At 43.9% G+C, this 120999-nt stretch overlaps 5 protein-coding genes across 12 annotated transcripts; 2 read left to right on the top strand and 3 right to left on the bottom strand.

Annotated features, from left to right (window-relative positions):
* Positions 1-8628: 8628 nt before the first annotated feature.
* Ccnt1 (cyclin T1) lies at positions 8629-26767 on the bottom strand. 2 transcript variants are annotated; one of them, XM_071609927.1, is made up of 10 exons: positions 24948-26767; positions 22882-22963; positions 20956-21084; positions 17692-17752; positions 16246-16308; positions 14232-14277; positions 12254-12417; positions 12023-12093; positions 9565-10595; positions 9369-9506 (listed from the first exon to the last, which is right to left on the bottom strand). In XM_071609927.1, exons 1-10 carry the CDS (start codon positions 25106-25108, stop codon positions 9461-9463), a joined length of 1854 nt encoding a protein of 617 aa, XP_071466028.1. In that variant the 5' UTR covers positions 25109-26767; the 3' UTR covers positions 9369-9460. The 2 variants fall into 2 exon arrangements, with proteins under 2 accessions (XP_027805699.1, XP_071466028.1); XM_027949898.2 differs by having other exon boundaries at positions 8629-10595; positions 24948-26766.
* Positions 25314-49290, top strand: Spmip11 (sperm microtubule inner protein 11). 2 transcript variants are annotated; one of them, XM_027949899.2, is made up of 7 exons: positions 25314-25386; positions 26950-26998; positions 28284-28390; positions 29348-29546; positions 45692-45814; positions 48329-48473; positions 49095-49290. In XM_027949899.2, exons 4-7 carry the CDS (start codon positions 29468-29470, stop codon positions 49141-49143), a joined length of 396 nt encoding a protein of 131 aa, XP_027805700.2. In that variant the 5' UTR covers positions 25314-25386; positions 26950-26998; positions 28284-28390; positions 29348-29467; the 3' UTR covers positions 49144-49290. The 2 variants fall into 2 exon arrangements, with proteins under 2 accessions (XP_027805700.2, XP_071466030.1); XM_071609929.1 differs by lacking the exons at positions 25314-25386; positions 26950-26998; positions 28284-28390; positions 29348-29546 and having other exon boundaries at positions 45539-45814.
* Positions 49291-49700: 410 nt separating this feature from the next.
* On the bottom strand, positions 49701-92018 carry Adcy6 (adenylate cyclase 6). 5 transcript variants are annotated; one of them, XM_071609926.1, is made up of 22 exons: positions 92014-92018; positions 65123-65984; positions 60798-60947; positions 60317-60438; positions 60111-60222; positions 59815-59942; positions 59199-59357; positions 58981-59122; positions 58738-58866; positions 58457-58482; positions 58076-58223; positions 57739-57836; positions 57506-57593; positions 57232-57348; positions 56823-56981; positions 56332-56510; positions 55422-55457; positions 55209-55338; positions 54627-54890; positions 53635-53839; positions 52382-52506; positions 49701-52172 (listed from the first exon to the last, which is right to left on the bottom strand). In XM_071609926.1, exons 2-22 carry the CDS (start codon positions 65978-65980, stop codon positions 52047-52049), a joined length of 3501 nt encoding a protein of 1166 aa, XP_071466027.1. In that variant the 5' UTR covers positions 65981-65984; positions 92014-92018; the 3' UTR covers positions 49701-52046. The 5 variants fall into 5 exon arrangements, with proteins under 5 accessions (XP_071466027.1, XP_027805697.3, XP_071466026.1 ...); XM_027949896.3 differs by lacking the exon at positions 92014-92018 and adding an exon at positions 70232-70366; XM_071609925.1 differs by lacking the exon at positions 92014-92018 and adding an exon at positions 70232-70366 and having other exon boundaries at positions 65123-65981.
* On the top strand, positions 89902-101996 carry Cacnb3 (calcium voltage-gated channel auxiliary subunit beta 3). 2 transcript variants are annotated; one of them, XM_071609928.1, is made up of 13 exons: positions 89902-90078; positions 96772-96894; positions 97126-97248; positions 97664-97779; positions 98029-98093; positions 98306-98325; positions 98496-98576; positions 98729-98787; positions 98963-99072; positions 99338-99489; positions 99626-99721; positions 99841-99990; positions 100645-101996. In XM_071609928.1, exons 1-13 carry the CDS (start codon positions 90037-90039, stop codon positions 100957-100959), a joined length of 1452 nt encoding a protein of 483 aa, XP_071466029.1. In that variant the 5' UTR covers positions 89902-90036; the 3' UTR covers positions 100960-101996. The 2 variants fall into 2 exon arrangements, with proteins under 2 accessions (XP_071466029.1, XP_027805766.1); XM_027949965.2 differs by lacking the exon at positions 89902-90078 and adding an exon at positions 92788-93020.
* An 806-nt stretch (positions 101997-102802) lies between these two features.
* On the bottom strand, positions 102803-118496 carry Ddx23 (DEAD-box helicase 23). Its single transcript, XM_027949774.3, has 17 exons — positions 118418-118496; positions 114029-114237; positions 113460-113570; positions 111033-111126; positions 110862-110927; positions 109647-109785; positions 109255-109388; positions 109027-109139; positions 108636-108779; positions 108317-108542; positions 107874-108019; positions 107105-107282; positions 106116-106358; positions 105540-105691; positions 105212-105320; positions 104155-104329; positions 102803-103717 (listed from the first exon to the last, which is right to left on the bottom strand). The coding sequence occupies exons 2-17, from the start codon at positions 114235-114237 to the stop codon at positions 103494-103496; spliced, it is 2463 nt and encodes an 820-aa protein (XP_027805575.1). The 5' UTR covers positions 118418-118496; the 3' UTR covers positions 102803-103493.
* Positions 118497-120999: the final 2503 nt, after the last annotated feature.

Here is a 120999-nt window from a genome sequence, read left to right as displayed (position 1 = left end):
TCTCATATAGTAGTAAAAGGGCATTGGACTGAAAATAAGGAAATATAAATTATGATTTAGGCCTTTCTTCTTAAAAACTGTACGCCCTGATTCTCTAAAAATTCTCTACAACTTCATGCAAAATAATGCACATATTATAGAAATGACAGAAAATATCAATTTTATCATCTTTTAAGGGGTTTTAGTTGAAAGCATTCTTCTATTATCACCACTACTCATAGAAATGAGCCAACACTTTGTAGAGTTTTGTTTATTGTTTTGGTTTTTGCATCCTAACCTCCCAGCTCACTATTGGTTTCATGGTACATAAGAGTAAAACGTGTATCCATGATCATCAATGAGCAGGTGAGCATGATTTTAATGGAAGTCAGCACTTAGAATCTACAGACCTCAAGAAAAGCAGTGTGTTTAGGGAGTGGAAATAACTAAAACGAAGTGTGTGGAAGGGTACTGTTTCCAGAGACTAAGGCAGCCCTTAGTAAAGACCCTCTCCTGAAATTCATTCATTCATGAAATATTTATTAAGCATCTCAGTGCCAGGCACTGGGGATACAGGAGACAACAAGAAAAATAACCCTCATTTCTTGGAGTAAACATTCTAGAATAATGTGGGATTGTGGATGCAAAACAAATATTAATAGCAATAAAAACACATAGCAAATATTTCAACCCTCAAAAGAGGGTATAGGTGTTATAAACACCCTATTTAAAAAACTAGCTGGAGGACTGGACATAGTTCAGTCAAAGCATTTGCCGAGTATTCGCAAAGCTCTGTGTTCCATCCCCAGTTCCAAAAAAGAAAAGACAAAAAAAAGAACAAGAACCCCACCTAAAAAATAATAATATTTTTAAAAAACTAACTGGAGGCAGTAATATTACAGAAAATTTGGGAATCAAAATCTGCAACCAAATGTGGAAATAACAAAAGGAATATTAAAACTACTACAGTAGATGAAGAGACACAGGAATAGATAGAGATGCAATAAAGACTTTCTTCTAACCAGAGGAAAAATCCTTCTGCTAAGGCAGACAAAAATTACTATTTGGAATTATTCCCAAATGTGGGAATAGAGGGGTGAACAGATATTACTAAGTGATCAAAATAATGGTAAATTTCTTTTAGTACCCAGGGTTAAACCCAGGGGTGCCTTAATCACTGTGCCACATGCCCAGCCCTTTTTATTTTTTATTTTGAGACAGGGTCTAAGTTGCTTAGGGACTTGCTAAATTGCTGAGGTTGGCTTTGAACTTGCAATCCTCCTGCCTCAGCCTCCCACGTAGCTGGAATTATAGGTGTGGGCCACTGTGCCCAGCAAATTTCTTTAAAAAAAACAAGATATCAACAAATTTGTTTATGTCTAACAAAGTAGATGGCCGGCTGTAATTTACTAAATACTTTCCTAGCTGTTGAAAAGCTTGATTGTAAATAAGTGTTGGGAAAGAGGAATTCTTGAAGGAAAAAGAATGCTTGAGAATTTGGAGTTTGGGGGTTAATCATAAAGAACAGAAAAAGAGGAGCTAACAGTGTAAACTTGTGCTATATTAGCTAGAGCTGGATTAGTTTTTTGTTTTTGTTTTTAAAGAATGGTGGAGTGCAGTGGCACACATCTCAAAATTAAATTCAGTCAAAAGAAAACTTTCACAAGCTCTCACCATATCAACCTAAAGCCTGTGGTTCAATCAGTATTGTTTTCCTTCCAGTTATTGTGACTTTGCTGGCCATGCACCTATAGGAGCATCCCATTGTATCTACTGAAGGACATCTCCACCTCTCAAGGGACTTCACAGGTCTCTTTCATCTACTGGATCTTTCCCATCAGCATATGTAAATACTGCAATTTCTCCCATTTTAAAAATAGCAAAAATCTTGATTTTTACCTCATTCTCCAGCTACTGCCCCATTCCTCTATTCCTCTTTTTAGAAAAGCTTAAAGTTGTCATGACATGCTGTCTCCAACTTCTCATTCTCTCAAACCCTCCCCAGTTAGGATTTTCCCAACATCAGATTGATAGTCAAGTTGATATATGACTTTCACCTTGCAGGTTCCTTTCTCTGAGACTTCATCTCATTACACCATTTGGTAAAATCTGACACACTTGGCCATTCTGTCCTCCTTAAAACACTTCTATATCTCCATACTCTTAATAGTTTTTCCTCCTGCTTCAAACACATTCTCAGTCTCTTTTTGTCTCTTGTCCCTTCTCTTTTCCCCAAGGTCTAAGCACTGGACATTTCTCTTTTCTAAGGGCATTCCCTCAATTATCTCACTCCATTCATCAGTTGATGATTCCTAAACATCTATTTCCAGCCTGGACCCCTTCTTTGAACTTAAGTCTATATACATCTGTACAGTAGACATCTCCATTGGACGCCTAACTGCAGTTCCAAATTTAATGTTATAGCCAACCTCCTGCTCCTCCTATTATCATCCCCATCTCAGTATTGTCCATTCTTCTAGTTGGTCAAGCCAAACACTGGGAGTCTTCTTTGACTTTACAAATCCTATTGATGTCATTGTCAATATATATAGTACCAGTTCTCATTACCTTCAGCATTTGCAACCTAAGCCACCCTTTTACTAAATTGTGATGAGAGCCTCTTTGCCCTTAACCTGAGTAGCTGGGATCACAGACACACCAATGCACCCAGTTGCCACATGTCTTAGAAAGGGATTCAACTTTCGACTGAACATTGAATCGTAGTAATCAATTTTTTTCCCTGTCAAAAGTATACAGGAAGCTGGGCATGGTAGCGCAAGCCTGTAATCCCGGTGGCTGGGGGAGGCTGAGGCACTAAGCAACTCAATGAGTCCCTGTCTCTAAATGAAATACAAAATAGGGCTGGGGATGTGGGTCAGTGGAAGTGCCCCTGAGTTCAATCCCTAGTGCCCCCACCCAAAAAATGCATAGGAGATAAGGATATGATGATATAGGTATTGGTCATAAAATGAGGTATGGTCCTATGTATCAGTTCATTAAACAAGCCCTATAATTGGGATTGCAGCTATATTCAAACTTTAAATTATTTATACCTCATCTATTCCCAAGGATAACAAAGACGACCAGAATAGAAAGTTCCACAAAAATTCCAAAGTAGAAATATAAAAATTGGGGGGTTGTAGCTCAGTGGTAGAGCACTTGCCTAGCAAGAACAAGGTCCTGGATTAAATTTTCAGATCTCTCTCTCTTAAATTTTCAGCTCTCTCTCTCTCTCTCTCTCACACACACACACACACACACACACACACACAAATTTCCAGCATTACATACACACACACACACAAATTTCCAGCATTACATACACACACACACACAAATTTCCAGCATTACATACACACACACACACTCCCCCCCCCACCCCTTCCCCACCTCGGGCTTGCCTAACAAACAAAAATTTCAAGTTACCTTATTTTAGGAAAAAAAAAAATGAACTTCAGAACACAATTTACTTTTTTTTATAAGTATCATAATATTTACCTTTTTCCTTTTATAGCTTTTAAATTATAGCTACTGCTAACCTGCAAGTTTGGAGTACTTTTGCATAAAAGTTCGTTCCTTAATTATGTAATTTACAAGATTTATCTTGTGTACCTGAGTTTTTTGTTGTTGTTGTGTTTTGCTTTGTGTTGCTGGGGATCAAATCCAGTGCTCCACACATACAAAACAAATGCTACCAAACTACATCCCCAGCCCCTATGTATGTGGTTCTACAATTTTTCTAGGTACCATCAAGGATGTAATTTTTTTTTCTTCAAAACATTTTCTGTCTCTCCTAACAATGCAGGTTTTTCAGATACAAGACATAATTATGGCCGGGCGAGGTGGCACACGCCTGTAATCCCAACAGCTCTGAAGGCTGAGGCAGGAGGATCGCAAGTTCAAAGCCAGCCTCAACAAAAAGTGAGGCACTAAACAACTCAGTGAGACTCTGAGATGTGGTTCAGTGGTCCAGTGCCACTGAGTTCAATCCATGGTCCAAAAATAAAATAAAATAAAATGGAAATATATACATTTATTTATATATATATATATTTTTTTTTTTTAAATAAATAAAATGGGAAAAAATAAAATAAAATTATGGCCAGGCATGCTGGTGCACACCTGTAATCCCAGAAGCTTGAGAGGATAAGGCAGGAGAATCGCAAGTTCAAAGCCAGCCTCAGGAACTTAACAAGGCCCTAAGTAACTCGGTGAGAACCTGTCTCTAAATAAAATACAAAAAAAGGGCTGGGGATGTGGCTCAGTGCTTAAGTGGCCCTGGATTCACTCCGCTGTGCAAAAAAAAAAAAAAAAAAATATATATATATATATATATATATATACACACACTTATGAATCATGTTGATATTGCTTGCTAAGTGGCTTAATGTTGCTATCATCTGTTAGAGCTATAATTTTTTGTTTGTTTGTTTAGAAGTTGTTCTTCCAAGTATTCATTCAAGAATACAGAATGAGGTTTTTTTCCTCCTAACTACAACATCCTTTATTCTACCAGGTTCACTGTAATGGCCAAAGCTTAGGTCTTTCCAATGGACTCGAATCCCTATGGGATCTTATACAGTAAGAACATAATGCCATTAAAACTGAAATAAAATGGTAATGATATCAATAAAATGACAGTTAAAGACTAAGGACTAATTTGCCGACATGGTACATATAAACAACAATCAGATGAACGTTTTATCATTAACATTTATTGATGGGATGGATAAATACAGATTGAGAAACATACTTGACAGCAAGTTATCAAACTGATAGCCAGACTATAAAATGTATACAACATCCTTCTTTAATTTTTTTTTAAATTTTCTGAATTTTTTACAAAGAGCCCTTATGATAATGGTCACTTACATCCTATCATTCACATAACAGCAGTAGAGATCCCAAGGGTAGCATCCAAAACTGAGGTCCCCTAAGGAGGACAGAGGCAACAGCAGAATAATATGCTGAGAAAGGACTCTTAAGAGCAATACAAAGAAAGAGAGAAAATTCTCACCACAAAATTGTACCTGAGTGACATAAATTGGTAAAGTGTTTTTTGTTTTCTTTTTCCTTTCGCTCTTTGGTCTCGTAAGAAAACGGACAGTTTTAAGTGTGTAAAGTAGGGTGGGAAAAGGTCAACTTCAAGCTCAAAAACAGGTTAAGTCTAAGTTAGGCTGCTGCATTCTTTGGGTGCTTAAGCCATACAGCACTTTCACTTTGTAACCAATTCCATTATGATCAACAACTAATCAGGTCCTCAGTTGCACTGAAGAGTTCCCGATTACCTGATGGAGATAATACTCACTCTGGCTTCAATTAGCATGCTGTCAAGCATCCCTCTCCATGCTTAACATGGCAACACAAAACCCAAGTTTATTTTCATTCAACCACAAATACACACTCATCAAGGGAAAGGAGACACTGCTTTTTAGTAAACATTCTTTTTCTTTTCCTCCCCTTTCCAACACCACGTTCATACAAAAACTTTAGAAACATTAAAATGGAGAGCTCTCCCACTTAAAAGTTAATTATGATTCCAGACTATCAGGTAAGATTACAGTACCGTGCTTGCTTCAAACTCACATCCAGAGAGGTATAGAAAACAAAACTTAACAGTGTGGTGCAAAAAGAACATTTCCTAATTCATCAGGAGCCAAAACTCAGTTAAAAGTTGGATGATAACAAGCAAGAACATGAAACATTTGGGGAGGTATTAGTCACTGAAAGCATGGTGGGATGACAGAAGACCATTTCTCACAATTCAGATGGGTTGCATAGACTGCTTAAATTATCCCAAACCCAAGAGAAGAAAATTTGCATTCCAACTTCAAGATGTTCTAGCTTCTCTCTTTTCCTAGCACTAGCATCAAAATAACTAATCAAAGTTAAATTTTTAAATTAATCCGTTCCAAAAATAAAGGAAAACATGTGTTTAAAATCCAATCATACCAGGATAGTTAGGGACCCTCAAATTGCCTTTTCCAAAAAGCAAGTTATGAGGGGTATGCATTATCAGTATGAGGAATTAGGTTTCCATAGGCTTAAAAAAACCTGGCAGTGATGATACCATGATTTTATTTCAATATCTGAATCCACTGCTGTATGCAACTGGATATTTTAAGTTGTCCTATCAACACCGAAGTCCATAATACAAAATTACATAGGATACACTAAATCAAAACACTAAATTGATTTAAAAGAAAAAGGAAGCTAAGAGTCTCAAATATGGAAACATTGATTAATGAGTGGGAAGACTAGACTAATACCTAAGTATTTTCTTAACCCAAAAAGCATAACTGATGCCTCTGAAGACCATGTTGACTTTAGATTAATACTTCACTAGAGTTTAGCCAAGAGCAACACAGGTATTGGATTAAAAGCCCTAAGGACAATCCACAGGTATTTTGTTTATGTAAAGTTTTGGGAATTACTTTTACAGAACTTGAAGCTCCAGGCCTGCTGACCACCATTACCTATCCTTGACAGTCTAGGTTAAAAGAAACAAAAAGTCATGTTTACTAGACTAACTTTGGATATACAAACCCCATTTCTCACCCTTTGAAGGCATGAGGGTAGAGAAGACACACAGCTTAGAAATCACACAACCCTTAGAAAACTTAAGTTTGTAGAATTTGGACAATATGCATATTAGCTGACAGGCACATCTGTTAACCCAAAGATAATGCATCAGCTTCATGCAGAGTCCATAAGAGGGTTCAGAATATATGCATAGATCTAAAAACAGATACTGTAGGTATCTTAAGACAGTACCAGGAGGCATAAATATAGAGAGGTCTCTAACCTGACTTATATCAGCAAAGATCTACTAGTGCAAAGGCCAGACTCCACAGCATAAAGCAACTCTTTAGGTGGTTCATTCCTAGCAAGTTCTAAGGAACTTAACTACAGTACTGCCATGGAGAACTGTTATGACATCAAGTGGATATGTGCTTCTGGTAAGGGACTGCATGTGATTAGAAAATGTGACATTAATTAAGAGTAATTAAAAGCTAGAGAGACACTTTCACAATCAAATCAGTGATCATCAATTCCACAAAGATACAGATACAAACTAAATGGCATATTCCCTTTTGGAGAGGTCTGGATAGAAGCAGACTCCACCAAACAAAATCTAAACAAACACAAAATCTAAATTTAGTAAACACAACCACGCATCTACCAATTATCTAGCACAACACAAAATATCAAGAAAGAGGAAATTGTCATCTAGAAAAGTTAAGTGACATTCCAAGAAGTATTACTGGTTTACAGGTCAACAAAGAGCTCCTTATTTTACACAGCATAGGCAGGCACTCTAGATAATCCAAATATGCATTGATACGGGACTCTGTTTCATTCACCTTCAGTTCAGGTTTATGCTTTCCTACATAGTCCTTCCTATATCAGGCCAGTACACCATCAATGCTAACTGCCCCAGTTTCCCCCCCAATCCATTCATGGCATACAACAGCACATATATAACTCCTGTCTCCCTATGACTTGCAATGAAAAGAATGAGACTTCTCCCCTAAATACTATTTGGCATGATGGAAGTTGCATTAAAAAAGATAAATTCAAACTGCACCATCCTTCCCATAACAAAAATGCCACAAAGACCAAATGACACACCAAACGATCTGAATTATGTGGCATTTTCAGTCCTTCCACATCAAAATGTTCAATCCTAATATATGTGATAATCAAGCACCCATGACAGGAATCCTGATTTTTTTTTTTTTTTTTTTTTTTTTTTTAGGGACTCTTAGAACTCTCCTTAGGAACCTCCATCTAGAATCTAAAGATGGACAATCTATACATAACAGTATTTGCTGGCAAGTACTGCTCACTCTCGCGGCACCAGTACTGTTAAATTCACAAGCTCCAATCTGAAGTCATATAGGCTGCAAACACAAGGATGCAGCTGTTTCCCTTCAGATATACAGATAAAAAAGCAAGTCTTACATTCACAATGTAATTTAAAATACAATGTCCTAAGAATTTCAAATCACAATTTCATTGTTTTTAGTATCCTTTAGCTCCAAGTCTTCTACGAAAACTATTGTCACATAAGTTTGGGCTTTCATAAGCAGGATATATATAGCACATCTCCTTCCCTTCAGAGACCCTGAGAACACTCTCATCTGAACACTTTCCCAAAGCCTAATTGAAAAAAAGACATACCCAATTCTGTAGGACAGAAGCTGGCCTTGCTCTCTAACCCTTCTTCCTCAACCCCACCTCTGTTCTGCATTAAAAAGAACAAAGCTGTAAAAAGGAAGTTTGATAATGGAGTTGAGAATCAGGTCATTGGCTGCGCTTGCCCAAACTAGAAATTACAGTGCTACTCCTCAATCACAACATAAAGGAGGAAATACATGCCTCTTCCTTCATGTTCTCAAGGCAAACCATGTTCTCTCTAGTAGACTATTGGGAAGTGAAAATGATAAAGGACAGCGAGGGAAAGATAAAAACATGATTTTTTTTAAACACACACACTTAAAAAACACCCACACACCCACACTTACATACACACTTAAAGGTCTCAACACTTCAAGTGGCCTGAGCCTATTTCAGAACTCTTGGCCAAGAGCCTACCCTCCCACCCACCCTGCACACATTCCCACCCTCCAATCCCACCCACCCTGTCATTGCTATGTACCTCATACACACAGCAAAATTCTTATCCCCTTCCCAATTATATAAAAAAACTAAACAGATAACTTACTTTCTTTAAATTATTTTTTAAAGTCTCTTAAAAGATTTTGACGTTTAAATACTTCCTCTCTTCTGATATATTAAACATCAAAAGAACCCACAATTACTTGATAAAACAAACCCTTCCATGGTTCAGTTCTGGCAAGAGGGAAGATAACTACCCCAATCAACCTAATTAGGAAGTGGAGAGGCCTAGAGAAAGTGTTCTTAATCTTTCACAGCTTCAACACATTCCCACCTCTCTAATACCAGTAAAAACTATAAAATAGTTAAATGTATGAGGCAGCAGATATAACAACCAAGGCCCTCCACCACCCTCCCACCTATGTCTCAACATCAACTTATTCCCTAGTCCAAGAAGAGGGACATATTTCATAAGGGAATCATTTTTCTCAGTCCAATATCAGTAGTCAAAAAAAAAAAAAAAAGCGCATGTTTTTTAGAGAAGTTTTTTTTCTCCCCCTCTTTTTTTTTTCTTTCTTTTTTTTTTTTTTTTACTTAGGAAGGGGTGGAAGTGGTGGAGGAGGTTCTGATGGTAGAGGCGGTGGCCGGGGTTTGTCTGCATTGCCAGATCTGGAGGACATTCCACTAGCCCGTGGATTGAGATATTCACCATAAGAATGAACAAATTCAAATGCAGGGGGCTGAGTGGGTTGAACACCTTGGGCACTGAGCAGGGAGTGAAGCATATTCACAGTATCTTGATAGTCTATTGACTGGGTTGTGTTGTGACCATTGGCCCCAGTGGGACCTTTATCCAGTTTCATATGAGGAACTCGAGTTTTACAGCTAGGCTGTGAAAAGGGAAGGCCACTTGTGTCTGAGCTATGCCCAGGCAACTGGGCCATCGTAGGAAGAGGAGGGAAGGAGAAATTTAAGGAAGAGGATTTAGTACTCTTGGCAATCTTGGCTGGATGATCAAATACTGCCCCTCCAGTCTCTTCAGGGGGACCTCTTTTACGAGTGGAACTTGAAGATGAGAAAGAACTAGACAAGCTATAGGTTTTATGTGCTAACGTGCTCGCCTGGCTGCTATGTTTTGGATCACCTGGACGTTTGTTACCAGTAGCAGCTGGAAGCTGTGAGTAAGAGTGCTTGTGTGAGTGGTGATTATGATGATGATGGTGATTAGATGGGTGAGTCTTGTGCTTGTCTTTGTGTTCCCGGCTCTTTGTGACACTGTCCTCTACAGAATTATGCTTGTCAGCTGCATGGACTTTAATGCGCATTTTTATCTCCTCTGGTTTTGAAGAGGTAGCTTTATCGCCACCAGTCACTGGAAGTCTCATTTTGAGAGATGATTTGTCAGCCTTATCTAGAAAAGGCCGCTCAGGGTTTTCTGAGCCCTCTAAGGGCATCTTCAGAATGACTGAAGAATGGCTATCATGGTGAGACAGGAGATTCTGGGCAGCATATGCATACTGTGACTTCACATTGGCCTCTGTGTTCTCCAGTTGCCTCTTCTGGGCAGCCAACTCTTCTGCATGCTTTGCACGATATTCTTTCAGGGAGACTTTAGTTGATGGCACACTCTTAGTACTCTGCTTCTGGGAAATAAATGCATTTGAACCATCCTGCTGCAAGGAATGATCGACTCCTATAAGTGCTAAATTCTCATTAGTCCGATGACCCTGAGCAGGTTCTAGTTTAAAAGGAGGTTGGGAGGATATCCAACGTTCACCCTGCAACATCTCCACATTGGTTAAGTTGCTTGATGACTCTTCAGAGACTGGAAGAGAAGGCACTGCACTCGTAGTAGATGAAGTTGACATGCTCATTAAACCCGCAATAGTTGTATCAGAAGAGCTCTGGGAAATCATATTGAGAATTGTCTGCTCTGAAGTGTTTTCATCTGCTCCTCGGTCATCTGCTTTTGATTTCCTGGCAGCCTGACATGCCTAAATGAAGCAAATAACATCACCTCATGTAATTTATTAAATTAAAATCCAGTAAGATGAGTAGATTGTACTTACTCAGGATAAGTCAAAACAAGCAGGAGGCTGCCCTAACATGAGAGCAAATAAATATATAATCCTCATAAAGGAATTTAAAACTGTCAATCAAGTCATACTAATTTTACAAGGCAACAGCAACAAAAAATTGTGCTAAACTAAAAATCACTCATAAACATTAAGTATGTTTGCTTGTGACTATAGTTAGTCCTTAAATTCTAGAAATTAAAGTGAAAGATGAACTATATGTTCTGAAGCCTACTTCTGCTTTTTTTTTCCTTTGGGTGGGGGTGGTTTACCAGGAATTGAACCCAGGAGTATCTTACCCTGAGCTACGTCTCCAGTCCTTTGTATTTTCAGACAGTCTTGCTTAGTACCTCGTGAAGTTGCTGAGGTAGGCTTCAAGTTGCAATCCTCATGCCTCAGCCTCCCCAATCAGGGATTACACGTATGCACCACTGTGTCCAGCTCTCAACCCTACTTCTAACCCTAAGCTTCTAGGAGGCAAACATTCTCTGCAACTCACTCAACTTAGGAGAATGTAATTATACTTATCAGTATGGATTTATGAGAAATGAGGGAAACTTTCTGGCATTGAGGATCAAACCCAGGGCCTGATACATGACAATGACAAGCATGTGCTCTACCACAAAGCTAAGTCCCTAGCCCAAAGGAAAACGTTTTCAAACACACTGTACGGGGGTGGGGGGGACGGGGGAGGAATGATTCCATTATTCCTAAGTAAGACTTTGAAAAATATCTAAAATGTAACTTTAGGCTGCAATCTATGTGAAAAATTCTAAAACCCATTTTAAAAGTAGTTAATATGAAAGTTTCAACAAAGATTCAAGGATAAAATTATGACACCATTTCTAACCTTTCATTGTTGTTTAGTATCAAGGGATTGACACAGGGGTGCTTAATCTTGAGCCAAATCCCCAGTACTTTTTATTTTTTATTTTGAGATGGGGCCTCACTAAATTGCTGAGCCTGCCTCAGTCCCCTGAATTGCTGGAATTATAGGCGTGTGCCACACCCAGCTTATCAGCTCTACCTTTTTAACTCTACATCTTGCCTCTACTAGGAGCCAATACTCTCAGAGAAGCCATCTTTTCTTCCCTAACAGTCTCCACATAGAAAATATTTAACCAATGTAGCTTACTGAATAATCATTATCAGAAGTATTACATACACAAAGCAAAACCTGCTATCACCTATAACTACAGACTTCTGGCCAGTATCCAAGCTATGAAGTCATAATTACTGCATAACTATGAAAAGGGAAATTCCAAACCAGGACACAAATCCAATTCTGGTATATTCCCTGATATAGTCCAAAAAAAAAAGGAACAATTGATAGCAATGATTCTTACCCTCCAATTCCGAATGCGTTTGAGCCTGCTGGGAGTTTTCTCCAGAATCTGTAGAAATTCATGTGTCAATTCTACAAATAAAACATTCAAAAAAGACTGAGAGAGATAATAAAACAAGAATAACCTCAACCAACTTAACTCACTATTTTCATCTGAATAAAGTCACCTTTGGCCAGATATGTGGCAGATCAAGAGCAAGTGCTTTTCAAGGTCCCTTACTCTAAAACTTACCATCTAAAAGTTCCAAGGTCACAGTGGCGTCAACATATTCCCACCAGTGCTTCCCGTCAGTTGAGACTGGGATCTCCCAGTTGGACCACTTGCAAGCCAGATGGATGCAGACACAGGCCACCACAGGAGGTGTGTACTGCAGGCTAAATGTGGTCAAATGCAGGCTGACATCAGAGGGAAGGAAACAGAGAGTGTCATGAGCTCTCAATTCTCAACCCAAAGCTAAAACTCTCCATTATTAGAAGAAAAAAAAAAAAAAAAAAATCTAAAAATACACAGGAGAGAGAGGGCAAGAACTATCCTATGCTCTGATTCAGCACTCAATATAATGATTTTCTGTTAACCCACTGTGCAGGCTAACAAAATTTCTAAATTTCTTTTCCACTTATAATTCAATCCATACCCTGACTAGGGACTCAAAAAAAAAAAATTACATATCCATGTTTTTTAAAAATATTAACTTCTGGACCAGTATCAAAGCTCAGAAGTAAATCTTTATTACCTATTACCTGGAGAATAAGCTCAGAACTTAAGGAAAATTTTAGGGTTTTTGTATTTAATCCCTAATCAAATACTAAGGAAATACCCTAAAAATCATCTTCTCTTTGTCAATCATAGTTCTGGACTATTTAAAATAATGAACAGACAGGGGATGAGCTGTAGCTCAGTGGCACAGCACTTGCTTAGCATGTGTGAGCCACCAGATTCAATCCTCAGCACTACATAAAATAAGTAAATAAATAAATAAACAAATAAAATAAAGGTATGCTGTCCATCTACAGCTACAAAAAATTTAAAAAATAAAAATAAGGAACAGACCACAAGCCAGGCATGGTGGTGCATGCCTATAATCCCAGCAACTTGGAAGGCTGAGGCAGGACAATTACAAGTTTAAGGTCAGCCTCAGCAACTCAGCTGAGGTGCTAAACAACTTACCAAGACTCTGTCTCAGACTCAAAAACCACTATGGTGGGCTGGGGTTGTGGCTCAGAGGTAGAGGGCTCACCCAGCATGTGAGAGGCACTGGGTTCAATCCTCAGCACCATATAAGGTAAAATAGACATTGTGTTCACCTATAACTAAAAAATAAATATTAAAAAATATAACTAATATAAATAAATAAATAAATGGATGGGAGATGTGGCCCAGTGGTAAAGCACTCGGGTTCAATCCCCAGTACTAAAAAAAAAAATCATTCTCAAATGTGAACTTGCGGGCTGGGGTTGTGGCTCTGTGGTAGAGTGCTCATCTAGCATGCACGAGGCACTGGGTTCAATCCTCAGCACCACATAAATGTAAAATAAAGATTTTGTGTCCACCTAAAACTTAAGAATAAATATTTTTTTTTAAAATGTGAACTTGCTTGATTGATGGTTTATTTCAATAAATTCACACTTAGGTCATAAAACTGAACTTATTAAGAGTATCCTCAATTTTTATGAACAAACATTACTGGAGGATCAGAGATGAAAGCAAGAAAGTCATTTGGTAGTAAAGTTATATACAAATAATTTTTTAAAAAAGAAAGAAAAAAAAATATTGCCAACTCTACACATACACATGTCCATTTGGGCAAAGGAAACATCATTGCAAAATCCTCCAAATTAGATATTTACTCACTACTAATGAGTTCTAAACTCACTGAACTTTCAGAACTGTGCTCTTAGTTATTTTAAAGCAAAGTAACACATGTAGAACAGGCAGGCAATCAAAGAATCACTACTAAATAATCATATCGCCTTAGCAAATTAAAAAGCACCATGAAATCTAAGATACAACATTTAAAACTGCAGGAAAAAAAAAAACACATTCACCAGAGAATTATCTATAACACATTGTATCAAGGATTATTTTGAAGCCTGGGTCTTTGGGTTCTGGTTTACTAAGTGGTTCTATATACCCCTCAAAAAGTAACAGTTCCAACCCAAGTAAAAACCAAGTCCCAAAAACAGAAGGGAAAAAATTGAAATATAAAAACCTGTTGGTTGCCATGAAGTAAGATGTCTGAGCTAAGTCCTTGCTTGCTAAAAAAAAAAAAAAAAAAAAGGGAAAAGTTATTACTGCCATTTATAATCAACAAATATTTAGTAAGTATTTATATTTGCAAGTTACTGTGTGAAATAGAGTAGTAAATGAGGCAGAAATATCTCATCGCCTGATTTTTATATTCTACTAAAGGAAATAACAAATGGGGGGGGGGGGGGCGGGGAGAGGCACTGGGGATTAAGCCCAGGTGCTAATATATACTAAACATCTGGCTCAACCAGGTTGATTGAACCTAAGGTCACCTAACTACTGAGTCATATCCCCAGACCTTTTTCTTTTTGATTTTGAGACAAGGTCTCATTAGGTTGCTTACAGCCTGAGCAAGGCTGTGTGCCACCACAATGATTTTTTAATTTTAATTATTTTAATGTTAATAATTATGCTGATTCCAGACCTAGAGACTCAAGCTTTATTCTGCATATTAGGTATTGAGGGTATTTGTTTAAAAATGTAATAAATGAGGGGCTGGGCTTGTAGCTCAGTGGTAGAGCGCTTGTCTAGCATATGTGAAGCACTGGGTTCAATTCTCAGCACTGCGTATAAACAAGTCAAATAAAGGTTCATTGACAACTAAAAAAATATTTTAAAAACTGTAATTAATGAACTTGCTCCCTAGAGTGTGATTCAATATGTCCGAAGAAGGAGACAAGCAATTTTTAATAAGTAACACAGACATTCTGATCCAAGGGATCACTGAGAAACATTAAGCCAGGGGATGAACTAATATGATCTGGCAGCAAGATCAGAATCTAGAAGACCTTGATGAATTTGGGAAGTGACTTTTGCTTAGGGGAAAAAAAAAGTTTCTAATTGAGTAGCCTGTAATTTAATCCCTAGACCTCAAATAGCTTCGATTGTTTAACATAAATGAAATGAAAAACACCATGTTCCCTCTCCTATAAAAAATCTGTCCTGGGGACAAAGCAAACTTTGATCTTTTTTCTTCTTTTGACAGTACTAGAGATTGAATCCGGGGGTGCTTTACATCAGCTATGTCCCCAACTCCTTTTACTTATTTAATTTTGAGACAGGCTCTGGCTAAATTGCCAAGGCTGGTCTTAGACTCGTAATCATCCTGCTCAGCCTCCACAGTAGCTGAGATTACATACATTCTTTTATCTTCTTTAGAATTAAGTCTTTTTAATATTAAATCTGTCTCTGTTTAACCCTATCTTTGCTCATGTGTAATTTTAATGCTTCAAATACAATGTAATCTGGAAAACTTTGGGAATTTTTAATTTAATAATTACATTATTAAAATGTAAAATAAGGCCAATTATCAGTTTGGTCTACAAATCTCTAAAAGGCATTAAATATACAAAGGTGTCCAGATTTTTTTTGGCAATGGATGGTAGGGATCAAATCCAGGGCCACACATGTATTAGGCAAGTGCTCTACACTGAGCTACACCCGATATTCTTGATACTACTATGTAAATGAAATAAAAGAAACTGAGGACTGGGGGTATAGCTCAGTGGTAAACTGTTCGCATAGCATGTGTGAGGCCTTGGGTTTGATTTCCTCTGCAAAAAAAATAATCAAATTAATAAAATAAAGAACTAGGTTTTATTCAATTAGAGCCACTATCATTAAACTAGAATAAGAAGAAAAGTCCTACCAAGGGATTGTCATGCATGGAAATAAGTTCAAATAAATTCTACTCAATCATCTGGATGGTCTTTAATCAGCCCTACAATTAAAATAAGATCACCCACTCCCAAGACTTCCTTAAAATTACCATTAGATACTTAGCACTTGGTGACTTTTCAAAATCTCCCCCCAATCTTTGACAAATACCCTCAATGTGTTAACTGTCTCTTAACTGTAAATCATCTAAAAGCAATAATAAGAACCCCAAAAGGAAAACTCCAAGCCAGGAACAATAATTTTGATTGAAGTCAATTACTTTCAATTCAGCTTCTGGCCAAAGCAGGTATATTACTTACCTCGAACAAGCTGAGTACACTTTACCACATGTGTATGTGGGTGATCAATTGTTAATTCAAAGCCTTCAAGGAAAAAAAAAAAAAAAAAACTGGTTAAAAAGCTAAAGATACTCAACACATTTGAGATTTCTTTTATCTGAGTCATCATTAAAGGCCACCCTCATTTCTCTCTAAACATTACTGTTCAGAGACTAAGTCAAAGTACACAGTACACAGTATATTCTTCTCTAAATATATTATCTCCAAAGCTGTTACACTCTAGCTAGAGAGTACCAATAAGATCTCAAAACCACTGAAGAACCAAAAATCTCTAAACACAAAACATTTTAGGGACAATAGAACATAATATAATCTAGAAGAAGCAGTCACTCGAACTACCTTCTAAAGCTTATTCTTGAAAAAATATTTTAAAAACTATACCTCTCATCTTGGTTTTATTCCATCTCATCATGTTACAATAGATACTGATCATTTTATCCAATTTCAAATGGTCTTTACAAAAATTACTTAAGCAGGATCAGTGTGCCTATAAAAATTACTTTTGAATTAAGTTTACTTTCTTAAGTATATAACTAAAATTTTCTAGATATAATAAATACTGAGAAATTGACATGATGTAAATTATTCTGAAAGGATAACTTATTTTTGTGAATTAGATCTTACTTGTTTCTACATTTAAAAGAAAAAATGGGGGAGTGTTAATACTGGAAATTGAACCTCACTGGCCCTTTTCATTTCATTTTTGAGATGGGATCTCCCTAAGACTAGATTCAAATTTGCAATCTTTCCACCTCAACCACCTGAGTAGCTGAAAGAACTCAAAATGCATAGATACATGTGCAAAAAAAAAAAAAAAGTTGTACCAATAACTTTCAAATGCCACTCATGAAATCCTATCCTACCTAAAGATAAGAAAAATGTCAGCCCTAAAGAACAAGAAAAACAAAATCCTTATTTTCATATTTGCTATGCATCATCAGAGTTGCCCACGCAACCATTACGGCTTGAATTCCTCCACTTCCACTGTGCTATGCTGAACACTAGTTACCAATTTTACAAACAAATGCAGTATTTAAATATAATGACTGAATGAAGAGAATAATCGACAGAAGGAAAATTGTTCTTTAGATAGTTTTGCCATTATTTATCAGGTTAAAAACTGCCAAACCCTAAAAAAGGTAAATTAAAAACCCTAGAGTAGGGGAAAAAGGAAAAAAAAAAAAAAAACCTTACTGCTATTTCAAAAGTCAACTATACCTATATTCCCTCTTGGTACAGGTAAGGTTCAACTCTAAATTCATCCACCTCTATAATCCAGAAACATATGCAATACTTTGCAAAAATCTTCCCAAGGGATTTTCTTACTGTTTGCTATTTTGTAATTTTTAATATCAAATCATTATTTACACAAATGATTTTTGATTTTTTAAAGGAAAATAAACTTACCTAAAGTTTGCAAAATTATGCTTTCTAAAATCACCAGATCTTGAACTTGTTGCAGGTAAGCCTATAGATGAGAAGTCAAAAATTATTTCCTAAAAAGGCATAATATATCAAGTATAAACAACTCTATCAATCCCTTCCAGAAAAAAAAAAAAAAACAATGAAAGGCAGAGGTGGAGTTAGGAGGTAGAATAGGAATTGAAATACAATCCTTATCCCTATATCTAATTGGCACAGATTTTCCTTTATTTAAAAAAAAAAAAAAATAGCCAGGTGTGGTGATGCACACCTGTAATCCCAGCGGCTTGGGAGGCTGATGCAGAAGGATTTCAAATTCAAAGCCAGTCTCAGCAAAAGCAAGGTACTAAGCAATTCAGTGAGACCCTGCCTCTAAATAAAACATAAAATAGGGCTGGGGACGTGACTAAGTGGCTGAGTACCCCTCAGAGTTCAATCCCCAGTCCACCGCCCACCCAAAAAAAGTAAAGCAGATACAAGTAGTAATACTTTACATATGGCTACAGAAAACAGAGAAAGCACCAGATATGGTTCATTTTCAGACTGATTTTTTTTTTTTTTTTTTTTTTTGTAAATCCAGAGATTGAATCCAGGGCACTTACCCAATGAGCCACACCCCAGTCCTTTTTATTTTTTATTTAAAAAACAGGGCCTCTCTCTAAGTTGCCTGACATTTTAAGTTTTAAAATTAAAATGATTTAGACACAAAAAATTAATAACACCACCTTTTTCCAACACCATCAAAATATATTTGCAGAATCCTTTCTACAGAATTGTAAGCATCTCTTTGGGATAATACTAGATTTCTAAAAACTAATACGAGTTCAAAGGAAAAATGAACAAAAAAATTTCAGATTTGTGCCAGACAAAACGATAGCCACTAGCCACATGTGACTATAGAAAACTTGAAACAAAGGTAGTCTAAATTGAAATGTGCCACATTGCTATAAAATAAACAATGGATTTTAAACACTTAATTTTTAAAAAAGAATGTAAAATTTAGTAACTTTTAAATAATATATGCTAAAATGAAAATATTTTAGATACCTTAAGTTATATAAAATATATTATATTAAAATTATTTTTTTAATGAGGATTTATTTTTTATAGTGCTAAGAATAGAATAGAATCCAGGGCCTTATAGATGCTAGGCAAGCACTCTACCACTGAGCTCACAAACCCAGCCTCCAAAATGAGGATTTTTAATAAAATTTAATGAAAACTTAAAATGTTTCAATTTTCACAAATGTGGCTTTCATTTTATTTCTACTGGAAAGCAATAGTCTCTAGGAAAATGAGATCTGGGTCAGGAGTTCTGTAGTTAACTTCCCACTTAGTTCTATGATTTGAAAAAATCTAATAAGGACTGAACTTTGCTAGTTCTCCTTTCCATATAGTAGAGAAAATATTTTTCCCTCTAACTCTTTCATAAGGGCTGGAGGCTCAGGTAAAAAAATTATGTAAATATACTTTAGAAAAAGGAAAGTGGGGATTTGTGTTTTGTTAACTCAATTACATGAACCAGTAGCATTTACTAGTCTTCAAACCTAAAAAAATCTACAGCAATCACTCTGTAACAAGAGGTACCAGTGTGACCCAAAGAGAAAAATGAAGGCCAGACACTTACATGCAAAACAATTAGGGGGCTGGGGATATTGCTCAATTGGTAGAGTGCTTGCCTGAAATGCATAAGGTCCTGGGTTCAATCCCCAGCACCACGAAAAATAAAAAAAAAGAACATAACTAGGCCAGGTGCTGTACGCCTATAATCCCAGCAACTTGGGAGGCTGAGGAGGAGGATCACAAGTTCAAAGCCAACCTCCAGTATCAAAAGAAAAAAATAACATTTCAAATACAAGTTAAAATTCATCTTCTCGTCTCCTAGGATGCTGCTGCTAATTACAGTTCCATATATACTCTTCCAGAACTTTATACTATGTTTGTATATATAGCTTTTTGTTTTCTTCCACCCTGACCTTTTTTTTTTTTTTGGTCCTGGTGATTGAACTCAGGGGCACTTGACCACTGAGCCACATCCCCAGCCCTATTTTGTATTTTATTTAGAGACAGGGTCTCATTGACTTGCTTATTTAGCACCTCGCTGTTGCTGAGGTTGGCTTTGAACTTCAGCCTCCCCAGCCGCTGGGATTACAGGTGTGTGCCACTGTGCCCAGCTTGACTTTCTTAAAAAAGGGAAACTCTTGGTTTTAGAAGTCAACAAACTGGGGAGTACTTAGAGGGATGACATTCATAGCAGACTGGAGAAAAATTATGGATTTCTGATGTGACATTATTTAAATCTCTTAAAATGAATGCATGGGTCCTCTATGAAATAAATGGATTTTCTTCTGAACAAACTAAACCGGGGCACTTAATCACTGAGCCACATCCCCCAGCCCTTTTATATATTTTATTTAGAGACAGGGTCTCACCATGTTGCTTAGGGCCTCACTAAGTTGCTGAGGCTGGCTATGAAATCGAAATCCTCCTGCCTCAGCCTCCCAAGCCACTGTGGGTTACAGTCGTGCACTACTGAGCCCAGCTAAACTGTTTCTTGAGTGTCTGAATTTTCTATGTGATTTTTACAATTCCCTTTTTTTTAATATTTTATTTTTTAGTTGTAGTTGGACACAATATCTTTATTTTATATATTTATTTTTATTTGATGTTGAGGATCGAACCCAGGGCCTCACACATGCTAGGCGAGCACTCTACTGCTGAGCCACAACCCCAGCCCCTACAATTTCTTTAAAACAACCCAGAGATTTAGTTCATTTTCACACTAAGATTTAAATTAGTCTGAAAAAACTAGCAACAGATCTCATTTATTTTTATTTTTTATTTTTTGGTTGTAGAGGACACAATACCTTTATTTTATTTATTTATTTATTTTTATGTGGTGCTGAGGATCAAACCCAGTGCTAGGCAAGTGCTCCAGCACTGAGCTACAACTGCAGTCCCCAGAACTTATTTCTTTAATGTATCCACAACAAAAATCTATCTATAAGAATGCCTTCAGGGCTGGATATGTACCCCAGTGGTAAAATGCATTAGGCACAGAGTTCAATTTCCAACACCACCAAATAAATAAAAAGGTAGAAAATTAAAATGGGAAAATATTTTGGATATAGTAAGTTAAAAAAAAAAAAAACACATAAACCCACATTCAAACTTCACCAAATTAAAGTTATAACACTGTTGCAATCAAAATTTAAAAAAAAAAAAAAAAAAAAGTAATCACTTTCCTACCTCACTCCTAGTATCAGGAAGTGATTCCTGTGGATGGAGACAAGCATGTGCTACCTTGATGACATGTTCCAATTTTTTTGGCTGTTCCTCCACTTTAGCCGCCAGAAACAAAGCTGCAGGAGCCACAGACTAGATAAAAACAATAAATAAATCATACTTATTTATTTCTAGATCAAGGTTGATGAAAAGTCAAGTTAAGTCTCAAATCAAGTTCTTTGCTTCTCCCAACTTCGTTGTTTCATTTACACTTTTCCCCCTAAGTGTAACATCTTTCTCTCTCCTATCCATTAATCCATGTCAACTTTCAAACATCAATACTTCAAACTATGGTTAAAAGTTATTGCTGGGTAAAGCAACTATACATAAACAGCTTCCTAATTAAAAGTGAAATTCTTTAATTTGTATCAAATCATTGTTTTGGGTTTTTAAATAATAATAATTTCAGACCCTATCTCTCTCATTCACCAATGTATCCCTTGAACTTGACAAGCAATTAGAACTCAATAAAAATTTCTTAAATTAATGAATATTTGGGGGCTGGGGTTGTGGCTCAGAGGTAGAGAGCTCACCTAGCAGATGTGAAGCACTGGGTTCAAACCTCAGCACCATATAAATATAAAATAAAAACACTGTGTCCACCTATAACTAAAAATCAAATATTTTTTAAGAAGTAATGAATATTTGTGGTTAGTTTGAATGTAGAAAAAAGGCCCTTTCCTGAACAGTCCTATCTTTCAAAAATTGTACATATGCATACCTTTGGGCCTAGAAATTCTACGTATTGGAATTTACATTAAAATCTCACATAAGTGTACTTTATAATTGTAAGACCATCCCATGTAACATTTATAATAAATGAGAAACAACCTGAATGTTCACCAATAATGAGCTAAGCTAGTTCAATAAATGACGGTAAGCAAACATTACGAAGCCATTTAAAAAGATGCGAAACTAATGAGCCAGGTACAGTAGCATACATCTATAATCCTAGTTACTTGCTACTTGGAAGGATAAAGCAGGAGTTTAAGGTCAGCATTGGTAATTTAGTGAGACTCTGTCTCAAAGCAAAATATAAAAAGGGCTGGGGATATAGGGTGGGGGTAAAGCATCCCTGGGTTTAATCCCCAGAACAATGTAAAAAGAAAAGGAAAAAAAGGGGGTCTAGGATTGTGGCTCAGTGTAGAGCACTTGCCCAGTACGTGTGAGGCACTGAGTTCAATAATAAAATATTTGACTCACAAATCCACACAAAGTGCTGATCAAGATTATCCCTATTACCTAGGGAGTTCATTAAACAAATATAGTCTTACCTGCAACAGGGATATCACTATGTATTCACTTCCAAGTCATTTATAATAATGTTATATAAGACCATTTCAGGTAACAAAATTGAAAATAGCACTACTGTATTTACAATTCTGTCCAAGAAAAAAGTTCTTTCATTACTATTATTTTCTTTCTCTTGTTCTTGAGTCATTTCCCCAGTGATTATCACATAATGTAACTTCGCCTCCAACGATCATTCATCAAAATTTTATCAAAAGCGTCTGAAAGAATTTAAATAACTTATATTCATTTGCCTTTCTGACCATATTCATATTTACCTCTTTAAACATTTTACTTAATTTAAGCATGATTTTCTCTTTAATGCTACTCCGCTAACTCAAAACATTAATTTACTAAGTGTTCAATTATCTATTTCTTTATTAAGAATCCACCTACTCTATGGATATACTTACCCTACCAGCAAACTAGACACTTCACAGCAAATTGCAAGGCTGAATTCGGAACAGTAGTTTGACACATAATGAAAGTGATCAATGCTACATACTAAAATTCAACTGCCAATTCAATAGCAAAGACCTACCAAAAAAGGGAGCTGAAATCAATCACAAAAGATTACACCATACAAGAAATTATACTTACATTTCGATGAAACTGTGTAAAAGACTGAATCATGTAGAATCGATGCATGTATACTATAGCTGTGTTGATAGTCAATTGTGAGCTGAAGTATTCAAGTTAAGGTCCAAATCAAGTAGATAGGCAGCATAATTCCCAAAATATAATCTCTCTCCCCCCACAAAAAGACCAGATGGCCAAGCACAGTCCTAAGTGAAAATCATACTTTCTAAATAAAAAGGAGGTGTTGTTTTCTTTTACCAAAATTACTAACTGCCTATTGACAGCATAAATCCTTCCACATAAGGGGTATTTAATATAAATTTACTGAATGAACAAACAACAACAAAATAAACTTCTCAGGATGTATGAATCAAGATTTATAACAAAACTAATTTTTAGAACTTTCGGGGGCTAGGGATGTGGCTCAAGCGGTAGCGCGCTCGCTTGGCATGCGTGCGGCCGGGTTCGATCCTCAGCACCACATACAAACAAAGATGTTGTGTCTGCCGGGGGGAGAAAAAAAAAAAAAAAAACCTAAAAAATAAATAAATAAAAATTCTCTCTCTCTCTCTCTCTCAAAAAAAAAAAAAAAATTCTAGAACTTTCGGTCATTTACCTTCTACAAATCCTGTAATGATGATCAGATACCTCAGGTCATCTCTTTAACATGTTTTACTAGGTCTTCCCTAATTTGGCCCCTGGGCATATTTCCACTATCTCTCACCTTTCAATTCCACTTCTCCCTGCATTTTCACCTGGTGATCCTGATGGCTAGAAACACTGTGAAATGAATTGATATTCATTTACTAAAAATAAAACATTTTCAAACACTGCACTTGCCTGCACTCTACCTCTGAGCTATATAGAAAAATTTTTAAGTGCTTTACTTCTAAAGATGTCAGCAGGTCTGGGAATGCAGCACATCAGTAGAGCACTTGCCTACTAGCTTGGGTGAAGACCTAGATTTGATCTCTAGCAGCACAAAAAAATAAAGACCTCAGCAGACAATGTGCTCAGTGTGCAGTATAAAGATGACACAGCCCCATAATGGCAACAACCTAAATACTACAAAAGGAATTTTAAGGATACACTGAAATAGAACTGGGGGGTTGGGGGTTTAATTCCACAGACTGGATGCTTAGGAAACAAATTGGCAATAAAGAGGACACCTATTTTGAAGCAAACACATCCTTAAGGCACAAACATCACAGTCTGCAACAAATTTAAGTGAAAGCTGCATAAACAGAAGCTTCACCAAGAAAAAAAAATTAAAGCAGAGTCAAAATAACTTTAAAACTATATTAGTTTTCTCGGCCACAAAATGAGTAAATTTTCTGACAAATAAAAATAAATTGCCTGATCTTTGAAACATGACGAAAACGAATACTCGCCAGTACCCTGAGTAACTTAAGGGCACAACATTTGGTAAACTAAACATTAGATCCATAGGTCTACATCTCTCCAAACCTAAATTGACTTTTCTAACTTTGAAATTCTATAACACTCTAGCAAACAACTACTATTTGAACGTCTGAATGCTAAGCATTTTGGGGGGCACAGAATCAAATGCAAGAGGTGTCCATTTTACAGGCAAGACAGCCAAGAACTTAACAGGTTATTTGCATAGCTATGAAGTAGGAGGAACGGATTTTGAACCAACGATGGGACCCTGCCTAGTTCAGCTTTGTCCCGAAACTATTTTTTACACACTAAGTTTGGGGGGCAGACGTCAACAGTGAAACTTCTACCAGACTCCTAAGACACAGAAGAAAGGAGAATCTCAAAGTCACGAAACCAGGTCAGAACACAGTGAAGAAGGCCTAAAAAGGATCGGCTAAAACACAAAGCCAGGAAAAGATACGAATTCCCGGCAAGGTTGGTGGCACGGGTGAGCGAGCGGGAAATTGACTCCGCCTCGCTTCCCTCGCATGAACAGCTTCGGTCTGCCCCATCGTGGGCTCTCCCCACTAGACAACCAGCTTCTGCCGACCTTCTTACCCCCTTCCTTCCCCGCCAGAGCCTGAAGCCTGAATGCCGGGACAGTGCAGAACCGACTCCAAGGCCGAAGGCCTAGGCCACAAGGATACACGTTAAGACGTTGTCCCATGTCCTGAAGAAGATTGGCCGCCTGCTGGCGATAAGAAAGTTCTTTATCTGGGTCCAGGCCAAAACGACGGGAAGGGCTATTTTCCAGCTGTTCTCGAGTAAAATACCACCGTTTGTTGTTGTTCTTCCTCTCTCCCTCCATAGCGCTTCAACTAGAAGGCAGCGGCGGAGGCTGCAAGCACTTCCCAGCGTCACCTCAGGGGCGACACACATCCGCTGTGCGGAGACAACTGCGACGTGACGAACTTCCGCTACGAATCGACCGCCAGGTCTGACAAGCTTCCGCTAAGGAAGCGAAAGTCAAAGCGTCTACTTCCGGAATGGACCTCGCGACACACTGTAGCCAAGTTAACAGCCAGTCGGATACCAGGAGAGACCTTAAGGCGAAGACGCAGGCGCGAATCACGTGACGCTACGGAGGTAGGGTGGAATTATAAATTCTCGTGTGAAAACCACGTCTCTCCCCGCGAGAACGTGGTTGAGCCTTCGCGGCCTGGGCTGAGAGGCACAGGCTCTCCCGCAGCATTGCTGCCGCTCTCCCCACGCCCAGAACTTCCCTCTGGGCGAACGTGACGATATGAAATATGGCAGATGGAGAGCTTGGTAGAGAAAATAGGTCAGAAAAATGAAAAAAGTAATAGTGGCCCTATAGTATCTCGAACCAATAAGATGAAACCATATAGCAAACACTCTGGGCACGGTGGCGCAGTCCTGTAATCCTAGCTACTCTGGAAGCTGAGGCAGAATGGCAAGTTCGATGCCAGGACGGGCAATTGAGTGAAACCCTGCCTCAAAAAGGGCTGAGGGTGTATGTCAGCGTTCGAACACCTTGCTAACATCCTCGAGTCCCTGAATGGAATCCTCAGTACGACAAAAAAAAAAAAAAAAAAGTAGTGATAACTACCAAAAGAATGAGTTTTTTATAAACTTGGATTCAATCCCAGCTTTTCCTCCATCCCTACCATCTTTCGTACAACTATTTGTAAATGTATAGTTTAGTAGCTTCATTTGTATTCACACTTTCATGCAATAGCTCTCTAGAACTACTTTTTCATCTTGCAAAACAAATTGCCAAGCAGCTCGGGAGGCTTAGACAGGAGGATCAGGAGTTCAAAGCCAGTCTCAGCAATTTAGCAAGGCACTTAGCAACTCAGTGAGACCCTGTCTCTAACAAAAATATATTTTTAAAAAAAAGTGCTGGGAATGTGGCTCAGGGGTTAAGCACCCCTGGGTTCAATCCCCAATACCAAAAAAAAAAAAAAAACTGAAACTCCCTTGCACAGCTCCCCATTGCTTTCCTATCAGCCTCTGGCAACTAGCATTCTTCATTCTTTTTGACTCTAACTACTTGGATGCTTCATATAAGTGGAATCATACAGATTTGTCTTTTTTGTGACTGGCTTTTTTTACTTAGTGTAATATCTTCAAAAATCCCAGCTATTCTTTCACCTAGCTCGTGATCTGGAATGTCACCTCGGTTTCTTCAAAAAACACCAACAGGATGTGGGTCAGGCATATAGGAGGTGTTTAGTGCATATTGATTCTCTAAATAATGTTAGCTAATGGTGGTACTGAGGATTCCATACATTGCTCTTAAAGGACAATTGATAAAAATCTTAAACCAGAGGAATTTCTCTTTTCTTCTTTTAAAAATTTACTAATATATGCCAGGGGCAGTGGCGCACACCTGTAATCCCAGAGGCTTGGGACACTGAGACAGGAGGATCTCGAGTTCAAAGCCGCCCTCAGCAAAAGCGAGGTGCTAAGCAACTCAGTGAGACCCTGTCTCTAACTAAAATACAAAATAGGGCTGGAGAAGTGGGTCAGTAGTTGAGTGCCCCTGAGTTCAATCCCCAGTATCCCCCACCCCCAAAAAAATTTTTTAACTAATACAAAGGATACATAGTATGCAACTTAACATAAAATGTATAATCTTTATTATAAATTTCCTATAACCAACTGAATCTCACAAAATGCTTTCAGTTTTGCCAAGCTCTTGAATCACAAGTCAACCTGCAGTTCCATTTAACAAGTGAGTATAGTTTTGGACTATTCACTGCTATTTCCATTTGCATGAATAAGATGGAAATGAAAATGAGACTTGTATAGGAACTTCATTAATTTGCCAGCGACTTGAGGAACATCTTTGCTGAATTGTATAATTTTTGAACACTGGAAGAGTTTCAATGTTGCTATTGGACAGTGTAATAGCTATAGATATGATACACTTTTAATATACATTATTAACATTTTCTCAACTTTCTTTTTTAAAAATATTTAGTTGTAGTTGGACACAATACCTTTGTTTTATTTATTTATTTGTTTGTTTGTTTTTATGTGGTGCTGAGGATCGAACCCAGGGCCTCACGCATGCTAGGCGAATGCTCTACTGCTGAGCCACAACCCCAGCCCTTTCTCAGGTTTCTTAAGTCTAGACCATCAACAAAATGAATAAGTCCAGCTTTATCTAACATTGTCAATTTCTGTGGTGTATATTCTCCCACCATGGCTGATTTCAATCTATCAGTATGCAGCATCCCTGAAAATGAAATTGAAGAGAGGTGTATGCATCATCACACAGTAATTCCTCAAGACCAATTCAATAGTTTAGGCTTTCTAGTTTCTTGTCTTGATATGGAAAGAGCTTAGAAATCATCACTCCCAGACTGGGGATGGAGCTCAGTGGTAGAGCACTTGCCTGACATATATTGGGCCCTGGGTTCAATCCCTAGTAACTGAAATAAATAAATAAATAAATAAAAGTGATCGGGTCCATCCTCACAAGAAAAAAGACAAATTTAACAATCCTTCTTGACTCATTAGAGAATTAAGGTTTTATAGTACAAACCTCATCCTCCAAGATGGAAAAACAGATGAAATCAGAAAAAAAGTTAGAACAGAAAGTCATGACTACTAAGAGCAAAAATTACTATGGGAACCAGTAACTCATAGGAATACTTATAGCATAATTGACTAATTGCTGGCAGCTAAACACAGACTAGCTTAAGAGATTTAAAAAAAAAAAAAAAACTCTTGGGGGCCCATCCTTAAGTGGTCACTCATGTTTTTATACATTTTACCTGGAGTCTCACTGAAGACTGAAGAAAAAAATCCCTTCATGCTTCCAGTAGGGAGAGGGGAAAGTAGTCATTTTGCAGTATGGCATCCTGTTCTTAACAAAGACATGCTTCTCAAGAAAAAAATTTTAACAGAAACTTGGGTTTTTACCAGATCCTATCTAATGTGGGAAAAAGGAATTACCCAACTGCAGTCTCCTATAACCTTCCTGTTTCACTTCATATTTTCCTTACAACTAGACACACATATGGCAGAAATTTTGGAATTATCCGACTGAGAATTTAAAATAACTATGATTAATATGTTAAAGACCCTAATGGAAAAAGTGGACAACACACAAGAACAGGTGGGTAATGTTAGCAGAGACATGAAAACTAAGAATCAAGCTGGGCATGGTGACACACACCTGTAATACCAGTTGTTAGAAGACATGCGTGAGGATGGCAAGTTCAAAACCAACCTGGGCAATTTAGCAAAACCCTGTCTCAAAAATAAAACAAAAGGACTCAGGATATAGAACAGTCGTAGATTCAATTCCCAGTACTGCAAAAATAAAATAAAATAAAATAAAAGGAAAAGGATAAAGAAAGAAAAGAAAAGGCTAGAAATCAACAGAAAACAATGTCTTTGGTGGATTCATCAATAGACTGGAGATGACACAGAAAGAATCAGTTGGCTTGAAAATATGTCAATAGAAACTTCCTAAGCTGAAAAACAAAGAGAATAAAGTATGAAAAAAAAAAAGCAGAATATATAGATACAATAAAAGTAAATAAACTCATGATTATAGATAATAGTAAAACAATTAGAAAATGATGTTTTTAATATTTGCTACCTTTACTTTTTAATATAACATTAAATTTTAAGTTTAGATCATTCAATTTTTTAATAATGACATTTTTAAAAAGCTTGCAAAATTAATGAAAATTTGACAAGCTCTTGAAAGTCAGCATCAGCTGACACACCACTGATAAAATAAAGATTCATTGGAAATATCATATTTAGATTTAAATACTCTCTGTTAAGTTTCTATTACATGCTGAACCTTGTGGTAAGGAGTTTGTATATATCATTTCATTTTTATAACTGATATCATCATTGCCATTTTTTAAAATTAAAAACTGAGGCTTGATTAATCTATACAAAGGCAGACACTTAGAGTATGACAAAACTAACATTTGAACCCAAGTTATTGTTCTTTCTATTCACTGCTTTCTGAGGCTTACAGTATGAGACTAGGACAAAGAAAAGGATATTGACTCTTTGGTTCTTCCATTTTCCTCCAACTCTACTGTGAACCCAGGAATTCTGTGCCTGATTAGACAAAGGAAGTGTCAATTACAATAATTCTTCAGGACATTGCTATGGTTACCAAACAGTGCTCCAGGCTGGACATTCCAGAAGAGGACAAGGAGGAACCAAGATGGCCTTCTTCAACTTATATCTATTGGGATATCAACATCCCTTTCGGAACAAAAAAAGAGACATAACTGAAGAAACAAGTAAGGGTAATGTAGAATAGAGGGTTAGAAGGGCCACTTGTTTTCCTAGCCACTTCCACTGGTCAGTTTGTAGCTACTTCCTTTCCTACCTTTAGTTAGAGATTTATCCTATCAACAAGGTCAACACTTGCCCTAATTAAAATTTTGGAGCAAGGACATCCATTACCTTCATTTTTCTGTCATTTAATAGCAAATAAATGTATTCTTATTCATTCATTTGCTCATTTAGCCAACATATATTAAGCACACAGTTGTGTGCCAGGCTTTATGTTGCTGACCAGGGTTAAAAGATGAATAAAGAAGGCTTCTACTATCTAATTAGGAAGATAAGTATGCAAACAAAAAATAATATATGATTAAATATGGACTTATGCGACTGCAAAGGAGGAAGTGCCTTATACTTTTGGGTTTGGAATAAGAATATGGGGATCCTTTAAAGAAGACGTCACAGAGGAAATGCTTCTAAACTGAGTGTTAAAAGGATGACTAAAGTTCCTCAAGTAAACAAGAAGGGAATATAGTACAGACAGAAGAACAGAGACCTAGAGAACCATATTAAGTGAATTCCAAGCACTTAGATACAGATGAAGGGTAAAATGGAGAGGTGCTAGGAGGCAGACCTTGAAAACTAGTTATAGGCCAGATAATTGAAGATGCTGTTAACCATGCTAAGCATTTTAACTTTATAGGGGAATGCTGAACTTAGTAAATATTAGATCTGTATTGTACTCACGATGCCTAGCTGTTCCTCATACATAATAGAGGTTTAATAAATATTTATGGGGTGAATGAATAAATGATTTTGAATGACTATAAAAATAGGAAGTTAGGGGAGACTTTGCAGGAGATATGAGAATTTATTTAGGTCTTAAATGATGAATTGTCCAAAAGCACAGAAACTGAGGAAAAGGATTTTCCAGGTAGAATGGGACCATGTGAATGAAAATAAGTGTAGATGGATGCTAAGCAAAAGCTGTACTGGGTAGGAGAAGAGGTGATCAGGAAAGTATAAAAGCACAAAGATTATAAAGGACAATCTATATATTAAACAGTCCTCCAATAGGCACTCTCTGACCTCTTTCTAATTCCACCAAAGTTCTATTCTACTATTCACCTTCCAGGTAAGATTTATACAAAGATCCCAGTGATGGACCCTAGAAATCCCTTAATAACCCTATTCCAACCCTTTCCACTCTTCTTGCCCCCATTCCTTATGGGTCCCAGCATTACACCATGGGGCTGTTTTCAAATAAAGAGGTGCTCTTCTGGACCTCTCTCAGAAATCAAACACTCCCCTTTGGGAAACAGACCAATTTCCCTTGCTCCACCCTCTCCTGGCTGCTGTAACCCTACTACTTTTACTAGATGGGCCTGCATCACCATAAACAAACTGGGATTTTCCTACCCTGTAAATCACTTAAACACTGGTAAGGGCTGAGGGTGTTGCTTGGTGGTACAACACTTGCCTAGCATGTGCAAGGCCCTGGGTTCAATCCCTAGCATCCAAAACAAAAGCATAAAAGCTCACTGAAGCCTGGGCCTTTGAATTAATTTCTTTGTAGGTGAGGCAGAGAGGAAGACTTCACTTTATAAAGTCCTCTATAAGATGATAGGGAAGTATCCTGATATCACCTGCTTACTCAAGTTTTTTCATTCTGTTGTTGGAGCATCAGAGACAGGAGCCTTGGTCAAATTGGTGGCCTACATAGAATGTGAAGTTAAAGGGACAGTACATCAAATTTGCTATTCCTACTCCCTGCTTATTTCCCTTCCAGAGGGTTAGGCACGGTGGCACACAGCTGTAATCCCAGCTACACAGGAGGCTGATGCAAAATGATCACAAGTTCAAGGCCAACCTCAGCAACTTAGCAAAACCCTCTCTCAAAATTAAAAAGTAAAAAGGTCTGGAGATGTAGCTCAGGGTAGAGTACCCATGAGTTCAATCCCTAGTACTGAAAAAAATAAAAGGACAGAAGATTTTCACTTGATAATTTCTAATTATCAATACTTTTATTGATTCAAGTATTTAATGATAAACAACTATTTACTACATATGTAAGAGGCATATTTATGAGTCCTGACTGGTTTAGATTTATTTTTATCTTTTTTTAATTTAAACTTGGAATTGAACCCAGGGTGCTTTTCCACTAAGCTGCATCCCTAGCCTTTTTATTTTTTATTTTGTGACAGGATCTTTTTATATCATCCTTGAAGGTTAATGCCATCAGGAGGAGGAGGAGGAGGATATGATGTCATTTTAGTAAATTTGAAATGGAAAGGAAAAATCTCATATGGTCAGTCCACCATTTTTCAGAATTTTTTAATGATATAATGTCAAAATTATAGAAAAGTTGTGATGTAAGGCTAATATAAGGAGATTCCCTACACCTTTTAAGCAAATTAGCCAATTAGTAATATTTTTCCACTCTTGAGTCTGGGATATAGTTCAGTGTTGGAACACTTGTCTAGCACATGCATGACCCAAGTTCAATCCCCAGCACCACATACACATGCACACGTACACACACACACACACACACATACACATACCCACACAAGCCACTTTCTTTGTCTTGTCTCTTATCTATTTATCTAATATCTTTCTCAGCTAATTGAGAATAAGTTGCTCATAACCCTTTACTACTAAATATTTCTGTTTGATTTCCTAAGAACAACAACTTATACACAGTACAGGTTTCAATTCAGCAAATCTTAACATAGATACAATATTATCTAACTAGATAGTCCATATTCCAATTTTTGCCAATTGTTCTGTTAATATCATTTAGAGCACATTTTTTCCTTCCATGATGTAGGAAAGGTTCATGTGTTGATAAATTGTTGAATTTAGTGAGCTTGTCTCTTCAGTCTCCTTTAATCTGGAACAGTTTCTCGTTGTTTCATGACACTGACATTTTTGTAATAGCACAGACGAGACATTTTGTGGAATATTCCTTAATTTTGGTTTGTCTGATGTTTCGCATGATTAGATCTGGTTTAAGCATTTTTGCAGGAATAAGTGACATTGTGTGCTCAGTACACCATATAAGGGCTTATTGTGTTATTTTTAGCCCATTACTGATGATGTTAACTTTGACCACTTAAAGTGATTTGCCAGTTTTCTCCACTGTTGAGTTACCATTTTACTTTTGTAATTAATAATTTCTGATACTTTGAAAAAATGTAAATATCCTATTATTCATCATACTTTCACCCACTAGTTTTAGTATCCATTAATGGTTCTGTGTGAATTAATTATTTCTATGATAGTGGTAAAATGGTGATTTTTCTAATTGTAGTAGACTTTTTTTTTTTTTTAAAGAGAGAGAGAATTTTAATATTATTTATTTATTTATTTTAGTTTTCGGCGGACACAACATCTTTGTTTGTATGTGGTGCTGAGGATCAAACCTGGGCCACACGCATGTCAGGCGAGCACGCTACCGCTTCAGCCACATCCCCAGCCCCTGTAGTAGACTTCAACTCAAAATTTACAGGAATGTGGTTTTTGTTTTGTTTGGTTTGGTTATGTTGTGTTTGTGTGTTTTGGGCTGTGTGGGAGGGGTTGGGAGGATAGAACCCAATGGCACTCTACCACTTCTTTTTATTTTTTATTTTGAGACAGAGTCTCACTATGTTGCCAAGGCTGGCCTCGAAATTCGAATCCTCCTGTCTCAGCCTCCCAAGCATTGTCACCGTTCCTGGCTACAGCAATGTTTTAAGTGACCTACCTTAATTGAAATTTTTTAATATATTTATGTTTTAGTTGTAGTTGGACACAATACCTTTACTTTATTTTTATGTGGTGCTGAGGATCGAACCTAGGGTCTCGCACATGCTAGGCGAGCGCTCTACCACTGAGCCACAACCCCAGCCCCTTCATTGAACTTTTCTAGAACATTCAATTTGGTTTTTGTAGAAACACCTGCTCTTTTTTTTTACACTTTTTATTAGTTTAAATAATATTTCACTAAATTTAAAATGACAATCAACAAAGTTAACCTGAGTAAATTGGGGTTTTTTGGAAGGGGGTCACAACAGACTCTTGATAAGCTTGAAGTTCAACTGTGGGAGCAGAAGAATGCAGGTATTCTAGATATAGCTCTCAGCTACAAAGGGAGTATTACAGGTATCTTTAAAATGTTTTCAGAGGAAATGGAGACCATAAATTAATCTGGCAATCCTAATAAATGACGCATTCTTAGGAGAATTTCTACTGCATATAATTTTGAGCTGTTCATATTTAATGTTCTGAAATACTTCAAGAAACTAGGATTTCTTGCCAAGTGTGGTGGCGCATGCCTGCAACCCCAGTGACTCTAAAGGCTGAGGCAGAAAGATTGAAGTTCAAGGCCAGCCTTAGCAACTTAAATAGGCCTTAGGTAACTTAGCAAAACCCTGTCTCAAAATAAAAAATAAAGGGCTGTGGATGTAGCTCAGAGGTAAAGTGTTCCTGCATTGAATCCCCAGTACCGAAAAAAAAAAAAAAAAAACTAGGAGACAACTTAAATGACCTTGCCCTTAACCAGGTTGGAGGCTACCAAATCCAATATGAGGGACAGGAGAGGAAAAAATGTCAAATCCCTTTCCAGACAGTTCAGAATTCCTTGTGGTAAAATATCACCCAAATATATTGACAAGCTGTCCCAAAATTCAGATGGACCCAGAATAGACAAGGCAATCTTGAGCAAAGACACTTCTTAATTTAAAATATTCTACAAAGCTAAAGTAATCAAGACAGTAGGGAACTGTCATAAGGATTAACATAGATCAATAGAATAGAGTTTAGAATCCGGAAGTAAACCCTACACTTTATGGTCAATTGACTTTCAATGAGCATGCCAACACTTCAGTGATGAATAGCCTTTTCAACAAATGGTTCTGAAAAAACTGAATATTACCATGCAAAAGAGTGAAATTATACCTCCATATCACACTATGTACTAAAATTAACTCAAAATGGATATTAGATATAAATGTAAAACTGAAACTTTAAAACTCTTAGAATAAAATATAGAAGTAAATTTTGAAACTTTAGGCAATGGTTTTTTAGATATGACACTAAAAACACAAGTGATAGAAGGAAAAATAGATAAATTGGATTTCCTCAAAACAAAATACTTGCCAGGTGCAGTGGTTCAAACCTGTAATCCCAGAAACTCAGGAGGCTAAGACAGGAGATCAGTTGCAGGCCAGCTTTGGTGTCTCAAAATAAAAATAAAAAGGGCTGGGGATGTGGCTCAGTGGTAGAGAACCCCTGGATTCCATCCTCAGTATCAAAAAAAAAAAAAAAAAATTTAGGGTTGGGTTTGTGGCTCAGTGGTGGAGCGCTTGCCTAGCATGTGTGAGGCACTGGGTACGATCCTTAGCACCACATAAAAATAAATTAATAAAATAAAGTTTAGTCATGTATGACTAAAAGATAAATAAATAAAAATTTTAAAAAATAAAATAAAGTTTAAAATTTATATGTTTGTATTATAAGAAAGATTTAAAATAAAGAAGTTTAAACCTTTAAGCCAGGTTTAATGAGCCAGGCGTGCGGCACACACCTGTAATCCCAGCGGCTCAGGAGGCAGAGGCAGGAGGATTGCAAGTTCAAAGCCAGCCTTAGCAATTTAACAAGGCTCTGAGCAACTCAGTGAGATCCTATCTCTAAATAAAATACAAAATTGGGCTGAAGATGTGGCTCAGTGGTCGAGTGCCCCTGAGTTCAATCCCCAAGACCAAAATAATAATAATAATAATAATAATAATGAAAGAAAATTAAACTTGTTAAAAAAAAAAAAAAAAAAAACATAAAAAAAGACTCTGGACCCAGGTAATTTTGATGGAAAAATTTTTAAAAAACAGATAATTCCATTTTAAAAGGCACAGAAAACAGTGTGAATAATTTATTAATTTTACCATATCAAAACAAAACTGATAAAATAATAAATATAATAAGAATATAGTACAAAATAAGCCATAGACCAAAGTAAATATAAATTAACAAATCACACTAGCAGATAAAACTCAAGAATATATTAAAAATAACACTTAAAATCAAGTCAGGCTTATTTCAGGAATACGGTGATAATTTAATATTAGATAATATATTAATATATAATACATTACACCTACATGTCAAATTAAATACACACACACACACGCCCATGAAATGAAAAGACAATTGATTATTTTTTAAAAAACACTTTGTAAATTAAGAATTAAAGTGCCTCCGAGGTACTGAGGAGGTTGAGGAAAGAGGATTACAAGTTCCAGACCAGCATGGGGAACTTAGAGACATGTTATCTCAAAATAAAAAATCAAAAGGGCTGGGGATGTAGCTCAATGGTAAAGTGACCCTGGGTTCAATCCTTAATACCACCAAAAAAAAAGAATAAAAGCATGACCAAAGCTGGGCCTGGTGGCTGGCTCAGGAAACTAAGGCAAAAGGGGCCCTGGAGTTTGGGGGCAACATAGCAAGACCCAATCTCTTAAAAAGAAAGGATAATGGCTGGGTATGATGGTGCATGCCTGTAATCCAAGTGGCTCGGGAGGCTAGGACAGGAGGATCGCAAGTTCAAAGCTAGCCTCAGCAAAAAGTGAGGTGCTAAGTAACTCAGTGAGACCCTGTCTCTAAATAAAATACAAAATAGGGCCAGGGATGTAGCTCAGTAGGCCAGTGCCCCTGAGTTCAATCCCTGGTACCAAAGAAAGAAAAAAAGGATGACCAATGTGTCTGATGAACACAGATGCAAAAATTCTCAACAGAACACTAGCAAAGCAAATCAAGAAGATTATATACCATTATCACATCCTGGAGGTACAAGGATGTTTCAACATATATCAATCAACAAATTTAACATATTTACATCAACAGAGTAAAAGACAAACACCATATGATTATCTCAAATGATATAGAAAAGTCATTTGCCGGGGTTTCTGTTCGAGACTAAAAGGCTCAGGGGTCACTCCAGGTAAACAGGGCTAACTGGGCTGCGTAAAATAACCTCACAAGAGACACAAATACCTTTTTCTTTGGGATCGCTATGACCGCTCCTCTGACCTTAAGGGTCCACAGGAAGAGAGAGATCGAGATACGCGCTGACTCCTTTTATTGAGGAGAAGCTATTCAAAGGAGGCAAGGGGCCAGATTTCAGGGAGCTGAGTCTATCTTCATGATGTCCACTGTCAGCAGGTTGACTGACATCTGGGTAGGCCACACCCAAAAGCACAGTAAGAGAAGGAGACACACACAAGGCACATCCTTGGAAGATTCTATCCTAAACAGGGCAAGGGGTTATATTACAAAGGAACAGGTGAGCATAGCTCCACCCATGGGGCTATAGGAAGACACGGGAGAAGACACAGTCACTCAAACCCTAGAAGAGCAGGGCAGTCTAGCAGCATGGGTGCCTGACGTCACATTGCCCAGCAGGGTAGTTAACTCAGTCATGTGCGAGGTTGGTCTCCCATAGTCATTTGATCAAATTCAACATCACTTCATAATAAAAACACTGAACAAATTATATATGGAAAGAATGTGCTTCAACATAACAAAAGCCATATATAATTATTCAACATCATATTGAATTGGGGAATGAGGATGCCCACTTTCCCAACTTTTATTCAATGTAGTACCAAACACATATCCTACATATTCACATGTATAATTCATGTATTCAATAATATTCAGAATATATAAGAAACTCCTAAGTAAGGCACAAATCTAGACTTCCCCTGTGAATCAGGGGGACCTCCCTTGACCATACAGTCCCTTCAATCTGTTGCACCCATTCCTTTCACCACCTTCCTCTCCCCACTCCTATCCCCAATTATAACAAAACTGGAATGATAATTTTATACTAACAGCCTAGAGAAAAACACCTGTGCTGATTATCTTTCCAGTTTTGATCTGATTATGATCATAAAGTCGAATAGGCCTTCATGGCTGCCCAGAAATCACACTACATTTCCTTTTTTATTTTCTGTGCTGGGGATTGAACCTATGGCTTCACACATGCTAGACAAACACTTTACCACTGAGTCACATCCCCAGTCCATGACTTACTTTCTATTTCACAGGGGAAAATAAAAGCTATTGAAAGATAATTTCTAAAAGCTCTCACAAACCACATCTGTCTGTCTACCCACATATGTGCCTGTATCTTTTTTATTATAATGAATGGTCCACACACCTATTAAGATAAACCCTTCACTTGTGCACCAGATTCCATCTCTTTTTTTTTAATATATTTTTTATTTAGTTGTAGATGGACACTATATATTTATGTATGTATTTATTTTTACTTGGTGCTGAGGATTACACCCAGTGCCTCATATGTGAGGGCCAAGCCCTCTACCACTGAGGTACAGCCCCAGCCCCTCCATCTCTTTTTGACTACTCAAGGACACCTACTCACTCTCACATTAATTTTACCACCTCTGATCATTTCTGTCTGTACACATACATGCTTTGAGCCCTGTTCTCCTATCACTCTTAGCTTTATACCTACACACTCCTCTTGGTCCAAAAGTGTCTTGATCAAGACCAATTTTCAAATAAACTGCCTCTAATCTGGCCCTTTGCTGGGATGACTTCCTTGCCTTATTATCCTCTTCAAGCACCATCTTTCCTGCTTCCCTGACTCCCATCTCCACAGAGCAAATTCTCCAAAGGAGTTGTCTGTTCTTGCTGTACTTTGTTCTGCCATTCTCTCTTGAGCTCATTCCAGCCAGGTTCTTGCCCCCATCACTCCATTAAAACTGCCAGTATCCAGTCACCCGTAACTTAAATGTATTGCTAACATATAAAATTTTATTTCTCATCTTATTTAACGTAACAACAGAAATGTACAACAGAACTCAGATGGTTCTGAATCCTGGTGCTGCTAAAGTTGCTTGAAATAAATGGTCAGCTGAGAGGGGTTTAAGCCGGTGAACCTGTAGTAGGGGACGTGCATCATACCTTTCTAGTACCTCAGAACTAGTTTGGGAAATTCACAAGGGGAGCAGGGAGATTATAAATAAAATATAGCATTCTTTTTTATTTCTAACAAGCCTATATCCATTTTGTTTACCCCACTTTTTCTCATTTCAATTTCTATATGCATTAATTCAGGGAACCCATAGTGCCTTGACTACTTACCCTTAGTTTCCACAAGCCAAACCATTTTTAAGCCACCCTTGTCTCCAGAATGATTCCTTAATCTTCAGTTATTTTCTAGCCAAACTCATCTTCTTAATTTCCCCCTTTATCCACAGTTTGACTTTCTGCTGTTTCAGATACCTGTCATCAATCACAGTCCAAAAATATTAAATGAAAAATTCCAGAAACAAACATTCTTATGTTTTAAATTATGCACTTGTGTGTGTGTGTGTGTGTGTGTGTGTGTGTGGTGCTGGGGGTTGAACCCAGGGCCTTGGGCATGTAAGGCAATCACTACCAACTGAGCTATATCCCCAACCCCAATTGTGATTTTGAGTATAATGATAAAATCTTGCATTGTCCTGCATGGTACATAAATTGTCCCTTTGTCCAGTGTATCTATGCTGTATATGCTACTCACCCATTAGTCACTCATTGGTCATCTTGGTTTTCAAAACCACTATCACAGTGCTGGTGTTCAAGTAACTCTTAATGTAGTAGCCCAAGATTTCATCCCAATGCCTACATCATTCACCTAACTTCATCTCATGGTATAGGCACTATATTTTCTCACATCATCATAGAAGGGTAAGTACTGTAATAAGATTTTGAGAGACAGAACACATCCACATAAATTTTATTAGCGTACTTAATTTTACTTAATTATTGTTAATCTATAACTGTGCCTTTTGGAGGGGGTATTGGGGGTTGAACTCTGGGGCACTCTCAACTACCAAGCCACATCCTCAGCCCTATTTTGAATTTTATTAGAGATATGGTCTCACTGAGTTGCTTAGCGCTTTGCTAAATTGCTGAGGTTGGCTTTAAACTCGCCTCCCAAGCTGAGATTACAGTTGTGCACTACCACGCCTGACCATCCGTGCCTAATTTATAAATGAAAACTTTATAATAGGTACGTCTGTACAGGAAAAAACATAAGATATCCAGGTTTGGGTAATATCCATGGTTTCAGGAACCCACTGGGAGTCTTGGAACATGTGTCCCTCCGATAAGGGGGATTACTGTGCATTCTTTCAAGCAACTTGACTCTTGTCTACCTGCTCTAGCATTTCCATCGTTCTCTATGCTCAAATCAGCCACATTCTTACCTGGCTCCTCAGCTAGGCCTTTTACTGTAACTATTAAAAAACCTATTATTATTCACTCTTTGCATTCCTAACACTAACTATCATGATATACTTTTAGGTCATTCACAATTTTTCTTTAAAAGATAGGTTGTTCTTTCTTCTAGTAGGTGTAAGTGTATTAACATTCAACTCAAAAGGGCCCACTCAGGCTTCCCTTATTATAGTCATAATGCAAAATCACAGAGGTGAGTCAACATATGTAATAAAAATCCTGCTAGTCCCACCTCATTTCTTTCTTTTCTTCCTGATAGCCAAAATTGAAAAACCAAAGAGGAAAATATTGTATGAAGAGCATGTTTTAGTCTTTCCTCAACTTCAGAAACACAGTTTTATCAGGTACCCAAAATTATTCAGTTTGAGGGAGCTAAGCAAATTCCCAGTGCCTTTCCTTACTTGTAAGTAGAGGTCATAATGTTTACCTTGTATTATGGAAATTAAATAATGTATGCAATATACCTAATACCTAGCACATAAAGGTGTATAACAGATGATTGGAGGAAAAGTCATAAATCATATGAAAGTTAACTATTTATATATGGAATATGTTCCTTTCCTATGACTTGATTATCTTTGTCTACTGCCAAGACTGGATGCCTGGAAAACAGATTTTGGGTTGTTTTTTCTTTTTTTTTTTTCTTTATACTCTAATTATTTTTATTTTTATTTCTTTTTTTTTTAATTTTTTATTGTGGGTTGTTCAAAACATTACAAATTTCTTGACATATCATATTCCACACTTTGATTCAAGTGGGTTATGAACTCCCACCTTCACCCCATACACAGATTGCAGAATCACATCAGTTACACATCCATTGATTTACATATTGCCATACTAGTGTCTGTTGTGCTCCGCTGCCTTTCCCATCCTCCACCCTCCCCCCTCCCCACCTGTTTTTTCTTTGTTGTTGTTGTTGTCGTCATTATTTTAGTACTGGAGATTGAACCCAGAGGCTCTTTACCACTGAGCTACATCCCCAGTCATTTTTATTTTTTTTATTTTGAGGCAAGGCCTCACTGAGTTGCTCACAGCCTCACTAAGTTGCTGAGGCTGGCCTCAAACTTGCAATCCTGCCTCAGCCTCCCGAGTTGCCGGAATTACCTGTGTGCACCCTGTTCCCAGCTGGAAAACAGGAAACACTGTTAACTGTTACTAAACTGTGTTTTAGGGTTTTTTAAATACTTTTTTTAGTTGTTGATGGACCTTTGTTTAATGTATTTATTTATTGAGGAGTAAAAATTGCTAGTTTCAAAGGATATTTCATATAGTCCCTGAAAGAGCCTGATCAACTACAACTACCCACAGAAGAGCACTTCTGACCAATGACTAGAACTCTCTTCCACCAACCATTCCTATCCCTCCCAGACTCACCCTTCCTAATCATAATCAGAGTTGTTCTACAGGCTCAGCTTAGCTTCCAGAATTCATTCAGAATCTTATGCCCTGGTCTCTTGAGTATGTAAGTTTGCCTGGGTGAGCAAGCCTTTATATTTATGCCCCTTCCTTTGCTAAATCTGTTTCACCTCCTGCTTTGAGCCCTGTTCTCCTATCACTCTTAGCTTCATACCTACACACTCCTCTTGGTCCAAAAGTGTCTTGGTCAAGACCAATTTTCAAATAAACTGCCTCTAATCTGGCCCTTTGCTGGGATGACTTCCTTGCCTTATTATCTGAAGACCCTAGGTCAAGTTGGATCTCACAAGTACAGGAAGTCAGGACATTGCCCACTGAATGGAGTTCTCAGAGGCCAATGGATGGGGGTGGGTGGTAGAGAGAAATTATGCTTGTTCTTTCTTGAAACAAATTACCTCTCCCTGATAGACTCTAGTGACTGGCTTCTAACCACAGACACACAGACCTCCAAGTTCTGCACATCCAAAGGGCCTCAATTCAGTTTCCTCCATTGCTTGTCCTTATTCCCCTTCCCAGAGGAATTTACTAACATGTCTTCAGAGTTGCTCTCACTTCTAGTTTCAAATTAATTTCTTCAATGAAAGGTTAATCTCAAGACTGGTAAAAAGCTGAATACAACTAACTCTCTTATGTTCTTATTTTCTGAATCCTGTCATAGGATGCAACAGTTGCTTTCCCAATCCTGGTTGGAATGTCTTCTGCTCAATCTCCTAGGCCTCCTGGCCTCTCTGAGCTCCTTGCTTGGTGACCTACAGGTCAAGAGATGACTGGAAGTGCTACTCTTATATTCCAGCAGAGGGCACTGTAGGTCTGGCTTTTCAAACAGGAGCATGAATAGCACAATATTCACCCAAGAATGAACTGGTCACAGCCTGAGCCCCTCTGCTATCAAAGTTATAGAAATGTATCTTGGAAATAACCCACATTGTCTCGTAACTGCTACAGACCACCATACCCTATCCACATGAAACTAGAAGGAGGCACTCTTGCTAGTCATAGACACACTTTGCTGAAGCCTAGGGAGTGGGCTCCAAGCAGGCAACCATGTCTGTAAGCAGCAGACAGGACACTTTTTCCACAGGAGCTCAGCCTTTCCCCACCAGTCTTCCCTACTAGGACTGGTCCAATGCACTGGTAGAGTGATTCACCAAGATTCAGTACTCTGCTATCCTGAGACTGGCCATAGGAAATGAAGTTCCACATTTGGTAGAATTCAGAGAGGCAGGGTTCTGCCTCCATATCAAGGCAATTTTATCATATCTCCTACTCAACTCAAGGCTACTCCAGGTGAACAGACACCCTTCACAGGGTCTCTAATGAGCTGTGTGAAAGGAGCTCATCACAGGGCTGCTTCTATTAATCTTAAGTCCTCCTTGGTCCTTCCTGAAAGTCCTGATGAGGTTACTTCAAGGGGCAGTGCAGTCTAGGAGTAAGAGCGTGGGCTCCAGAGCCAAGCTTCTTGGGTTAACTTGTGTCTCTACCACAAGCTAGTTTTATAACCTTGGGAAAATTTCTAAAATTCTCTGTGCCTCTGTCTCCCCTCTATAAAATAACAGTAGGTCTTACCTTACAGAGTTGTGTTAAACACGTTTATCAAGTATTGGCTACTTTTATTGTTATTATCTCTAGAAAATCCATGCAATCCACTTTAATCAGCAGTCTGCAACCAGCACTAAGTTCCATTGCTGTCTCATGGCCCATCTACTTCCCCTGTGTTCAGAATTCTGAACAAGTACACCACTGTGAGAAAGGTATTTTTGAATGTGGAGGCAAAAGAACTGCCCCCATATGGAAAACATGCTCTGGGGATTGGTCTCGTTCCCTGGATATATGCTTTCCTGGGCTCCTCTTCACTTCATCCCAAAACATTGGTAATTTCCTTGCATCAGGGAAGACAGTAAGTGCAAGATAGCCCTCCAAACACACTTCAGCTGATTTCAGTACATCTTAATGTTCCAGCCAACTTCAAGGGATTAATGTCCAATATTTGATATGACTTCCTAGAGAAGAGTCATTTTTATGTACAATATCATTAACATTTTCTCTCAAGCTAACCTTGCATGAATTTCTACTCAGTGTGGTATTACTCTGCGTACAGCAATCCAACTCCTAGACAATAGCAATTAATGTGTGTTGGATATTATCACCACTGTGTCCCAAGCCTTAATCTAGAAGTCACACTTCTGGGATCCTAAATTCAAATGACAAACTCAAATGTCACTGCTTCTAGGAAATGGTCCCTCATTGCAATAACCTGTGATGAAATACAAATCACCCCTCTGGTTCAGTCTAAGCTTCCAAAACTCTATACTCTAAACAAGGCTTTAATACTGCCACCTCTTTTAGGTCCTCAGATATACAGGGAGGAGGTTCAAACTGTATCCCACCCTATTATAATTATTTCAAATACATAATGTTAGAGGAGATTTTGATTTGAGGGAAAAAGGGAGAGAGAAGGATCAGAGATGATGAATGAGTGGGGCCAAGCTAAGAGAAAATCAGGAACAGCCCTACAAAAGTAGCATCCCTACACTTCACCAGAGATGAGTCAGCAATCCTCAACCATTTTCAGAGAGAATGGCAAATACTGGACCACATCTAGTTCCTGACAAGCATCAAAAAACAAGAAATATAAAAATCTGAGAGGGTGGGACAAAGCCACTACTTGATATCAACAGAACAAGGCATTGAAAACATCAGATGTAGAGCTGGATTCTACTCTACATCAGACACTAGCTGGAGGAAAGACAGCAAGGGGCCTAGCACCTTTTTCCCCTTGGATGACAGAATGGATGTAATGGCCAGGAGACAGAAATCTTGGAGGAAGCTACCCTGAATACTTCCCTTTTTCTCACTCCCTAAGTCATATTCTTCTGCATCCTAAATTTTCTCAAATCCATCCATTCTTGTTCAAGATTCTGAAATGCAAGCTGAATCTAGCCTATTTAAGTAGAACATGAATGTATTCTATTTTTAAAATATTTTAGTTATAGATGGACGTTATAACTTTATTCATCTATTTTTTATGTGGTACTGAGGATCAAACCCAGTAACTCACATGTGCAAAGCAAATGCTGTACCACTTAGCGACAACCCCAGCCCATGAATGCATTATAAAAGAACACTTGGGGGGATGCTAGGGTTGTGGCTCAGGGGTGGAGTGCTCACCTAGCATGTCTAAGACTCTAGGTTCGAACCTCAGCACCACATAAAAATAAGACAAATAAAGATATTTATTTTTTTAATTGTATATGGACACAATATATTTATTTTAATATTTATTTTTTTAATTGTAGATGGACACAATATTTTAAAAAAAGAACACTGGGAAGCATATAAAAGCTGCAGGGGGAATGGAGAACCAAGCTTGATGTGGAATAACCAATAACAATGCTCAGAATCATGCCACAGACGTGGTTTGGCAGAGACATTACCTACATTCAGTGGGCACTGCTGACACCAAGGACACAGAGTCCTGGATACTGCTATACTGCTGTTGAGAAACAAGATTTAGTGACACTTCTCCCAATGCCCATCACTAGGAAAAATAATAATAAACTTTATCTAGCCACATCTCCCTTCCAACCTCATGTTTGATTCAAAATCTGGATCAGATGTATTTAATTAGACTAGCCAAAAGTTTTTGTCTACGTCCTTGCTGTGAAAGAGCCTGAGTGAGAAAGATCTGGTTTTCTCAGCCTCTAAAGTGAGATACAGGTTTTGTTTCATAAGAGATGCTTCCCAAGCATAACGAATGTTAGGTAATCACTACACTACCTTACGAGTCCCATCCCTTGTCCCTTTCCACTTCACCCAGCAATCCAGGAACTAAACCAACAAAAGTTCTCTGCTGCCTCTATAAAGCTTCTAATGCATTTGCCATCCTGCTCCCTAAAATGTTCTTTCTGGTTCTACTGTGGCTCAGGGACTCCTACTTATGCCTAAGACTTAGATCAAACATAACTTCCCATTTTAGGCCATTTGCAATTCTATAAACATGTCAATCCCAGGAAAGGAGTACCTATCCAGATAAGGATCCATCTTCCCCAGTACTGACCCTAAATATTTATCCAATATTCCGAGTTCAGAGAAGCAAGACAGCAGTGAGGGAATTCTTGTGATCACTCTTCCCCTCTGTCACAGTCATGGTGATTTGACTCCTGAGATCTTGAGAATTTGGTGTGAGGGGCTGGGATTGTGGCTCAGAGGTAGAGTGCTCACCTAGCATGCATTAGGCCCTGGGTTGATCCTCAGCACCACATAAAAATAAAATAAAATAAAGATATGTGTCCACCTATAAGAAAAAAAATAAATATTAAAAAAAAGAGAATTTGGTGTGAGTGGTTAGGAGAGATCCCTGCCATGTACCTAGTTGATATGGAGACTACGGAATCACAGAACCAAATAGCCACATTTGCCAGGTACTCATTGAATGAATTTGTTCTTGTTTCAGACCAGATGGAATCAGTGTCCACTAGGCTTCCCCCCATTATCTCAGAAGATGGGAATTATTTCCTGCACCAGAATAGTCACATGAGATACAATGAAGCTGTACGGAAGGTGTTGCTAAAAACATGTAAGTACCTTGGAGTGAGTACCATGCTAGGATTATATCATTGAGGCATGATTATAGGGCAGGAAGAGAGAAAGAGCCAGGGAGAGAGACTGAGAAGAGGTGGGAGAAAGTAGACTGGAATGGTAGGTGAGCCTGATGAAATATAAATTGAATCAGACATGAAAGCACAATATACAGGTTTAAATCCTAGTTCTGCCTCATTTTAGACATCTGACTTTCTGTGGGTCACTTACACTTTATTAACCTGCTTCCTTGTTCATTTTGAGAGAGAGATAAAGAGAATGCCTGCTTTACTGGTCTACCAGTCTTACAGAATTGATATGAAGATCACACCAGAGCTGAAATAATTTAGGAAGGTACTTTGTATATTATCACACAGTACCCCATGGTGAGTAGTAGGGCAAAGCACCAAGCTTTAAATTTAACTAAACTGAGCTTAAACTCCAGACAAATTGTGTGATTTAGGGCAAGTTAACTTCTCTGAACCATCTAAAAATGGGAATAAAGATGTGTATGGTGGCGCACACCTGTAATCCCAGCAGCTCTGGAGGCTGAGGCAGGAGGATCGCGAGTTCAAAGTCAGCCTCAGCAAAAGTGAGGTGCTAAGCAACTCAGTGAGACCCTGTCTGTAAATAAAAATACAAAATAGGGCTGGGGATGTGGCTCAGTGGTCAAGTACCCGAGTTCAATCCCCAGTACTCCAATCCCCGGTAAACCCCCCCCCAAATAAATTAATTAAATTAAAAAATAAAAATGGGAATAAAACTCTAGCACTGTTGTGAAAAAGCATGTAGGACAAATTTTTGATGCATGTGATACATTGTAGAAATCTTGAGAAAATTATGCTCTGTAAAGAAAGGCAATCCAGGACTGGGGTTGTGGCTCAGTGATGGAGCGCTCATCTCACATGTATGGGTCACTGGGTTCAATCCTCAGCACCACATAAATAAATAAAATGAAAATATTGTGCCCATCTACAACTAAAAACAAACAAACAAACAAAAAATAAAGGCAATCCAGGACTGGGGATATAGCTCAGTTGGTAGAGTGCTTGCCTCACATGCACAAGGCCCTGGGTTCAGTCCCCAGCACCACAAAACAAAAAAGGCAATCCCAAAAGGTTACAATTGGTATGCCATTTATATAGCATTCATAAATTTACAAACTTATAGAAATGAAGAAGAAAGAAGTTAACTTGTCCAAAATCACACAACTTGTCTGGAATTTAAGCTCAGTTTAGTTAAATTTAAAGCTTGGTGCTTTGCCCTACTACTCACCATGGGGTACTGTGTGATAATATACAAAGTACCTTCCTAAATTATTTCAGCTCTGGTGTGATCTTCATATCAATTCTGTAAGACTGGTAGACCAGTAAAGCAGGCATTCTCTTTCTCTCTCTCTCAAAATGAACAAGGAAGCAGGTTAATAATGTTACAAAATGGCAGCACCAGGATCAACAGCAATGGAACAGTTCTGTATTAATACATTAACATCTTGGTTCTAGTAGTGTACTATAGTTTTGCAACATAATACCATTGAGGGGATCTCCAGGTATTATTATTGAATCTACCTATCTCAAAATTAAAGTTTAATTTATAAAGCTAAAATACTTTTAGCTTATTATTAATTAATAGGAAAACAAGTAAATATATTTACTCAGTGAATTATTAGATTTTTTTTTTAAATCATGATTATAAAAACCACAGAGCAAACCAAAATATTAGGCCATAAATCTAAGTTTAAAAAAATACCCAAATTTTATACACAAGTAGAATTAGATTTATCCGAACAGTGAGAATACCTTTTTTTTTTTTTTTTTTTAACAACTAAGCCACATTCCCAGCCCTTTTATTTTTTATTTTGAGACGGGGTCTCACTAAATTGCTTAGGACCTCACTAAATTGCTGAAGCCAGCCTTGAACTTGTGACCCTCCTGCCTCTGCCTCCCAAGTCTCTGGGATTACAAGCATGCACCACCATGCCTGGTGAAAATATATATATTTTTAAAAGTATCTAGGTAAGTTTTTAAAAATACCTAATACCTCTAGAACATGATAGCACTTGATATCTGTATCTAAAAGTGAGGTGGTATCATTGTTAAGTTTCAGAGAATTACCTGGAGTGAGGAAAAAGAAGGCATTATTTCAGAGAGGAGGGAAAGAAGTAAGGATGATTAAGCCCAGAAAAAAAGAAAATAATGAAATCAGTGGACACCATCTGATACAATTCCCAAGTGGGTTGACCACTTGTTCTTCCACCATCTTAGCTCTTGCGGAAGCTTTCTTGGAGATGGCTTACTAGCAACAGGAAGAACCAAGACTAATTCATCTGACCATGAAAGGTGTAAGATGCTGGAATCCGGAAGTAAAGCAGGGTGTGGTAACCACATTCCCAGGACCTCTGAGCACCTGGTCAGGCCCAGTTGCTTGGCTGGGCTTTTGGGGAGGGAGAAAAATAAGTGGTAAACTTGAAGGAATTCAGTAACCTGCCCTCCCCACCACCCAATCCATTCAGTCCCCAATCAGGTCTTCAGAGTCCCTCTGACTGATGCTCAGAACTTCAGCTTCTGGCGGTCTCATGATCCAGGAGTACGTCCGGAGAAAACCATGCCATGGATCTGGAGCCCACGCCACTGTCTCATTAAAAGCCCAATGACCAGGTTAGGTTAGGGAGGGGTCAGGGTGGGAAAACCAAGGGAAGTATTCCCTCCTCTTACTGAAATCATTAGGCTGTTTTATCTCTGCTCAACATTGGAGAATTAGGAGAGGTTTGGGTCTTATTACGAAAGACTGGTCACAGAACCTGGGCAGTAGTGGTGGTTCAATGGAGTTAAGGATTTCTTTCTTTTTTTTTGTTTTGTACTGGGGATTGCACACAGGGGCACTTTACCACTGAACTGCATCCCCAGCCCTTTTTATTGTTTCTAAAATTTGAGACAGGAACTCACTAAGTTGTTAAGGGTCTCCCTAAATTGCTGAGGCTGGTCTTGAATTTGTAATCCTCCACCTCAGCCTCCCAAATCGTTGGGATTACAGGAATGAGCCACAGTGCCCAGCTAGGTTTGTGTTTTCACATTGTAGATATGATTTCTGAGGAGCACAAGACATGTCTGTGCCATTCCTGTGGGAGCCCGAGGATGTTTCCACTACCTTTGTTGCTCCCCTACTTTTTCATCATTACCCCTGCACATTCTGAGGTAGTCTTGGGACTATTTGTAAGGATTTTCCCCAAGCCTCCAGCCTAGCATGGCTGAATCTCAGACCATTTCTCTCCTTTCCAGGTTTATGGATCACTCCATTCTTAACGACAGAAACTTCAGTCTATATTGAGGAGGATATGATTGTATAAGGACAAACAAGATGGATTGTGAAAGAAGTACAAGGAGTGGGAAAGAGGGAGAAGTATCCCAGTTCTGATGACTTTGACTAATGGGAAGAGGGGAATCAAGAAAGCAGAGTAAACAGATTGGACTAGAAGTCCCTTGTGTGCACTAGGGTTTGGGTAGGGAAGTCATTCCAAAGCCCTAATTATTGTGAAAGGAGGTGTGTGAGAGATTCCTGAAGAGACCAGATCTTGGTGTGAGGGTTGTGAAGGAGTCAAGGCACTGGAAAGACAACCACAGGGGTCCAGACCTAAGGCATAGCAGGAGTCAAAGTAACAAATCTTGGAAGACACAGCTGGTCCTCATGTTGATGAAGGGCCTAGAGTAGTCAAACTCTCTGAAGACACTGTAGCTTTACCTTGGCAGGGAGAAAGCCACAGGAAGCCCTCAGACCATGGACCACAGAGTCCCACAGAGTCCTGGGGCAAAAGGTTGCCTCCAACAACCAGGCTTTGCCACTTCTGATCCAACCCAGGGCCCAGAACAGCTGCAGAGAACAGGGAATTTTACAAAGAGTTTGATTTTATTGATATTTAAATATATTAAATATTTCACTGAAATACATGGTACAACCACCCTCCCCCACTCCCACAGTGGTTACTTTATAAAACCAAAGTCCATGGCTTCCCATCCCCTGACTCCTCCACCACCTGGTGAGGAAAGAGGCAATGGTAACCAGGGGAAGGGCATGGCTGGCACTGTGGTACAGGGAGCAAGGATATGGACAGGCCCCTCCCACCTGGCAAGAAGCAGAGACAAGTCATTCAAGGCTGAGGTCTTCCCACTCTGGCTTACACCCTCACTCCTACTCCCTGGCACCAAGTAGTCTCTTCCTATTCAGAGATATCAAAGAGGAGTCAATTTTCTGTCTGGAACAGCTAGTCTTTTCCCTTCCTCTGCCTTGGCTAATGATGTGCCTGGTGGCCCATTTGGTTGATGCATGGAGATAGATTCCCCAAAGTAAGCAGTACCGAGCCAGAAACCAGATCTCTGCAAGGAGCTGGTGCTGAAGGAATATGAGGAAGATCTAGAACACTACCTTCCCCTTCCACCCCCAAACCCCATTCTCCTCTGACTTCTAAGACAAAAGTGATCTTCAAGCAAAATTCAGGCTAATGCTTCTGGCTTAAATAGGTACAGAGAGAAAAACCAAGGCACCAACTAATTCAGGCCAAAGTTGAGGAAGTTGCAGGCAAAGGGGTAAAAGGAAGGAAAGGAGAGGAAGGAAATGTGAGTCTAACCTCCTAATCCTTCTACCAGCCCTTACAGGCTTCATGGGGATTGGGAGCCAGGAACACATTAGACTCAGGCTAATGACTTGGAAAAGCCAAGTTTAAGGTTCCCCTGTCCCATCCCTTAGTACCAGTATCTGGGTTCTCAGAGGGATCCCATGCTACCCAAGTCCCAAAGCATACCACATCCCAGGATACAGGCTGAGGAACCCAGGAAATTCCTGAGTCTCTACTCAACAAACCCCAAACAGTTTAAGTGCATGGAGCACTGGGGCTCAAGCAAGTGCTTGGGTTCCTGCCCTAGGCAGGGAGACAGTCATACTGCACATATGGCCCCCAAACGGCACTTAGGGATTTGGCACAAAAAGGATTCCCCTTCCCAGGCCACCCTCCTTTTGCTACCACACCCCATCCCATACCTGTGCAACCTGGGCATCTCTCTACATCCCTTGAAATAGGAAACCCTGCCTTATTCCCAGAAGACAGAGGCCCATGTGAGAGAGGCAACCCTGGGTGGAGAGCTGAGGAGCAAAAGTACAAGGACACACACAGACCTGGAAAATACATACACACAAAGAGCAACATGCACACACAGTTATACAAACACACAGGCTCTCCCCAGTGTCAGAGACCTGGGAGACCAGGTTTGGGATCAGGGTCATCTTCCTCTGTGCCCTGACCCTTTTTTATTTGGCAATAGAAGGGGTAGAGATGCTCCCTGCCCCCTTGCCAGCAGAGAGCAAGCGAGTGCTGGGGCCAAGGAACCTGATCCTGGCCACTTCAGGGCCTCAGATCAGTCTGACACCACCCCCCTCCCTGGCCGCCTGCACTCTTTGGCACCTGCAGGTGAATGTCCAGCTCCTGATCTAACATCCCCATACACAGGCTTGCTCTCTGGCTGGGCATTTTCACAGTACCAATGAGGCCAAACACCCCTTTCCCTGGAGTGTGCAGGAATTGGGGCTAAATCTGAGCTGTCAGAGGTCCCTTTGTTCCCCTTTGGGGACAAATCATGGGACTAGAATTTGGCAAATGGAAACATTCCCCTGAAATGTAGACAGAGCTGGATCCTCAGGGTATCTCCCTCTTGCTCTATGCTTAAGAGGGAGACCTGGCCAGGGCTGGGGTACCCAGGACCAGTGCTGGGGATGCAGGCATAGCAAAGGCAAGCATGGAATAGGCACTCCTCATGCCTGGCTCCAGTCTTTGTACAAAATATTCCCAGGGGAAGGAGGGTAAGGAAGGACCCATCCCTGAGCCTGTTACCCAAACAGAGAAAGGGGCAGGCAAGGCAAGTTGCCACTTTAATCTCTCGGGCAGAAGAGCTCCCCTGCCACCACTGCCCCTTCCCTTGCTCCCACAAGTTGGAAGAAAGGAAAGGTAACAGCACAACTTCAACTGAATAAGAAAGTCACTTGCATAATCCTCTTGGTATCCCCTTGATCACCAGTCTGAGGGCAGATGAGCATGGTCCAAGTACAGCATGCTGGGTGTGTTCCCTTCTGCCTTCAGCAAGGATTGGAGGCTCAGTGCCCCCTGCCACAACTCCACCCAGCAAGCACAGAATCCACTCAATGCCCACCTTGGTCCCTTCAGTGGAATCTGTAGCTGGGTCCTGCTAACTGCTGGGGCCCCCATTGAGGAAGTAGGTGGTCATCTCCCCCTTGCCCTTCACCTTGACCACCCCTCGACACTCCAGTTGGTAGCCCTTGGCAGCTAGAACCTGGTACAGGTCCGTGGTCACCTAGGGGAGTGGGAGGGGAGCCCGCTTAGCCTGGAATCCTTCTTGCTGCATTTGCAGAAGCTCAGGTTTTCCCCAGTCAGGTTAGCTCCCCTCCCCCAACCTCCATCCCACCAGCCACAGAAGACTGCCACCCTGCCCCTGTCCTGCAGAGACCTATGCAAGCCCTCTGGACCCATACCCCTCCCAGCCTTGGCTCATAACCCTCTCACCTGTATTCGGTCAGGGACCCCTGTGCTGTCCATACGACTAGAGACATTCACTGTGTTCCCCCAGATGTCATACTGTGGTTTCCGAGCCCCAATGACACCTGCCACAACTGGGCCCATGTTCAGCCCTGAGGTGGGGAAAACAGCAAGGGATTGAGACTAGTGAATGCTCCATAGTCAGTCCAAGGAGTCGTCTCACCTCTTGGTACCTTGAGAAGGGCTCAGAGGAAAAATGGAAAAGGAACAAATCTCCTGGTGGTAGAGTGGAAAGTCTGGGCACAAGGGCTGTGGGCTGGGTCCAAGCAACAGGGTAGTATCTAATCTTCTGAATGCTTGCTCATGCCAACTACTGAAATAAACATTTTACATTGTTGCATCCTCTCAACACCTCTCAAAGGTAGGTATTTTTAAAAAAATTTTTTTGGTTGTTGATAGATCTTTATTTTTGTTTATATGTGGTGCTGAGAATCAAACCCAGTGCCTCACACATGCCAGGCAAGTGCGCTTTGCTGAGCCACAGTCCCAGCCCCTCAAAGATAGGTATTTTTATCTCCATTTTACAGACAAGATTTTTGGGGTGACTTATTAAATAACCAGTAGATGAAGCAGCCATAACAAACCATAAATGGAACAGCCATGAGTCCAGAACCCATGCTATTAACCACAGTCTTCTACCAGCTCATTCAAGAGGAAGTACCTCTATTGAACTGGCCACAGATAAGGACACAGGCATTGGAGTTTAGATTAGGTAGGCCTGGTTTCAAATCCCAGTTTAGCCACCTACTAGTTATTGATGTCTGAGAGTCACTCTCCTTATCTTTAGAAAGGGAATAGTAATGTGAGGATTAAAATGTACTCAAAATATCTAGGACAGAGTCTAGAACATAGAAGTACCATAATAAATTACCTCTCTTCTTTTTTCTCCCTTGTGATACTGAGGATTGAGCTGAGGTGTGCTTTACCACTGAGCTACATGCCCAGTCTTTTTTTTTTTAATTTTGAGACAGAGTCTCCCTAAGTTGCCCAGGCTGGTCTCAAATTTGAGATCCTCCTACCTCCACCTCTCAAGTTGCTGAGAATATGGGTGTACCCACCACACCTGGCTGGTCTCTGTTCTTAATATCAATATAGATATAGAAGGTAGAAGGAAAGGAAACCCCACAGGAGCCCTGATGATCTGTGACCCCCAGCCTGTACCCTCAACTTCACCCAGAAACAGTCCTGGGAACACCTGCCAAGGAACCAGGCCTTCTCACCAATCTTCATCTGGAAATTGTTGAAGGAGTGCTCATTGATGTGCTTCATCTGCTCCATGAGCCGCATTGCATAGTCTGCGAGGGCAGTGATGTGGGATCGTCCCACCTGATCATAGGTGCTGGCATTCAGCCCAGAGGCAGCCATGTAGGTGCTACCAATTGTCTTGATCTTTTCCAGTTGCTTGAACCGTTCCTCGCTGATGATCTGGACAATACAGGGGAATCTAGTTGTCAAGGCAAAACCCAGCTCTGCTCCAAGGCTCATTCCTCTCCATACCTTGGCTCCTTTCCCTCATTTCTATCTTGAAAGTACCCCCCACACACACACCACCATCACCACTTTTTAAGGGATGAGCTCCCTTCCAGATGCTGCTCTCACTACAGAACTGAGCAGCCAGGAAAATAGGCAGTCTAGGGACCTAGGCAAGGCCTTGAGAATAGCACTTGGGATGATCAACTGTGATGCTGTGATGACCCACTCAGAGAACACAGAGGTCATTGAGCATTAACTACTCCAACGCTCATCTCTGGGGGGAACTGAGTCCCAAAATGAGGAAGGGACTTCCCATTCCTGACCTGAATGTTCAGAACACTTCCTCATATTTTGCTTCCATTTTCTCTATTCAGGGAATGGTCTTATTTGCTTGGTCCCATGAGGTCAGACTACTGCTTTCCTTTTCATGACATCCACCTAGTACCTTTCCTATCCCTCACTAATCATTATGACCTTCTTTGTTCCCCAATAAGGATGTCCCGTCCCCACTGGGGCTGACCCCCCTTGCCACCTCTGACCTTCATGGGTTCTTTACCTCACCCCCACTGTACCTACTCTTACCCCTATCCATGACATCACTGGTTCCCATTAAATCTCCCTTTCTCCTCCATTACCACCCACCCCCTCTAATTATGGCCTTCTCATCCAAAGTTCACATCACTCCTCTGGTCCCCAAGTTCCCCTACTGTCTGCCAGCACTGGTCACCTGGACAAATACCTCATCAAAGTCAGCGATGATCTCGTTGAGCAGCCGCAGGCACTCGACACCCTCATTATTTGCCTCCAGCTCCACATAGAACTCGGAGAAGTTGGCAATGGAGGCAAACATAACAGCCACACACTCACACGACTGATAGTAGAGTTCATCATTCCGGCGCTCACGGGCCAGGAAGTGGGCAGCCACATCCTTGGGTAGAATGTTATGCAGCAACCGCCGGTTGTATGCTTGGAGCTCCTCCATCTCCTCCTTCTCCCCTGTTGCCTGTGGATACCACATCCATCGCCCATTACCCAACATTCACAAGGGGTGGGTATAGTGGCCAAGGCCTGGAGTTGAGCATCAGAGGGAATCATGTAGAGGAAGAAAGACACTGATAGATGAGGCCTAAAGATCAGGCAAAGAGGTGAAGGGGGCAAATATACGAGGAGACAGAGGGAAGGGCATGAGCAGAGAAGGCATGGGACTAGTTGGGCTTAGGGCAGCCTGAGCCTTAGCCAGCTAGCAAGAAATGCATTTTTGGCTTGGCCCAGGCTCTGGCCCCAAGTTCCTCCACCTCTGCCAAAGGCCCATCCAAGTCACCTGCAGTTTCCAGAGGAAGTCCAGGCGGGCAGTTGACTCCACCTGCTGGGCATGCAGATACAGCGCCAGTGCAAACACCAATAGGATCACAGGGGTCATGTATTTGAGTGCCACCCTCCCTGCAGCTGGGCTAAGGATAAGCAGAGACATGCTTGGTATCCTCAGGAGGCAGCTGATGGCCCCACCCTTTGCTTCCCTGGAGCCCTCACTTACCAGTCCAGCCCATCAAAGGTCTCATTGGATGGAACCCTGGCATGAAAATACAAAAGACAAGAAGCATCTTCAGTGCTTTCTGGGTTGCTCGGCAGGCCATGGAGAAGGGACAGAGACTGCATTACCAAGCCTATGCGACCAGTTAGGCATTGGGCCAGAGCTTTTCTATATATTTTCTATATATTAACTCCTACTGGCTCTTCTACTTACTAGTATAGGACAAATTACTTAAAACTAAGTTCAGTTTCCTCATAAGCAAAACAAGAATCAGATCTAAATAATGCATATGGAAGACTTAGCCCATATCTGGCATACAGTAAACCTTCATAAATGTTAATTACTATTATCTTTATAATTACCCTATGATATAGGTGGCACTGCCATTTTACAGGTGAGAAAACTGAGGCTCAGAGAAGTTAACTCACCTGTCCAAGGTCACATAGCTAATAAATGGTAGAGCAGGGATTCAAACCCAGCAGTCTCCAGAGGCTCTCTACCTCAACAAGCTATGGCTACATATCACAAGGGGTAGGATTTTGCATAAGAAAAGTCAGTGTGGTGTCCTTAAGCAGGAGTTAGAAATGTGGGTTCTAAGCCCGGGCTCTGCCACCAAGCAGCTCTGTGACTCACAGGTGTTAAGACATTGGGTAGGAAAGCACCAGGCGTATGTCAGAGGGAATTTTTGTTAACGTCTAGCCTAAAGAGACAGGGATTTTTTGAGAACTGGGGTGCTTCCCTAGGGTAACTACTTGGGGTCACATGCCAGGAGTTCCTCCATTTCCTCCCTTTCTCCCACGGGTACATAGTAGCATTCCAAGGATATAAGGGCCTGGGCACAAGAGAGAGACTCAGTGACCCAGCAGAGTCAGGAAGACTTCTGGAGTATTAAGGGGGCTGAGAATAAACTTACAAGCCATGGACACCAAGGAGTAGGTCATAGTTGTCGAAGATGGTGGCTGGGGGACCCAGCAGAAGCAGCATCAAATAGATGAGCCCCAAGACAAAGATCATGGCCAACTTGCCGATGCTGCTGATGTGCAGGAAGACAGAGCTGGCCAAAAGACTCAGGAGCATGTTCCCAACGAAGTACTGGGGGAGGGGGCGATGGCAGAGGAAGCGTTGGGTGACAGCAGAGGTACTGGCACCCGGGGCAGGAAGAGCCCTGTACTCCCCTGCCTGACCTATCTTCCCCTTCCACAACCCTCAAACCCCAATATCCCTCACCCTCCATGCCTGGCCTACACCACACTAGGGCCCCTGGTTACTTAGAAGTGTGGGTTCTAAGCCACACTTGGGGAGTCTGGTGAGTTCCTGGGTCCCCAGTGCCAATCATCAGCCTGGCACAGGAGGGCCAAAAAGTGTGCCAGGATACCCCCCTCTGCCTGAACACTGCTTGGACACCTCAGGGAAGCTGCAGGTGGGTGCGGTGCCCTCACACAGGGGAGCATCCAGGCCAAGAGAGTAATTGAGCTGTTGTAGATGGCAGGCAGTGATGTCAGCAGGTGTTAAATTCAGCATCTGGGCTGCACAAGTCCGTATGGGGGTGTGGTCACAGGTGAACTGCAAAAGTCAGGTACATATCAGGGTACAAGGAGGGGAAGGGTTACAAAGGCCATGCCCGGGTGCCTTATATTCCAGGGGCCAAAGTTCTCAGGGGATGACAAGAGGTGGAGGAAATGAAGAAGGAGAATTGGCATTAACCATTCCTCTCATCTATGACAGCAGGCTCCCTGAGGGCAGGAAGCATTCCCAGTGCCAGAGTAGTGCTTGGCACAACGCAGAGGTGGAAGAACTCCCACTGGACTCTTACCATGTTAGCAATAGCAGAAATGAACACAAGGAGGACTGAAAAGATGCCGACTGTGGTGCTATGTGCCCGTGAACGGACAATGCTACGGGACAAACGCTGCAGGGCCTTGGGGAACAGCTGTAGTAGCAAAAGACCAAAAGTTAGAAGCCACATCAGCCAAGAAGGAAGGCCACCCATGGATGGGACACAGAAGGAGAGGAATGACCTTTCCTCCCTCTCCCCATGGGTCCCCCTCCCTACCACCCAAGATCCCTGAGGAAGTCCCCCTACATACGGAACCACAGGAGTATACAGCACAGATCAGCACAGTAACCAGCAACAGCAGGAAGATACTGGCATAAATCCCAAGCATCAGGGTGGAGCTGAGGCAGGGAAAATGTTGCTCAGGAAGATGTGGACACTTTGTCCCAACCCCAGAACAAGCAGGGGTGCAGGCTCCAGGAACTGGGGGCTTGTGTGGGTATTTATGACTATTCCAGGAAGGTTAATGAGGGGCAAGGCTCTCACTGTGGGAAGATGAGGAGCTGGATGAAGCAGATGAAGCAGAAGACCAGCAAGGCACAGGCAACATAGGCTCCGAAGCGGGGATCCACCTTCCGTGAGTACTGAGGGAGAGGGGGCTGAGCTGAGCACTGGGTGTTGCTGCCCTGGGGCAGGCAGGGACAGCAAAGGCAGGGTACTCCTCAAGGGGAGGAGAAACAATTAGACCAATTGATATGAATCTCCACCCTACTGTGCTCCCTCCCCATTCCTCAAAACCCTGTCCTGATCCCTCACCTGTGTTCAACCTTTTCTGCCTGAATCTGCCCTTCCCCCAGCCCTCATCCTTTTGTATCCCCCAAACCTTCTTCTCAAGATCCTCTCTTTGGAAGGTGAGCAGGAACCGGCGCACATGGTCCTTACGCAGCTGATCAATGCTGCGGGCATCGATGGCACGACCCAGGAACTCATCCACCTCATCCTCAGGGTTCAGGGCATCTTGGGCACCCCGGCTGAGGGCAGGGGACATGCTTCACCAAGTGCATGAGCAATAGCATGTGATAAATAGTGAGAGGAGGAGGGCATAGGCAGCAACCAAGCCAGTGCATGTGAGCCACATATGTGGCTCCTGCTCCCACACACATATCAAAAGCCCAGGAAAGAAGGGATCTCAGGTCCTGCAGCTCCAGTCCAGGTGTAAGTACCTTCTCCCTCCTCATCCCCCCTCCTCAACAACCTGACTTACTTGTCTTTGCTGGAATCATCAATGCCCTGGAGAAGGGAACAGAGTGTGAATGAGGGGAGGGGCCACCACCCTCACCTCTGCAGTCCCTTCTCCCATTCCCAACACTGGGTAGAGGGTGTCCCCACATATGCTTTTGGGTACATGGGACCCCAGAGATGAACCATTCTCCTGACCCCAATAGAAAGCACACATGAAGTTGGCAGCTGTAGGAAGGAGGGGGGTGCAGTGTTGAAGGAAACAAAAAAGTGAGGCCCCATGTCCTGGTCTCGAGGGTCCCTCACCATCTGGCGGAAAGCTTTGGAGTCCTTGGTCCGGGAGAAAGCACGATCAGGCACCCAGCGGGGCATTAGCCCTTCCATGGAGTTGGCCCGTGTCCGCTGCAGCTTGGCCAGCATGGCCTTCTCCTCTTTCTGTGAGGGCAGTGCGGATACAGGTTTAGAAGAAGGTCCCCAAGAAGGTCTTTGCCGACTCATCTCTATTTGTCCCTGCTTGCCCTTCCCCCCCAGCCCTGCCTTGGCCCTGACCCTTTTCTGGCTGGCGCCCAGGATGAGGAAAGTCTCAATACGCTGCTCCTTGAGGTATGCATTGCGCTCACCACCACGGCCTGGCTCCACCTCATAGTCCCCATTCAGGTACTGCAGCGTGGCCCGAGTGATGTGGATGCGTCTGTATGGGACAAGGAGGTGAGTCCCTGAATCTCCCACCTCCTTCCCATCCCCTACCACCTGGCTCTTCTACTCACCCAGCCCGGCCCCCTGCCTCCATGTGGTTGGCCAGGGTTACATCGTTGGACCACACATCAAACTGCCATTTCCTCAGGCCAAGGACACCACAGTGTACACGCCCACTGTGGATGCCCACACGCATGTTCACATTCACGCCTGTCACCTCACGCACCAACCTGGGAAGATGCAGCTTGGGATCAGCTCTTGGTACAGTCTTCCCCTCCCCCAGTCCATAACACAGGCAGCCCAGGGGACAAGTACAGATTACACAGTTGCAGGGGACAGAAGCATAGCCTTGGCTGGACATTGGCAGAAGGCTGCACGGGGCTCAAGGACAAAGGTTTGAGAGCTGTGTTAGCAGGGCCTGTAGCATTTTGTGAAACTGAGCTGGCAGAGGAAGAATCACATCTCTCACCCTCAGCCTGCTCAGCTGGCATTTTCTGCAGCCCCATTCCCCACCACCCAGCTCCCTGCACCCTCCAGGCTGGTTGGAGTCTAGAGGTGCCACATGGGTCTTCACACAGACCGGAGAAAGAGCCAAGGCTGAGGAAAATTCCTGAAGACACATTAAAGAGTAGGAATAGTATGGGACACCCACAATTCCAGGAATCCTGGGAAGGGAGCACTGCTTACGAGATGGCCTCGATCATGTCCACCCCCATCTCCACACAGCAATGGGCATGATCTGCTCGGGCCTCTGGCAGCCCTGACACACAGTAGTAACAATCCCCTAAGATTTTGATCCTGAGGCAATGATTTTCCTGAAGGGGAAGAGGTAAAGGAAAGGGTCACCTTTACTCTCCTACCCACTCAGCCTACCTGGCTCACCGCCCTCACTGTACCCTATCTGCCACCCACACCCCCAGCTGCCACAGGCAAAGCTGGGCTCTCACCACAACTGGCACCACCCCAAGCCCCAGCACCCTCACCGCGGCCAGCTTGTCAAACCGGGCAAAGAGCTCATTCAAGGTCATGACCAGCTCCTGAGCAGTGCACTGAGAGGCCAGGCTGGTGAAGCCCTCAATGTCCGCAAACAGGATGCTGTGAACAACAGCAAAGGATAGGTGGGCCATGCAGCCCTCAAAGTCTCCCAGAACCTCCCACCCCTCCTGGTATCCTCCTATCCCTGCCCTACCTGACGTTGTCATGCTTCTGGATGTAGATCTTGTGGAACATCATGTCTTCTTTTTTTGTGTTGATGTCTTCTTTCATCTCCATGGCAACATGCTGGGGCAACACCGAGAGCAGCAGCCGCTCCTAGACCAGTGGTTCCAACAGGGCACTGCTATCCTCTTTACAATTCTTCCTAATCCTTCCACATTATCTCTGGGAACCTGAACTTCCCTTCTGGACTGTGACCCAACACTGTCCACCAGAGTCCTCAGCAGTCTTCCATCCCAGCCCTCTCTAATCAACCCTCACTCAATCTCCCAAATGCACTCCTGTCTACTCCCACCCTTGGACAAGACAGAACCCCAGTGTCACAGAGCCTCTGTGATGCACAGTCCAGGAGGAACTATTCACAGAGTTCCACAGACTTGAACAAGCAGCAGATCCAATCTGTAAGCTATTGGGGAATTAGGAGGGGAACACTGGTCAGGGGAAACAGCTCCCACCTGCTGCCGATTCTCATGCTGCAGGTGCAGACGAGCCTGGATATAACCGCGGGTCTCCTGAAAGGCCTGGCGCTGAGACACCTCAGCTGGGTAGTGTGTGCAGATGCCAATGACGTTGGTGCAGAGGAACAGCACCACATTAGCACCAAGCTGCAGGATGGTGGCAGAGGCAGATGGGTGAGCACCCACCCCAACACACATACACACACACACACACACACATGCACACATACAACTTGCTAGGCTTTCTCTAAATGTATCCCTTTGAGAGAGAAGCCATAGTCCTGCACCCTCTCTGTCCCCATCCTTGAAACATATCTCTCCCATTCCTCAAGGACTTCACATCCTGGCCCTCTGCCTGGGTCACTCCATGACTAAAAAGGTAATATTATCACAGCATCTGGGAACAGGAGCACCAACTAGGACCAGGTAGGTCATGGTGCCCACCTCAGCTCCCTATGATCCCCTGCCTCACAAACACCCAAAAGAAAGACAAAGGCTGCTCCCCCTACATGGGATTCTCCTTACAGAAGAATAGCACCCACAAGGGCTGGGGCTGTAGCTCAGTGGCAGAGAGCTTGCCTAATAGCATGTGTGAGGCACTGGGTTCAATCCTTAATACCACATAAAAATAAATAAATAAAATAAAGGCATTCTATCCATCTACAACTAAAAAAAAAAAAAGAATAGCACCCAGGAGGCCTGAGCTCTCTCCATCCTCCTCTGAGTGGCCCAGGACAAGTCACCTCATCTCTGGGCCTCTGTTTGCTCATCTATAACTCAAACAGGGAAGAATAAGAAGATCTCTAAAACTTTGGCTGCCACTTAATGATAAATTTGTTTAAAAGAGGCTGTGTAGTTTCTCTTGCCATTAAAATAATAACACAACTATTGTTTAATGCCTAACTGATTTTGAATTTTGATCTTGTGTAGAAAATAATTTAGACTGGTATATTATTTTGGTAATGTAGTCTATTATAAAGTTCAATACAGCATAAAAATCCCTTGATTAATAAAAAAAATTTCTAAAGTCTCTCCCTGCCCTGCATACTGAATAACAATAATGACCATTATTACCATTATTATTCTTATTATTATTAATTATTATTATTATTACCACCACTATAGCTGGTTTGTTGGCCATCTGCAACATGCCAGGATTCTATGGACACTTCCTATACATTAATTTATGCATTTCTTACAACTCTATGAATTGACAATATCCCATTTTATTTATTTGTTTTGGGTACTGGGGATTGAATCCCAGGGCACTTTACCACTAAGCTACATTCCTATTTATTTATTTATTTACTTACTTACTTACTTACTTATTTTAAATTTTGAGACAGGGTCTGCCTAGGTTGTGAGTGTCTCATTAAATTGCTGAGATTAGCCTTGAACTTGTAATACTCCTGACTCAGCCTACCGAGTTGCTGGGATTACAGGGGTACACCACCACAGCAACAGCATCCCATTTTAAAGGTGAGGATCTCAGAGTACAGAGAAGTTTGGTAACCTGCGCAAGATCACACAGTTGGTGTGGCTGGTATGGGACTTGAGCCCAGGACAGTTAGACTCCAAAGCCTGTGTTCCAACCTAGTGCATTCCAGGTTTCCAAGAGTCCTCCTTGTTCCACTCAAGCTCAAGGCCAAGCTCAGAACCCAGGCTTGGGAGTCATCAATTCCACTATACAAAGAACCCTCTATAACTGGGGATGAGGTACCTCCATGTCTGGCTACCCCCAAGGTATAACTCCCCCCACACACACTAGATCCTGCTGGGCCCTGCCAGGTCCCACACCAAGGCCCCCACCTTAGGCATGGTCAGCCCTCATCATTATCATTGGCTGGCTGGAGAGCAAATCCAAGAAAAGCTGGCCTCAGTGCTTTTGGAAACTAGGGGGTTAACCTGGCACTTACAGCTCCACCCCAGAGCTGGATGGGGCAGGGCTCTGGTCCAGGAGAAGGGAGGGAAAGCTTACCAACTGATCTGAACCAAAACTAGTCCTACAGACTTCAAAAGGTCACTCAATTTAGGGGACCTCAGTTTCTTCTATGTAAATTTGAGAAGTAGATTTGACTAACTCCTAGTCATTTTCAGCTGTGACCCCCACAAGACTGGCCTCTCAGCTTTCCTCCCAGTCCAGTGCACAAGGCCCCAGGCCAAATAGACCGAGGTCCCCCTCCCAGCAGCAGGGGTGAAGAGGGGGCACACTCTCTCCCCATGGGGCTTCTAAGAATAGCCCCCAGTGGGGGAGAAGGAAAAGGGGGGCAAATAAGGCAACTTCCCTTCCTGGCCCCAGGAGCCCAAAAGGAAAATGTGAGTCACGGTGGAGGGAAGGGGAAGGGGGATGAGAGACTGAAATAACTGTTCACACACATCCCTGTCCGACTGTGAGAAAAAATGGATGCCAGGACACTGGAGGAGATGCCAGCTGGGCTGGGGTCACCAGGTGACACTGCTCAGTGTGTCTGAATGAGTGAGCTGGGGAGGAAGGTCCTTCTCACTAACATGACTGGGGCTGGATCTGGGAAGGGGCTGACCAAAGGAAGCTCAAAGGAGGTCACAAAACCCCACTCCCTCCAAAAACACACAGGCCCAAATGGGCACAGGGAATTGTTCTCAGCTCATAGGAGGCTATATGAGCAGTCCTGGCCTTACAGATAGGCATAAGGGCAGCACAACTTTCTTCATCACTCCAAAAATGTATTCGCCAAGACCCACAGGATTAGGCCAGGCACCCTTACAGAAGTGGGACGCTGGCAGTTCTGACCTTCCTGAAGCTGAACCTCCCCAATCAGGTACCAGGCCTGGCTCTGGGCATCATGCCAGCAGAGAGCAGAGAAGAGACCCACCCACCTCTGGCCATCCAGAGAGGAACGGGGAAGGAAGGCACCACCTCTAAGCTCCCTCTCCTCCAAGATGGCAGGCCAGCCCCAAAGCCCACCTTAATAGCCTGAAAGAAAAGCTGGGGGACCAGCAAGGGTAGAAGGACCTAGCCCTTTAAGAGGTCCAACAGTGCCCTGTGGGCACGTGTTCCACAAACAAACGGGCTATAAAGCTACTTTTAAAAAGGTACGTTGTGTTCTGGAGCACAGGCTGGGCGGGGAAGGGCATCATGCCAGAGCACCTAGCTCCTCACCCTGGGAGCCCCAGGCAACTTCCTCTCCATGGTCAGACCAGGGTGGGCCACAAACCACAAGCCCTGGGCAAGGCAGAGGCTAGTCCCTCACACACTGAGGGAAGTAGAGGACAGCACTCAAGATTGGTGGCAATGATTGCCCATACGGAGTGCTGACTAGGGGAGTGTACCAACAGCAGCCTGGCCTTTGCACCACAGCAGGGGATAACATGAGAACCCATCAACATGTCTCTCTGAAAGGAGCTTCCCAAAAATCCTATAGCACTCCCCATAGCTCACTGCCACAAGTGGGAACCCTGACCTGTTAGGTCCTACTCCACTCAGAGAAGGGTAAAGTCCTCACAGCAATACCATGATACAAGCTATTTTTACCCTGGTTTTACAGACTGGGAAACGAAGCCTGGAGAGGCAAGTTAGTTGTCTAAGATCCCACAGAGCAGAATGCAACACACTGGACAACCAGTCTACCTGCAACCACACCCTTATTCTCACTTCCATGTGGTGATACTGAGCCCCACTTACCCACACTCAGCACCCCAAGACAGTATCCAGCACATACAGAGAACCTCAGAGCAAGATTGTGGACCAAGATGTGTGGACATTAGACTCTGGTGTTCCTCTCTTCTCTAGTATAATTCCATTCAAATCACCCCCAGCCCAGGGGAAACCCAAGCTCTCTACCTTCCCTGTTGTCTCAGAAACAGCCTTAGTCTAGGAGAGAGGTGACTCCTTCTTTACCAATTCTATCCAAAACTTGTTCTTCCCTTCAGATCATCACCTAGAACTATTCTTCAGGGATGGTACCAGGGCCTGAGTCTCAAGGGTCAACTTGGGGACAGAGGATACAACCTGCACAATCTTCTCAGTTCCACCGTAGCCCAGGGTCTAAACATCACATCCCCACCTCAAGCCCCACATTGTGTCTCTCTACAGGCTACATTATTTCAGTAGGCTCAGGCCAAAGAGCTGGAGACTGTGATCTATGGTGACAGACTACAGGCCTGGGTTCTGGAATCCTCCCTCCTCTCAGCAGCATCCCCTGCCACAGATTCCAACTGGAGTGGCATTCCTCAAACCTGGCCTCCCAGCTAGAAATCCCCACACTCGGGATCCACCCATGACTCCCCTACCCTTCATTACCAAGTCTCCTTGCCATTCCTATCCAAGTGCTCTCCACACCCACCTGCTTCCAGAGGAAGGTGTCACCACGGTTGAGTTGCCAGGCCAAGATCAAATGCAACGTGGAGAGGCCCAGTCCACTGAGCACAGCAGCCCGCATGCGGATGGGTAGGAGTGTGTAGGTGATGTAGACGAAAAACAAGGGGCACCAGAGGCCTGCCGAGGGGCTGTGCGGGTTGGCTGCCAGGGCACCCCCGACCTGCACAGCCGCCAGGATGCCCAGCACCACGTAACTCACCACCCACATGGAGTCCTGGCGGAAACTGTGTCGGTTACATACCACCATGAGTACCACAAAGAGGGTGGCAGCACAGGCCAGCAGGGCCACGTAGGCAGGCTGAGGGCGTGTGGGTGCTGCGTGGAAAATGAGCAGCACCACCATGAGCAGCACAAGCACCGCCATCAGCAGCGTCAGGCTGCTCTGGTTCATCTGGAAGAAGTAGCGCTGGTACAGGCGCTCCAGCTTAGCTGAGCGGAACTGCTTTGACTGGAACACCTGCACCAGACGGCGCCAGCAGGATCGCCTGCTCCTGGGTGCCACATCAGGTACCACCTCAGCTGTTCCAACTGCTGCTGTCACCTCAGTGTCCTCAAAGCCCAGGGCCACTGCCCGCAACCCCAGCTCCACGCCTTTGCCTGGGCCTGCCCTCCGGATGAAGGCCTCATCCTGCCAGGGGCACCGAGCAGGAGCTGCAGGGGTGGGGCTGGGTGGCTCTGCATCCTGGAGGCAGCTCATATAGTGGGGTGTACAGAAGCCACTGGACCGAGTCCCACGGCGTGGGCGCTTCTGCCCATTGCGTTCACCCCAGGCTGTTTTCCGTTCATCCACTTTGGGAACCAGGAGACCACTAAACCATGACATGCTGCTGGAAAGAAAGGCATAAGATGGTCTTAACAACACCATCAGGGCTTCTGCCACCTGTAATAGTGCATCACCTGAACACTTCCCACAGCCCAGCTAAGCACTTCATATACATCATTCTCATAAAATTACTTTGAAGTAGGCAGTGGCATCCCCATTCAACAGGCGAGAAACCATGACACCGGGAGATGAAGAAACTTCCCCAAGATCCAGCAACCACAAAAGTGCGAAAACCAAGATTCTAAGCCAAAGCCAGCATACTTAACAATTCACCTCTCCCCTAAAGGCACTGATTTCCTGGTGGTCACAAACACAAGAGCCCATGTCAAGGGGTGAAGCAACCCATAGTTCAGGAGAACTGCAAGGAATAGTCCATACCCTGAGCATGGAAGGCAATCACCACCTGCCACCAGTAGATTACTGCCACTGGTGTCCCAGTGGGGCCAAAGCTTCTGACTTTTCATCAGAAAGTATATTTCAATGCAACATCTGTTGATTTTTTTAACACTGGCAACTAATCCACATTTTCAACACTGCAAGCCAAATAAATCATGTCTCTGGAATGAGCTCTGCCTGCGAGCTGCCCATCAGTGACCTCTGTACTAAAGGGAATCTCTTTCCACATCCTTCCTCATCATTCAGATACCCATGGCACATTTCACCAAGCTAAATTCAACTTTCCAGTCAGGTCATAGCTTAAGTATAACTTCCTCAGGGAAGAATTCCCAGCTCTCCCACCCAAACTAAGTTTGGTCCCTTACCTCTGTACATTTCCTCCATAATAATTATTGCAATTATAATTAAATAATTCCTTGTGTAATGCCCACAAAGCAGAAGGCAGACTGGGACTTCTCTGCATGCCCCTCTACCTAAAGCTTTGTGAGGGCAGAGATTAACTCAATTTTATTCATCACTTTTATCACCAGAGCCATGTAGTAGACCCGTCTTATAGTAGGGACTCGATAAATACATATTGAAAAGATAGAAAGCAAGCAAGCTTAAGGACATGGAAATGAAGCAGCTAATAATGATAGTCCTGACTCTATCTTTCTCACTCCACCTAGTCACATTAGCTTCTTTGCTGGGACTCGTGTTCCCCCACCTGGAACAAGAGCTCCTCTAGGTCAGAGCCCAAATGTCCCCCTTATCAGTGAGGCTCTCTCTAACCACATTATAATAGCAACTCCCTTTCCTGGGGCTCCCTATCTCTCTTCCCAGCTTTATACTTTCTCTTACTCCTCAGCTCTTATCAGCAACTGCCATTCTATGTATTTTTCTTATTTGTTCATTGTCTCTCCTAACTGGAATGTCAATTTCATGAAGGCAAGAATTTGGGCCTGTTTTGCTCACTCATGATCCTCAACACTTAGTAGGATGTAAATAAATATTAAGTGGATGGATGAATTATACCCCCCATAAACTTTCTCTGCCTTTTCAAATGCTTAATTCCACCTGATTTCCATTAAAACATTGTGAAGTGGCCACCTGGGGTACAAGACAAATTCAACAGAAAAAAATAAAAGCCGAAGTCCATGCCAGTTTTATATGTCTGGCCCAAGCTACAGAGATCCTAGGTAACCAAATCAGTCTTAGATCCCAGGTTTCCCGGAGGGACGAGCTTTGGACTGGGGTGGGAAGACTCCATGACAATAGCTCTAACATGTCTCCTGACTGAGCCCAGGTCAGGAGTAGATGAACATGAAAGAACTGTCACCTGTGGATGCCCATATTCCCACCAGGGCCACATACCTCCATGTCCACAGGGCACCCTGAGGGGCCCCTTGTACTTAAACCTGCTGAGCAAACAGCACTGACATTTGTACTCACTAGGGAACTGGAAGGAAGTGTACCCAGTGCTTGCCCCAGGTGGCCACAGAACCAGACACTCATGCCAGATGAGCAGCACTCCAGACACCCAAGGGCCCAAAAAGCAGAAGGCAGGCTGGGACTTCTCTGCACACCCCAAAACCTCCATCTCCTTCTCCTCAGCCAAGTTCTGTTGGCATCCCTTCTCCTATATTCCATACAGCAGCATGCCCTTCAAACTCGAATCACCAACAGTGTCATCTGGAAGGACAGATCAAGACTACAAGACTTTTGGTCAGGCTGGCATTTGGAAAAGGTCACCAAAGGAAGCCTGGCATTTGACAATATTTCATTAGAAGCACCTTTGGTGTGAGACCAGGTTTCAAACCTTAGTGTGATTATTTGCTAGCTACTCCACCTGGGACAAGTTACTTAACCTCCCTGCATCAGTTTCTTCATCTATAAAATGGGAATAATAATGGTCCTGGGGAAAGAACCTAATAATACCTGTCATATAGTTCACACTTGGTAAATATTAGTTCTTCTCCCCACCCCACAACACTTTGAACCCAAACCTCTGCCGATGTCCAAGAGATGGAAAGACTAAAGTCATAAGTAAGAAAACACATCCTTTCAGCCAGTCAGATGCTTAGTTCTATCAGTCCCTGTGTCCTTAGTTGTCAGTCCCCAGAGCTGCTGGGGATAGAACCCAGGCTGAGCAGGTTTCCCACCCCACCCCCACGACATTTTGTTTCAGCCTCTTTCCATTCACCAGTCCCCTGCCCTGTTCTTATCTCCAACCACCACTGCCTCATACCTCTGTTCCCAAAGGACCTTTTCTGGCCATGTTCCCAGCCCCCTGGAAGCACATTTGAGCATCTGGCTCATACCCACAGAGGAAGGGGCAGACACTGTCCAGGGGAACATATCACCCTTCCAAGAACACTGTGTGACCCCACAAGGGAATAGCTTCAGAGCTCTGTAACTGTCCAACCAACTGCAACAATCCCACCCTGGGCTCCACTGCAGGCACTGCCCATCCTGGAGAACTTGCTGGACTCCCAGCACTCCTGGCACCCTATGGCAAGCTTAGTATGGCAAGAAATATGGGAGGTCACTGTTCCAAGCCACAAAACTTCTCTATACAGTCCCTCAACCCTCCCTGTCCAAAAACCCATCACTATGAATACCTGGAGCACAGACCACCTCCCTTACCAGCAATCAGAGTTTGACCCTTGCATCTCTGACCTCCTTTCCTGAGTCTTGGACCCTTTTCTCCCACATGGATCTGCTGCTCCTGGCATCACCAACTCCTACAAGTGGAGCTATGTCCCACTCAGCCCTGAGTCCCAGGCCCAGTGCCTCCCAGACCTCAAGTCCCTCCCAAATCATGATGCTTCCATGAGACCAGAGTCTGAAGAAAGCCAAGGCCCGGCCCCAAGGATGGCTCTGCCCACTGCTTGGCTCAATCCTCTTCCTGGCCACCTCTCATCGATCCCATCCCCAGGGGCCATCTGCCCCTGCCCTCCTTGGCAAAAGAAGGCTCCAGGGGTTTTAAAACAACTTCAGAAAGTTCATGGCAAAAAAAGCGCCCAGGCGGGGCCCAACAGTGCCAGCACCACCCACCATGCTGAGACGTGGGCCTCAATTCCAGGCCTTTCCAGATGTAGAGGCTTCCCCAAGGCCTGTATCTGTAGGTTCAGCACTGCCTCTTCCTCCCTTTCCAGCTCTCCCTAAGGACTGCAAAGGGTTCCTACATCCAGCCCCAACCATACAACCCACCAGGGTCTTCCAGCTCACAGTGGGACTCTGGCAAGGAAGAGGAAGGTCTTAGGAAAGGGTCTCTCACCACCTAATTCCACCTCTGGCTTTTAGGTCGCCCCCACACCTCTAAGTTTGCTCTGAATACAGTTTACCTTCCCTGCAGCAGGCCTTGGGAGAAAGAGGAGAATGACACCACCCCTTTCATTCCAAAGGCTTGGGGTGAGGGCAGGGTGGGAGCCTACCGCAGAGAGCCTCCCTCTCCTCTAAACACAATCACACTCTACCCTAAACTTAGAGACTCACCCCTCGGCCCCGCTGCCAAACCCACAGGCCAGCCCCTCCCCCAGTACACGCTTCTCCCCCACTTTAGGACAAGCCTGGAAACTCCAGCGAGTGGAGGAAGGGAAGCGTGTGGCGGGGAGAGAGGGTGGGGACCCTCCGGCCGGGACCGAGGACTCCTTCATCCCCCATCTCCAGCACTTCTCTTTACCAGCCCCATTGCCTCGGGTCCCCCCACACACCCCAAATAGTCGAGACTGCCCATCTCCGGATTCGCTGCACCCACCCCAAAAAAAAAAAAAAAAAAAACTCGTCGGGAGCCGCGCCGGGGTGCCTCTGCTCCAGCCCCGCAGCCCGAGTGCCGGCGTGACCACTTCCCCAGCTCTGCTCCCGCGGGCTCACCTGCCGGCTTGGGTCGGCGCCTCCCCGGGGCCCCCGCCCCGCCGCCCCTGCGGGCTCCGGCCGGCCGGCCGGCCGTCCCGCGGTCCTGCTCCGTGTCCGCGCGTCCCGGCCGTCCCGCCCGCCGTCCAGCCGTCCGAGCGGCCCTCGCCCCCTCCCTTGTTGTCCAGCGCAGCCGCCCTCTACCCCGGATCCAGAAGTCCCCTCCCCGCCGGCTCCCGGACTCCCCGCCTTAAAGGCACAAGCTCCTTTTGTCTGGGCACCCCCTCCCCCTCCCCAGGAGCGGGGGGCAGAGTTGCCCATTCCCCTTCCGAGGAACCGGGTCGTCAAAATGGGGGAAGACCGAAGAATGGGACCCCTCCCTTCGCGCGCCCCTTCCTCTCCTCCGGCCTCTTCCTCCCCCAGTCTTGGGAAAACAAGCGGCTACTGTTCTGGGATCAAGACCCGGGAGGGGAGGGAGCTAAGCACTGTTCCCCCATCCCTTCACCCCGGAGCAGCATCCTCCGGCATTCCAGCCCACCCTCGGCCCAGGGGTCCGCGCGCCACAAACCCACCCTCACACTGCGAAAATGCCACACCCGCCCAACGAGGGTCGGCTTCCTTCCTGTTGGGGTCCCCAGGGGTTGAGCGGGAGCCCAGAGCCCACTCCTCACCCCTCCTTTCCACTCTGCCCCAGCCCCCACCCCGCCGTGCCCGCCCTCCCTTTGGCGGCCTCGCTCCCTCCCGCCGGAACTCAGTTTAATAATTAATTAAAATTTCATTCCACAAGGCGCCAGGTGTGTGCGGCCTGCTTGCCGACACACCACTTCTTTCCTCTCCCCGGCAGCCCTAGGGGGGCATCGTCCCCGAAGGGAACCTGCTGCGCCCAGGGCACAGAAGGGGGATGTGGGAAGAGGCATTTTAGACGTCGCCCTCTGGCCTTACGCTCCCTGAGTGGCCCTTTCCCCACACCTCCTCGCACCTGCCAACTTGCAGAGAGTCCCTCCCCGGGCACCTTTTACCCAAAGGTTTGTGCTTCTCGGCTGGGGTGAGGGGCGGGGTGTGCATTGCTAGGTACAAGAGCCGAGAAATTGTTTGGGGCTTTTATTTATTTCCCGTTTGAAGCAGCTGCCCAAGTTACCTGGGAGATGGAAAAATTATATGAAAGCTCCTTTAACTCTTTGAGGGTTAGAATGATGGTGGAACCAGAAAATAGAGGAGGGTTAATTCCAAGGCTGTGGGTGAGGCTGACTTAAGAGGCAGTACCATTCCTCCAGAGCTGGGAAGAAGGCAGCCTGCCAGGCTTCCCTATGAGCCCCTACCCCGCCTGCGTCCCAGCCCAGGGGGCCCCCAGTTCCCTCAGCCAGACCTGTAGCTCCTCCTTCCATTTTAGCCCCGCCAGCCCCTTCCCCACCCAATATCCCACTGCTTACCCCAGTCCTCTTCCTGGCTGATACCCCAAGCTGCTGCTTCCTCAGACTCAGCCCTCCTTATACGCTTGTCCTTCAAGGCCCTAATTTGTCCACTCCAAATCCTCACCAGGATTCCTAAGCCCAGAAGAGAGCTTGAAATAAGGAAGACAGGGGAAGAGTTAGGAAGTTTCCATCACTTATTAGCTATATATCACTTCAAAGGATATACCTTGGATAAATAATACTTACTCTGTTGGAGCCTCAGCTATAAAATGGGGATAAAACCATCTACCCTTTCTCACAGGGTTTCAAGATCAGATAGCAAAATGTTGGTTATAATTTGAAAATGGGAAATGAAAATAAGAAAGTGGTAGTTTATTCTACCATATATGATTGGCAGTTGTGCAAGCCTGGCCGCTAATTTGACCTTTGGGGACTCTTTGCCTGATTTCTCCCTTCAAATAGGCAGTGTTCTTCCCACTATCAAAATTTCCTGGGCTGGGGCTGGGGCTCAGCGGCAGCACATTTGCCTGGCATGTGTGAAGCACTGGGTTCGATTCTGAGCACCGCATATAAATAAATAGAATACAGGTCTATCAACAACTTAAAATTAAAAAAAAAAAAAATTCCTCTCAGCAGGCACGGTTCCATGAGCCTGTAATCCCAGTGGCTGTGGAAGCTGAGGCAGGAGAATCCGGAGTTCAAAGCCAGCCTCAGCAACAGTGAGGCACTAAGCAATTCAGTGAGACCCTATCTCTAAATAAAATACAAAAATTGTCTGGGGATGAGGCTCAGTGGTGGAGTGGCCCTGAATTCAATCCCCAGTACCAAAAAAAAAAAAAAATCCTCTCCAACTTGAATCAAATATCTACCATTTACCTCTTGTAATGTGTTTATGGGCTACAGAGGGAAATACAAGAAACAATTAAGGTAAAGAAACATAGGGGAGGAATTGGAGATACAGTGCAAAGATACAGTGTTTTGCATGTGTGTGAGACCCTGGGCTCCATTCCCAGTACTGTCAAAAAAAAAAAAGGGTGTATAAAATGAAATTTTGTATTTTGGAATGGAAGATTTTGTCCTTTATTTTATCTTGGGATGAAAAAAATTGCACACTAATCAAAGAAGCTGGAAAAAATATTGTTCTGTGTCCTTCTCTGGGTAGATTAAGGCTGCTTCTACCCTAGTGGACAGCAGGTAGGTTAGTCTGGACCCCTGCGCTCCATTTTCAGTTCCTGGAGGGCAGGGCCACTATCAGCACCTTTCCTGTATCCCAACCATCAAATCTGTTTCTAGGACTGTAGATTGTTGGGACCTTTAAAATGATTCTAGTCCTTTAATCCATAGATAGGAAACACAAGCTAGTGCTAGGCATGTGGGAAATGCTCAATTATTGAATGTTTAAATTTGTAAACTAGCCTGTTGAAATAAGGAAGACAGGGGGAAGACAGCTACTCAGAAGGCTAAGGCAGGAGGGTCACAAGTTCCAGTGAAACCCTATCTTAAATTTTTTAAAAAAGAGGATGTAACTCAGAAGTAAAGTGCCCCTGAGTTCAATCTGTAGGGTATTTAAGCAGTAAGGAGTCTTAAAGATGATCTAATTCAGCTGCTATACTTTTAGTAGTTAGTAATTATAATAACAAACATTTGTATAACATTGACTATGTGCCGAGTATTCTCCTAGACCCTTAACATTAAATAACTCATTTAAGCCAGATGCAGTGGCACAAGCCTGTAACCCAGCAATTCAGGAGGCTATTTCAGGAAGCTCCCAAATTCAAAGCCAGTTTAGGCAGACTTAGCAAGACCCTGCCTCAAAATTCATAAAATAAATAAATAATAATTAAGAAATAACCAATTTACTCTTCAAAACACTTCTGATGCTATTACCTTCTCCAGCTTGAAGATGATACAAATAAGGCATAGAGAGGTTCAACAATTTCTTCAAGATAAGATAGTAATAGATTCAGTAATAGATTCAGATTATGATCCCTTGCAATCTGGCAAAAGATTTGTAACCACTCTGTTACAGTGATTACAAAAAAAAAAAAAATCAAGCCTTTGAGATGTGAGAAGACTTACTCAGTCACACAGACAGTTGGTGACTTGAGTTGAACCATAACTTATATCCACTGGCCCAAATTCACTGCTCTTTTTATTCTGCTTTACCATAATTATGTCTGTGTATATCACAGACATTCTTCTACTGGCTTTGTCCCCATTTGGCTATGGGGAATACTTTTAGGGGCAGTGGGCCCTTGATCTCTAGCTTCTGTGACCCAGAAAGTATGAAAACTACTGCCATTAGCAACTACAAAGTGCCAGAGAGTCCTCAGACCAGCAGGTTAGGGTCTGGGTCTTTTGCTGTCTGTCCTCTTCCATGACAGAGGGATTGCCAATTCTGAACATGTTTCAACCAAATCCTGTGTCTCTGAAATTCATTCAGGTTGTTAGAAAGGTTTGTAGGGGAATAGCTGGATAGGAAACATAGAATCTCTAAGGTGGGTTTTCAGCCTTACCCTGAGCCCTTCAAAAAAACAATAGCCTTAGCAGAATATGATGAAATATTAATGTATTACAATAATTCAGTACATAATTTTGTCCTGTGACAGATCTAATAAAGTCTAGAATAGCAGGCACCACAAGTTTTAGAAAATAATATGGAAAAACCCTAAAATGGAGAAAATTATATCCGTTTTTTTCTTTGAACTGAAATAAGTTGGTTATTATTCAATTTCCCATGGCAGTGCCCCTTTACCCAGCTTGTGAAACACCAACTCTGCTGAGCTGAGTTTGAAAATAATTGCAGTAAGTAAAATATTCAGAAAGGACCTCCTTATCCCAGGGTAAAGAATAAACAATAAATCAGGGATTCATTGAAAAGTTTTAACCTTGACAAAGAAAAAGAAAAATAGAGGCAGTCAGCTGAAACTGTCTTTATTTCTCCAAGTCTAGCTTGGTCTCAATGGCCATTTTGGTTTTTTATAATACAGACCACAGTCATAGAGGGATGTATTCTCAACCTCTCATTTTCAGGAAGAGGAAATTCCTACTTGGAGCATGTATTATATGTAAATGCAAGTTCCATAAAGCTCTAAGTGTATCTGGACAGCACTCTATAAATACGCAGTGCTGAAAACACCCTGTAATGTAACATGAATAGGCTTTAGTCCCCTGAGCATTCCATGGGTTGTTTGAATAACAGCTAAATTTTGACAATGCAAAAAAACATTCCCTAACTTTTCTGCTTCAAAGATCAGATTTCTGCACATTTTATTTTCTGAAAGTAAAAAAGATCTGTAAGGGCTGAGGCTGTATGTAGCTCAGAGGTAAAGTGCTTGCGTAACATGTGCTAGGCCCTGGGTTCAATCCCCAGCACTGCAAAAAGAGAAATATATAAGCCAGGTGTGGTGATACATACCTATAAGCCCAGCTACATGAGAGGCAGAGGCAGAAGGAACATAAGTGTAAGGTCACCCTGGGTAACTTAGTGAGACCTTGTCTCAAGATATAAAAAGGGATAGGGGGATGTAGCTCGGTGGTTAAGTGTCCCTGTATCCTGGTACCACAAAGGAAAAAAAAATGTAAAATCAACCCATATTCATTTAAACCAGCAAATATACCCTGTCCATTTCATCACCCCTAACACGATTTCTGTCACTACTAGAACCACTCAGAGACTCTTAACTTCCTCTAGGATCCAGAATTGGTATACTACTTGGCCAATCCTAGTCCCACAACCTACCTCCCATGTCAACTCCAGAGGGATAACATCCCTTCCCCATCACCTTAGGTCCCCACCATATTCGTGCATTCCACAAACACTTGAGTGTGTTCTATGTCTTAGGCACAGTTTTATTAATAGATGCTGGGGATACAGGAATTAAACTCAGCAGACCCTATTTTCCTGGAGTTTGTCTTCTAGAAACAAATGAATAGATGAGAAGACAGTAAATGATAATCAGTGCTATGGTGACCAATGAACCAGGGATAGATTGGAAGTGACTGGGGGAGAAACCTAGGTTGGGTTGTCAAGAGAGCTGAGGAAATGACATTTACATGGAGACCTGAATGACATGGAGGCAGCCATGCAAAGAATCTGGGTAAAGAGCATTCCAGGCAGAGGGAACAACTAATGCAAAAGCCCTGCAGCAATAACAAGCTCCCTGTGCTCAAGAAACAGAAAGTTAGTGAGGCTGAAAACAGTCGAAGATGAGGTCAGAGAGGGAGGCATGCCCTGGCTAGTGCAGAGGCTCATAGGCCAGGGTAAGGAGTCTGGATCTCATTCAAAGTGTAATGAGAAGCCTTTGGAAGGTGTTAAGCTCGGAAGTGGCATGATCTGATTTATGGTTTTAAAAGATCATGCTGGCTGCTGGGTGGAGAATAAATGGCAGGATCAAGGGATGCAAGAGAAACCACTTAGGAAGCTATTATAGTGGTCCAGGTGAAAAGAACAGTGGCTTGGGAAAGGACTACAATGGTGGGAAGTTAAGGAGTGGAAGCACTCAAGAAATATTGTGGAGTTGGAGTGCCCAGGTGACCTCCTTTGGTTCCCTCTGCATGATTTATTCACATCAAATAATTTTTGACAGGAAACAAACATTTCTTGAGCACCTACTGTGCTAAACACTGGAAATTCCAGTCCAAAAGGGAAGCCACATTCAGCCTCCTTCTGCCTTACTGCCAAGGAAGTTCTCAGGTGAGAATACTATTGACCACCTTGATCCTACCCCATTTGCAAGGTCAGAGGCACTCCCATTGCCCCACTCCCATCCCTGCGCAGTTCCCCAGTGCTGAACTGGGATTGATGGTGTGGGGGAGTGTTTACAGTTAGAGAATTGATGTCATAAAGAGAAGAGTTCAAAGTCCTCTCAAGATCTCAATGCAAAGACCAGGGGAACCCAAAGCTCCCGGAGTGGGGAAAAGGTGCAACCAGGGCCTCGAGGACCAGAGAAACCTCTTGAGGCCCATACCACTGCTGGTCGTTCTCTGGGTGCCCAGAGCCTAGCTTGCCTGAGCCCCACTCAAGCCAGACTTCCTCAGCCTTTTCCCCCCACCCGATTCTGCCACACCAATTTCCCCCACGTCTTTTTGGTAAATTTCTGAGTCTCATGCGCCCTCTGATGGCACATTTATGACACTGCCACCCCTAGTTCATCTCCCAGCATTTCACTACCTCCATCTACTATATGGCTCAGGGGCTGTATGAGAAATTCCAGAAAGCCTGGGAAGGGCTGAGAATGTCATTGCATTGGAAAAAAGGGCTACATCAGCGTTTGAGTCTTCAAGGCATGAGCTAACCCTCCATCTATTCTGTACACAACGTTAGATGAACCTTTGGTTTATGAATCGAATAAACCATTTTTGAGCACCTACTGTCAGCTGACCCCAGTCATCAACAGGTGCAGAGCTGACCCACACTCAGATGATGGGACACTCCCAACTGCCAGCTTTGAGTCTAAGGCTAATGATGTGAAGAAGATAGAACAGGTTAGTATTAATTCTGGTCTCAGCAGCAGGGACAGGAGCTAGAACTAGACTCTTCCTTCCCACTATCCAATTTCCCTTTGTTCCTGCCTGATTTTTAAGCCTGAGTACTCTGGGCCTTTCCATCATTTCTATGAGCAAATCATTCATTATCCTTCCAAAAAAATTGTCTTTTCTGCTCACATTAGTTACAGGCTGTTTCTATTTTTGCAACCAAGAAGATGACTGGTACATTGGATCAAGCCTATCTGAGCCCTATCTGAGCCCTAGTTTCTTCAGTAAAAAGGGATGATACTGGGCTCAGTGGCACACGCCTATAATCTCAAAACTCAGGAGACTGAGGCAGGAGGATCACAAGTTGAGTCCACCTCCACAAATTGGCAAGACAACTTAGTGAGACCCTGTCTCAGAATTTTAAAAGGTTGGGGGGATGACAATGACTTCCATATGCAAGGCTGTTTTTTAGTAGCTTAAAACAACACATGTTTACTAGTTCAGTGGAGTCTGAGCATGGCTAATATAATGCTCTGTTTCATAATCACATAAAACTACAAGCAGGACTGAGGCTGTACTCAGTGGTAAAGTGCTTGCCTCGCATGTATGAGGCACTGGGTTCAATCCTCAGCACCACATAAAATACATAAAGATACTGTGTGTTCATCCACAACTGAATAATTTTTTTTTAACTATAAGCAGGGGGTTAGCTGGGGCTTCAGTTTCATAGGTGGCTAGAATGGGGAAGGATCCAGTTCCAAGCTCATGTGATTGTTGACAGGATTCTGTTACTGGCAGGCTGTTGGACTGAGGGCCTCAGCTCCTTGCCACCTGGGGCTCTCCAATGTGGCAGCTTGCTTCCTCAAAGCCATCAAGAAGAGTGTCTGCTAATAAAACAGAAGCTCTAATCTCATTCACCTTCATCAAAGGGCCATTCAATCACTTTTGCTGTGTTCTGTGGATCAGAAGCAAGTCAGTGGGCCAATTAATACTCAACAGAAGGGAATTAAAGAGGGAATGAATACCAGGAGATGAGGATCATTTGTGGCCATCTTGGTTGGCTTGCCACAGTGAGGTGGCCATTAGTCATCCTTCGGGCCTTGTTCAAAATCCCACTTTCCTCTTGACTTTTTAAGTCCCTCCCAAACCCAAACCCATACCCATCAAAATTAACCCCTTTTACAAATGAGAAAATTTCTGTGTGTGTGTGTGTGTGTGTGTGTGTGTGTGTGTGTGTGTGTGAGAGTTATCAGGGATTGAACCCAGGAGTGCTCCACCACTGCTGAACTACATCCCCAGACCTTTTTATTTTTTATTTTGAGACAGGGTCTCACTAAGTTGTTTAGGACCTTGCTAGGTTGCTGAGGCTGGCCTCCAACTTTGGATCCTCCTGCCCTAGCTTCCTGAGTCACAGGGATTATAGACATGTGCCACTGTGCCTGGCCACAAATGAGGAAATTTTTAAAAATTGTCTATCTATCTATCTATCTACACACACACACACACACACACACACATATAGGTGCTCCTCAGTTTACAGTGGGATTGTGTCCTGATAAACCCACCATAAATTGAAAATATCTTAATTCAAAATGCATTTGACAAATGAGGAAATTTAAAGATGTACTGTGAATTACATGGAATTATTTTCTCTCTCTCTCTCTTTTTTTTTTTTTACTGAGGTTGAAGCCCAGAGCCTTGTGTAGGCTAGGCAAGTAGGCAAGTACTCTACCACTGAGCCACACCCCCAGTCTGGAATTTTTTGTGGGGTTGACTGGAGAATGAACCCAGCAGCGTTCTCCCACTGCACTATATCCACAGCCCTTATTGTATTTTTATTTTGAGACGGTGCCTCACTAACTTGCCCAGACTTCCCTGGAACTTGTGATCCTCCTGCCTCAGCCTCTGGAGAGGCTGGAATTATAGGTGTCCATTACCTCACCCTGCTGCGATCCCAGATTTAAGACAAACAAAAATAGGGACATTAATGGGGCAATTGGGGAACTTTAGGTTAGATATTAGTGTATTGTTTCCCAAGTATGGTAACTGTCTTGGTTATATAGAAATTACCCTGTCTGGGGAATGTATGATGAAGTGTTTAGGAATGAAGTTGATATCTGCAACTCAGATGGTTCAGCAAAACCAAAGAGAAAAAGCAAATGTAGGAACAATAACAGCTAATAAATCTAGGTGAAAGGTAGATATGCAATCACTGTATTATTCTTGCCAGTTTTCTGTAAGTTTAAATTTTTTTAAGATAGAAAGTTAAGGAAATGCCAAGCCTTCTAAGTTTTGATACCAGCAGGAAAGTACTCCAAAAGAGGAAAATAACAGTATACTGTGGTTCCCCTAAATTTCCAATTTCCCACAGAGGAAGGGTGGAGGGTATGACCATGAATACCTACTCTACCCAATCAGCATCATGAATGCCGGATACCAGCAAGGCAGGCCTACTGAGTAATATTTATTCAGAAATAATTTGATATTTGACATTTTCCCAAAAACATCAAATTTGTCATGGAATTTTTTTTTTTTTTTGTACCAGAGATTAAACCAGGGGCACTTAACCACTGAGCCACATCCCTAGCCCTTTCTTATATTTTATTTAGAGACAGGGTGTCACTGAGTTGGTTACAGCCTCACTAGGCTGGCATTGAACTCCCAATCCTCCTGCTTCAGCCTCCTGAGCCACTGGGATTATAGGCATGTGCCATCCCACCTGGATGTCGTGGAACATTTTGTTGTTGTTGTTGTCAGTTGACCTTTATTTTATTTATATGCAATGCTGAGAATTGAACCCAGTGCCTCACACATGCTAGGCAAGCACTCTATCACTGAGCAACAAACCCACTCCTATCTTGGAAATTTTTTTTTAATATTTTTTTTAGTTGTCAATGGACCTTTATTTAATTAATTTGTTTACTTATATGCAGGTGCTAAGGATCGAACCCAGGGCCTCACACATGCCAGGCAACTGCTTTACCCCTGAGCAACATCCCTGCTGTCTTGGAAATTTTAACAATTTTGTTCACCTTCTTAATTTTTTTTTAAGTTGGAGATGGACACAATACTCTGTTTTATTTATTTATTTTTATGTGGTGCTAAGGATTGAACCCAGTGTCTCACAGGTGCTAGGCAAGCATTCTACCACTGAGCTACAACCCCAGCTTGACCTTATTAAATTTTTAAAAAAATTTTTGCAGTTGAATTGCTTTTCACTGAATAAGGTCATGATAATCTTTTTAGTGCTTAGAACATCTGAAAGTCATAATGTAACCCCACACTCACCCCAGACAAGCAGGCTGGGAGCCCTAGCTCCTAAGGCAGGAAAACCAGGAAACTACACAAGGTGACTGGAAAACTGTTTTTTAAAAAAGCCCTTTAGAATTGGTAGCAGTTATGTGGGAGGCAAGCAAAGGGCCCCAGTCTGGGAGTCCAGGAATGAAGCTAGTGGCAGTATGGATGGAAACTTTGTAATTCAGTCTACCCTGAGCTGGGTTTGTTGTTACTGTTGTTTTAATTATTTTTTAATTGTAGATGGACACAATAACTTTATTTTATTTAGTTATTTTTATGTGGTGTTAAGGATCAAACCCAGGGCCTCACACGTGCAATTAAAGTGTTCTACCACTGAGCCACACCCCCAGACCTGGGTTTTATTTTGTTGGTTTGTTTCTTTTGGTGCTGAAGGTTAAATACTCTGGGCTGTTTTATAGTTCATGTATTTTCATTGTTTATTTTCTTTCTGTGCTTCCTTAATATTAGTAAAGCTTTTTTTGTTTACACTCAGCTATGTTGAAAAAAATCAAGACAAGAAGATTATGTCTTTTGGGGCAGAGGTCTAAAGGGGAGGGAGCCTTCCAGAGTAGAATCCTTGGGCAAGTGTGTTTTACAGAAAATCTATTTACCTCCCCCCCCATCCTCCTCCTGCTCTTTCCCTTTTCTGGGTTACCCCCTCCTCCTGACACACACCCTATATCCTTTCCAGTGTGGTATAATGAACAGATCAGTCTGGGCTCTGCAGTCAAGGGCACTGGGACTTCAACTAGTTAGAATGTGACATGGACAAACCTCAAAACTGATTCTTCCTGCCAGATGCATGCCTGTAATCTCAGTGGTTTGGAAGACTGAGGCAGGAGGATGGTGAGTTCAAAGCCAGCTGAGTAACTTGGTGAGATCCGAAGCAACTCATCAAGACCCTTACTCTAAATAAAATATTAAAAAGGGATGGGGATACGGCTCAGAGGTTAAGAGCCCCTGGGTTCAATCTCCAGTATAAAATAAATAAACACACACACACACACACACATTTCCTTTTAACAAATATTCACTAATGCCAGCTAGGCTGCAAGCACAATTTAGATGCTAGGGATACAGTGGAAAGCAAAGACTGACCAGGTTTCTGCTCGCATGCAACTTGCACTGTAGTCCAGGGAGGCAGACAATAGAGATATACACAAATGAGTAAGAAAAGTATACAGCATGAAAAGTATGTTGTGGAATCTGGCTACATTCTATGATTCCAATTACATGATATTCTGGAAAAAGCAAAACTATGGAGACAGTAAAAAGATCAGTAGTCTCCAGGAGCTGGGGGAAAAGAAGGAGTGAAGAGGTGAAGTACAGAAGATGTTTAGCAAGGTGAAATTATACTGTACTGGTAGGTAGATGTCATTATACATTTGTCCAAACCCACAGAGTATTCAACACCAAGAATGAACCCTAGCGTAAACTTTAGATTTTGAGTGATAATGATGTGTTGGTATAGATTGATTTTAACAAATTTACCATGCTGGTATTGGATACTGACATTGGGAGAGGCTGGGCATGTGTGGGGGCAGAGCATAAATGGGAGTTCTTAACTTTCTGCTCAATTTTGCTATGAATTTAAAACTATTCTAAAAAATAAAGTCTATTTTTTATAAAGTGTGCTGCAGAAAATTCACGTGTGATAAAGGGTAACTAAAGGCATTTACTTCTAGGTAGGGTGAAAAAGAAAGTTCTAAGACTGTTTTCTTGTGTATAAAATTTGTCTTCACATTTGTTGCTTTGAAGTTGAAATAATATGCACATTAAAATGGCTCTTAAATTGCTCTCTCTCTCTTCTCATGTGAAAAAATATGGAAGAGTATACATAATGTATTGGTAAGCACCCCCACTGACCCCTGCCAACTAGCATTCAGGCCCTGGTGTAACTTCTATTCAATGCTCTGAGTGTGGCCTGAACCCTTAAGAATAAATTGCAGCAAACGTGATGAGATGTCACTTTCAAAATTAGGTTATAAAGAGACTTTTATTCCCACCTCCACTCCTCTCAGAAATAAGCTTCCATGCTGTGAATCGCCTTATCAAAGAGATCCAGATGGCAAGGAACTGATGAATCCAGCCAACAGTCTACAAGGACCTAAGCGAGTGAGGTCTCACAACTATTGGATATAATGTGTGTTCACTGCGTGGTCCTCAGCTGGATACTGATTGGGATTTATCAGCCGTAAAAGACATTAGGAGGCTAACTGGGAGGATTCAAATATTGACTAGAAAATAAAAATGAATGAAATGGAAAGGTGAAGATCATTGATTAAAAAAAAAGCAAGTTCAAAACAGCATGTTTATTATGATCTCATTTTGTAAAAACAGAAAACAAGGCTGAGGTTGTAGCTCAGTGATAGAGCGCTTGCCTAATATGTGTGAGGCACTGGGTTTGATTCTCAGCACCACATATAAATAAAGATCATTGATAACAGAAACATTTAAAAAATTTTTTAGAAAAACAAAAACATTCATGTGTTCATGAAAGGAGATTTTCTATAACCCCACAGTTTCATTTCTAGATATATATTCAAGACAGAAATCAGTTCATATGTCTACTAAAAAATATTTTCAAGAATGTTCAGAGGGTTGGGGATGTAGCTCAAGCGGTAGCGCGCTCGCCTGGCATGCGTGCGGCCCGGTTCGATCCTCAGCACCACATACAAACAAAGATGTTGTGTCCGCTGAAAACTAAAAAATAAATATTAAAAAAATTCTCTCTCTCTCTCTCACTCTCTCTTTAAAAAAATATTTAAAAAAAAAAAAAAAGAATGTTCAGAGCAATTTTATTCATTATAGACCAAATTGGAATCACCTTAAATATTCCCCAATAGAAGAATGGGTAACTAAATTATGGTATATTCTAATAACAGAACATAGCAGTGAAAAAGACAAGGATGAACCTCAGACATACGATGCTGGGGAAGAAGACAGATTCAAAAGAGCACAATACACACTGTAGCATTCTTTCATATGAAGTTCAAGAACAGGCAGATCTAATCTAAGATGATAAGCATCTGATAGGACGCTGCAGGCTAAGTGGGAAGGGGTATGAGGAAAATGACTGGGTTGAAGATAAGGTCTTCATCTAGATGTAGATATATAGATAAAAATATTTTAAAAGTTGACATTTAATATTTACACACTTTAAACAACAAAGTTATATCTCACTTTGAACATTTCTTCTTCTTCTTCTTTTTTTCTTTTCCTGCAGTGAGGGGACTCAAACACAAGGCTTTGCACATACTGGGTAAGTGTTCTGCCACTAAGCTGTAGGCCCAGTTCCTATACATATTTTTCTTTTTATTTAGGGCCTTGCTAAGTTGCTGAGGCTGGCTTTGAACTTGTGATTTTCCTGCCTCAGCCTCCCAAGCCAAGCTGCTGGGATTACAGGCATGCACCACCACACCCAGCTTCCAGTACATCTTTCTTAAAAAAAAAAAAAAAAAATCCAGGAGTCTGGGGATGTAGCTCAGAGGTAGAATGTTTGCCTAATATGTAGGAGGCCCTGGGTTCCATCGCTAAATAAAAGAAAAATAAAAAAGATCCAGATGATCTACACTAAAATTATTAATAGTACTCATTTCTTGGGGATGGGAATATGATGTTTTGATTTGTTTTATTGCTTATCTGTATTTTTCTAATTTTTTTATAATACATAGGGCCTGAGTCTGTAATAATAAAAGGTTATTTTAAAAACTGCATTCCAAATCCTTAATATTATTCATATTGCCTCAGGGGGAAGTCAAGAAATGTACTTACTGCATTATTCCTGAAGGAGAGAGAGGTGTGGCCACACATAATACAAAGGAATGAAGTGCTAATCACTGTGGCATCCGGCTCTGGGGGACTTTTCAGGGGAAGTCCCAAGTCTTGAGTCCAGAGCATGTGGAAGGTCCCAGTGGACCAGACTATGCAGCCCTTGCACTGTAATGGAAAGAACCCAGGAGGTAGAATCTGAAGATCTAGCTCTGAATCCAGATTCAACCCCAGATCCAACCGTTGACTAATTGTGGCCTTTGGCAAGTCATTTAATCTCAGAAGTGGGAGGAACCTTTAAAGTTCCTTCTGTGGGTTAGTCACAGGGCAGGAGCTAAAACCCCAGTCACTGACCTGTGCAGGTTCTTTCCACTATGTGCTACTTCCCTGCCTTTATTTTTTATTTTTATTTTTGGTTCTGAGGATTGAACCCAGGGCACTTAACCACTCAGCCACATTCCAGCCCTTTTTGTTCTATTCTGAGACAAGGTCTCACTAAGCCTTGCTAAATTGCTGAGGCTGACCTCAAACTTGTGATCCTCCTACCTCAGCCTCTTTAGTTGCTGGGATTATAGGTGTGGACCACCATGTCCAGCTGCTTCCCTTTTGATACTCCTACTCCCAATAACTTTGATATAGCAATTTACATTTTTTGAAACACACTGTTCCTGTTGAATACTCCCAGAGTCTTGTGATAAATGAACATTGTTCTTTCCCCTTTTTATTTCTTATTTTTTTTCAAAGATAGCTTTAGCTGACCACGGTGGTACACAACTGTGTTCCCAGAGGCTCAGGAGGCTGAGGAAGGGAATTGAAGTTCAAGGCCAGTTTTAGCAATGTAGGACACCCTGTCTCAAATTTTAAAAATAAATTAAAAGGTCTGCAGATATAGATCAGTGGTAAAGTGCCCCTGAATTCAATCCCCAGTACCAAATAAATACATAAGTTTAAAAATAAATAAAGATAGCTTGTTTGCTTCATGTATTTGTTTGTATGTTGTGGTGCTGGGACAGAACCCAGGGCCTTGTGCATACTAAGGCAAGCAGTCTGCCACTGAACCACATCAGTCATTCACTGGTACATCAGTGGTTTCTGAGATAATAAATGGCTTGCCCACAACTAGTAAATGGTAGGATTAGGACTTGCATTCTTGTCTTCAGACTCCAAATCCTGCCTTCTTTCCATCATAGTTCCAGGTGGCCTGTGTAGGTCCCTGACACTTAACTGCCTTCTACTCACAACACACATACAGGATCTCATTTGGAGCAGAGGCATGAGAGCTCTGCACAGAGCATTCTTGGTTAGCTAACAGACCATACTGGGGCTAACCTCAGGTTGTTCAAGGAAGAACCCAGACTCCTTCTGCCTCTAGTACACCAGAGGCTTTACAAGAATTCAAACTTCCAAATCTGGACAGTCACAAGGGTCAAGGGTCTTTCCATTCTAATTTCCAACCTGGTTCCAGATGGCTGCCAGCTCCCTCTGTTCTAAGAGTACCCTCCTCATTCATGAGGGGGAACCACACTTTATCAGCCTACTTGCCTCCACCCTAAGGCCCTGCTTCTTCATCCCTATCCAGTTTCTGCCTCTCCCTAATGTTCCCTTCTCAGGACCCCAGGACTCATCATCACCCTTGAAGCCGTGAGAAGCAGAGCAAGAGGCAATGTTGGGCCCAAGGGTCAAGAGCTATGAGCAACTGGCACTATGCCCTCTTCAATAATTCATTCCTGGGGAGGCTGTAGGCACTATGCCCTCATTCTGAGCCAGAGATGGCTACCACAGCTCAGAGCCTTACATTGGGGGAGTCAGAAGTGGGGCAGAGGGCTGGTAGAGCAAGTAGAATATACCTAACCTCCACACCCATGCTGGTACCTCCTCCCCTGCTCTTTGTTAGGGAGGGGCTCTGGTCTGGATAAGAGGAGCCATACCATGGACATAAGGAAACTCACACGCAAACCAGAGAGGCAGAGAGGAGGGATCATCACAGAGCCTCAACCCCACTCCCGCCAGGCCAGCTGTACATGCGGGGCTCAGCCTCACACCCCATGCTTCTGAGCCTTTTCCAGGCTATCCTCCTAAAAGATGCAAGTCCGCTTTATCCCAAGTTTTTGACATGTTTCAGCTGCTCCCACTTGAGGAACCTCTCCCCTAAAAGTTCTGTTATCTGAAATCAAACACTGCTGCCCCCATTGCTTTTCCACCCCAACTTCCCTGTCTAGCCTGATATTTACTAAGCTTATAAGCCTGCAGGAGTCGGGTAAGTAGGTGAACCCACCCCTTGAGCAGATGATTCAGAATCCTAAAGTGTTGGGAGTTTGGCAAGACTGGTTCTTTGCCTCCAGGGAGGAGAAATGGTGCTAAAGTGCAGCCAGCCTCCTTCCCCACCATCCTAGGGATCCTGCCTTCCATGCCCCATGCTGAGGCAGCCCTAAAGTTCTGCTCCTTCCCCAGCCTGGTTCCCACTCCAACCCATTCTGTGGACCTGGAATCACATAATACATGCAATGGAGCCAGAGGGGAAACTGAGGTCTAAGACTAAAACAAACATATATCAAGCACCTACTGTGTGCCAGGATGAGCCAGACTCTGGACAGCAGGAGGATGAGAGTCAAGCATCTCAGCTTTCTCACCTTCCCCTTCAAAAGGCCGAACTCCCAAATCCACAGAGCAGTCACACTGTCTGTCCCAGAGTAGGTAAGTGTTAGGTCTTGAAGCCATAGCTGACTCCCCAGTCCCTGGAGGCCTGCTTGCAGGAAGGAGGGTGTAATCTTTCTGGGCACTGTCAGCAAGAAACTCTTCAGATATATTTATAGCAAATGCTGCATCAGGGGATGGAGGCTGAAAGTGCCTCAAGGCATCAAATAACACCATGGACCCAGAGGCAGGAGGCCAGAAAAAGATGACTGCTTGCAGCAGGAGAGACTGAGGTTTGATGTCTGAGGAACTTCCCCAGAGTAATATCTGGATTTGGCCATGGGGATTCCCTGTGGAAACTACTGCCAAATTTTCCCAGAAGAGAAGGGCTAGGCATCTTTTTTGGTCTGGTAGAATAGACATAAAGGAATAGCTGTAGTGATCTCTATCCTGTCGTGCACAGATTTTCAAATACCAGGGCCACTAAGCACAGGTGTGTAGATTATGCCATGCTGAGGAGGCAAACAGAGGTTGAAATTCAGCTCTATAGCCGTAGGGCAAACTCCTAGTGCAGAGCTTCATTTGTGCAGAAATTAGCCAGAAAGATCAGCAGGGGCCCTGCCAAATATCCTGAGTCCTGACAACCTGGAAATCTGGGAGGTCAGGGGACAAGGTGAGTTGGATCCAGGGAGAAGGGATGGGCTGCCTGGAAAGTCCTCCAGCTTGTATGCTAAAGTCCAGGACCTGAATGGGCAAGTTAGGGCAAGGGTCCCCTAACTTTGTCCATGCTAGAAGCCCCTCTTAGGATGCCCTGCCCAGATACTGTGAGGTCAGAGCCAGAGAAGGGAAACCTGAGGGACCTCCCTTAGGGAAGAAGAGGGGGTGTGTGTCCTGGACAGGTCTCAGAGAGGGAATGATCCTACCGGTCATCTCACACAAAGGGGCTTGGAAAAGGGCAGCTTGGGAATCTAGAGACTGGTCTCCTGGTTGTTGCTCTGAAGCTCCGATCTTTTCTGTAGCAGATGGATATGTGAACTGATCCTGTGCACCTCAGATTCCCTCTGATAAGCTCAAGGAGAAGTAATTGATATTTCTGTTTTAAAGAGGGGAGATGGTTTCTAACCATGGATTCAGGCAGAGGGAGTAGAGGGAAGGAAGGGGAAGAGGGAGCCAGGGACAATTGCTTCTCCTATGGAAACTCAAGCTGCCCCAAGGCCCAGAGGAGCTAGTCCATTAGCCGTGGTCAGCAGCAGGGGGCAGGGTAAGGAGGGGGAGCCTCTCTCCCTCCAGGTCTTATTGCCGAATGAAAGGCAAAGCTTTTGCTCCCTCTATTAGAGCCCCCCAACAAAAACAAAACAAAAAACCTCCACACACATTATGAACACACACACACACACACACACACACACACACACACATCTCCTCTGAAAGGTTGAAGCTGAGTAACTTGGGTGGGGGGGTTGGCAGTCCCTAGGGGATCCGCGGATCCTCTAACTAGACCACAGAGAGAGGGGAGGCGGTGTCCTCACAAAGCACTTTTCAGGTTAAATCCAGCCCAAGGAAGAACTGAGGGTGGTGAGAGCTCTGAGAATGGACTCTTCTACAATGTAGCTCCTTCTGGAATGGGGACAAGTGGAGGGACAGCTGAGCAGACAGGGAGAGCAAGTCTCCTGAGATCCTCAGGGAATAAGAGGGTTGGGGGGGTCCTGATCACCCCAGAGGAAGTGGGTTTAAAGGGGAGCTGGGAAAGGGAGAGTTCTAGTAGTGCTGAGGTGAAGTTGGAGACCCAGGTCTTTCAGTCTCAGGCCTGCTACCGTGAGAGGGTCTGTCGCCCCCACTCCCAGACGCCGTCTTGGGTATGGAGAAGGGTACAGCCTGGATGTTGGGGGTTTGGAAGAACCAATGAGAGGTTGGTCCGCTGAGAAGGGTGCAGGGAGAGAGACGACTGGGACTACACCCCCCGCTCCTCCCTCCCCCGCCAGAACTTGGGCTTGTCCTATTTGACGTGCCCGCCGGAGGGGCGGGAAGGGGTACTGACCCGAGAAGCTGTCCCGAGACTCTGCTCCTGCTGCCCAGTCCCAACTGGGCCGCTGCCCGGCTTAACCGGACGCCCCTTTAGACCAGGATGGAGGTAGGAATGGTCCAGAGTCCGGGGACCGCGGGTGCCTAAAAGGAGCCCCACGGGAATGGGTATAGAGTATACTCTATTCCCGGATCCCTTCCTGAGGGTCTGGAGGTGGGACTGTAGTTCCCGGAGAGAGGGAGTGGGATTCTAGGCTTTGGCGGGATCTCTTTAGGGGCTGCGCCAGGTCAGGGCAGCGCCTCCTGCTGGCAAGAGACAGGACCCCCGGTGGGTGCAGCCACCTGGAGGACGTGCGCAGACACCTGGCCAGCGAGCCCAGGAGGCACTGCAACCAATGGGGAAGGAGCCACCTCGCTTCGCCTCGCCCTTTGCGGGGTGCAGGACCCAGGAAAGAGGGAAGACGGTAGAGATTCCCCCGGGAGCGGGGAGCGTCGCGGCTGGACTGTCTCCAAATAAATCCCGCAGAAGCCCCAGGGTCTGGCCCCTGGGAGGGGTAGATGGACTTGGCTTCTCTGGAGCCCTGAGGGGGCGCCCTGAAGCTTCGGCAAGCAAGCCGAACGCTAGCATTCTTCCTTTTTGGTCCTTCCCTCGGCTGAAGTCGGGGTCGCGGCTGCCGCTGGGATCGCGGTGCCTTTCTTCCTGGGGTACAGGAGTGTAAGAGCAGAACGCGGGAAGCAAGGTCAGGACGGCAGAACCCTCTCCTAAAGATCAGGTGCCAGGGCAGACTTTGAACTATTCCCGCCCTTCTGCCTGCGGCGGTGGGAGCTCCAGGGTCCCTACACTTTCCCGGGAGGAGGTATAGGAAGACGCGGAGGGGGAAGGGAAGATGGGAAGGGAGAGCGAGCGATCGGGACGGAAGGACAAAGGGAGGCACCCAGATGAACGGAGAACAGGGATCGTAGAGAGAGACGGAAGTGGAAAGAGGCAGGACTGAAAGGCGAAGGGAGGCGGCGAGGAAGGGAGGGGGAAGGGAGGGAGGAGGGAAAGGGGAGGAACCAGGAGCGAGGGAAGAGAGCAGGCGGCTGAGTCGGGCAGGCGTGGGGCGAGGCCAAGCGTGCAGGCGGGAGCCAGTGTGCAGAACAGCGGCTGGGTCCTGCTCCCACCTCGGAGCCCCTGGCCCGGGGGAGGGGGAGAAGCCAATAGCCCGGTCTATGTCTTTTTCTGACTCCAGTGCAACCTTCCTGCTGAACGAGGTAACTACGGGCACCCCCCCCCCTTTCCCAGTGGGTGGGAGGAGAGCTCTGCTTCAAGCTTAGGAGAGGGCCCACATTTGGGGGAGACTGCAGCATGAGGAGGGAGGGGAAACCAGAGGTAAGGCCAAGGATAAAAGGGCCACTGGGTAAGAGAGGAAGGGGCAGCCAGAGCTCCTTAGTATTGGGACTGGAATGGGAGGGAGGACTGATTGGGGAGCCAGAAAATGGGCTGGATTAATAGGAAGGCTCTCTCAAGTTCCCCCTGGTGCCCATTCTAAGTTCCCTGGGGGCAGCCTAGCAGCTAGAATGCTACCGATCTCCATTTAGTCCAGAAGTCCTAGCTCCTGCCTCAGTTTCTCTACTCGATGCCTGGGGATTGGGATATGCACAGCTTAGAGAAGCTATAATGCATTCTAGAGACTCTCCTAAACCTGGTTATTTCAGCTTTGCCTCTTAGGTCCTGCATCCATGATTAGTATGGTATGAGAACTGGAGTAGGCAGGTTTGGGTGAGGTGAGAAATGAAAGGATTATGGGGAGGTGGAAGGGAGGCTCTGAAGCACCAAAGGGACCCAGGGGATGGGCCCAGATATGAGGAACTTGAATTGATCTCCTGGGAGTGGTGAGCATGGCAACTCATGCCTCAGGAGCAGACTTACACACCATTGTCCCAGCTGGGGATGAAGGCAACAATGTGTGTGAGGAATGAGTGCTGCTAATGGCAGATCTTCTGTTACCTACAGTCCCAGAACCCCATGTGCATGGGGAGAGTCCAAAAAGAAGAGACCAGGAGAGTAGATTCAGGGATGGGAGAGAACCATTAGGACCATATCCCAGGAGGGCACTCTTTCACACCTCTCTACCCTCTGGATGGAGAGAAGAAAAAAGGAGGATACAAGGAACAGTGAGGAACTGGGAGAGGACATAAAAGTGAAGACAGTATCTGGGACCTTTCAGTACAGAAAAACCAATATATCACCCCTACACCTGCAGGAATGAGAGGGAATTGTGAAATCGGACTGCCTCCCTCAGTTGTGACCAGCATTCTCAGTCACAGGGACTGCAACAGTTATCTGCCAACCCCAGGAGAAAGAAGGGCTGAAGTGGCCCACTCAAAGGTGTGGGCAGACAAATTTGACAGTCTGAAGATGAGTCCCCTTCACTTTTTCTTGCCAAGGGAATAGGAAGAAGTGATACAGGTGGCAAGTTAGTTGATTTGTGTGATCTTCCTCTCTCTCCTATGCACTGTGCCTTCTGCTATGAATCTTATCAAACCCATTACAGTTTTGGCTTTCTGATTTCCCTTTAGCCTCCAACGGTAAAAGGGATGAGTAAATTCCTGAACTCACCCTCCTGGGTATGAGAAACTGGGAATGGAAAGGACTGAGTTTAGGCACAAGAGCATAGACCAAAGTGTGTATGCTCCAAAGGTAATTCAAATCTATCACATCCTCCTCTTGGGGTGCTCAGGTAGGTGGTGAGAATTCAAATGAATAATTATGCTCAGGAAATGCAAAAAGGAGGAAACTTAAGTGGGTAGATTTGGGGAAATTTTTCTTGAAGACAAGGGCTGCTGCTCTATATCAAATCGCAGTACTCCTTTGAAGGAGACTGAGTGATGCAGAGTAGAACTGTGGCTAGAACTAGGATAGTGCCCACCCTATCTTGGACCTTTTGCAAAGCAGGAGATTTGCTATTTTGTCCTCCCAACCCTAGTGTGCCACGATCCCACCTTTTGTCTCACCCACCTACCGCCATCCTCTGGTTTCTTCCCCTTTCTCTTTAGGTTCACCTAAAACAGCCCCTTCCTGCTCCAGTTCCCACAGATGCCTTGGCAATGCCTGGCACAATCCTTGGCAAGGACTTTAGGAAGGGAACTTCCATCCTGGCCGGGCTAGGATGAAATCTTCCCGCGCAACAGGTGTAACGGGCCTACCCGGCTTGGGAAATTCCTCCCTTCTCAAGGGTTGGGCGACACCGCCTTTTGCTGCAGCCCAGTACAGACCGGGCGAAGCATCTGTTGAGACAGGGGCTGCTTTCAAGGCATCGGCCTGGGGTCGCCAAACCGATTCCTCCCCAGTATTACTACGGGGTTTGCATTTGTTGTCTCTTAGGGAGCGATAACACTCCGGACACACTGCCTTCTCACCTGGGACTCTCCCCGTCTGCTGCCCGTCCCTTCTCCCCACCCCCGATCCACCTCCCCGGCTTCTCCTGTGACCCTCAGTCTTCGCATTTTCCTTCCTCTGCCTCGATTACTGCTTTTTGTCCTCTCCTGCCTTCCCGTCACCCGTGGTCTCTCCGGTCTTGGCTCAGGTCGCGCCTCCTCCCTGCCTCGCGCCCCCTCCCCTCCCCCCGCGGCAGCCCTTTGTTTCCCCGCGGAGTAGTTCCTGGGTTGCTGAGCGTCTCTGTCTCCGCATCTCTCCTCGCCCCGCCTCCTCCCGCCCGGATCCGCCCCGCCCGCAGCCTCTCCTCCCTTCCTCCCCGCTGCCCCTGCCCCAGAGGTGCTGGGGGACCCACCTTCCCCGACTCGCGCCCGCCGCCTCCCGGGCCCAGTCCCCCCACCGCTCCCAGGCCGCGGCGCCCCCGCCGCCTCCGCCTTCCCGGGAGGGGGTCAGGTGGGCGGGCACTATTGTTGTAGGAGCCGGCGCCAGATTCCTCAGCCGCGCTTGGGGTGGGACCGGCTGGGTTTGGGGGGTGGGGAGGGGGAGCGGTGATTTGAGCTCCGAGCAGCTGGTCTTCGCGGCTCGCTCCCTCCTTCGCGCTCTCTCGCTTTCCGCCGCCGCCCGCAGGGCTGCGGGGCTCCGTGGCATCTCGGGCGCGGCCCGCTGTCCTCGCCCCAGCCTCCGGGCCGCTCCCGCCCCCGGCGCCGCTCGCTTCCCCCACCCGGACTCCCCCATGTATGACGACTCCTACGTGCCCGGGTTTGAGGACTCGGAGGCGGTGAGTGCCCACGGGGAGGGTGGGGGTGGGGCAATTGGGGTGACACCTCCTTTCCCTTCAACCCTTCCCCCAGTTCAGGACTTTGAAAAACGCCTCAGTGGCGGGGCAGGGCGCGTAGGGGGGCGTTCTAGGAAAGTGGAGAGATGGGTTTTCAGGCCAGGGGCTTCCCAGTGCCCCAGGCCTAGACTAAGGGGTGTAGGAATGTATGGAGGGGGCACTGGAGTTGGGGGAGATTTGAGCAGGTGGCCCCAAAGCCCAGGGCATAAGGGGAAGAGGGAGAAAGGGGTCGAGGCTATAGACACTGAGGCTTTAGAGAGGGAACACGCAATGTCTGGAGTTTCAAATTCTGGCTTTATGGGGTCTAAACACTGCTGTTGGAGAGAAATTGGTGCTCCTGGGCAGGGGGGACACTCCAGAGCAGTGCCTCAAGGTAAAGGACAAATTGGGGGGCTAGGAGAACATCAGAGAGTCGGGTACCAGCTTCTTCAGTCAGAGGAATCCTAAAACTTGAGGAGCATCATCATTCCTCTCTGTTCTCCATCTCTGCGAATTGCCTTTTCTCCTCACCCTTTCTCTAGCCCAGTTTCTCTCCCAGGCTGAAACCTGGACATCCAGCACATGGGTGGCCCAGCTGACTGAGCCCCATCCATTACTCAGCCCCCTCCTGAGGCTTTCTCAGAGCAGCGGGTGTCCTGAGCTCCTGCTCAGCATGGAGGGCCTGGAGGTGAGGCCAGAGGAGCTGAGGGCCTGGGGATGGAGAGGAAGCTCTTTGCTCAGAGAACCAGGCAACCAATAAATATTTAATTCTTCTCTTTGCTTTTATCTCCTGACCCACTGAGACAAATCAGCTCATTAGGCAGTGATTCCCGGAGCAGGAGCTCAGAGAGCAGGGAATATGCCTGGAAAGATAAGAGTCCAGGGAGCAGCCTCAGTCCCTTGGAGCTGCCAGCCTTCCCTCAAACATCCCACAAGAAGACCTTCTTAGTAAAAGACAACTGGCTTGGAGGGGGCCTCTGATAGGATGAAGGGTTGAGCATTCCCAGGTCTGAAAGCACCATTGAGTCAAGTCTTCTCCCATCGCTCACCACCAGGTCCAGTATAGATGATATTGGGGCTCAGACCAGGCAGCTGTCAGTCCTTTTCTGGGACTGAGCTCCTTCTGGGCCAAATTTTCCATGGGTCCTCTGGGGCTAATTACATTGCAGCTAGAGCAGATGATTTTCAAGGTTCTGGTGGACACCTCTTTCTGACAGTTGAAGGGACAGCTGGTGTAGCCCAGGGGGCCAAGGTGAGCTTGAGAACAAACCTCTCAATGGGGCTGCAGGGCCCTAGGAGGTTCTTCCCATCCCTGGTGAGAAGGCGAGGACTATTGCAAGGAAAAGACTGACACGTGGATGGTATTGGAGAGGAGCCTGCTGACCCATTGCTGTTCCCCTCTGGTTCCTGGATCATCCTCCCCCACCTTCTTTCCCCTTGCCTGGCTCCTTGCTCTCCCTGAGGCCCCCTCTGAAGCAGTAGGAGGGAGATCAGGCTCTAAATAAATCCACAGGCTCATCTCCCTCCTCTCCTTCCCCCGTGCCAGGCAAGAGAGGAGCTGCAGCCTGCCCACACACTCACCAGGCAAGGGGGGCACCACCAGGGCACTGTGCCAACTCTGGCAGCTCCCAAGTACTGAGCCTCTGGCTGTTTTGGCATATCAGGGAGTGGGGAAAGTAAGACCCCAACATATGCTTTTTAGGACAGCCCTGACTTTCCCAAAGTGATATCAGAGCGTGAAAGATGAGCAAGCCCTTAGGACTTTGGAATCATGGAGAGGGGTTCCATTCTGAGCACAACTTATTAAATATTTAGGGAGAGATTCTGACATTCCCTTCCTAGTGTGAGAGGCCAACTAAGTCAGATGCCCCAGATAGGGATAGTAAGATCCCTAAATAAGGCTGAGAGCCTGGGCAGCAGGAAATAAATATGGAACTCCTCTCTCAGCACCATGCTGGGCATCTAGGAGGTCTTTCTCTGACATATGCCAAGTGAATGGTCATCCTGCCTTGCCTCCTGCCTCCTGTCCTTTTGGCTTCTGTCCCCTCACTCAGCCCGCAATGTCTCACAGAGTTAGCACTTGTGTTCTAAGGCTCCTGGGAAGGAGGACTCTCACTCTATACAAAGGTTTTTTTCTGGGGCTCAGCCTCTCATTATCCTGCTGCCAAGCCAGCCTTATTTTGTTTTCAGTAGAGATAGGGAACACAAGCAAACTCTGCTCCTTTCAAATGAAAGGCTTTCCCCCTGAACTGTGTCCATGCCTTGGGTCTACTATAGATGTTATCTCTAGCTTAGGCTGTAGGGCCCTGACTGACACCAAGCTGACCAGCCCTCTTGCCCAAGGCAGTGATGAGGAAGAAGGCATGACTAATGGGCAGGTGCTTGATGTTGTCTCTTCCACTGAGAGTCTATCTAGCCTTTACTGCCTTCTGTAGGTGACCATGCCCCATAGGCTTAACAGAATGAATATTCCTCAGCCTGGGATCCTAAAACATCTTCTCCCACACACTCCTACAGGAACCCTTTATCCAAGCTCCTTCCTTCTCTCTGCCACTGGCATCTCAGAATTGAGCAAATTATCCCTTCAGACTTTTGCCCTTAAAGAGGAAAACTGAGGTAGAAAACAAGATTTCATTTTCCCTAGACTTGCAGGGAAAACTCAGATATCCTAACTTCCAACCACTTGACTCTAACTCTGGATCTTCTTATTAGTTTGGACAACTCCCTTATGGCCTTGAAGGTGGACTCTGCAACCCTTCAAATGCACCTTCTTTGCTCAAAGATCCTTTCTATGGGAAGATCTTTGAGACTCTCTTTTCATATTACCAAAGACACCCTCCCACATCCCCAGGGTCCTGTACTACCTCAGCTGGGTTGCTTGGCACCAGTGTGGTCTTCCTCCAGGGCCTGATATCCACCTGGGCCCAGGAAAGGGGTGGGGAGATATAGACCAAGCGGTAGGTGTGGCCCAGCCTTTGCTGTGCCCAGGGAGATAGCTTTGTATTGCCCTCTTAGTCTGTCTGATTTGCTGCTCACACCTGGCCATATGCCCCAGCAGGTGTGAAATGAAAGAAAGTGGGTGGTAGGGACAGTAAAGGGGAGGTAGCTTCCAGGAGTTGACAGCTCAGTCTTCACACTAGAGAAGAGCAAGGGCTTACCATTTGGGAGCCTTCAAAACCTTGTTGGAGTAGGGAAGGTGGACCCTAAGAGGGCAAATGGCTACATCCAGACACTCAGGCCTGTGAGGTGGCAACCAGCGTCTCTTGACTGTTCCTGACTGTACTCTTCTCAAACATCTTAAGAGATGATGTCCAGGCTGCTTTTTAGGCTGGTGTGAACAAGGGGGGGCTGGTCTCCTGGATTGAGAATTATCTCTAGCATATCATCTTCAGTACATATCATCTCCCTTCTCTGTCTCAGAGGACTTGGTAGAGAAGAGAAAAAGGAGGGAGAAGTGATGTCTCTATACAAAGCTGCAGTATTAATAGGCTGGGAGGGAAGGGGCCCTGATCTTTGCATATATGGATCAGACCAGCTTCCCTGTAGGTTCAGAGGCACTGTGTTCCTTCTCAGTGGATAGAAGCAGCATGAGATTCCAATTACCCCCTGGGAGATGGAGAGGCTGTAACAGAGGCACCAGTGTAGCTTTAAGAGGATGCCTTTCTGGTGTCCTTCACACCTGAGCCCAGGGGTCACAGCCTTTCTCCCATCCCAGGGTTCAGCTGACTCCTATACCAGCCGCCCATCTCTAGACTCAGACGTCTCCCTGGAAGAGGACCGGGAGAGTGCCCGGCGCGAAGTGGAGAGCCAGGCTCAGCAGCAGCTCGAGAGGGCCAAGGTATACCTTTTGGGTAGGAGGCCAGACTGAGGGAAACCTACACTGGGTCCTGGGTCCTGTGGAGTCAGGAAGGATAAACTTGAGCATGAGTGTGTGTGTGTACGTGTGTGTGCACATGCAATGGGCAAAGGCTCAGGCTGACACCAAACTCCTCTACTGGAGCTCTCACCTTCCCCTGATGGTGTGCCAAAACTGGAAGGGGTGCCTTGTACTAACCGCTGAATTCTTCAGCACAAACCTGTGGCATTTGCTGTGAGGACCAATGTCAGCTACTGTGGTGTACTGGATGAGGAGTGCCCAGTCCAGGGCTCTGGAGTCAACTTTGAGGCCAAAGATTTTCTGCACATTAAAGAGGTAATCAGCTCCCCTTCCCCAAAAAGCCTCTAGCATCTGCTTTTCTTGCTTCTCCCCCAATGCCTGTTACTTTAATTCTTAGTCTGTGAATAAGAAGTCTCCAAACTCTTCCATTCTTACCTTTATATACACCTGTACACCCTTTACACCCTAGACCTGATCCCTAGGTCTCTACCATTCTGAGACCTGGCTTTATCCTCAGTTTCTGTATCTGTAAAGTGAGCATTAGATTAGTTGCCTCTGAGGCCCCCTGGGACCACTGTGATGCTGTACTCTGAAATCCTGTGGCTTGACCCTGACTGCCTTTCCTTCTAACACCTTCTCCTGTCACTGCCCCTGGCATTACTTTTCCTTAGACCAGCTCAGCCCGAGTCCTGGGCTGGCTCCTCTCACTGCCCCTCTTGCTCCACCCCAGAAGTACAGCAATGACTGGTGGATCGGGCGGCTAGTGAAAGAGGGTGGGGACATCGCCTTCATCCCCAGCCCCCAGCACCTGGAGAGCATCCGACTCAAACAGGAGCAGAAGGCCAGGTGAGAGCAGACTGTAACTCAATAAACACACACCCCAAACGTGCACTTGGCCCACAGTACATGTCAAATGCACCACATATGTACACAAAGACCCAGCTGTACATTATTTACACCACACAGATCTACACATACACCCACAGATGCATACTTAGCACAGGTACTCAATTTTCATAAGTGGGTGGGCATTTATACAACTATTGGATAACATAGAACATACACATTTATACTCTTTTCTTTTTTTCTTCTCAGGAGATCTGGGAACCCTTCTAGCCTGAGTGACATTGGCAACCGACGTTCCCCTCCTCCATCTCTAGGTAGTCTCCCCTTAACCCACCCACCTTGGGTAGATGGGTAACTAAGACACAGGGGAAAAGGGGATTCTCCCAGTGAACTGTGTGGGAAGGGGCTGGTGGAGGGATCAAAAGAACTGGGAGAAGCCCAGTGTCTCTCATGGGAAAGGGAATACCATGCTCTCAGGGCCTTTTCCCTTCACCAACTTTAATCTTTTATTTCCTTTTCCAAAAAGCCAAGCAGAAGCAAAAGCAGGTGAGTCAAGAAAGGGAGATGGGCTGGGGGGCTCATGGCTACAGGGACACTTTTCTGGGCAGTCATTGTTGGAGGGGCAGAACAGAGGGGAGGGAACCCAGAACTTCTGACTACCCCCTCCACTCAGGCATAAGGCTGGTGCCAGGGCCATAATTTTCTTCATTCTGCAGGCAGAACATGTTCCCCCATATGATGTGGTGCCCTCCATGCGGCCTGTGGTGCTGGTGGGACCCTCTCTGAAAGGTTATGAGGTGAGAGGAAATCCCAACCCCAAAGAGTCACCCCTGGCAAGACTGCCATATGCAGGCCCCAGGGCCAGTGGGAAGGAGAAAACTCTGGGACCTTGTATGGGGACACTGCTCTCTCCAAGAGGGCTTGCATCAGTACTGTGCCCTCCCCCCAGGTTACAGACATGATGCAGAAGGCTCTCTTCGACTTCCTCAAACATAGATTTGATGGCAGGTAAGCTGCCCTGGCCTGGCCTGACCTGAGAACCAGAGAGAAGATCATTGACTACTTCCCCATGCCTAGAGCAAGTCTCCTCTAAAGGGAAAGCTAGAAAGCTGGGTAAGGAGAGGCTGAGGCTTTTTATGGTTTGAGGTTTGAAGCCAGCTGTGGTTTCCCACCCCTACCCCAGGATCTCCATTACCCGAGTCACAGCAGACCTCTCACTGGCAAAGAGATCTGTGCTTAACAATCCTGGCAAGAGGACCATCATTGAGCGCTCCTCCGCCCGTTCCAGCATTGGTGAGGAGTCCCCATCTCCTGCTTCTCTACCCACTCCAGAGCTAGTGAGAACCTACCTTCTCCCTTTTTTCTTGCCCATTCCTTGTTTTTCTGCCCGTCTCCTCTGCCTGCCCCAAGATAATCAAGAACCCATCCCCTTACTCAATTCCCTGGTCTTCTGCCTGTCCAGGCCTCTAGTTCCTTCTAGATTGCCATTTGGGAGCCCTCAAAGTCCTGGGAGTAAATAGTGGGTGCTATTTACAGAGCACTGTGCTCCTTTCCTTAGCTGAGGTACAGAGTGAGATTGAGCGTATATTTGAGCTGGCCAAATCCCTGCAGCTAGTAGTATTGGATGCCGACACCATCAATCACCCAGCACAGCTGGCTAAGACCTCATTGGCCCCCATCATCGTCTTTGTCAAAGTATCCTCACCCAAGGTAAGTCAACAGGGGCATGGGGGAGGCCCACAGAACTGCCCCCTAGCATGCAGCACACCTCTGCTTAGGCCCTTTCCTAGGGTATGAGATTGTCCCTGAACACCACTCGTAAGTGTTCCACCCTCCCCCCCTGCAGGTACTCCAGCGGCTCATTCGCTCCCGTGGGAAATCACAAATGAAGCATCTGACAGTACAGATGATGGCATATGATAAACTGGTTCAGTGCCCACCGGTGAGTGCCTGGGTCAGCGGTTCCTATACCCACTCTTCCAGGGCAGCAGGTGTGGTAGAGATGGGCAGGGACTGCTGCCAAGAGGAAGCCAACATTTTCCCTTTACCCTCCTTCCCCAGGAGTCATTTGATGTGATTCTGGATGAAAACCAGCTGGAGGATGCCTGTGAGCACCTGGCTGAGTACCTAGAGGTTTACTGGAGGGCCACCCACCACCCAGCCCCTGGCCCTGGACTTCTGGGCCCTCCCAGTGCCATCCCTGGACTTCAGGTAACCATTTACAATGGGTTACCGTTGCCAGCCAAACCACATACCCTTTCTGCCCAGAGGATTTTCCTTGCCCTATCGTTCAGAAGGCCAATGGATTGTTGCGCTCTCAGCTCTGCTTCCACTTTGTACAAAGCTAGTGCACATGGACCAAGGAATTTCCTGGTTGAGAGTAAATCGATAAGATGGGTAATCAAAGATTTGTTTTCTAGGGAGTCAAGAGAAACATTATCTTCAGGAGGCTGAGGCAGGAGGATTGCAAGGTTGAGGCCAGCCTCAGCAACTTAGCGAGAACCTGTCTCAAAATAGAAACACAGAGGGCTGGGGATGTGGCTCAGTGGTAAAGCCCTGCTCTGGGTTCTGCGTTTAGTCCCCAGTAGCCAAAAAAAAAAAAAAAAAGGAAGGAAAGAAACAAACATCTCCAAACCCTCCTCCCAGTCAGTTTTGGAGGCAGAGCCTGAATTTTGCAGAGGTCAAAAGCTCCAATATTCTTTATCTGACCAGGAAAGATAATCCAGCATGCTTCTTCCTCATACCAATTCCTCCTATACCTGTAAATTGAGTTGAGGGGAAGAATCTTCCACTCTGCCAGAGGTGGGAGGGAGGCAGAAGCCAGATCCCATGCTGCTTCACTTAGAGCTATTGTGTGGCCCTCAGAACCAGCAGCTGCTGGGGGAGAGAGGCGAGGAGCACTCACCTCTGGAGCGGGACAGCTTGATGCCCTCAGATGAGGCCAGCGAGAGCTCCCGCCAGGCCTGGACAGGATCTTCACAACGCAGCTCACGCCACCTGGAGGAGGACTATTCAGATACCTACCAGGACCTGTATCAGCCTCACCGCCAACACACCTCGGGGCTCCCCAGTGCTAATGGGCATGACCCCCAAGACCGGCTCCTAGCCCAGGACTCGGAGCACAACCACAATGACCGGAACTGGCAGCGCAACCGGCCTTGGCCCAAGGATAGCTACTGATGGCCTCCTGCTGGCCTACCCTGGCAGGCACAGGCACAGCTGGCTGGGATGCCCACTCCAGGCAGGTTGGAGTTAGACTGGCATTAGGCTGCCACTAGGCTCAGCTCCCACAACCCCCTGCCCAGTCCCAGGGCTGCCTGTGGTCCTAAGGTTCTGGAAGACGCAGGGGAACCCCTCACCTCTTGGGCACAGTGACCCCCTAGGCTCCCATTCCAGGTACTAGCTGTGTGTTCTGCACCCCTGGCACCTTCCTTGCCTCCTGCACAAGAAACTGCCCCACTGGGCAGTGCCCTCAGGCCAGGATCCCCTTAGCAGGGACCTTCCCACCAGACTCAGGGAAGGGATGCTCCCTCATAGTGACAAGAGGGTGGGGGCTGTGGGCAACATGGCACAAGGAAGAAACAAAATTCCCAAGCAAACAACGGTCTTAATAGTCATAGGACTGAGGAGTTGTGCTTTGGGTCCAAGGGTCTCCATTCACCTCACTGCCATACATTAGGAACAAGACAATCAAAGCCCAACAGGATGGTACTTCCACCCATCAGTTGGAGTGGGGCATCCACATCCAAGACCAGGGTAGCAGGCAGGTGAGGCGGGGCTGGAGAGACCTCACTACCAAAGCTCTTGGAGAAAAAGGCCCTCCTCACACCTCCAGGAAGCTTAGCATCTGACAGGACCAGGGACATGGAGCATGGTCAAGCCAAAAGGCAGCAGGAGCCAACCTGGATTGGAAGTTTTGGGGAGGAACAGCTTAGGGGCCTCCTTGCCTTTCTCATCCTTCTGCCCTTGCATCCTGGCATTTCTGTTCTCACCCTTCATGCCTCCTGGAAGATGGGGGCTCCAAAATATTCCCTGACTCATAGCTGCTGCTTGTTAGGTTAGGGTTAGATGAGGAGACATAGGACACAGTGGACAGCCCCCAGAGGCCCTGGCTACCTGGTTACCCTTGCCTTATGGCTCTAGTGTATGACCTACAGAGCATGCTCCACAAGACCCTGTCCCATTTCACTGTCATTAATAAAACACCATGCACAGTCCCTCGGGTGTGTGTTCTATATCTGTGGGCTCAGGTGGCCAAGTTCCTCATCTTGTGCCCCAAATCTACCAGAAGGTATTTTGTCTTCCCTTCTCTCTCCAATGACCCATTGAGTGGGAAGAGGCAAAGGGTGGAGCTTCAGGAGACCCTGGGCTCCTAGGCACTCCCCACCCTCTCATATCCAAGCTGTCTATAGACATTTGGCAGCATAGAAGGGACTTGTATAGAGAGATGAGGAAGAAACTAGTTACAGTTTCCCACTGTCCCTGCCTCAGGTCAGAAAAGCCCTATTAGCAGCTATACCTTGAATTCTATGCACTTGCCAGCTCTGAGGGGTAGAACATTTGCATAAGAGGGGTGTGGGTGGGAATAGCACCACTCCTCCTTCATTCTCCCCTCCCATGGGCGGTATATCCAGTAACTGGAATCCTCAAGCAAAGACAAGGTGTCAGGCGCACAGTGACAGGGTCTAAGAGTGGTTCAGACTGCCTTACCCGCCCAATTTCACAGTTGCTTTCCTTTTTGATCCTTGTGTAAAGCTACCTAGGTGGTGTCCAAGCTAGGGCCACAAGTTACATGAGGTTCAAGCAGGAGAGGGGAGATGCATCATGATCCTGCTGTGATGGCTTTTCCGTCTCCCCTCAAGTGCTATCTACAACTTAGAAAGAATATAAGCTGAGACCCTAGGCTTCTCGCTGGATGTGACTTTCATTTTCACAAACAACCCACTGTGCCCAATGTTGTCCTTCCTGTCCTATATTATCAGGGAACCTAGGGAGATGAGTTTGGCTAGAACTAGACACAGCCTTAATATTCATTATTTATTCTCAGAACATACAAACTCATCTTCTCAGAGAATAGAAAACAGAAATTTCACTCAGTGACTTAAAGATGAACACAGCCAGCTCACCCTGTCCCCACATCTACTAAAAAAATTCCCTGGGGGAGGGACGCCTAGAGTGCACAGCACCCCTTGGCACAGGGCTGTGCACAGTTCTAAAGGCTCTTGACTTGTTTTATATGCCAAATGGGAAAACAGCTGTCAAAATGACAGAGTCCACAGTCCACAATCCTCATGGTGCCAGATCCCCTGGGTTATCTAGGGCAACAGCATCGCTGCAATGCACATGGTTACACTGTCAAGTCCTTGCCGAAGAAGATCCTACACAGGCAGCCAGATGTGTTCAGTCTTGGGGGTAGTGCCAGCAGGTTGCCCTATAAACTGGGAAGAGTTCTTGGCCCAGTACAATGTGAAAACCCCCCAAAGGGGCAAAGCTGAGCCTAACATCTGTGCTTTCCCTGCCTCCCACAGCATCCTCCTATGGTTTTGGAGTCTCACTCAGGCCTCCGACCTTAGGGTCTAAGCCAGGGAGTCTGATTGTTTCCAAGCTCCCATAACCCAAGACTGAGAACCTGGAAAGAGGAATGTGAGGGTCTTAAAGAACAGGCATCACGCAGCTTCACAGCATGTCCTTAAACCCACTGGAGGAGTGCTGTGTCAAGCAAAGATGGTCTCTTCTCGGCGCTTCTTGGTGAGGATGGTGCCTGGCTTGTGCTGAGCATCTGGGTGGTTGGCTAGCTCTGGGGGACAGGAAGACACTGGGCTCTCCAGGATGGCTTGCTTCAGCTCATAGAACACAGCTGAGTCCTCTTTGGTGAGGAAGGTGATGGCCACACCACTCTTGCCTGCTCGTCCCGTACGGCCAATGCGGTGGATATAATCTGGGGAGCAGGAGGAATATCACCCTGGGACCAGGCCAGATGCCCTGGTGGGCACTGTATGAAGCATCTACTCCTAAAGGCACCCACTCCTATCCCCCATGAACCTTTATGGGCAGAGAATCCACCTTACCCTGCCCATATCTGATGCTCCCACAGAGCCTTCCACTGCTGTCTCCCCAATCCCACTGCTGACTATGATCATCCTACTACACCAAGTGTCACCTAGCCCCATTCTTTTCTATAACCCTGAAGACAGAAGTGTTATTCCATGTACTAGGATAACCAACCCAGACGAGCTGATGGGCAAGAGCTTTTCTCATCAGGACCGGTGTACCCAGACTGGAAGCTGGGAGCTCCTCAGAACAGCATTGACCCTAAGTGGAAGGACCTAGAGTCTCACCTTACACTGAATTAAAGCTGCTTTCCTGTGCACTTACCTTCAATGTTTTTGGCCATATCATAGTTGACAACCATAGACACATCCTGGATGTCGATACCACGACCAGCCACATCTGTAGCCACCAAAATATCCTTGGCCCCAGCCTTGAGGTTGGACAGCGCAAATTCTCGCTGCTCCTGACCTTTTCCACCATGCAGTGTACAAGCATTGTACTGTTGGAAGAATGGTAAGGTAGACAATAATGGGAATATGGGAAGACACAAAAATAAAGAGAATGGGGATGGAGGGGAAGGGTTGGGGAGAACAGCAGATAGGAAAAGGGAAGGAGGCAAGAGAAAGAATACAATTCAAAGAGAGGAAAGAACAGGTGAAGTGAAAAAAGGGATGGGAGGGAACAGAGCGTGGCAGAGGCAGACAAAGTAAGGTCAAAGGCAAAGCATCTGGGTGGTTGGAATCAGGTGAGAAGTTCTCAGAGAATTAGGAGAGATTAGGGTGGAAAGCAGGGATCAGGAAATTTAAGGAAGATGAAGAATTGAAGGTCAAGGATACAAAAACTCTCCCTGTCAAGGGCACTGATTATCAATATTTGCCTCCTGACCCTATTATCTCCACTCCCAAACATATACAAACAGCATGAACCCAACTCTATTCCACACCCTCAGACCCTGTTAAGATGTATCTCGGGCTGGGGATGTGGCTCAAGCGGTAGCGCTCTCGCCTGGCATGTGTGCAGCCCGGGTTCGATCCTCAGCACCACATACAAACAAAGATGTTGTGTCCGCCGAAAAACTAAAAATAAATGAATAAATAAATATTTAAAAAAAAAAAAAAGATATATCTCAAAAACCTCTTTCTGCCCACACCCTACTTGGATGAAGACCCACAGCAGCTTTTGGCTGGTGCACCTGGAATGGACAGGGAGTCCTAGCAACTGCCTTAGTTCTCCTCAAACATTCTTTTCATTTTGGCCCTGGTTGGCTGAATGTTAGAAAGGTTAAAGGATGAGAACTCAAAGTAGGTGCCTAAGGGACTGCCCCCACCCCCAGTGTCAAAAAGCAGCCACAGAGACTGCTGCTCTCCCTTGCCAAACATACCCCCATTTTCTCCAGGGACTTGGCCAACACATCACAACCCTTCTTTTGATTGACAAAAATGATGATGGGTGGATCAAAGCCTTGTTCCAATATTGCCAGCAGCTTTTTCCTGGGGAGAAAAATGAGATGCATATTTCCCACTCTAAGTGAAACACCCAACCCTGACCTGTGAACACCAATTTCAGGATCTTAAATGCCAATGGCATTCTAAAAAAGAAAACAAACTCTTCAACATGGCAGAACAATTGCCCAGCAGTGACTGCATTGGAAGAAGTTCTCAAAGCACTTCCTCTCTCCACCAGTTTCCCCAGCTCAGCTGTCGCCATACCTCTTTTCTGACTCTGACATGAGGAAGACCTTCTGTTCCACACGCTCATGGGGCTTGCCTGCCGAGCCAATGTATACCACAGCAGGTCGCCGAAGATAGCTCCTGGCCAGACGCTCCACCGCTGGGGGCATGGTGGCAGTGAACATGACTGTCTACGAAAACAGGAGGCTCAGCCCTGGGCCCAGGCAGATATAATCACATATCCCACTATCACCACAAGCTAAAAAGAATCTAAAATGTGTTCTACTGTAAGTTTGATAGCTATCACCTTAGGAACAGTGTCCTTTGCTTTCCTATTTTTCCCCAATACCTGTTCATTCAGGCACTTTACATCCTACAATGACAAGAAGGGCTAGAGCATTTGCTACCTGTTGTCCTGGGTAGTAGCATGATTTTTTGAAATAATTTTTTCAGGACTAAGCTAAAAGGCCACCCTTAAAGACTGTCAGAGGATTGTACCTAGGCACACCTTATCATTCCAGAAACACGTACTCTGAGCCTATATAAGGCAAAAAGAGTCTACAAGCAGGTGTAGGAACTTGCCCAACTTTTCCCAACCCAGGGAAGCAGTCTTACTTGGCGGTACTTATGTTTTCCTGACTCAAAGTTGGCCAACATCTTCTCAGGATCCTCAGCCTCATCTGTGTCTGGTTTCTGGTTGCTGACAGGCATGTGCTCCAGGATCTTCTGGACATCTGGCTCAAAGCCCATGTCAATCATCCTATCTGCCTCATCCAGAACCACATAGGTACAGCGGCTCAACACTAGGTAACGGTTTTCCAGTACATCAATCAGACGTCCCGGGGTAGCGATCACGATCTAGGGAGTATTCTGTAATTATATTCAGCCCCAGAAGGCAAACCCCTTCTTTTCTCTGATGTGAACTATCCACCCAGTTGAGTAACAGACCTCCAGTGCTAAGGAACTTGGAACCCAACCTCTAGATGAGTTTGGCAGTATAAAAATTCCTAAGAACTTATATGAAATAATTTTTGCTACCTCAGGAATAAATAAATGGGGTCTCTAAAGTAAGACAGAGATTAGATAGAGAAGGCAAAAATCAGAAGGAACTTTCTATATAGGAGAGAGACTAATATTTGAAAGTGGCTGCATGAAGAGATGCCACTGAGAAGTTTGCACAACTCAATTCCTACCGATTTCTAAAAGGCTCACATCCTCTTTCCTGACAGGAAGGTAACATGCAAAGTCAATGATGTGGGCTGGCAAAGTAGTAAGAGCACAGGCTTTGGATATGAACCTCCGCTTTGTCTGCTGCTAGCCAGCTATGTGGGACTTCAGGCAATTTATTAACCCAAGTCTCAGCTTCATTTATAAAATGGTGATCCCACTCCCTGTTTTCATGTTTGTTGTGAGAATTAATAAGCTAATATTTATGCATTACGTGCAGTATGACCCATGGTGCATAAGATCTGAATAAGTAGTACATATACATAACCTAGTCCCTTTTTTCATTTTACTGCACATCTATTCCAGAAACTAGAAACAAATGCCCGAGAGAGAGAGCCTTCCCAAACAGCAGGTGGTTGCTGGCAAGGGAAACAAACCTCACAACCCATGCGCAGCCTGAAGCCCTGGTCTTCTCTGGAGATACCACCAATGACAGCCACAGTGCGGATGCCTAGCGGCTTCCCAAATTTGATGGTCTCTTCCTCAATCTGCTGAGCCAACTCACGAGTAGGAGCCAGGATGATGGCATAAGGGCCCTGGTCTGACTCTTCGATCCTGTGGTAAATGGGGTGTCCCACAGCTTCATGAGCTTTGGTTCTTATTCAACCACAAATAGGAGCAAGACAAAATCACTTTTAAGGCTAACTATGGGAATAGGGAGGCTTGTGGGAAAAGAATGTAGGGATCCCACTTAAAAATTAAAGACTCCAGGGCTGGGGTGGTGTCTCAGTGGTAGAATGCTTGCCTAGCACATGAAAGGCACTGGGTTTGACATAAAAAAAAAAAAGAAATTAAAAAAAAAAAATTAAAGACTCCAGAATAACAAGTTTCTCTAAGGATTGATCCTTGCCAGCAACAAGCATATACTTCTTTGATATCATGATCCAATTATTCACTCATATCCAACCCAAAATAAAGAAGGCAGCTTCTGATTATAGACTTAGAAAGGCAACACCAGGGACTGGGATGTAGCTCAGTACTAGAGCACTTGCCTAGCACATGCAAGGTCCTGGGTTCAATCCCCAGCACTGCAAAAACACAATAAAACAACAACCAAAAAAACCCCACAAAAACCTCAACAAACATTACAATTTTCACTTCTCATACCAATCCAAACTCACTCCAACTGAAGCCAGCTGAACCTACCTGTCAATTTTGGGAAGTGTGGTGATCCAGACCAGCAACGGGATGAGGAAGGCTGCAGTTTTACCACTGCCAGTCTCAGCCACACCAATGATGTCACGATTTTGTAACCCAATTGGAATTGCCTGGCGCTGGATAGGGGTTGGTTCCTGCAGTGACCCAAAGAAATAATAATGGGTGCATGTACTACCCAAGCTACTGCTAACATAGCAGGCAATGTGCCAGCACAATGTATTTGGGTGGACACAGTACAATTCACAGGAAAGGGGCACAAAAAGAAACACAATCCCTAAATGGCCAATACTTCCACCAGAAAGTGACAGATAGGGTCATTTTGGTGCCCAAGGGCAGAGAAGATACCAAATAATCAAGGAACAAAATTTTCTATTCCCAAATTAAGATTGTAGGAACATGGCTGGTCTCCTGGGTCAATTGTCCTTTCTTACCTTATAGCCACATTTATCAATGACCTCCAAGATGTGTGGGGGCAGAGAAGAGTCTTTCCAGGATCGAATGGGATTAGGGATTTTGCCACCTTTGGTGGTAATGCTATAGTCCTCACGGAAGATCCGCCAGTCCCTGTCTGTCATCTCATCTAACTTCTTCTGCGACCAATGACGATCATCCCAGCGCTGTTTGGCTTCTTTCTTTCGAAGTTTTCGGAGTCTTGCTCTGGAGCAGAATGCAAGGATTAAATGGAATCAGTAACTTCTACCTCCTTTCTGGAGAAACCCTGGGCTCTGTCCAACCACCTCAACTACTCACTCCTCCTGCTCCTTTTCTTCCAGTGTTCGCCTCTTCTCCATTAGGTCTCCATAAAAGCGTGACTGCTCTCGTTTCTGCTGCTTTAGGTCAATGCCTGCAATGAAGCCTCGCCCCAACAACTGCACCTGGTGCCGTTCTTTGTATCTAGAATTGAGATAGGAAGAAAAAAAAAGGAGGAGCTATTGTAGCAGCAGAGGGTAAAGATAGACTGTCAATATGCATCAGTTCTCCCTGACCAGCATCTTTCCTCTCCCAGAGCTGGTTGAGTATTACCAATTTTCCCATCCCAGTTTTATCTTACTTTTTATCTACCTCTGTCACCACTAGCTCTCTCTCTCTCTCTAGGGCTGCCTAGTGTCGAAGACAAGGGACTCAGGCCAAAGCTACTCACAGGGGGTTGTAATCGATGGATGTGTCCTCAGATGCATCCCACTCAAAGACAAACTTGCGATCATTGAGATGCCTTGTTCGACGTCGCTTTTTGATGCCACCCAGGTAACGTTCCTGCCCGGACAGCACAAAACCAGTCAATTTCAAGGCTCAACTCTCACATACAGAGGCCAGAATGGCCAAATAACTGTTCTTCGTGTGTGTGTGTAGATGAAGCCAAGGCCTGCACCTTAATAGCGTGCAGTTCCTTGCTCTTATCCTTCTCTTCCCGGATCTTCTGACGACCTTCCTCATCCTCATTTCCATTGGTCTCCCGCTCCATTCTCTCCCTTCGTTCCCGGCGTTCCCTTTCCTGAGGGTCTTCTGCAGACCAAAGAAAGAAAAGTTGCAGAAGAATTCAGTGGAAGTAAAAAGGAAAGGGAATGGAGGGAATCCAGACAATACCAAATGAAGAAAAAGAAATAGACTTATGATACAAGGGAGATCTAATAAAAAAGATATTTTTCTCATAAATTTCCACCATCCTTCCCTCTTCCAAATTCTGGAGCAAACAGGTTTCTCTCTTTCTAAGTGACACCATAATCCTATCCCACCCTTTCCACACAGGATAGAAAAACAAACCCAACATCTTCCTGCCCAAGTCTTGGAACTGTTTCCTTTTCTTCCTTTCTTCTTCAAGCATTCTCTGCCGCTCTTCCACTTCCTGCTGCCGTCGCTTTAGAGCTTCAGCTTCCCGCTCTGCTTTGGAGAGGAACTTAGGCTACAAAACAAAGAGTGGGGGATATGGCTCAGTGGTAGAGCACACTTGGCTATAGCATGTAAGCTCCTGGTTTCAGTCCCCAGCACCACAAAAAAATAAAATAAAGAGGGAACTGTGATCTGGGAGCAGGGAACAATCACATTACTGCTAGGAAGACTACATGGAATCCCCCCAAAATATTTGCAAAGGCATTAAGCCTATTAAGGAAAACAAATAGGCCTAGGATCCTGTTATGGGCTGAACTATGTACACTCCCAAATTCACATGTTAAATTCCTAATCCGCAGTACCTCAGGATTTGGCTGTATTTAGATCAGGACCTTTAAAGAAGAAATCAAATTAAAATGAGACCACCAAGGTAGGATTAGGCCACCTAATCCAATAGGACTGGGGACCTTATAAAAAGAAGAAATTTGAACACACAGAGACACCAGGGACACATGTGCACAAAGAGATGACCATGTGAATACAGAGAAAAAAAAATCCACAGCCAGAAGAGGGGCTTCAGAAGAAATAACTCTACTGATATCCTGACCTTGGACTTCTTTTTAAAATCTTTTTATTTGAAATTGTGAAATTTGAGGTTTCGTCTTCTTATCATCATCATCTTCTTGTTTTCAGTTCTGGAGACTAAACCCAAGTTCTCACATATGTTACTCAAGTACTGTACCAATGAGTTACATCTCCAGCCCTTTTATTTTATTTTTTGAGACAATATCTCATTAAGTTGCCCAGGCGGGCCTCAAACTTGTAATCTTCCTTCCTTGGTCTCCTAAGTGGCTGGGATTACTGGTATGAACCACCTAACCCAGTTTTTTTTGTTTTTGTTTTTGTTTTTTAATACTATTTTAGTTGTAGACGGACACAATACCTTTATTTTGCTTATTTTTATGTGGTGCTAGGATCAAACCCAGTGCCTCACATATGCTCGGCAAGTGCTCTACCACTGAGCCACAACCCCGGTCCCCAACACAACTTTAACCCAGTTCAAAATAATGTCTATTATTAAAGCTACCCAGACTATGGTATTTTGTTATGTCACCCAGAGTATGCTAATAGAGACCCCAAAGTTTTTACCTTAGCCTCAGCTTCTTCCTCAGCCTTTTTCTTGGCTAAAAGTTCCTCCAGAGATAGTGGCTGGGCCTGAAGACAAAACACAGGACTTCATTCCATAGAAGCTCTCTTCCATTGGACCAACAAAGCAAGGCTACACTTTGCAGGAAGACGAAAAAATTATTTCTTTTTTACCTTAGGCTTCTTATCACCATGCTCATCATCTTCATCCTTTTTAGAGTCTCTGTCCTTCCGAGATTTAAAATCTTTTCCTCGGCCAGGCGATAAACTTTAAGGAAAAAGAACAAGAAAGGTCTATATCACTGTCTTACTCTAGTTCCTGGATGAGATATAGACTGAGCCCCAAGAGGATGAAGGAAGTTTCCTCATAACTCAACAAGATGGCCTAGCCCATGGTTATCCATCATGTCCTAAGGCTCTCTTGGCAGGCAAGGTCCCCCTCTGCCTACTCTGACATCTAATTATGGCATTTTCTTAGCCCTATTCTACCTGAATCTCCTTTTCTGAAACCAATATCTTCTGGGAAGTGGGCCTTCTCTATTAATGTCAAAAATGTTTTCTCCAGCTCCGGGGGTATAGCTCAGTGGTAAACACATACACAAGGTCTTGGGTTCAATCCCCAGCACCACAAAATAAAGCAGTTGCACTCAGGGAAAAAAAAGAAAAGAAAAAACTCTTAATTTTATAATACACAATGAATTGAGCCTACCTGGCAACCCCTACAAGCCAAGAAAATACTACCATTTATATCCAGCACTCAGCATCTTTCCCTACTATCTACGCCAGCAAGCCTTTCCCCACGCCTGCTACATGCTTAATCTACAAGAGATCTCAAACAATCCCACTGAGTTTCTGTTTTAAGTATTCTGTCCTTTGCCTTATCCAGGGTCTGATAAGAACTTTACATAGAAAGTTTCCAAAGGAAAGAGATCAAAACACTGGGACATTAAGCTATTCTATTCTATTCATTTAGGTACTAGGGATTGAACTCAGGGGTGCTTTATCACTGAGTTACATCCCTAATCCTTTTTTTTATTTTGAGACAGGGTCTTTCGAAGTTGTCCAGTGTTATGGGTTTGATATGAGGTGTCCTCCAAGAGTTCATGTGTGAGACAATGCAATAAAGTTTAGAGGTGAAATGACTGGGTCATGAAATTCCTAACCTAACCTAATTAGGTTAATTCTTTTTAAAAAAATATTTATTTTTTAGTTTTAGGTGGACACAATATCTTTATTTTTTAATTTTTTTAGAGAGAGAGAGAGAATTTTTTTTTTAATATTTATTTTTTAGTTTTCGGCAGACACAACATCTTTATTTGTATGTGGTGCTGAGGATCGAACCCAGGCCGCATGCATGCCAGGCGAGCATGCTACCGCTTGAGCCACATCCGGAGCCCCTGTTTTTTTTATTTTTATGTGATGTTGAGGATCGAACCCAGTGCCCCACTCATGACAGGCGAGCGCGCTACTTCTTGAGCCACATCCCTAGCCCTACGTTAATTCTTAACCTAATCCCCTGGTAGGGACTAACCAGGTGGTAACTGTAGGCAGAGAGGATGTGGCTGGAGGAGATGGGTCCCTGGGAATCTGCCTTTGGGGTATACATTTTGTCCTTACTGAGCAGAGCTCTCTCTCTGCTTCCTGGAGCCAAGTTCCCAGCTGCTTTCCTCTACCACACACTTCTGCCATATTCTGCTGCAGTCAAAGCTCCAAGAAATGGAATCAGTCATCTATCAACTGAGACCTCTGAAACTGTGAGCTCCCAAATAAACTTTTCCTCCTGTAACTGTTCTTGTCAGATCTTTTGGTCACAGCAGCAAAACGCTAACTAAAACGCCCAGAGTGGCCTCAAATTTGTGATCTTTGTGCCTCAGTCTCCCAAGCAGCTGGGATTAGGGGTGTGTGCCACCATGCCCCATAACATTAGGCTATGGGGCAGGGAGGGGGACCACTGGAGATTTAACCGAAAGGCCCTGAATCCGTGAGCCACATCCCCAGCACCCGCTCCTTTTTTTTTTTTAGTTCTTGATGAACCTTTATTTTTATTTATTTATATGTGGTGCTAAGAATCAAACCCAGTGCCTCACACATGCTGGGCAAGTGCTCTACCACTGAGCTATAACCCCAGCCCAGCAGCCCTTATTTTTTATTTTGAGACAGAGTCTTGCTAAGTTCCTGAGGGCTTTGTTAAATTGCTGAGGCTGTTCTCAAACTTGCAATTCTCCTCAAGTTCCCAACTTGCTGGGATTACAGGAGTGTGCCACCATGCCCAGTGACATTAAGCTATTTTAACAAATATATGTTGTATATCCTGGGTAGGAAACTGAATGATATAATGGAGCTACCGGAGTGTTTTGTAGGCTAATAACCTTTTCAAACTAATTTCTAAATTCCAAGCACAAGTTGAGCCTCAAAATGTGACTTTACTAACCATTATACTTTCTAAAGAAAACACATACTTTCTAGAAAGACAATTCTGCAATAACTACCAACAAAATCTGCTAAGAGAAATTAATTTTCCTATGAAGCTGAGATAACTGAGATGCAGAAAGGAAGAGATGAGCACACCCCCCTAAAACCCACTCTCATTCCCTAAGGTACCTGGATCGTTTACGGTCCTTGTCTCGTCTGTGCCCATCCTTGTCTCGATCGCGGTCCTTCTTATTCCGATCTCGGTCCTTATCTCGTTCTCGTTCTTTGTGCCGTCGTTCTCTGGAATACAGCAAACTTAAGAAATCACTTGATATTTCCAGAGTATCTTACTTCACTATTGCCCTGATAAGGTTCTGTACCAAGAACTGCACCTTCCTCTCCGAAGTGATTGTTACAAATTGTGGAATATATTTCCCAGGGCAATAACAACGGAATTCGAAGAATATCTCATAGATAAGAGTTGCAATGCTAAGTATAAATGATGACAATGACAGACCATGGACAACTATGCAAACATGTTAACTATCTTCCTTGATTATGTGGACTTTCATCTTACAAGCTCCCTTTCAACCTCTGAGAGCTGAACAAAACTGAAAACACTTGCAGGTCCAACTGGGATAGCAGTACACTAATGTAGAAAAAGCAGATGTCTAATACTAGAGGCACTGAAGGAACCAAGAAAGAAGTTTGAAATGTATTCTCCCTTCTCATGTAACAGACATGCAAAGTCACTTCACCTCTCTGTAGACTTAGAACGGGAACGAGAGCGGGAGCGGCTGCCTCCTCGACGTCTATCCCTTGAACGATGTCGCTTCCTATCTTTAGATGGGGAGGACTTCCGGTCCCGGTCTCTATCCCGCTCTCTGTCAGGAGTCCGTGATCGCTTCCTTTCCTCCTTGGAAGGTGATGCATCTCGGTCCTTTTTATCAGCCAGTTCTCCTGCCATCTGTTGTAGGCAAGAGTAGGGGTTATTACACATAATTCACTCAAATCTCAAAACAACCCTGAGGTAGATATAATAGTCTGCCTACTTTAGAGATGAAGAAACTGAAGTTCAGGTATATAAACTAACTTACCTGAGGACACAGAAACAGTTTGGCTCCAGAGGCCCATTCTTACACACTAAACTGTACTCTGGGATTTTTATTTTAGTTTTTGAGGCGTACTGGGGATTGAACCTAAGGGGGCTGAGCTACATCCTCAGTCCTTTTTATTTTTTATTTTGAGTAAGGGTCTTGGTAAGTTGCCAGGCTGGCCTTGAACGTGAGATCTTCCCACCTCACTTCCCAAGTAGCTGGGATTCCTTTTTATACATTCACTTCTAAATATGTACAATGAGTATACCATATTTCAATAGACTTTAAGAGTATTAAAAGATGTGTTGATGAGATTCACAGCCTTTGGGACAGGAATCCCCTGTGTTTCTCCTTTGCTAGCAAAGCAATAAACCTTTTTCCTTTTTCTCAAAAAAAAAAAAAAGATGTGTTGGTGAATAAATAGTGTACCACAATTTCTAGAAATATCCCATATTGCTTATCTTAGGAGAATATTATGTATGCTAGCCTGCCAGGATTAGTCAATATATATATCTAAGGGAGATAAACTGTCTTGAGCTCAAAAGAGAAAAGTTCAACTTTGAGATTTACATTATAAACAGCACAAACAAAACCTAAAAGGAGATCAGCTGGGCATGGTGGTGCATGTCTGTAATCCCAGCAACTCAGGAGGCTGAGGCAGGAGGATCATAAGTTTGAGGCCAGCCTCAGCAATTTAGCAAGTCCCTAAGCAATGTAGCGAGACCCTATCGCAAAAGAGGGTGGGGAAACTATGCTGGGGGATGTGGCTCAGTGGTTAAGCCCCCTGGTTCAATCCCTGGTATCAAAATAAATAAATAAAAGAAAAAACAAAGCTGGATACAGTAGTACACACTTCTAATCCCAGCAACTCAGGAGGCTGAAGCATTAGGATTACAAGTTTGAAGCCAGACTAAGAAACATACTAAGATCCTGTCTCAGGTTTGGGTTTAGCTCAGTGCTAGTGGCCCTGGGCTCAATTCCTAGTACCACTTAAATAAAGAGGGGTCGGGCAGGAATGATCAGACTTGTATAAAGATTTAAAGAAATGTACCACCACTTTTAACTAGAGAGATTTGGTATAGGGTATACAGGACCTACATACACATTTTTCCTCAACTTCCCATGAATCTATAATTCATAGATTCAAAATTAAACATTAAAAAGTACCAAAAACTTGGGGCTGGGGATGTGACTCAAGTGGTAGCGCACTCGCCTGGCATGTGCGTGTTGCTGGGTTCGGTCCTCAGCACCACATACAAATAAAGATGTTGTGTCCGCCGAAAACTAAAAAATAAATATTAATTTAAAAAATTCTCTCTCTCTTTAAAAAAAAAAAGTACCAAAAACTAGGGTTGGGGGGGTCATAGCTCAGTTGGTAGAGAGCTTGCCTCACGTGTACAAGGACCTGGGTTTGATCCCCGGCACCACACACACAAAAAAAGTACCCAAAACTAGAAGTCCCAACTGACATCCCCTCCTCAGATTCTCACAGCCTTGATTATCTACATTATCCAGTCTCATGAAAGGTTTGAGCAGGAATTTGATCTGTTACCCTCCTATCTGGGGGACACTGAACACCATGCTATACTGTTTCTTTGACTACAAAATCCAATTCATGGGCTGGGGATGTGGCTCAAGTGGTAGCGTGCTCGCCTGGCATGCACAAGGCGGTGGGTTCGATCCTCAGCACCACATAAAAATAAAATAAAGATGTTGTGTCCATGAAAACTAAAAAATAAATATTAAAAAAAAAAAAAAAAAAATCCAATTCATTCAGGAGCCAAAATGACATCAAGTCTGAATCTGCTTCTACCCCATCATCATCAATACAATCATCATTCCTAAGACTTGGGATACATTTCTCAGAACTTATCATCCAAATGGTCCAGCTAGAATATCAATTCCCTAAGCTTCAGTGCACAATCCTCCTTTCCTATGCCATTCCTTGCCACATAGTCTGAAAAAAAGGAAAATGTGTAAGAATAAGAAAACAAAAATGAACAAGTAGTACTTTCAAAAAGTGCAGGCAACCCATTTTATCTTTAAAAATATTGTTCTATACCTGCACATCACACATATCACACAGAAATACTTATATTTCTTCCTCTTATAACTCGTAAGAAAATACAAAAGAAAGTATCCTGGACCTTATTCATTCTTTCAACAAATATTCATTGAGTTCTTAGTAGGTGCCAGATAGAGTAGTAAACAACACAAAACCTGTGACTTCACAAAAGTTAAATTCTAGTAGAGAGAATTTCAAATAGTAGTAAGAGCTAATGAAATCAATAATACAGGGTGATATGATGGGGAGCCACCCCACCTCCACCTTTCTGGATACTGCAAATTAAACCCAGAGGTATTCTGTAAGAGAATTACATTCCCAGTATTTTTAATTTTGAGACAGTGTCTAGTTAAGCTGCCCCAAACTGATCTAGAACTTGCCATCCTCCTGCCTCAGCCTCCTGAGTAGCTGGGATTACAGGTGTGTGCCACTGCCCCAAAAGGGAAAAATAACTTTAGTTGATTGACATTTAAGCTAAAACCTGAATGATGGAAGAGAAAGAGCCATGCAAAGATCAGGGAAAAGAACTTATTAGATAGAAGAGACGGCAAGTACTAAACTCTGGGACAGGTTTAAAAAGATTTGTATGACTGATGGGACTGAGGAGGTGTGTGTGTGTGTGAGGGGGTTGACTGGAGATGAGTCCAGTGAGGGAGGCAGGAGTAAATCATGAAAATGAGTTAGGACAGGGCAAAGAAACTTGAATTTCAAGTTAACTGCAATGGAAACCTTAGAATGGCTTTAAACAGGATGTGATAAGATCCAATTTTACATTGGGAATTACTTTTGGTAACTTTTACATATAAAATCATTGAGAATGCTATTACAGTACAGTCAGCCCTCTATATCCCTCCAAGGTTCTACATCCGTGGATTCCACCAACCACAGATGGAAAACATTTTTTAAAAATTACATGCGCATGGGTGTACACACACACACACACACAGGAGAAAGCAGCAGCAGCCAGTAAGAAAAAATATATATATATAAGGAAACTGTAGCAATACAGAAACCAAAGGAGGTTGTGGTCAACTGTGTCAGGTACCATTCAAGTGGAGTAAAGAAGCAACCATTACACTTGAAAAAATGGAAATTATTGGCGACCTTGACAAAAGCTGTTTCAAGGCAAGGAGGGAGCATAAGCATGACTAGTGAATTTGGAAGCGAGTGAAAAGTGAGAATAAATATAGACAACTTTTATTACAGATAATCAGGCCACCTCTGGCTATGCTTCCCAGCAGCCTTCCTCTTAAATCTCCACACCTTTGAGTTCCTCTGTTCTTGCAAAGCAAAAGGCAGATTTTTTTTTTTTCATTCATCTAAGTATTTATCGAGCGTGTACCATAAGCAAGGGTCAGTGCAAGGCGCTGTGTGAGTTACAAATGAAATTCTGTCCACAGGAAGCTTTTAGAACAACAGAGGCCATGAGACATATACCAAGATGAAGGCTCAGATGAAGTATTACAGGAGTTCAAAAGCAGCAGTTTTTCCTTTCATTTGTAAAAAGGGATTTAGAAGGCTCCACAGAGTAGGTGGCTTTTGAGCCTTTACGTATAGGCAGAATCTGAGGATGTGTAATTGAGGGCGCGGAAAAGAAGCAATTCCCCTCAAAAGAAATAATACAGGCGGTGCAGAGGCGGGAAGGTATGGACTGGTTTGGGGAGCAAACGAGTTACAGTTTGGCAGGAGCACGGGCTATTTGAAACAAGAACAGGTCGGAGTAGGGATATCACAGGCGCTGTACCCATGGGCAAAGGTCTAGGTTCATAACATCGTCCAGAGACGTGGGAGTGAGCCCTCAGCAGCCAACACTACCCCTGGGGCCCGCGCCCCTACACTCCTGCCCGCCAGAGCTTCCCGGGCTCGTGCCCTTTCGCTAAAGCGTTCTTTCCCGCCTCGTCCCGGAAGCAGGGGCTACAGTAGTGGACCCCACTCTTGCCCTCTCTGCAAGACCGTGGGGACCGCCTCCACCGCCCAGGACTCACCACCCTGTCTCTGAACCGCCTAACGCGGCCTCAACGTCGCTGAGCCGTCGCCATCTTTCCCATTTCCTGGTCGCCGAGGAACACCCTGGGCGCGCGGCAAGCTGGGAAGGCGAGTCCCCGGGCCTGCTCGGCTCAGGCAGGCAGTGAGGTCGGGAACTACTAATCCCAGAACGCACGGTGGGCGCGCCGGCCGGGCTGCGAGGTCTGCTGGGCAATGTGGTCCGTCAAAGCTTTTAGTCTGCGGAAAGAAGAGATTTCTGTGGTCGTGTAGCCCGCCGCACAGTCTTTTTCGAATGCGCTGGTCCTCTACAGTTAATGATTATCCTGACCGGTGGCTTATAGCGAAGTAATTTAGAGCTTCCTTAGTTAATGCTAGCACATAATGAAGTAACGGTAGTTAAAAGAGCGTTTTTACGAAAATTCTGAAAGATTATTAGTCTGTCCGTTTTACAGAAATTATTAGTCGTTACACTTTACAACTAGACAAACTAACGATCAGGTTCCAGGAGTAGACTAGTTTTTCACAAATGGGTTAGTTCACTGTGTGGAACTACCCCAGGTTTAGGAGTAACTGGGTTACTATAATATCCCTCAACTGGGTGAGTGCTGAACAACCCGTTATTAGGACAACTCAAAATGAGCCAACACATTGGACTCCAAAAGCCTCCAGGAAGGATGGTATCTCCTGAGCCGAGGCACCTGTTTTCTTAACATTCCAGATAGGACCCTGGCTTCCTCATTTTCTTGCCCTTTGGGATCTGGGTTATCTCATTTTTGTTGCTGCTTCTTCCTAGTTCCCCCTACTTAATTCCTCCCCTGAGCTTTTTTACCCCAAATCATATGCTCACTTTGTTTCTTTGGTCTCATGAATTCATAATTCCCGCCCTCTCTCTGATCCCAATAAGGACACACACACACACACACACACACACACACACACGCACATCCTTGCCACTGTTGAGATAACTTACATTTTTCCATTTTGTCCCCTTTGTTGTTTCAATCTGCATGGCTGCAGGTCTGTTTTTTCTCCTCGAGTATATTTTCAATTCTCAAGCAAGGTCTCTAGGTAGATAAACATTGAGCATCACGCACAATGGTCCAAAGTAACTCTAGGACACGCACGCTTTCTCTTCTAGCGCAGAGAAAACTGAACGCAGTTTATCTATTGAGTGTAATACACGAAATGAACACTAGAGGACTCTCTACTCACAGACTGGAACCGCAACTAAGAATCAGACCAAGGAAGCTAGAACCTTTAAGAGCTATTTATTGAGAATTTTTTGAGAATCTTCTAAGTGCCCAGCTCAATAATGGACACTTAACATTCGATACTTATTTTACTGAGTTTATTATAACAGTGTGATATGGGTGATATCTTGTAATATTATAGCCCAGATGGACGATTATGCTTTCAAAGTCCATATAGTTAAAAGAATGGCACCAGAATTCGACTCCAGATTAATTTACATTCAAAATTCAGAATCCATGCTTTTTCCCTATTTACAGAATACCATCTCCATTATCTTTAACGATGAGGAAATTGAAACTCAGAGAGGTGACAAAGATTGTCCAAGTTCATGGTGATAGAATTCCTCCTAGTACTTGTGTACACATCTCACAACACATGTAAGACTTTAAACTTAAATAATACTTGTTGTAGCTAGCTGTGATGGCACAGGCCTGTAATCCCAGCGACCTGGGGAGGCTGAGATAGGAAGATCAAAAGTTCAAGGTCAGCCTCAGCAATTTAGCAAGGCCCTACGCAATGTCTCAAAATTAAAAATAAAAAGGGCTGAGGATGTGGCTCAGTGGTAAAGCATCCCTAGGGTAAATCCACAGTGCCCCCCACACACACACACACACAAAAGAATACTTTTTTTTCTTACTTTGCTATTTCTCTCACAAATATATATCTCTGGAGATGGAGATAGGAGGGTCTAGTAAAGAACTAGTAAAGAATATTGGTGGTTTCTTGTTTAGCTACAACAGTAAGGGGTCCATGGGATTATAGTTATCATAATTAGAAAATTATGATATCTAGATTGAATCCTGATTCAAATATTTACTAGCTAGCATGATCTTGTGCATGTTATATGACACCTCTTATTTTTCTCTCTCATTTATAAAATAGGGATAATTAATACTTCTTGTCTCACGGGATAGGATAGCAGAATAGTTAAGAGTGCATAATCTAGAACCAGATTACCTGGATTTGTAACCATGTTCTATCACTTTCTAGCTGTATTACCTTTGGCACATTAACTAATCCCTTTGAACCTGAATGATTTTGCTGTAAAATGAAGTAGCTAGTGCTTCAAAGGGTAATCACAGGAATAAATCACAACTCAAAAGTGCCCCCGGCCCACAGTAAAAACAGCAAATGTTAGCTATGATCATTTATAAGGTTAAATTTGATAATGTAGGTAAATCCCTTATGTGCTGAGCACTTAAGTAAGAACATAGTAACTTTTAATTCAGCACTACACTATGAAACTTGGAAAACAAGAGTTGTGAGTCATTGAGAAGAAGGAAAATTAAGGCCCCTGAGCTATAATCAACAGGAGCTGGAATTATGTATT

The sequence above is a fragment of the Marmota flaviventris genome, chromosome 3 (assembly GCF_047511675.1).
Source record: "Marmota flaviventris isolate mMarFla1 chromosome 3, mMarFla1.hap1, whole genome shotgun sequence".
NCBI classification, from domain to species: domain Eukaryota; kingdom Metazoa; phylum Chordata; class Mammalia; order Rodentia; family Sciuridae; genus Marmota; species Marmota flaviventris.
This window is presented reverse-complemented; position numbering and strand designations above follow the sequence as displayed.

What these genes read in the sequence shown, in the direction of transcription:
- Ccnt1 (XM_027949898.2), bottom strand. Translation starts at nt 25,108, where the DNA reads ATGGAGGGAGAGAGGAAGAACAACAACAAACGGTGGTATTTTACTCGA. An exon ending in TACTTCATGGCAACCAACAG is followed by an intron (nt 12,418 to 14,231) that starts GTTTTTATATTT and finishes CTCTGATGTCAG; the next exon opens with CCTGCATTTGACCACATTTA. An exon ending in AACGCATTCGGAATTGGAGG is followed by an intron (nt 10,596 to 12,022) that starts GTAAGAATCATT and finishes TGCTTCATTTAG; the next exon opens with GCATGTCAGGCTGCCAGGAA.
- Spmip11 (XM_071609929.1), top strand. Translation starts at nt 45,601, where the DNA reads ATGTACCTAGTTGATATGGAGACTACGGAATCACAGAACCAAATAGCC. An exon ending in GAAGGTGTTGCTAAAAACAT is followed by an intron (nt 45,815 to 48,328) that starts GTAAGTACCTTG and finishes CAATCCATTCAG; the next exon opens with TCCCCAATCAGGTCTTCAGA. An exon ending in ATTAAAAGCCCAATGACCAG is followed by an intron (nt 48,474 to 49,094) that starts GTTAGGTTAGGG and finishes TCTCCTTTCCAG; the next exon opens with GTTTATGGATCACTCCATTC.
- Adcy6 (XM_071609923.1), bottom strand. Translation starts at nt 69,090, where the DNA reads ATGCCAGGAGCAGCAGATCCATGTGGGAGAAAAGGGTCCAAGACTCAG. An exon ending in ACACCTTCCTCTGGAAGCAG is followed by an intron (nt 60,948 to 65,122) that starts GTGGGTGTGGAG and finishes ACCATCCTGCAG; the next exon opens with CTTGGTGCTAATGTGGTGCT. An exon ending in GAGGCAGGGGGCCGGGCTGG is followed by an intron (nt 59,123 to 59,198) that starts GTGAGTAGAAGA and finishes TGTCCCATACAG; the next exon opens with ACGCATCCACATCACTCGGG.
- Cacnb3 (XM_027949965.2), top strand. Translation starts at nt 92,976, where the DNA reads ATGTATGACGACTCCTACGTGCCCGGGTTTGAGGACTCGGAGGCG. An exon ending in CCAAGCAGAAGCAAAAGCAG is followed by an intron (nt 98,326 to 98,495) that starts GTGAGTCAAGAA and finishes TTCATTCTGCAG; the next exon opens with GCAGAACATGTTCCCCCATA. An exon ending in GTGCCATCCCTGGACTTCAG is followed by an intron (nt 99,991 to 100,644) that starts GTAACCATTTAC and finishes TGTGGCCCTCAG; the next exon opens with AACCAGCAGCTGCTGGGGGA.
- Ddx23 (XM_027949774.3), bottom strand. Translation starts at nt 114,237, where the DNA reads ATGGCAGGAGAACTGGCTGATAAAAAGGACCGAGATGCATCACCTTCC. An exon ending in TCCATCGATTACAACCCCCT is followed by an intron (nt 108,780 to 109,026) that starts GTGAGTAGCTTT and finishes TCTCAATTCTAG; the next exon opens with ATACAAAGAACGGCACCAGG. An exon ending in GAAAACATAAGTACCGCCAA is followed by an intron (nt 105,692 to 106,115) that starts GTAAGACTGCTT and finishes CTGTTTTCGTAG; the next exon opens with ACAGTCATGTTCACTGCCAC.